General features: G+C 36.1%; 1 protein-coding gene across 1 annotated transcript; it reads left to right on the top strand.

The window, feature by feature from the left end:
• Window positions 1-31,039: 31,039 nt before the first annotated feature.
• Window positions 31,040-102,615, top strand: PPP1R3A (protein phosphatase 1 regulatory subunit 3A). The gene is made up of 4 exons (XM_024555436.3): window positions 31,040-31,861; window positions 95,021-95,079; window positions 95,175-95,299; window positions 97,156-102,615. The coding sequence occupies exons 1-4, from the start codon at window positions 31,077-31,079 to the stop codon at window positions 99,490-99,492; spliced, it is 3,306 nt and encodes a 1,101-aa protein (XP_024411204.2). The 5' UTR covers window positions 31,040-31,076; the 3' UTR covers window positions 99,493-102,615.
• Window positions 102,616-144,179: the final 41,564 nt, after the last annotated feature.

The following is a 144,179-nucleotide window of genomic DNA, read 5'->3' as shown; positions in this document are numbered from 1 at the left end:
CCATACACCTCTTCTCCCAATGTTAATGTCAAGAATTTTCAAATAATATATGTTTCAACTCCTTGACCATTGATCCAAAATATTGGTCAGAGTCCATGAATCAGCATTTAATTAACTATCTAGTCATTTATATTTCCAAATACACTGAATGATGAGGTGAACTATTCAAAATTATGTCCTTTGGATAAGTTTCCTTTACCCACTATGCTTTACTATTTCCTACACATGGTCTGCCATGCTGCACCTGTCCACTTTCTAGTGATAACTCTTTCTCATGCTACACTATCTGGAAATATGGTCATGTCCTTCCTTCCCCAATAGATCATATGAGGTCACAGGTATACACTGAGAGACACACACATTGTATAGTGGTAAGGACCAAAGGAATTTAGGCCACTACTTGTGTAACTTAGTTGAGCTTTCAAGGTCTGCCCAGGTTCAATCACGCATATACTACATTCCTGTGATGATGTAGCATACTTGTGCATGGTCAATTTTATGGTTCTATAGGTGATATCTTACCCAGGTCATAATGAACAACTCAGGTTGAATAATAAGTGGTGCCGCATGGTTATGCACTTATTTATTTTTTACATTATTTTATTGTATTTTTTTCCATTACCATTTATTGCCCCTATACCCTGTACCCTTTCCACCCATACTCCCACCCCACTGGGAATCCCCACACTATTGTCCGTGTCCATGAGTAATTTTTTTTTTCCTTTTGGTTCCATCTCTCCATTCCCTCACCTTCTCCCTCTGAGGTTGTCAGCCTGCTCTTTATCTATGAGTCTGTCAAGTTTGTTCTTTAGATTCCACATATAAGCGAAATCATATAGTATTTGTCTTTCTTTCACAGTGCTATCTTAGTATAATGTTCTCCGAGTCCAACCATGCATTCTTCTTTTTTATTTTATTTTTAGATACTTTTATTTACTTTTATTTTTTAAAGATTTTATTTATTTATTTTTAGAGAGAGGGGAAGGGAAGAAGAAAGAGAAGGAGAGAAACATCAATGTGTGGTTGCCTCTCACGCACCCTTTACTGGGGACCTGGCCTGCAACCCAGGCATGTGCCCTGAATAGGAATTGAACCAGTGACCCTTTGCTTCGCACTACAGCACTTAATCCACAGAGCTACACAAGCCAGTGCTCTTTTTTAAAGGTGAGTAGTATTCCACATGTATTTAGAGCAAAAGAGAAGATGGCAGCGATGTAGGCGGGACCTAAGTCTACTTACTCATGAACCTAACTGGGACACCTAGCCAATCTTCTGAAAAACAAAGCGAACAGCCAACAGAATCTTAGCTGATATGAAGTTTGGAAGCCAAACTGTTAAGATTTGTCAACCTTGTTTATCGTTTCAAAGAACAAGCTCTTTTTCAATTGCTCTTTTGTATTTTTTTTAGACAATTTTATTTATGTTTCCACTAATCTTCATTATTTCTTCTACTCACTTTGGATTTTGTTTCTTCTTATCGTTCAAGTTCCTTTCAGTGTATAGTTAGATTGTGTATTTGATCTTTTTCTTGTTTCCTTTTTAAAATTTTTTAAATATATTTATTGATTATGTTATTACAGTTGTCCCATTTCTCCCCCTTCACTCCTTTCCATCCTGCCCTCCCCCTCCCTCCCACATCCCCCCACTATAGTTCATGTCCATGGGTCATACATATAAGTTCTTTGGCTTCTACATTTCCTACACTATCCTTACCCTCCCCCTATCTATTTTCTACCTACCATTTATGCTACTTATTCTCCCCTCTCTCCCCCTCCCAATCCCCTGTTGATAACCCTCCATGTGATCTCCATTTCTGTGGCTCTGTTCCTGTTCTAGTTGTTTGTCTTGTTTCTTTTTTAAATATATTTTATTGATTATGCTATTACACTTCTCCCATCCCCTCCCTTTATTCCCCTCCACCCTGCACACCCCTTCCCACCTGCATTGCCTCCCTTTAGTTCAAGTCCATGGGTACTACATATAAGTTCTTTGGCTTCTACATTTCCTATATTAGTCTTAACCTCCCCCTGTCTATTTTCTATCTACCATTTATGCTACTTATTCTCTGTACCTTTTCCCCCTCTCTCCACATTCACTCCCCTGCTGATAATCCTCCACGCGATCTCCATTTCTGTGGTTCTGTTCCTGTTCTAGTTGTTTGCTTAGTTTGTTTTTGTTTTTGTTTTAGGTTCAGTTGTCAGTAACTGTGAGTTTGTTGTCATTTTACTGTTCATGGTTTTGATCTTCGTTTTCTTAGATAAATCCCTTTAACATTTCATGTAATAAGGGCTAGGTGATGACAAACTCCTTTAACTTTACCTTATCTGGGAAGTACTTTACCTGCCCTTCTGTTCTAAATGATAGCTTTGATGGACATTGTAATCTTGGATGGAGGTCCTTGCCTTTCATGACTTCAAATATTTCTTTCCAGTCACTTCTTAACTGTAAGGTTTCTTTTGAGAAATCAGCTGATAGTCTTATGGGAACTCCTTTGTAGGTAACTGTCTCCCTTCCTCTTGCTGCTTTTAAGATTCTCTCCTTACCTTTATTCTTGGGTAACTTAATTATGATGTGCCTTGGTGTGTTCCTCCTTGGCTCCAATTTCCTTGGGACTCTCTAGACTTCCTGGACTTCCTGGAAGTCTATTTCCTTTGCCAGATCAGGGAAGTTTTCCTTTATTATTTGTTCAAATAAGTTTTCAAAATCTTGCTCTTCCTCTTCTCCTTCTGCCAACCCTATGATTTGGATGTTGGAGCACTTGACGTTGTCCCAGAGGTTCCTAAGGCTCTACTTATTCTTTTTGAATTATTGTTTGTCCATTCTGTTCTGGTTGGATGTTAATTCCTTCCTTTTGTTCCAAATCATTGGTTTGAGCCCTGGTTTCCTTCCCTTCACTTTTGGTTCCCTGTATATTTTGCTTTATTTCAGTTTGTGTAACCTTCATTTCTTCCTTTATTTTGCAACTGAGCTCAATCAATTCTGTGAGCATCCTGATTACCAGTGTTTTGAACTCTACATCAGATATGTTGTCTATCTCCTCATGTCTCTTAGTTCTTTTTCTGGAGTTTTGATCTGTTCTTTCATTTGGACTATATTTCTTTGTCATGGCACACCTGTTAAATTGTTAGGGTGTGGGGCCTTAAGTATTCTCCGGGGCAGGGAAATCCTCTTTGCTGATAGTGGCACTATCTGTGGGGGACTGGTCATAGAGGGAACAATGACACTCACTCACTCTGCTCTAGCCCCACTTTCCAATGAACTCTCCTGTGAGACTGGGAGTTTGTCCCACCTTTGCAACCCCCACAGTATTTACAACTAGAGGTTTTGAGTCTTCAGTTTCCCCATGAGCCAGCCCCTCCTTGCCCACATGGTCTGCTGCCTTGCTGCCGTTCTTCTCCACCAGCTTGGTTGCCTGTTTTCCCATCTCTGCCCTTCCTACCAGTCTTTTTGAACGTTTCTTTAACTCCTTGGTTGTTGGAGTTCTATGCAGACTGATATGCTGGCAGTTTGGGCTGTTTATTGTTTTCAAATTGCTTTTTATCCTTTTGATTGTGCAAGGAAGCAAAGTGTTTCTACCTACACCTCCATCTTGTCCAGAACCCTACAAAGATATTCTTTTAACATGTCTCGTGATATTGGTTTGCTAATAATGAACTCCATTAGCTTTTTTCCTGTCTGTGAAGGTCTATTTCACCTTCAATTTTAAGAAATAGTGTTCCTGGTACAGTAATCTTGGCTGTAGGTCCTTGCTTTTCATCACTTTGGACATTTTGTGAAATCCCTTTTGTCTTGTAATGTTTCTTTTGAGAAGTGTGCCAATAGTTTTATGGGAGCTCCCTTTTAGGTAACTGCCTTTCTTTTGATACTTTATAGATTCTCTCTTTTAATCTCTGCCATTTTAATTATTATGTATCTTTGTGTGGGACTCTCTTCCTTGAATTGCATGTATTTTGTTTAATTTTATTTTTACTGTTTATGATGTTTAGTTGTTTCCACTTTTTCTCCCTTTATCCACCACCATCCAGACCCACCCTCTCCCCACCCCATGCTTATTCCCATGTTGTTGTCTGTGTCCAGAGTTAGTGCACAAATGCTCTTTGATTAATTCTTTCACCATCTTTCATGCTGTCCCTCCTCCTTTCAATCAGTTCTAAGTCTATTTTGTGTATCTAAGGTTCTGCTACTATTTGGTTTATTGTGCTCACTAGATTCCACGTATAAGTGATGTCATGTGGTATCTTTCTTTCACTGACTGGCCTAATTCACTTAGTAAAATTTTCTCCAGGTCCACCCATGTGTTGAAAAATGTAAGAGTTTCTTGTTTTTACTGCTGCATAGTATTCCATTGTGCAAATGTATCACAGCTTTTTTATAGGCCACTGAAGAAAGAAATCATGGAAGCTATAAATAAGTGGAAATATATACCATATTCATGGATTCAAAGAATTAATGGCTATTCTACAGATGTTGGTTGGGTTTATTTCCCCAACCAGTTAAGGAAGTTATTATTTCTTCAAATAGGTTATCTCTTTTTTTCTTACTTTCTCTCTTTATTCCCTTGTACCCTTGTCATTTAGATGTCGCTGTGTTTCATATTGTCTGAGAGGACCCATAGATTATCATCATTTTTTAAATTCTTTTTTTTTCTTTTTGCTGTTGTAACTGGGTGTTTTCTTCTACCTTGTTTTCCAAATCACTGATTTGATCCTTTCTTACATTTAACCTGCTGCTGATTCCTTCTAGTGTATGTTTCATTTTAGGTATTGTATTCTTTATTTCTACTTGTTTTTTATTGTTTCTATGTCCTTTTTATGTCTATCATGTCTTTGTTGAAGTTCTCACTGAATTCACCCATTCTTCACCTCAGTTTCTTGAGTATCATTATGAGCATTGTTTGGGGGGGGGGGGGTTGTTTATTTTTTTTATTATTTTATTTTCCAATTGCAGTTTACATTCGATATTTTGTATTAGATTCAGTTGTACAGCATAGTGGTTGGATAATCATATACTTTACGAAGCATCCCCGTCAATATTCCAATACCATCTGGCACCATACACAGTTATTACAACATTATTGACTACAATCTCTATGCTGAACTTTATAAATCCCTGTGACTATTTTGTAACTACCATTTGTATTTCTTTTTTTTCTTTAATCCGCACCCCAGGATGTATGTTTATTGCTTTTAGAGAGAGAAAAGTGGGGTTGGGAAGGAAGATAGATAAACATCAATGTGAGAAACATTGATCAATTGCCTTTTGTACATGTCCCAACTGGGGATGGAACCCACAATCTAGGTATGTGCCCTGACTGGGAATCAAACCCACAACCTTTTGGATGATGCTCCAACCAACTGAGCCACCCAGCCAGAGCCTAGTTTGTACTTCTTAATCCCTTCACCTTTTTCACCCAGTCCTGCAACCCTTCTTTCTGGCAACCACCATTCTGTTCTCTGTATCTATGGGTTTATTTCTGTTTGGTTTATTTATTTTGTTCTTTAGACTCCTCATCTAAGTGAAATCACATGCTATTCATCTTCCACTGACTGACTTATTTCACTTAGCATAATATCTTCTTGGTCCATCAATGCCCTTACAAACAATAAGATTTAATTATTTATTACAGCCAAGTGACATTCCATTGTATCTATGTGCCACATCTTTTTTATCAGTTTGTCTATTGATAGACAGTTGGGTTGCTTCCATATCCTGGCTATTGCAAATGATGATTCAAACAAACACAAGGGTGCATATTTTCTTTCAAATTGGTGTTTTGAGTTTCTTCAAATGTAACTGGGTCATAGGCAGTTCTGTTTTTAATTTTTTTTGAAGACCCTCCATACCATTTTTCATTGTGAGTCACCACACTGCATTCCCACAATGCACAAGGGGTCTTTCTTCTCCACATCCTTGTCAACACTTGTTCTTTTTTGATTTATTGATAATAGCAATTCTGACAGATGTGAGGTAATATCTCATCGTGGTTTGTCTGTTTATTTTTTAAACTTTCAACCTCAGTTTACATTCAATACCATACCACACCAATATCAGATGTACAGGAAAGTGGCCAGAAAACCATTACTCTACAGAGTGGCCCTTGCTGCCCCAAGCATCCACCTGGCCACATACCCCATTATCCTGAAATTATTGACCATATGCTTCATGGTACAATCTACATTTCTGTGGCTTTTTTGCAGCTAACAATTTGTACTGCTTAATCCTTTCATTGTGGTTTTAATTTGCATTCTTCTGATGATTAGTGATGTTGAGCATCTTTTCGTATGTCTATTGGCCATCTGTATGTTTTCTTTGGAGAAGTGTCTATTCAGTTCCTTTGCCCATTTTTTAACTGGATTGTTTGTTTTTGTTCTGGTGTTCATTTATATAATTTCTTTATATAAATTTTGGACATTAACCCCTTATCAGATATATCATTCACAAATATCTTCTCAATTCAAGAGGTTTCTTTTTAGAGATACATCAGAAAAAATATTGCTGTGAGAAATGGCAGAGATTTTACTGCCTATGTTTTCTTCTAGTATTTTTATGATTTCAAGTCTAGCATTTAATTCTTTTTTAAAAATTTTTATTGTTATTCAATTACAGTTGTATGCCTTTTCTCCCCATCCCTCCACCCCATGCCAGCTTAACCCTTCCCCCTCCCCCACCTCCACCCTCCCCCTTGATTTTGTCCATGTGTCCTTTATAGTAGTTCCTGTAATCCCCTCTCCTCACTGTCCCCTCCCCACTCCCCCCTGTCCATTGTTAGATTGTTCTTAACTTCAATATCTCTGGTTATATTTTGTTTCCTTTTTTCTTCTGTTGATTATGTTCCAGTTAGAGGTGAGATCACATGGTATTTGTCCTTAATCACCTTGCTTATTTCACTTAGCATAATGCTCTCCAGTTCCATCCATGCTGTTGCAAAGGGTATAAGCTCCTTCTTTCTCTCTGCTGCATATTCTCTGCTGCAGAATTCCATTGTGTAAATATACCATAGTTTTTGGATCCACTCATTTGCTGATGGGCACTTAGGTTGCTTCCAGTACTTGACTATTGTAAATTGTGCTGCTATGAACATTGGGGTGCATAGGTTCTTTTGGATTGGTGTTTCAGGGTTCTTAGGGTATAATCCCAGCAGCAGAATTGCTGGGTCAAAGGGTGGTTCTGTTTTTAGTTTTCTGAGGAAATTCCATACTGTTTTCCACAGTGGCCTCACCAGTCTGCATTCCCACCAACAATGCACTAGGGTTCCCTTTTCTCCTCATCCTCTCCAACATTTATTTGTATGACCATTGTTTTGAACTCTGTATCTGGTAGCTTTCTTGCCTCCCTTTCATTTAGGGTTTTTTTTTTTTCAATTCTGGGGATTTTTTCTGTTCTTTTATTTCAGGCATGTTGCTTTGTCTCCCCATTTCAGCTGCTTCTCTGTACTTTTTCCTGTGCTATGTTTTTCCATTTTGGTATTGTGGGTTTATGTAGTAAGTGTTCTATGGGGCTCATAGCACAGTCTCCCTGATCACCTGAGCAAGGTGCTTCAGGAATGTCCCTGTGTGGCTTATGTGATTCATCCAGTTGAATCTTGATTTCTATTGGCCTGTCAGGCTGTCTGAGAACTGACCTAGACCACAGTGTACACTCTCCTCCCTGTGAGCTGGTCCCATGAAGCAGTATTAATCCCAGCAGGTTCCAGTGCCTGCAGAGATTTTCACTTGGATGTTCTGCTTGTGGAGCTAATTGGGTCATGCTCTGATGTGGTCTGAAGCCCACTATTGGGTGTTTGTTCTGGGACTTCTAGGGAGGGACTCTGGTGAAGATTAATACCAGACACTGCCTGTGACTGGACTGTCTTACCTGTTTGGAGATACAAAGCAATTGAGTTTGTGGCTGGCTTTGCTGGGCTTGGATGTGCACAGGGAGGGGCAGGCTGAGCACCAAAGCTGGCTTCCACCATCACTGAGCACAATGGTAGGTCACCTAAAGGTCCAAATCACCCAGAGTTCTGCCTCTGACTTGCCAGCTGCTTGTTAATCTCAGTCACTTAAACAGCCTCAGGCTATATGCTTGTTGTGAGTTAGGTACTCAGTGGGTAGGAATGGTTGGTTTTCACCAGGTTGATACAGATTCAAACTTGGTACCAGTGCTGAGTCTGAGGCCACTTAATAGAAGTTTCAGGGTACTCCAAGACCAATCACCACCCAATGGGTACCTGTGAACATTTGTGGTCAGGCAGTGTCTCAGGAACTCATCAGTTTGAAGCCATCAGGCCCAAAGAGACCAAGATATGGCCTTGTAAAAGGAAGGCTCTGCACAGGAATGGCAGCACCATTCGAACATGCAAGGGAATAATGGATTCCATTTTAAAGCAACACATCTCCGTCTCTCCCCAATTCTGCCCTGACCTCCTCAAGAGTCTTCCTATAAAGTCTGCACCAGGAGTGCAGGTTGGCCACAACCAGCTGACAATTCTGCAGGCCACAGCTCAGCAGGGCAGGCCACCTGGAGTCTGGTGGGTGGGGCTAGTGTATTTCCCATAGGAAGACATCCTTGATCAGGCATTCAGGGAGATAATGGCCCTCACCCAAGAGCGACACACCTCAATCTCTGACATTCTGTGAGTCCACCAGAACTTCTACACCATGGACCCAAACAGCTGATTCCTCTACAGGGCATGAACTTGGCAGGGCAAGTGACAGGGATATGAGATGGTATGTCTATTGCATTCCCCCAACTGATACTGTATTGAGAGGAGTGTTCAACCCAAGAGAGTTGGTAACTGTAGGTCATGTGGAAGAGACTCAGCTCAGGACCCTGGCAGGTATAACTTCAGCTCTCTTTCCAAAGCTACATAACCCAGTCTCTTTTCACAGAAATCCAGTCCATTCTAAGCTGCTCTCCCTCTGTCAGAGCCCAGGATGAGTGGTTGCAAATGAGATTTTTGTGTGCTGACCCTTTAAGAGGGCATCTGTGTTTCTAGCAGACTCCTATCTCTCACCTGGCAGGCAGAATTCCCAGTGATTTTCACTGGGATATTCTGTGGGCCCCTTTTCCCAGCTCTAGGACTCTGGGTTGGGGAGCATGGTTTGGGGTTGAGACCCTGCATTCTTCAAGGGGGACCTCTACAGCTGAGATATTCCTCTGGATTCTCAGGTGCAGCACATTGGTGCAAGGCCAGCTTTTTTTGCATCTCCTTCCTTCCTACCAGTCTTGATTTACTTTCTTCTGTAAGTGCGTGGGTATAATATTTCTGTTTATTAGTAGTCCTTTTTGTTTTTATCCAAGGTGATTGTTCTATATTTTACTTGTAATTCCAGTTTGATTTTGGGAATAGATGACAGTAACTTCCACCTACTTTGCCATCATCATGGACCCCCTTCTTTTCTTGTGTCAAGTAAAAATATAAAAATGAGAAAGATCTATTTATCTTCTTTCTTTTTCAGTACCACTGTTAGGGAGTACTTGTTCTCATGAAAAGTCATTGTAAGCATAAGGAGAAATAGATCTAGGTGGTCTGGTGACTCCTTTCCTCATTTTTGATAACTTAGCCATAAGTTATTAGTTAAGCAGACTTTATATAAAGGGAAGAATAAGTTGATATTAAAGGCTGAGTTCAAGAGCTTCCTCCTTTCTAACAAGGCTTGTTTCTCTAGCAGGGAATTTACATTTGACTAGATGTATCTTAATCCTGAAACCCCCTCAACTGGACACTTTCCATGTGATTTCAGGCACACTAGCCACAATCTAAACACATTTTCATTGGAATTGTGAGAATTTAAAGGATGATTTGAAGCCTGCTATTTTTTTGCTCACAAGTTCTCCTCCTAATAAAACATATTTTATACAGGTGGTGCCAGTGGCATCTGTGTCCATATTTCATTTACATAACAAAGCCAATCAAATAAACATGATGAGGGACCCAAATATAAACATGACAAAATTCCTTATTCTTTACTAAATCCTTACCTGAGGATATGTTTATTGATTTTAGAGACAAAAGAGGAGAGAGAGAGAAAGGAAGAGAAACATCGATGTGAGAGAGAAATATTGATTGGTTGCCTCCAATACATGCTACAACTGGGGATTGAACCCATAACCTAAGTATGTGCCATGACTGGAAATCAAATCCACAATCTTCTGATGTACAAAATGATGCTCCAACCAACTGAGCCACATGGCCAAATACAAAAGTCCTTATTCTTAAAGAGCTCAAGTCAAGTAAAAAAAAAAAAAAAAAAAAAAAAAGCACCATGTACACAAGTTAGTATAAGATAACTAATCATGTTCAAATCAGGTCTCCTATATCTACAGTTGGGAAGCATCCAGATTTTGTTTAAGCACTTCCTTTAAAGAAAGAATTTGCTCTTTCTTGAGGCACACACTGAAGTTTTTGTAACCTACCCCTTAAAATATTCATACTTGTCTGTGTTCCTTCCTCTAGAGCCACAAAGGGTAAGCCTATCCTTATTTCATTGGATCATCCTTCAAATATCTGAAGATATTTGTCATATTGGCATCCACTCTAAACATTTCCAATAACTTCAGTTGTTTTATAGCTATAAAATTCTGTGGAAATATGGGAGGTAGAGAGCACATTCATGTGGAGACCTGAGCTATATATTGTATTTTTGTTGTATTTATTTGTTTATTTTCATTGTTGATATTATTACAATGTCCCCATTTCCCTCAGATACGTGTTATTGAATAAACAGGATTTGACTTTGGAAAGCATTTATATGAGTGAAGGCAAAAGAAAGGTTGTTCCTGATGGAATAAGTAGAGACAGCAAAGTTTGTATTTGAAAAGTGAAGAGTAGATCCTAAAAATATGACTACTTCAGGAGAAGTATTAGAGAAATAAAAGTGAGATCATGTAGGTTTAAAAGTATAAATTAAAGTTTGTAGTGTAGATAATAGGAAACTTGAAACACTTTTGGACAGAAGAATGACATCATAAGATACATGCATTGGGAATATTACTTAGGTATAGAATGGAACCTGGAGAAAAGAAACAATAAGTAAGGGATTATTATGGAAATCTACATTAATGTAACAAGTACCCAAAACAGGAAAATTGTGGGAGGTATGATAAGAATGAGTGAAATGCAATATTTGGTTCAGAAATAGAACAATCATTTATACTACTACCATATCTATCTCCTCTTTAGTTCTGTATTAAAAAACCACTACAGAAGATTTGTAGATTATAGATTATAGATAGGAGAGTGAAGTAGAGAGCACTTTACAGTAAGATAGGTCGGAGGTCAAAATCTTGGATCTGATATAGAACAAATACTTCAAAAATTTATATGGAACCATAAATTACCCCAATAGCTGCAGTAATTTTGAGAAAGAAGAACAAAATAGAAAGGATCACAATACCTGATCACACTGTGTTACAAGGATACTGTAATCAAAACAGCCTGGTACTGGCATAAGAAGAGACACATAGACCAATGGAAGAATAGAAAGGCCAGAAATAAACCCAAGGTTCTATGGTCAGTTAACATTTGACAAAGCGGGCAGAAGCATAAAACAGAGTAAAAATAGCCTCTTCAACAAATGGTGTTGGAAGATCTGGACAGCTACATGCAAAAAAATGAAACTCACTTACCAACTTACACCACACACAAAAATAAATTCAAGGTGGGTAACTCATGACATCATAAAAGTCCTAGAGGAAAACATAGGCAGGAAAATCTCAGATATTCCATGCAGCAAATTTTCACTGATATTTCCCCTAGAGCAAGGGGCAGAAAGGAGAGAATAAACAAATGAGACCTCATCAAAATAAAAAGCTTCTTCAGGACTAAAGAAAATAGCATTAAAATAAAAAGAGAACCAACTGTACATGAAAACATATTTGTCAATGAAACCTCAGACAAGGTTTTGATCTCCAAAAGATATAAAGAACTCACATGACTCCACTCTAAGAAGAGAAGCAACCCAATTAAAAAATGGGCAAAGTACTTGAACAGGCACTTCTCCAAGGAGGACATTCAGAGGTTCCTGACACATATGAAAAGATGCTGAGTATCGCTAGCCATCAGAGAGATGCAAATTAAAACCACAATAAGATACCACTTCACATTGGTGAGAATGGCCATCATAAACAAAGCAACAAACAACAAGTGTTGGAGAGCTTGTGGAGAAAAAGGAACCCTAGTGCATTGTTGGTGGCATTGGAAACTGTTTCAACCACTATGGAAAACAGTATGGAATTCCCTCAAAAAACTAAAAATGGAACTGCTTTTTGACCTGGTAATTCCACTGCTAGGATTATATCCTAAGAACCCTGAAACACCAATCCAAAAGAACCTATGCACCCCAGTGTTCATAGCAGCACAATTTACAATAGCCAAGTGCTGGAAGCAACCTAAGTGCATATCATCAAACGAATGGATCAAGAGACATTGAGGTTGGGAACAGTCTAGCAGTGGCCCGGGAGGAGTGGGGTGGGGACAGTGGGAGGAGGGGATTGCAGGAACTATTATAAAGGACACATGGACAAAATCGGGGGGGGATGGTGGAGGTGGGGGAGGGAGGTGGGTTCATTTGTGGTGGGGTGGAGGGATGGGGAGAAAAGGCATACAACTGTAATTGAATAACAATGAAAATTTAAAAAAAAAACCCATACCATTTTGGGGGGGCAGGAGGGTGGGTTGAGGTGGAAGAATGTATAGAGGATAAATGGCAATGTAAAAATGCAATAACAAACATAGCATTCTTAATGCCATCCCAACAAAGTCAATAAAAGTTTTTTAAATAAAAAAAAAAACACTAAGGTACATTTACACAATGGAATTCTATGCAGCAGAAAGAAAGAAGGAGCTCCTATCCTTTGTGACAGCATGGATAGAACTGGAAAGCATTATGCTAAGTGAAATAAGCCAGGCAGTGAAAGACAAATACCATATGATCTTACCTTTAAGAGGAACCTAATCAACAAAACAAACAAGCAAGCAAAATATAACCAGTGACATTGAAATTAAGAACACACTGACAGTAACCAGAGGGGAGAAGGTAGGGGAATATGAACAGGGGGAGTGTTAAGGGTTTACAGGAACAACTATAAAAGACACATGGACAATAAGAAGAGGGGGGTAGAGACAGGGGAGGGAGGTGGGGATGGGTGGAGTGTGGGGTGTGGTGGGGAGAAAAGGCAGACAACTGTAGTTGAACAATAATAAAAATAACAAATAAAATAAAAAATCTAGACTGACATATAATACTTATTAAATAAATAAAATTTAGAGTAGTTACAACTACACTAATCTGTATTCACTTTCTTAATTTCAGTTTTAAAATTTGAATTAATTTGGTTAACTAGCAAGTTCTTGATGTGTTTAGGGAATGATATACATCTCATTTTTTTATCTTCACCAAAGGATATGTTTTCACTGATTTTGGAGAGAAAGGAAAGAACAGTGAGAGAAACTTCAATGTGAGGGAGAAGCATTGATCAATTGCCTTCCACAGCCATCCCAACCAGCCATTGAACCTCCAGGCTAGGAATGTGCCTGGACTGGAAATCAAATGCACAATCCTCTGGTGTATAGGACAATACTCAAAACAACTGAGCCACTGGGAAAAAGCTAAAACTCATTAGTTAAAAATTTTATTTTATTTTTTATTTTTTTTATTGTTAAAGTACAGTTGTCTCCATTTTTGCCCCCCACTCTCCCCAGCCTCATTGACCCCCACCTCCCACCCTCAATCCTATTCCCCTTTGGTTTTTTCCATGGCTTCAAAATGCATGTTTCTTGATGACTCTTCTTCGTTCCCTCATAACGCCCCCTCCCCACCCTTCTGGTTACTGTCAGATTGCTCTTTATTTCAATGCCTCTGGTTATGTTTTGCTTGCTTGATTTTTAAATACAAAGCCATATTCTTTTTTTGTCTTTATTTATTGTTCAGTTAGAGTTGCCCTGCATTTTTCTCCTTTGCTCACCACTACTGGGTCCCCCTACTCTCACAATCAATCCCCCCTTGACTGTCTATGACCATGAGTCTTCTATTCATATTCTTTGCCTTTCCATTTCCCCTTCTTTCTCTCTCTTTGTCCCTACCTCTTTGCTGGTCACTGTCAGTGTGTTCTTTACTTCCAAGTCTCTTGTTTTATTTTGTTCAGTTGTTTGTTTTGTTGAATGGGTTCCACTTACAAATGAAATAACATGGTATTTGTCTTTCAATGAATGGCTAGTTTCACTTAGCATAATGCTTTCTAGTTCCATCTATGCTGTTTTGAAGGTCAGCAGTTCCTTCTTTCTTTCTGCGACATAGCATTCCATTGTGTAAATGTACCACAGTATTTTTATCTACTCATTTACTGATGGGCACTTATGCTGTTTCCAGCACTTGCTTATTATAAATAATGCTGCTATGAATATTGGGGTATATAGGTTCTTTTGAATTGGTGATTCACTAATCCTAATGTATAGTCCCAGCAGTGGAATTGCTGGATTGAAATACAGTCCCATCTTTACTTTTCTGAGGAAATTCTACACTTGTTTTCCACAGTGGCTGCACCAGTCCGCATTCCCACCAACAGTGTGCTAGGGTTCCCTTTTCTCCTCAATCTTCTTGGCCTTGTTGTTTTTGATTTCTTAATGATGGTCATTCTGAACAGTGTGAAGTGGTATTTAATCGTAGTTTTAATTTGCACTTTTCTGATGGCTAGTGATTCTGAGTATCCTTTCATATGTCTATGGGCCCTCTGTATGTCCTCCTTGGAGAAGGGTCTGTTTGGGACCTTTGCCCATTTTTTAATTGGATTGTTTGTCTTCCTATTGTTGAGTCCTGTGAGTTGTTTATATATTTTGGAGATCAAACCTTTGTCTGAGGTAGTATTGACAAATATGTTTTCCCATACATTTGTTCCCTTTTCATTTCTTTAATGTTTAAATCCTTTCCCTTTATTTACCTATTTTTAAGACAATGAATTAACTCCTAATTATCCTCCAAAGGAGGATAATAAATTTTGCTTGTTTTAAGGACCATTAGTACCTCATGTACTTAACCAATTATTGATGATATTATTTTTAAGTATATTTTATTGATCATGGTATTACAGTTTTCCCAATTTTCTCCCTTTATCCCCCATCTGCCCTGCACCCCCAACCCTTCAGCATTCCCTCTCCTTAGTTCATATTCATGGGGTGTATATATAAGTTCTTTGACTTCTCTGTTTCCTATGTCATACTTAACCTTTCTCCATCTATTTTATGCCTACGAATAATGCTTCTTATTCCCTGTACATTTCCCCCCTATTCTTCCCCTCCCCCTCCCCACTGAAAACTCTATGTGATGTCCGTTTCTATGATTCTGTTCCTGTTCTAGTTGTTTGGTTAGTTTTTGTTTTCATTTTTTCTTTTTCTTTCTTTTTTTTAGGTTCATTTGTTGATAGTTATATTTGTTGTCATTTTACTGTTCATAGTTTTTGATCTTCTTCAATTTCTTAGATAAGTTCCTTTAACATTTCATATAATAAAGGCTTGGTGATGATGAACTTCTTTAAATTGACCTTATCTGGGAAGCACTTATCTGCCCTTCCATTCTAAATGATAGCTTTTCTGGGTAGAGTAATCTTAGATGTAGGTCTTTGCCTTTCATGACTTTAAATACTTCTTTAATGTTTCTTTTGAGAAATCAGCTGATAGTCTTATGGGCACTCCTTGTAGGTAACTGTCTCCTTTCCTCTTGCTGCTTTTAAGATTCTCTCTTTGTTCTTAATCTTGGGTAACACAGCCTTGGTGTGTTCTTCCTTGGGTCCAACTTCTTTGGGACTCCCTGGGCTTCCTGAAAGTCTATTTCCTTTACCAGATTGGGGAAGTTTTCCTTTATTATTTGTTGAAATAAGTTTTCAATTTCTTGCTGTTGTTCTACTCCTTCTTGCACCCCTATAATTCAGATATTGGAATGTTTAAAGTTATCTCAGAGGTTTGTGAAACTCTCTTCACTTTTTTGAATTATTGTTTCTTCATTCTGTTCCAGTTGGATGTTTATTTCTTCCTTTTGTTCCAAATCATTGCTTTGAGTCCTGGTTTCCTTCCAGTCACTGTGGGTTCCCTGAATATTGTGATTTATTTCCCTTTCTGTAGCCTTCATTTGTTCTTTCATTTTTTGACCCACCTGAATCAGAATCAGTTCTATGAGCATCTTTATTACCATTGTTTTGAATTCCACATCAGATAGGTTAGCTATCTCCTCATCACTTAGCTCTTTCTCTGGAGTTTTGCTCTGTTCTTTCATTTGGACCTTTCATTTGCTCTGTTCTTTCTTTGTCTAGGAACACCAGTCTGTTGGTCTTGTTGACTCTTTCTTTACTTCCTTGGTTGTCGGAGTTCCATGCAGTTTGATTTTCTGGAACTTCTGGTTATTTATTATCTTTATATTGGTTGTTATCCTCCTTTTGGTTGTGCTAGGAAGTGAAGAGTGTCTACATATACCTCCATCTTGGCCAGAACTTCTCCCTTTTCATTTTGATGATGTTTATTTAGCCATACAAAAGATTTTTTAAAAACTTGATCAGCTATCTTCTTTGTTTTCTTAATTTAAAATTTAAATAACACTATTTAAATATAAATGCAACCATGCTTGACAAGAATTTTAAAGCTATTTTGTATTTTATTAAAGTGCTATATTTATTTCCCACTCTAGAGAAGGAGTATGATGTCATTCATATAAGTATACTATAGATACAACTTTGTATTTACAAAAAAAAAATGTGGCATTTTGTTTTATTTTATCTTTTTTAAAATTATTGTTAAAGTACAGTTGTCTCCATTTTAACCTGCAGGCTGCTCTGCACCACCAATCCATGCTTCCCACCCTTGATCCTAACCCCCTTTGGCTTTGTGCATGTGTTCTTTATACATCTCCCTTGATAGCCCTTCCCCTATTATCTTCTATTATCCGCTATATTCCCTCTCCCCCTCCTCTCTGGTTCCTGTCAGTCTTTTCTTTAATTCAACGCGTCTGGTTATATTTTGCTTGCTTCTTTGTTTTTGTTGATTGGTTCCACTTATACCTGAGACCATATGGTATTTGTCTTCACCACCTGGCTTATTTCACTTAGCATAATGCTCTCCAGATCCATCTATGCTGTCACAAAAGATGGGAGCTCCTTCTTTCTTTCTGCTGTGTAGTGCTCCATTGTGTAAATGTAACAGTTTTTTTCTTTGTTTGTTTGTTTGTTTTTTAAAGTTTTAAAATATAGTTTATTTCTATGTCTGGAAATACTAGAAATAAATATATCAAAATACTATTAGTGGTTATGTTTGGGTGATAGGATTGCAGGAAATATTGCATTTCTTCTTTGTAATTTTTTTAATATTAATTTTTATTGTTATTCAATTACATTTGTGTGCCTTTTCTCCCCATCCCTCCACCCCCACTCCAGCTTAACCCTCCTCCCTCCCCCACCTCCACCCTCCCCCTTGATTTTGTCCATGTGTCCTTTATAGTAGTTCCTGTAATCCCCTCTCCTCACTGTCCCCTCCCCACTCGCCCCTGCCCATTGTTAGATTGTCCTTACTTTCAATGTCTCTGGTTATATTTTTTGATCCAGTCATTTACTGATGGGTACTTAAGTGGCTTCCAGATTTGGGTATGGTAAATTGTATTGCTATGAACATTTTGATGCAGAGGATCTTTTGAATTGGTGTTTCAGGATCCTTAGGTATAACCCCAGCAGAAGAATTGTCAGTTCAAAAGGCAGTTCCATTTTTAGTCTTCTGAGGAAATTCCATACTATTTCCCACAGTGACTGCACCAATCTGTATTCCCCAAAACAGTGAAGTAGGGTTCCCTTTTCTCCACACCTTTGCCATTTGTTGTTTGTTGATTTGTTTCTGATTCTCACCAGTGTTAGTTAGTGTTACCTCACTGTGGTTTTAATTTGCAGCTTTCTGATGGCTAATGATGTTGACCATCTTTTCATGTATCTCTGGACCTTGTGTATGCCCCCCTTGGAGAAATGTTTGTTCAAGCTGATCTGTCCCCTAGAGCAAAGGACATAAAGAAAAAAAAATGAACAAGAGGAATCTCATGAAAACAGAAAGCTTTTTCACAACTTAGGAAAACAGCATGAAAATAAAAAGAGAACCAACCATATGGAAAAGCATATTTGCAATGAATATCTCAGTCATATATATTTTGATCTCCAAAATATACAAAGAAATCACATGACTACATGCCAGAAAGACAAACAACCGAATTAAAAAATGGGTAAAGGACTTGAATATACAAAAGCTCTTTTGTTTGATGTAGTCCCATTTGTTTATTCTTTCCTTTATACCCCTTGCCCTAGGGGATGTATTGGTTAAAATATTGCTGCATGACATATCTGAAGTTATCCTGCCTATGTTCTCCTCCAGGACTTTTATGGTGTCAAAACTTATATTTACCTCTCTTATCCACGTTGAATTTATTTTTGTGTATGGTGTAAGTTGATGATCGACTTTCCTTTTTTTTTAATGTAGCTGTCCAAATCTCCCAACCCCATTTGTTGAAGAGATTATTTTTGCTCCACTTTATGCTCCTCCCTCCTTTCTCAAATATTAATTGACTGTAGACACTTGGGTTTATTTCTGGGCTCTCTCTTCTGTTCCATTGGTCTATGTGCCTGTTTTCATGCCAGTACCAGGCTGTTTTGATTACAGTGGCCTTGTAATATAGTTGGATATCAGGTATTGTGATCCCTCCTGCTTTGTTCTTCTTTCTCAAAATTGCTGCAGCTATTCAAGGTCGTTTATGGCTCCACATAAATTTCTGAAATGTTTGTTCTATATCTGTGAAATATGTCATGGTTACTCTAATAGTGGTTGCATTGAATCTATAAATTGCTTTAGGTAGTATGGCCATTTCGATGATGTTAATTCTTCCAATCCATGAGCATGATTCATGCTTCCATTTGTTTGTGTCTTCCTTAATTTCTTTCTACAGTGTTGTGTAGTTTTCTGAGTATAGGTCTTTTACCTCCTTGGTTAGGTTTATTCTTCTGTATTTTATTTTTCTTGTTGCTATATCAAATGGGATTTTTTTCCTGATTTCTCTTTCTGATGTTTCATTGTTGGTATACAAGAATGCCTTTGATTTCTGAGTATTGACTTTGTATCTGGCTCTTTTGCCAAATTCATTTATAAGGTAAAGTAGTTTTTTGGTGGCTTCTATAGGATTTTCCATGTACACTATCATGTCATCTGTAAACAATGACCATTTCATTTTCTCCTTTCCAATTTGGATGCCCTTTATTTCCTTTTCTTGTCTGATAGCTGTGGCTAAGACTTCCAATACTATGTTGCAAAGGAGTAGTGAGAGAGGGCATTCTTGTCTTGTTCCTGATCTTAATGGGAAAGTTCTAAGATTTTGCCCATTGAGTATGATGTTGACTGTAGGTCTCTCATATATGGCCTTTATTATGTTCAAGGATGCTACCTCTATTCCCACTTTGCTGAGTGTTTTGATCATAAATGGGTGTTGTACCTTATCTAATGCTTTTTCCGCATCTATTGATATGATCATGTGATTTTTGTCTCTGTTTTTGTTTATGTGGTGTATTATGTTTATTGATTTGTGAATATTGTACCATCCTTCCATCCCTGGGATGAATCCCACTTGATCATGGTGTATGATCTTTTTAATGTATTGCTGGATGTGGTTTGCCAATATTTTGTTGAGGATTTTAGCATCTATGTTCACGAGCTATATTGGCCTGAAGTTTTCTTTGTTTGTTATGTCTTTATCTGGTTTTGGGATTAGGATGATGTTGGCTTCCTAAAAAGAGTTTGGGAGTCATCCATATCCTTGAATTTTTTGAAATAATCTGTGGAGGATTGGGGTTATCTCTCCCTTAAATGCTCTGTAGAATTCTCCTGTGAAACCATCTGGTACAGGGCTTTTGTGTGTTGGAAGCTTTTTGATTACTGTTTCGATTTCATCAGTTGTTAATGGTCTGGTCAGGCTTTCTGCTTATTGTTCATTGAGTTTTGGAAGGTTATATTTTTCTAGAAATGTGTTCTTTCATCTAGATTTTCACATATCTTGGCATATAGTTCTTCATAGTAATTTCTTCCTATTCTTTGTATTTCTGTGGTATCAGTTGTAATCTCTCCTCTTTCATTTCTGATTGTGTTTATTTGGGTTCTCTCTCTTTTTTTCTTAATGAGCCTGCTTAAAAGCTTGTAAATTTTGTTTATCTTTTCAACGAAACAGCTCCTGGATTCATTGATGCTTAAAATTGTGCATTTAGTCTCTATGTCATTTAATTCTGCTCTGATCTTGGTTATTTCCTTCCTTGTACTTGCTCTGAGTTGTCTTTGTTGTTGTTCCTCGAGTTCTTGTTTGTGTACGGTTAGGTTATTTATTTGAAATGTTTGTATTCTCTTTAGGTAGGCCTGTATTGCTATGAACTTCCCTCTCAGGACTGCCTTTGCTGTGTCCCATAGGTTTTGGCTTGTTGTGAGTTCATTTTCATTTGTTTCCAGAAACTTTTTGATTTCTTCCCTAATCTCATTCTTGACCCATTCATTGTTTAATAGTATGCTTTCAATCTCCATGTTTTTGTGTGCTTTGCATTTTTTTTCCTGAGATTTGTTTCTAATTTCAGTCCTTTGTGGTCAGAGAAAATGCTTGATATAATTTCAATTTTCTTGAACTTGTTGAGGCTTGTTTTGTGTCCTATTATGTGCTCTATCTTTTAAAATGTTCCATGGGCATTTGAAAAGAATTTGTATTTTGCTTCTTTGGGATGAAAAGCTCTATATATATATCAGTTAAGTCCATTTCATCTAGGGCATTGTTCAATGCCACAATATCTTTGTTGATATTTTGTTTGGAAGATCTGTCCATCTTTGACAGTGGAGTGTTAAAATCCCCTACTGTAATTTGTTTCTGTCAATATCTTTCTTGACGTCCTCCAAGATTTTCTTTATGTATTTGCGTGCTCCTATTTTGGGTGCATATATACTTACAATGTTTATGTCTTGGCAGAATCTTCTTTTGACTTTTATGAAATGCTTTTCTGGGTCTGTCTTTATGGCCCTTTTTTCGAAGTCTATTTTGACTGATATGAAGATTGCTACCTCTGCATTTTTTTCCTGTCTGTTTGCTTGGAAAATTTGTTTCCTGCAATTCATTTTCAGTCTATGTAGGTCTTTTGTCCTGAGGTGGGTCTCTTGTAGGCAGCATATGTGTGGGTCATGCTTTCTTATCCATTCAGCTATTCGATGTCTTTTGTTTGGAACATTTAATCTGCTTACATTTAAGGTCATTATTGATAGGTACTTACTTATTCATTGTCATTTGTTCATACCTGTGTTCCTCTCTCTCTCACTCTTTTGCTTCCTTTCCTTTTTTTTTTAACTTTTCATAATTTTATTGTAATTGATAATTTTTAACTTTGGAATTTTACTCCAATATATTGTTTAACTTTTCATCCTTTTAAAAAAAATTTTATTGTTATTCAATTACAGTTGTGTGCCTTTTCTCCCCATCCCTCCACCCTCCCCCTTGATTTTGTCCATGTGTCCTTTATAGTAGTTCCTGTAATCCACTCTCCTCACTGTCCCCTCCCCACTCCCCCCTGTCCATTGTTAGATTGTTCTTAACTTCTATGTCTCTGGTTATATTTTGTTTCCTTTTTTTTTTTTTCTATTTATTATGTTCCAGTTAAAGGTGAGATCATATGGTATTTGTCCCTCACCGTCTGGCTTATTTCACTTAACATAATGCTCTCCAATTCCATCCATGCTGTTGCAAAGGGTATAAGCTCCTCCTTTCTCTCTGCTGCGTAGAATTCCATTGTGTAAATATACCATAGTTTTTGGATCCCCTCGTTTGCTGATGGGCACTTAGGTTGCTTCCAGTACTTGGCTATTGTAAATTGTGCTTCCTTTACTTGAAGCAGTCCCTTTAGCATCTCTCACAGAGCGGGTTTGGTGGAGATGTATTCTTTTAGACTTCTTTTGTCTGGGAAGCTCCTTATTTGGCCTTCTGTTTCAATTGAGAGCCTTGCTGGGTAAAGTAACCTTGATTTCAGGCCTCTGGTTCTTATTACTTGGAATATTTCTTGCCATTCTCATCTGAGTTGGAGCGTTTCCATTGAGAAGTCAGCTGCTAGCCTTATTAGGGCTTCCTTGTATGTTACTTCCTTCTTCTCTCTTGCTGCCTTTAAGATTCTTTCTTTGTCTTGTAATTTTGCTATTTTAATTATTATGTGTCTTGAAGTGGGCCTCTTTGGATTCCTCTTGATTGGGATTCTCTGTGTTTCCTGGATTTGTGTGACTTTTTCTGTCATCAGATTAGGGAAGTTTTCCATCACTACTTTTTCAAACAGGTTTTCTAACCCTTGTTCTTCTTCCCCTTCTGGTATCCCTATTATACATATATTATTACATTTCATGTTGTCCTGCATTTCCCTAACCCCTGTTTATTCTTTCTGACACTCTTTTCTCTTTCTTGCTTATTCTGGGTTATTTTTGTCTACCTTGTCCTCCAGTTCCCTGATCCTATCCTCTGCTTCATCTAGCCTGCTTTTGATTACTTCTACTGTGTTCTTCAGTTCAGAAATTGTATTCTTCCTTTCTTCTTGGCCTTTCTTGATAAGTTTCTATTTCCTTTTTCATGTTGATATAGTTTGCAGTTAGTTCATTGTAGTTTCCCTGTAGTTTTTCATAATTCTCTGTTAGCTCATTTAGCTTCCTGGTAATCATTGCTTTGAAGTCAATATCTGATAGTTGACTCTCCTCTTTTTCATTAGCATTCTTTCTAAGACTTCCTCCTTTCCTTTCACTTGGAGATTGTTTCTTTGTCTTCCCATTTTTTTGAGCCTCTTTTTGTTACCCTCTCCTTCTTAAATTGCTCTGCTCTGACCTCCTGCATTTATGGTGTAAACTTCTATGGTAGAATACCTGTGAGATTCAGTGGTGCAGACTCTTTGATCTCCTCAGTTCACTGGTTTTGTGTTGTCATTTATGTTTGTTCTCTGTATGTCTTTCGGTATGATTGTTGTTGGGTCTTTCTTTGGTGGGTCCTTCCCTCCATGTGGTTAACTGAGGGTAATGCCATCCACCACTTCTTGTATTCTGTTGTACTGGTGTGGACAGGTTGTGTTGAAGCTAATTATTCTGTGTGTACAAGGTTTTGAGGCTTCTCTCTCATTCTTGTTCTTTTGTTTGTTCTGGGTTATATCTCGACCATTTATTTGCATTTCCAGATCAGTCCTGGACTGAGGTTAGTGTGGCTTCCACTCCCTCCTTCACCTTCTTCCATTGTTATCTATTGGTTGTTTTTTTTTAGTGGGTTTCTTCTTCCAACAGTGGTGTTCATAGTTCCCACCTACTCTTTTTTGTGATCAGTTGGGGGGGAAGGCAAAATGGTTTAAGACAGTGGGAGTGTATTCTATCGTATTTAAAGTACCAACCCATAGAGAAGAGATAGTAAATCCTTTGGGTATGTATAGTATTAACTATGGTATTTCACCCAACTAGCCACTTTTCAGAAAGGGTGAAAAAAAGATAAGACTCTTGCTGCGGGGGTGCAGAGGGAGGATTGTGAGTTGGATGTAGAAAGCAGTGAGCTTGTGGGAGGTCAGATTACAAGGTAAAGTGAGAGTAACTGTTAGAAAATAGGTGTAATGTCTGAGAGAATAGAGTTAACTACCATAGTCATAAAGCTTAGGAAACAGTGAAGTGAGCTAAGGTTCAGGATGAGTGCTGTGTAGTATTTAGAATTGTGTGGAACAGCAATTATTTACAATAGTAATAGAGCAACAATCATATGACAGAATCTACGTGATCTTAATAACAAGAAAAGGAAGTATAGGACCTATAGTAGTGTGCTATTGGAACACAAGTGAAGTGAAAGATGGAAAATTAAAAAGACACTATGGAGGGAGGGGGTGGGCAGGATGGAGTGGAGTGAGGGGGGCAGGAAATGGGATAACTGTAATAGCATAATCAATAAATATATTTAAAACAACAACAACAACAACAACAAAACCATCCTTAGCAAAAAAAAAAAATACACTATGAAAGAGAGAACAAGGGAAACCAGTCAAATAATGCAATTTTTCAAACCAAGTGAGGAAAAGTAAACAGAAAAAAATGAAATACAAAAATACTAATAAAATAAAAGATATAAGAATAATGAAATAATAATAACACAAATATACAATAACTTACAAGTTCTCCGGAGTAGCAAAGTGAAATTTGTTCCACTGTCTCTGTTGTTGGGATGACCCATCTTTGGGTCTAACTCTGGTCTTTTCACAGATACAGGTTTTATTGTCTCACTTGTGGAAATTAAAAAAAAAAAGGAAGGAAGGAATAAGGAATAGAAAAGGAAAGGAAGGAAGGAAGACAGAATAAAAAAGAAGGAAAGAAAGGAAGAAGGCATTAAAAAAATTTTTTTAAGCTTCCTGCTGTCTTTAAACCAGCCACGTCAGTTCTGCTGGTCTTCCTGACTGCAGCAGGCTGAGGAGGGTTTGGTCTCTCTTTTCTCCTTTCCTGAGCCTCACTCTTTGTTGTTGCCCAGCCTCCAGCCCACTTCCTCAGTTCACTGCAGGGCCCCCAGTGCCCTTCTGCACCTAGCCTATGCCTTCAGTTCACCAGTTGTGCTGTCCTTGAGTTGCACCAATTACGGGCAACTCACACACCACCTTTTCTCTCTTTGCTGTCCTAGATGCTAGGGACTCTCAGCACCCCTTCATGGTAGTACACCTCCCCACTGAGTTAAGTCTTTCTGGGGATTGCTGACTCCCTGAGTCCTGCGGCTCTCCTCTCCAGGGTCATCTCCATCTTCCTCTTAGAGAGCCAATCAGCACTGCAGGGCTCTGGGTGCAAGGGATGGGTGGGATGTATCTCTGGGCAGTAGGGTCAGGAGTTCTCCCTCCTGGGTCTGCGGGCCTGAGCACTTGTCCTCCACTGCTGGGGCAGAACGGGCAACCACCAGGCCATGGGATCAAGTGCACACCATCACTGGGGCTTAGGGTGTGAACATGCAGCAGGTAGGTGGTAGGGGCACAGGAGGCAGGGTGGCTGCTGCAGGAGAATTCCCCAAACAGCCACTGAGTGCCTCTTTTTTCTCTTTTTCTTTGTGAAAAATTATTCCTATTGCAAGCCTGCCACTCCAAGCAAGTGCCTGGCCTCTCACACAGCCACACTCTTCAACCAGACCAGGGACTGACTGGGTCAGGGTCTGTGACTGCCCAACTCTTCCCAGCTGGTATCCACAGTCTCAGTGGGTGCACACCTCCCCTGTGTATTTGCCACTTTGTCCTTATTCCCCACCCTACAACTTCAAGCATCCAGGTCCCTTCTGGTGCTGCTCAAACCTTGTTTGGCAGGGGAGGGTGATACAGATCTCGTCCCGCAAGATCTGCTGTTGAGGTTTCAGTATTCAAATACACATACACACGGACTATAGAAATCCGGTGGGGGAAAAGGGGCTACGTGGACACTCTCCAAGTTAGAGAGAGACTCCTTCACCCCTGCTTGGACAGGCTTTATTGTTTTTCTAGGCCTCCTACATCAAAGATGGTCCTCATTTATTATTCATAGGTTTGTTTGGGGTGGTTATCTTTGCAGACACAGGAGAGAAAATCACTGAGTACATCAAAGGGGGATATTTGCAATGTAAAAGGAGAAATGGTCGAAAAGGCTTTGTCCCATACCTGGGGGGTCTAGCCCAGATTCTGGGAAGATAAAGATACTCAGTAAACATTTGCTTCCTCAATTCAGGGTGAGGGAGTTTTTTAGCAAGAGCAAGTCTCATAGCAGTCTAAGTACAATGCAGGCCTGATTTCCCACTGGAGAACTTATCCATGGACGTGGGTCCTGTCCGCCTACTTCACTCCCCACTGGTTTTCCAAGTGGGGGCTGAGCCACATTTCCCACGCTTGGAACGGTTCCCCATAGGAGGGAGCCATTGACCTGGCTTTCTCCCTAGAATCCTGTGACAGACCCAGCGGACACTGGGCCTGGGGCTGCAACCACCCTGGTCCCCAGGCTGGTCCCAGAGACCTTACTGTCCTGAAGCATTCTCCTTACTCTCTGATTTTTCAATGTCCTCTACAACTTTTGGTCTCCAGTCTTCATATGTGTTGGGATAATGTTGGCTGTTCACTCTGTTCCTCAGAAGATCAGCTAGGTGTTTCACCAGTGAGCAGGGGGAAGTGGACTCAACTCCCACCTATCTTGCCACTGTCTTCTTTTCTCTTGTTACTTTTTTATCTTGAAATTTATTTTGCCAGGTATAAATACTGCTGTACCTGTTTTCTCTGGGTGCCATTTGCTTTGAGAATCATTTCCTATCTTTCCACTTTGTGTCTATATTTGCTCTTGTAGCTGACACATGTCTCCTGAAGGCACCATATGGTTATGTTTTGTTTTTTGAACCATTCTGCTTCTATGTGCCTTCTTATTGGTGAATTCATTCCTTTAAATTTAGAGTGATTATTGATATATGAGGGTTTGTATAGCTATTTTATATTTTGTTTTCTGGTGGCTGTGTCTCCATTGTTTCATTTTTCTTGTGTTTTTGTAACAGGGTGCAGACAAGAGGGGGGCCTCAAATATGGATTTGTAATGGGGTCCAGAACTCAAGGTGTCCAGGAAATATTAGAAAGATACATATAGGATGTCCTCACACCCACCAGCCTGAGCTGGGGGAAGGGACACATGGAGCAGGGCCATTCAGAGTTGTTTTGCATAGCAACAGCTGTGCAGCTAACCTCTGGCATGGTCATTTAACATATCTATAACCTTTAACTGGTTTCGTGGATAGGTGAAATAGCTGTGGACTAGCTTTGAGCCAGGGACATGTGAGTGACTTCCACCCAAGATGTAGCTGGGAAGCAACTCCCCCTGGTTGCAGCACCTGCGTGAGAGCTTGGAGAAGACTGGCTCCATGCCATGGGGCCACACCTGCCCAGACTTACTATGGCAGCCCAGTAAAGCTGGAAAAATACAGGAATGCTGGCAGGTGTAACTGATTGTAGGAGGAGTCAGAAATGGGGCTGCAGAGAAAAACTGGCACTGGGATTTAAACTGAGGTGGGACAGACATACCTGGGAGAGGACCACGTGGTCTTGGAGGAGAGGGGAGAGGACCACACAGTTTTGGGGAGAAGAGAAGGTAGAGAGGACCACGCTGCTTTGGCAGAGTGGGGACCCCGTGGCAGCAACAGAGCTGATGGTGCCAGGAGCCTGAATCATGGATTTCTACTTCTTTTCCTGAGATATGGTAGCCCAGACTGGGCAGAGGGAGAAGGAAGGACTGTGTGCATCTGTGGGTATTCTAAAGGACTTCAGTATTTTAATGAAGACATTAAGTCACTACTCTAAGTCTGTATAACTTTTAAATAAATAATTTCTTTCCTTTTCACCAGTCTCTGGCATTGAGAGACATCTTTCCTCTGGCGGGCAAGGCAAACTTAGTAGGTGGGAGGGACCCCCAGAGAGAAAGGGGGGGTCCTTTTGGTAATAGTATATTGTTCACTGCCCCCCCCCGTCTGTTCTGTAACATTTTGTCTATTGTTTTCGTTTGGTGGTATTCTATTACTTTTTCCCCTTTTTTCTCTTTTTTCATGTTATGTGTCTAAGTTGGAAATTTTCTGTATGGTTTTCATTAAGTTATGCAAAAGAAAGTTACATGTATACAGTTGTCCGTTTTCTTCTGAGTGCATCTTATCTCCATTCCCCTTTGCAACTTTAGACCTTCACCCCTCCCATTTTGTTTTTGTCACACTCAATGTTTGTGTAACTAGTTATCAAGTCAGAATCACATTTGTTATTGAATTAACCATACAAATTGCTTCATCAACTAAGAACAGTCATCTACCACCACTTATAGAATTGAGAAAGAGCTAATAACCTCTCCATCCTGTTTGGGTCCTATTACTATATGTTTGTGCTAGAAATGTAACCATGCATCTCATTTAGTTGTTAATATTGCATGTTTACAATTAGGGAAACAGAAAATTTGAGTGATGTTCTGAAAATAACTCAGCTAGTAAGTTGCAGAGCCAGGATACAAACCCAGAGTTCTTTATCTCCATGTCTCTGCTTATAATCCCTGAATAGTTAAATTACTTTAATACATTATCATATCTGTAATTTTTCATTATCCTATTATTAACATAACTGTATGGATTAATTAATATTAATATATTAATTCTAAGAAGTATTTTGTTACTAATTATCTTGAATACCTAACAATATGTTTTAGGTATTTTGGAATAACTATTCATGGCTCATGTTCATTAAATTTGCAAGGGAGAGGCATTTTTACAGCCATTTACCATTCTTGAACAGCACACGTGATCACCACCTATTCTAGCTATATAAATGTTTTTTATCATCTTTCTTTTTTTAATTTTAATTTTTTATTGTTATTCAATTACAGTTGTGTGCCTTTTCTCCCCATCCCTCCACCCCACCCCAGGTGAACCTCCTCCCTCCCCCACCTCCACCCTCCCCCTTGATTTTGTCCCTGTGTCCTTTATAGTAGTTCCTGTAATCCCCTCTCCTCACTGTCCCCTCCCCACTCCCCCCTGACCATTGTTAGATTGTTCTTAACTTCAATGTCTTTGGTTATATTTTGTTTCCTTTTTTCCTCTATTTATTATGTTCCAGTTAAAGGTGAGATCATATGGAATATATAAATGTTTTAAAGCTTAAATAATTTATTTTCTTATTTTAACCACTATGTCATTTTAATTTTGAAAAATAATTTCTTGATTGATTATTATACACAATTTGAATTGTCCAATAAATATAATATATTTACAAAGTTATAATTTTAAAAAAATATATGCTATGAGTTTCTCTTTTTATTGATTTATTTTTACTTTATTTTTATTGCTGACATTATTACAGATGTCCCCATCCCCCACCTCCCTCTTCACCCACTTCCATGCTGCCCTCATCCCATTTTCCCTCTGGTCATTACCACACTGTTGTCTGTGTCCATTGGTTAATATTTGTTCTTTGGCTAATTCCTTCATCTTCTTCATTCAGTTAGTCTGTTCCATGTATCCACATCTGTTTGTTTTTTTTTTTTACTAATCACCTCTCCAACATATTTTTATTTATTTGAGTTGAAGATAAATTCAAAAAAATATCTTGATCATGGTTAACATTTCAAACAGTACAGAAGAATTTAAACTGAAATGAATGAGTCCCTTTTTCCCTAAAACCATCAACCTCTGTAATTTAGAGATAACTGCTGCTAATAATATATTTGGTCTTTCCAGTAATTTTCTATGTGCATATATGTGCACACTGTTTTTAACTTAGCCACTTATCTTAGTTTTCTTTTCATTTCAACACATATAATGCCACTTTAACCTTTTTTATGTCTATAAAAACATTCCAATATTTGGATGTACCACTATTTATTCAGTTTCTTATTGATGGATAGTTCTAGAGTTAAAAAAAAATTATCTTATATTCTTTGGCTCAGTCGGTTGCAACATCATCTCATAAACCAAAAGGATGTTTGTTCAATTTCCAGTCAGGGCACATACCAGGACTGCAGGTTTGATCCCTGGTTGGGGCATGTACAAGAGGCAATAGATCAATGTTTCTTCCTTACATTACTCTTTATCTTTTTTTCTCTCCCTTCCTTTCTCTCTAAAATCAATAACATATCCTTGGGTGAGAATTTAAAAAATAAATAAAAATAGTTAAATTAATAATAAAAATTCTATTATGAATATATCTACATTTATCTCTGCATTCCTATTCCATACCAATAGGACTGGTTTGTAGCTGGGACATTCTGGGTGAAAGCACATATATGTTTAAACATTTTGATAGGTTTTTACTCAATTGCTGTCCCCAAAGTCTTTTTATATGAACACACAAAATAGAATCTAAACAGGCTGCTCACATTTTAAAATTCATATTAAACTGCAAGATGTGAATAACTTCTCTTTCATGAGTATTAAGTGTAAATTTGCTAAATATAAATATTTTATTCTACATAAATATTTTACTCCTGGGCAAGACTTACCATGGCTCACATTTTCAAATCAATAACACATTTCTTGTATGTATTTCCCATGGTTTAATTAAAAAACACACTAATGTTTAACATATTTGACTATTTGTTATAGGCCTAGACTCACACTATTTCTTCCACTTTGAAAAATATAACCAGAAACATTGAAATAAAGAACAAAACTGACAGTAACCAGAGGGGATGGTGGAGAGGGATAATGCGGAAAAAAAAGTGAAAGGACCATCAAGGAACATGTATAAAGGACATGTGGACAAGGCAAAGGGGGTAGGTTCGAGGGTGGGAGGTGGGAACAGGTAGGGTGGGGGACATGGTAGGGGAAAATGGAGACAACTGTACTTGAACAACAATAATAATAAATAAAATAAAATAAATACATAAATAAAAAATAAATTTTTTACACACAAAAAAGAATATCCACCTCACTTCAACCCTTCATGTTGATGTCTTACTTGCCCCTATTTGTTTATTTCAAATACTACCGTCCCCATCTAAATAATGCTTTCTTCCTCTGAGCTCCCAGCACTTCCAGGTAACATTATATATTCCTGATAAATGGGAGCTAATATTATTATTAGGCACTGAATATTTTCATTTCTATAAATGTCCTTATTCTCTTCTGTTGTGCTTGTATGCTCCAATGGATTGGTTTAGCTCAAACTATATATTTAATATTGTGATACTACTTTTATTTTCTTTTAAAATAAATGGTCTAAGATTTTATTTTTAACAACTGAATAAAGTATTTTTATTCTTAAATTTTAGATTTTCTAACACAGAAAAATATCTCTGGAACTCAGCTCACAAACACATGCAACTTTGAAAAATAAGAGTTAAATCTGAAACATACTGGTGAGAGTAACATGAGTGTTATATTAAAGGTCTTTAGAGGCAAGCTGGCATAGCTTACATGCCAACAAACCTATTTATAGATCTGACTTCTTCTTGTAATGTCAACTGTAACATTATACTTATTTTAGCCTTTGTATCTCAAATATCAGCCTGCACTAGTTGTACAGTTCTCCCTTATTTGATATCAGAGAGTCCAGAGGAGCCTTCCATGGAGCCTTCTGAAGAACCTAGTCAAATTAACAAAGATAACTTTCTAGAAGTTCCTAACTTATCTGATTCTTTTTCTGAAGATGAAGAAGTTAAAGCTACCTTCAAACCTGGTTTCTCCCCTCAACCTAGTAGACAAGGTTCTGATTCTTCTGAAGATATGTACCTGGACATTCCATCTTCAGGTACAAGAAGAGTTTCATTTGCTGACACCTTTGGATTCAATCTAGTATCTGTCAAAGAATTTGATTGCTGGGATTTACCAAGTGTTTTAACCAATTTTGACTTGAGGAAGGACATTTTCCACCCAGAAGAATATGTTTTATCTCCACTATTTGACTTACCTTCTTCAAAAGAGCTTATGCAACAACTTCAAGAACAGAAAGCAATACTGGAGTCAGCTGAGTATCTTCCTGGATCTACAAGTATGAAAGGCATTATTCGAGTTTTAAATATTTCTTTTGAGAAGTTTGTATATGTGAGAATGTCCTTAGATGATTGGCAGACACATTATGACATGTTAGCAGAATATGTCCCAAATTCATGTGATGGTGAAACAGATCAGTTCTCCTTTAAGATTTCATTGGTTCCTCCTTATCAAAAAGATGGCAGTAAAGTTCAGTTTTGTATACGTTATGAAACTTCTGTTGGTACATTTTGGTCAAATAATAATGGCACAAATTATATATTGGTTTGTCAAAAGAAAGAACAAGAGCTGAAGCCTGTAAAACCTTGGGAAGAACTTTCTAATAGACAAATAAAAGGCTGTTTAAAGGTAAAATCAAGGTAAGAATATATCTTACATTCTTTATTCTATAATCTTAAAGTTTTCTTTTGTCATTGTTTATTTCATGTACTGTTATGAGATAGCCATTCTGTTTAAAATAACAAGGAAATTGCTATTTGCATAGCACTGTGTTATCTCTTCTCCTAATATAAGAAACAATTTGATATAATGTCATAGATGAAAGAGAGAGTGTAATATGTATATTGCTTGCCTAATGAGATATAAATTGCTTAAGTTTAACTCATGGAATCTAGATTCTTAACATGTAAAAGTATTTAGTTATTTAAATCACATTTTTGAGCACTTAAAAAAATCTTTACTGTACTTCAAAACATTTCTGAATAACATAAAACTGTGTTTCAATGTACCTACAGCTCAGAAACTTGTAGATTTCCCCTATAAGCTGTAACAAATTTTTGTTTGGAGTGATACATGTTAAGTTAAATCATAAAAGCTATGACTTGAATGATAAACTAAGAGAAAGATATAACTATTTGAGTGATGTATGAATTACACATAAAACTTCATAATGCAATTATAACCAAATGTAACATGAAACACAAAGGGGTATGATTTAGTAAAAGTAAATGGAGCAGAATAAAAGAAATACCTAACTAGAAATAAAAATATGCAGTCTTATAGATTAGAGATTTGAGCTATAACCCCTTATTAGTAAACTTGTTCTCCTATTAATATGGCAAAAATAATAGCAAACTGGCATTCGGTTCTCTTTATTGTAGAGTTGACTAATTTTCATGACAGTTGGTTAGTAAAGAAAACATCTACTGCAGAGTGTCCCAATAGAAAAGTTCACAGCACTCTACCAGTCACAGTCAAATGTTTTGATTATTCTCTAGGTTGTCCAAACTGTCATTGGACCCAAAGATTGTAGTAACTGAATCAGAAATAGTATAATATAATGAAAAGGGAGCTGTATTAGGGATCAAGATACCCAGATTCTAACACAATTAAATAAATACCTAAGAAATAATATTGGGAAATTTTAATTTTTAATATTTTAATGCCTGACCTAAATGTGTAATTTTAATGCATTAATAATTTACATATAATATAGGTGGAAGAAATTCAACAATATAAAATATTTCTACTCTTATTATTCTTCAAAGTTATTTGAAAGATCAGCTTACTCAACTATGTGAATTTTACCAAATTTCTTATTCCAAAGAAAAGCTTCTCAGATTTTACCTGATACTATTAAGAGAGCAAATGTAATCATAATCTCTACATGTGTTAAAATAATAATTTAGACATTTATGAAATTACTCAGCAACATGATAGTTATACAGAAAAAAATAAGTTTAACACTATTCAACAAAATAATTTATATACATAAATATATGTGTACTACATTCCAAATGAGTTTATCATCATGATATCTATTAAACATTCTGCAACTTGTTCTATATGTTAGAGGAAAGCAAAATTTGGAAAAGGCACAACCTTATTGTCAAAAAGCTCATAAAAGAAACATTGTTTGATTTAGGATTTTTGTGCAAATTAAATATGCTGTTTTATTTTATTTTAAAAGCATAACCTTTGATTATGCTATTACAGTTGTCCTAATTCTTTCTCCCTTTTATCCCTCTTCTCCCTTCATCCCCCCACCCTCTAGCATTCCCTGCTCCTAAATTCATGTCCATGGGTTATACATATAAGTTCTTTGGCTTCTCCCTCTCATATAAAGTTCTTACCTCCTCCTGTCTATTTTGTGCCTACCTATTATGCTGCTTATTCCCTGTACCCTTCCCCCCTCATTATCCACTCCCTCCAACCGATAACCCTCCTTGTGATCACCATTTCTGTGATTCTGTTCCTGTTCAAGTTGTTTGGTTAGTTTTTGTTTTTTAGGTTCAGTTGTTGATAGTCGTGAGTTTGTTGTCATTTTACTATTCATAGTTTTTGATCTTCTATGTCTTATATAAGTCCCTTTAACATTTCATATAATAAGGGCTTGGTGATGATGAACTCCTTTAACTTGACCTTATCTGGGAAGCACTTTATCTGCCCTTCCATCTTAAATGATAGCTTTGCTGGGTAGATTAATCTTGGATGTAAGTCCTTGCCCATGATGACTGAATACTTCTTGCCAGCCCTTTCTTGCCTGTAAGGTTTCTTTTGAAAAATCAGCTGAAAGTCTAATGGGAACTCCTTTGGAGGTAATTGTGTTCTTTTCTCTTGCTGCTTTTAAGATTCTCTCCTTATCTTTAATCTTGGGTAACTTAATTATGATGTGTCTTGGGGTGTTCCTCCTTGGATCCAAATTCTCTGGGATTCTCTGAGCTTTCTGGACTTCCTGGAAGTCTATTTCTTTTGACAGATTGGGGAAGTTTTCCTTCATTATTTGTTCAAATACATTCTCAATTTCTTGCTCTTCCTCTACTCCTCTGGCACCTCTATGATTTGGATGTTGGAGCATTTAAAGTTGTCCCAGAGGTCCCTCAGCCTCTCCTCATTTTTTTGAATTCTTGTTTCTTCATTTTGTTCTGGTGGGATGCTTATTTCTTCCTTTTGTTCCACATCATTGATTTGAGTCCCAGTTTCCTTCCCTTCACTGTTGGTTCCCTATATATTTTTCTTTAATTACTTTGTATAGCCTTCATTTCTTCCTTCATTTTGCAACCGAGCTAAACCATTTCTGTGAGCATCCCGATTACCAGTGTTTTGAACTCTATATCAGACATTTTGTCTATCTCCTCATATCGTTTAGTTCTTTTTCTGGAGTTTTGATCTGTTCTTTCATTTGAGCCATATTTGTTTATCTCTGCATATTTGTTACACTGTAAGGGGCAGAGCCTTAGGTATTCACCAGGGCAGGGCAACCCTCTTTGCTCCATTGTGCTGCTGTCCTTGGGGGAGGGGTCAGAGAGGGAACAATGCCACTTGCTCGGCTCTTGCCCCACTCCATCACTTCCCTCACTTCCCACAATATGATTGTGTCCTTTCAGGTGCTGTTTCTCAGGTGAGTAGGTTTGTGTACATTCTAGGACTACATGAGCCTTTCCAATGGACTCTTCCGCAAGACTGGGAATTTCTCCTACTGCCACAACCCCTACAAATTTTTACAGCCATAGATTTTGAATCTTTAGGTTCCTGCACTGAAACCCTGGGTGTCACGGTCTGTCTCGCTCCCCATTTGTTCCTCCTGGCTTATCCACATGCGAGTGTGGGACAGCCTGCTCAGCCAGCTCCCACCTCACCTGCTGGTCCACAGCCTTGGTAGGCATTGTCTGCCCTCCTGCCTGTTTCCACCCCTCTTATCAGTCCAGATGAATGTTTCTTTAACTTCTTGGTTGTTGGATTTCCATGCAGTTTGATTTTCTGGCAGTTCTGGTTCTCTTTAAATTGGTTGTTATCATTATTTTGTTTGTTTGAGGAAGAGAAGTGTTTCTATCTACTCCTCCATCTTGACAGGAATCCTACTAGGTCTTGTCTGCAGGGACCAGAAGCATTTCCTACTGCAGAAGATAAGACAACAGAGTAGGTTGCTGTTTCAATTGCAGAGGGGAAAATCTAGGTTGTAGGTTTGATGCTTTGGTTGGGCCACATGTGCGAGGCAGCAAATCATTGTTTCTGTCTTGTGTCAATGTTCCTCTCTCTCTCAACTGGAGGTCCTAATCCTCCTGTCCATATAGCTGCAGTGGCTTCCTAGCAGGGCCATTTTCAAGTTCAGCTGGCTATCCTCCAATTCTCAGCACCTGCAACTAGACCTGAGTCCTCTGATGGCTGCTGCAGATAAATATGTAGTTTTAAAACTACAAGCAATACATGCTAAACTATGGTACAGATAGGAGATTCCTTTGGTAAACCAAACTTTTGTTTGATATTAAGAACCAAGTGGGTAACTGATAGGCCTAATTTACCTCAGTAACTATATTATTGAATGTTCTAATCTAAAATATGTATAGCTATATACAGGGTAGGGCAAGAGTAGTTGTTTGTATGGAAAATAATAAAATAATAAATAATAGAAAAATAAACTCTGCTTTGCATACTCACTACAGTAAACCGACTTTTATCCCACCCTGTATATATACCCATAAACCCATTTGTATTCAGAACAGTAAACATTGGATTCATAGCAGACATCATTCAAGTTTTAATATTGCTTTGGGAAATGTAATCTGAGAAGAATTAAACCACAAAATAGTCTAAAGGTCTGTAAAGTTTCCTAATGAGCTATAAAAAATGGAAAAAATATCTCTCCTTCAAAATCACAAATACACTTTCTGTACTTCTATAACTTAAAAATCCCCAACATAATTCAAACCACATTTTATAAAAGGCATTTGCCTCTAGAGGAGGCCTTTTGTGCTGAGTTTCAGTTCAACATGAATTTTTACATCTGATTTACATACCACTCAAAATGGAGTGTATAAAGGAAATCCTGACAGATACTTAGAGCAGCATGTGCTATTATAGAATATTTATACAACTTTTCCATGATATGATTTATATATAATGGAGTTTCAAATATTCCCAAAGCCCGCACAAGAGAGCATTGTCAAATTTCTAACTGAATATTACAGTTGGATTTCACTGTGAAGAATTTGGCTAGGGAAAAATGGCACACCTTATTAGTGCTACTTAACAAAACGTGTACTTGGCTAAAACAAAAATGAACTAATACTTATTTGATAAAATTATAGCCTTTAAAATATTTTCCTCCTCCTAAAGTGTTATAAAATCTAAATTGGTCTTTTTTGAGCATTTCCACACTTAATTTGGAGGTCAATTGTTTCCAAAGATAATACAAAAAGGTAATGTATGTGAATTTTAGCGTTATACATGCAAGCAAATTCATATTAGTGTATAATATAAGTCATAGTTAAAATGAAAATAAAGTTGTCCTAATGTACATCTAACATGAATTCCTCTTAATACCAAAGTTAATTTGCTGTCGAGGTCTGGGAGATTGCATCTTCTGTGAATGTCAATAATTTCTTCTAATAAGTTCAGAATGAACTGTGGGAACACATTTAGTAAGGTAGGATTTCAGTTAAGCCAGTCACCTTAGGCAATATGCTTTTTTTCTATGGAGATTTTTTTCAGATCAGAGATTGCAAATCTCCACATTAATGCAGTTGCCTATATTTGGATGTTTGTTACTCTATCTACTTTGGATAAAAAGAATATCTAGAGGGAGAGAAAAGTTTGTAGCTCATAGATGTGTGACTGAGAGCAACCCAAAGGTATTTAATTACACCAGTAAGGCATGCATCATGAGATACTTGATAAGTGTTATCACATGTATGGCATGGGGGTATGTGCTAGCAAACTAAGATTTCTGATCTACATCCCATGAGCTTTATTTCAAAAGAAATAAATAACATTGATATAATTTACATGAAATGTACATAGATAAATAGGCTAAAAGTGGCATAGAAAAGCAGTATAACCTCTAAGTTAAAATTATGGGCTTCTGAGTTAAACATTTGTGGTTTGGAGTCCAAGTTTCATCACATGTTAGCTATGTGATCCTGAGCAAGTTAAACTTTGTTTCCTCATCTGTTAATTAGAAATAATAATAATACTATCTCATAGGAGTTTTTGTCTGTGCATCTACATGAGATAATACATACAAATTTTTGACATGAAATCTGGCACATGGTAAGTTATCAGTAAATATTAACTGTTGTAAAAAAGAAAAGACAAGAGTGAATCTAGCTTTAAGTGGATGTGAAAAACCCTAGAAAGGCTTAAGCTGCCCCAAAGTTCCTCACCTCTTTCCTTTCAGAGTTTCTAAATTTTCAGATTATGAGAGCCATTTCTTTTTCTCTTGCAGGACTTTAATAAATAAGCAAAACTAATTGAACTGCAAATTTTTGAGATATGTGTCATCTTATAGCTGGAACATCTTAAAGTTGGAAGAGATCTTAATGACTATTAATATTTCCATATTTAATAGATGAAACAGTGGATGACCAGATTGGAAAGGCATTAACCTTGTCATTGAAAGGACATGTGCATTAATTCCAGTAAATATATACTTAATAGCTATGTGGCCATTGAAATATCACTTAATTTCTCAAAGCCTCAGTTTACTCATCTGTAAATGGTGTAGCAATGCTTGATATTGTGATGGTTAAAGTAAAATGAGATTATATTTTTAAAGTTTTCAGTACAGTATTGGGCATATATAGGCAAAAGGCCTCACAAAGGATGAGAGCTGAGAGGAGGAAACAGAGAACACCAAAACCAAGCTCAGATTCTTTGGGTATACAATGGAAGCCAGTGATAAAAATGAAATAAGAAACACATTACATTTAGAGCTTTCTAAAATATGTGATCTGTAACTGATCCTGTGTATTGGGCAAGGGAGTGTATCTTTTCAATATCTTTTTTTTTTCCCTCCCACCAGCTGTTAAATGTATGTTCCCAACCATTGGGAACATAGAGTAACTTCATAGAGTAACAACATATTTCAATAAGTGCTATTAATATATTATTTTAAATAAAGAAACAACATGACATAGGTGTTGGATGGTATTTATTACTTGACCAGGTGAGTGGAATAACTTTCTGAAAAATTTTAATGCCAGAGGAGAAAATTGATTAGTGGTCAATTTTTGTACCTGAAGAATAGAACTGGGCACATTCAAGAATTGGAAAGAGAGAAATATTTTCTAAGGTATGATTTTAAGATTACAGAGTGTTTACCTTTCAGGGTGGTAAATTCGTTAACATGAAGCCAAGAAAAGCATTGGAAAATGGAGCATAAGATATGGTCATGTTGCCATGTTCCAGTCAGTGCTATTGGATTGTGAGACTTCCTTAATTTATACCTACAGTATAATGTGGGATCCTGGAAATATTCCAAATAGGTGTAAATAGCTCCAGGAGGCCATTAGGATGTAATGTATTTCATGGCTAACTTGTTTTGAGACCACACTAATTGTGGAGGGACTTCTGTTAAGGCCATATGGAAACATAAAACACAGCTGCAAAGGACCTGTCAAGAGGACTATTTGGAGCCAAACAGCTTATAGTTTCCTTGGAGACCTACCAAGGCTTTGTGGTTTCCTGGCTTAGTGTAAATTCATACCATTTGGCCTAGACATTCCTTAGAGTAGTTTTGAACCTTTTCTGAGAGAAAAAGAGGAGGACCTCATCATTAAGGGTTTTTTCTCAAGCTCTAGCTGAAGAAAAATGCTATGGATAGCATGTCTCACATGGATCCTTTGGGATCTCTCTGAACCTAACTCCCCACCCAGAGCCCATTTGCAGCCTGTAAAAAATTGGAACGGGGCTCAAGAACTCTGAGCCAATAAAGCTCCAGACCAAAAAAAAAAAAAGGATTGTGAAGTAGGACATAGATTTTCATTCTCTTCTCATTATGCTGACTGTGACTCTTTTCTGTTCCAAGTTTTTGTTCCAACACCTCAGTGGGAATAAGGTAAGTGAAGTGACCTAAAGGGCACACAGTTGAGGTGGGCTTAATTACCCAGTGCCTTGTCAGACTTAAAAGATCTTCACTATTATGACACCTCATTTTGAAACTGTGCCTGAAATATGTGTGTGGGTTTATATGTGTATGCACACAGACGTATGTGACACACAAACATACACATAAAATTCCCACTCTTTAAATGCAGACAACTTAGGATGTCAGGGATGTCAGGTGCTATCACCATCTTACACCAAATTAAGGTCAGTTGCTCAAATGGGCTTTGACTCTTTACTGAGACCACAGAAATGGATAATTTTAGAGCGCAGAACACTATGAGGTTTCAGGCAGATTTGAGTACACAGTTATGGTAACGACTCTATACAAGCCTAAGGGTAAGGTGTATGTGTGTGTTTGTGTGTCTCTGTGTCTGTGTATTTGAGGGGAAAGTGGACTCAAAAACAATGAAACATAATAGAAATAGCCCAGGCTTTAAAATGGGGCAGATTTGGACTTTCATTCTAATTAATTTTTGTATAAACTTGGATAAATTATATTTTGTATCCATTTTATTCAGGAGTAAAATAGGGATAATAATTTCTACTTACAAAAATTGGGAAAGAAGAGGGAGGGCCATCAAGGAACAGGTATAAAGGACACATGGAGAAACCTAAAGGAGGATAGGATCAAGTGTGGGAGGTGGGTGTAGGTGAGTTGGGGGAGACTGGAGTAGGGAAAATGGAGACAACTATACTTGAACAAAAATTTAAAAAAGAATTGCTATAAGAAATACATTCACTAACATGCATCTCCTAAATGCTGGCACTTTATATATACTCATACTGGCATGTGATAAATTCTACATTAAAAATCTTGTGTCTGGTGAGATTAATGCCCAAAATTAATGGAGAAATTCTTGTTTTTCTTAACATCATTCCTACTACCAGGGCCCAGGCTAAAATTAATAGTTTTTAAATTAGTTATGTTATAGGTTCAATAAGCTTTTACTCGCTAACCAGGAAATCTAAATAATATTTATGGTGTTGTTTCCATGGGTAAAAATTATTTCTAAAATCTAGCAACTTCTGGGTTACAAAATATTATGATATATCACCTGTTCATAAGTTGGACACTAGCTACTTTTTAAAAATGAAATACACGTTTTTCTTAAAAACATGTGTATTCTTTTTTTTTTTTATTGTTATTCAATTACCGTTGTATGCCTTTTCTCCCCATCCCTCTACCCCACCCCAGGTGAACCCACCTCCCTCCCCCCTCTCCACCCTCCCCCTTGGTTTTGTCCATGTGTCCTTTATAGTAGTTCCTGTAATTCCCTCTTCCCACTGTCCCTGCCCCCCCTCCGCCCTGGCTATTGTTAGATTGTTCTTAACTTCAATGTCTCTGGTTATATTTTGTTTGCTTTTTTCTTCCATTGCTTATGTTCCAGTTAAAGGTGAGATCATATGGTACTTGTCCCTCACTTCCTGGCTTATTTCACTTAGCATAATGCTCTCCAGTTTCATCCATGCTGTTGCAAAGGGTATAAGCTCCTTCTTTCTCTCTGCTGCGTAGAATTCCATTGTGTAAATATACCATAGTTTTTGGATCCACTCGTTTGCTGATGGGCACTTAGGTTGCTTCCAGTACTTGGCTATTGTAAATTGTGCTGCTATGAACATTGGGGTGCACAGATTCTTTTGGATTGGTGTTTCAGTGTTCTTAGGGTATAATCCCAGCAGCGGAATTACTGGGTCAAAGGGCAGTTCCATTTTTAGTTTTCTGAGGAAATTCCATATTGTTTTCCACAGTGGCCTCACCAGTCTGCATTCCCACCAACAGTGCACAAGGGTTCCCTTTTCTCCGCATCCTCTCCAACATTTGTCTGTTGATTTGTTTATGTTGGCCACTCTAACCGGTGTCAGTTGGTACCTCATTGTGGTTTTAATTTGCATCTCTCTGATGGCTAGTGATGCTGAGCATCTTTTCATATGTCTCTGGGCCCTCTGTATGTCTTCCTTGGAGAAGTGTCTGTTCAAGTCCTTTGCCCATTTTTTAATTGGGTTGTTTGTCTTCCTGGAGTGGAGTCCTGTGAGTTCTTTATATATTTTGACAAAGGAGGCAGGAGCATAAAATGGAGCAAAAACAGCCTCTTCAACAGATGGTGTTGGGAGATCTGGACAGCTACGTGCAAAAAAATGAAACTCGATCACCAACTTACGCCATACACGAAAATAAACTCAAGATGGATAAAAGACTTAAATATAAGCCGTAACACCATAAAAGTCCTTGAGGAAAACATTGGCAGGAAAATCTCAGACATTCCACGCAGCAACATCCTCACAGACACATCCCCTAAAGCAAGGGACATAAAGGAAAGAATAAACAAATGGGACCTCATCAAAATAAAAAGCTTCTGCATGGCTAAAGAAAACAGCACCAAATTACAAAGAGAAAAAACATGTGTATTCTTAAGATGGTTTTTTTGGACTAAATAACTGAGCTGGTTATATACAATTTCACCTTATCATACCAGTATATCCATGAATAGAAGATAAAATTGAATTTTATACAATATTTTCCTCCGAGAAAATATATTATACACCATTACATTTTGGCAATTCCTTTGTTTTAAAGCATTCTCTGTACCTGACCACTATATAAAAAAGAAAAAGCTCCACAAGACATCTCTCAAATCTTTTCACATTATAATTCTGCTTCTCTAATAGCTTCACTTGGTAACTGGCAGGGTAGAGTTATTAACTGGTTTTGAAGCCTTCATCATACTGATCTGCTGTTTAAAGATTTTATCACAAATAGAAATAAATTGCTAAGTTGTTCTACTGCATTGTGTAGTGAGAGACTAATTGTACTTTAAACAGAACTGTTACAGAACAGACCTGGGGGGAATGAAAGATACACTATTACCGAAAGGACCCCCCCTTTCTCTCTGGGGGTCCCTCCCACCTACTAGGTTTGCCTTGCCCGCAGCCAGAGGAAAGATGTCTCTCAATGCCAGAGACTGGTAAAAAGGAAAGAAATTATTTATTTAAAAGTTATACAGACTTAGAGTAGTGACTTAATGTCTTCATTAAAATACTAAAGTCCTTTAGAATACCCACAGATGCACACAGTCCTTCCTTCTCCCTCTGCCCAGTCTGGGCTACCATATCTCAGGAAAAGAAGTAGAAATCCATGATTCAGGCTCCTGGCACCATCAGCTCTGTTGCTGCCACGGGGTCCCCACTCTGCCAAAGCAGCGTGGTCCTCTCTACCTTCTCTTCTCCCCAAAACTGTGTGGTCCTCTCCCCTCTCCTCCAAGACCACGTGGTCCTCTCCCAGGTATGTCTGTCCCACCTCAGTTTAAATCCCAGTGCCAGTTTTTCTCTGCAGCCCCATTTCTGACTCCTCCTACAATCAGTTACACCTGCCAGCATTCCTGTATTTTTCCAGCTTTACTGGGCTGCCATAGTAAGTCTGGGCAGGTGTGGCCCCATGGCATGGAGCCAGTCTTCTCCAAGCTCTCACGTAGGTGCTGCAACCAGGGGGAGTTGCTTCCCAGCTACATCTTGGGTGGAAGTCACTCACATGTCCCTGGCTCAAAGCTAGTCCACAGCTATTTCACCTATCCACGAAACCAGTTAAAGGTTATAGATATGTTAAATGACCATGCCAGAGGTTAGCTGCACAGCTGTTGCTATGCAAAACAACTCTGAATGGCCCTGCTCCATGTGTCCCTTCCCCCAGCTCAGGCTGGTGGGTGTGAGGACATCCTATATGTATCTTTCTAATATTTCCTGGACACCTTGAGTTCTGGACCCCATTACAAATCCATATTTGAGGCCCCCCTCTTGTCTGCACCCTGTTACAGAACTGCCTTATAAAATTTTGCTATTCCTTCCCCCATTAAGTTATTCTGAAAATGATCTGAGTGTATTGTACAATAGTGCTATTCAAGTTACAATTAGAAGTGTAATTCTACCATTATAAGCAATGATTGTCCTATGTATAGTTGTGGACTTTTTAAACCAAATTTCATACTTTATTCATATTACCTTAGTTTTTAAATAATGTCCTTTTTCTGTTCCAGGATTTCAGCCAATATACCACATTACTAAAATTTATCATTTCTCCTTAGGTTACTCTTGGCTATGTCAGTTTATTTTTTTATTTTCTTAAACTTTTAATTGTTATTTTATTAGAGCTGTCCCAATATTACCCCCTTTGCCCTCCTCTACCCAGCCCATCCCCCACTCCCACTGTCAATTCCCACACATTTGACCACATCCATGGGTTATTCATGCATGTTCTTTGACTAGTCCCTTCTTCTTTCTCCCTTTATTCCCCTCCCCTCTGATCACTGCCAGTCTGTTCTATATTTCCATGCCTCTAGTTCTATTTATCTCATTAGTTTACTTTTTTATTAGATTCCTTTTAACAGGTGAGATCATGTGGTATTTGTCTTTCAATGCCTGGCCTATTTCACTTAAGATAATATTCTGCAATACCATCCATGCCATCACAAAAGGTAGGAGTTCCTTCTTTCTTTCTACTGTATAGTATTCCATTGTGTAAATGTACCACAGTTTTTTGATCCACTCATTTAGTGAAAAGCACTTATGCTGTTTCCAACACTTGGCTATTGTAAATAGCACTGCTATCAACACAGGGGAGCATAAGTTCTTTTGAATTAGTATTTCAGGATTCTTAGGGTAAATTCCCAGCAGTGGAATCCTTGGATCAAAAGGGACTTCCATTTCTAGTTTTTAACAGACATTCCATACCGTTTTCCACTGTGAATGCACCAGCCTGCATTCCCACCAATAGTGCACCAGGGTTCCATTTTCTCCGCATCCTCACCAGCACCTGTTGTTGATTTATTAATGATCCTCATAAATGAGGTCATTCCTCACTGTGGTTTTAATTTGCATCTCTCTGATGGCTAGTGATGTTGAGCACCTTTTCATATGTCTATTGGTCATCTATATGACCCCTTGGAGAGGTTTCTTTACCCATTTTTAATTGAATTTTAAAAAAATTTTTAATTTTAGTCTTCATGGTATTGAGTAATATGAGTTCTTTATATATTTTGGAGATCAAAGCTGTGTCTGATAGGTCATTGGCAAATATGTTATCCCATATGGTCAGTTCCCTTTTCATTTTGATGATGGTTTCTTTAGCCACATAGAAGCTTTTTAATTTAATGTAGTTCCATTTGTTTATTTTTTCCTTTATTCCCTTGGACCTATGAGTATATGGGCTAAAATATTGCTACATGGGATTACTGAAATTTTACTGTCTATGTTTTCTTCTAGGACTTTCATGGTGTTATGACTTATATTTAAGTTCTTTTAAATCCATTTTGAGTTTATTCTGGTATATAGTATAAGATGGTGGTCCAGTTTAATTTTCTTTTTTTGGCATGTACCAGTCCAGTTCTCCAAATGCCATTTATTAAAGAGGCTATTCTTACTCCATTGTGTGCTCATACCCCTTTTGTCAAATAAAAAATTGACCATAGAAATATAAGTTTAATTGTAGGCTATATATTCTGTTCCCTTGATCTATGTGTCTGTTCTTATGCCAGTATCAGACTGTTTTGATTATAGGGTCCTTGTAGGACAGTTTGATGTCTGGTATTGTGATCCCTCCTACTCTGTTCTTTTTCTACTAATATTGCTGAGGCTATATGGGGTCTTTTGGTTCCATATAAGTTTTTGAAATATTTGTTCTAGGTCTGTGAAATATGCCATTGGCATTTCAATAGAAATTATGCTGACTCTATAGATTGCTTTAGGTACTGTGGACATTTTAGTAATATTAATTCTTCCAATCCATGAACATGGTATATGCTTCCATTTATTTGTATTTTCCTTAATTTCTTTCTTCAGTGTTTTATAGTTTTCTGAGTACAGATCTTTTACTTCCTTGGTTAAACTTGTTCCTAGGTACTTTATTTTTCTTGTTGCTATAGTAAATGGGATGTTTTTCCAAGTTTCTCTTTCTGCTATTTCATTGTTGGTGCAATAATTTGCAAATCAATAAATGTAATACACCACATAAACAAAATGAAAGAAAAACCACATGATCATATTAATAGATGCTGAAAAAGCATTTGAGAAAATCTAGCACCAATTTATGATTAAAACACTCAGCTAAGTGGGTATAGAAGGAACATATCTTAATGTAATATGGCCATATACAAGAAAACTACAGCTAACATCATATTCAATGGGCAAACACTAAAATCTTTCTGCTCGAGATCAGGAATTAAACAAAGGTGTTTGCTTCCACCACATTCACTGAACATAGTACTGGAAGTTCTAACCATGACAATTAGACAAAAAAAAATATATATATAAAGGGCATCCAAATTAGAAAGGGGGAAGTAAAACTGTCATTCTTAGATGTATAATAGTGTACATAGAAAACTCTAGTTTTCAAAATAATCTACTAGACCTAATAAGAGAATTTGACAAAGTAGTGGGATATGAAGTCAATGTTCAGAAATCAAGAGCAATTTTGGAGTTGTGCATTTAAATTTTACTTACCCCTTTTTAAATTTGTAGTAGTAAAAAGGATCAAATTTTTTGCCCAATTTTATTTGTAAAGCATGCCAAATAGTAGATGCTTTTCCTAATTATCTGAAACAGATTTTAGAGCCCATTTAATTATTTGGTCCCTTTACTTTTTATCTTGATGAGTCTGATTAAAAGTTTGTCAGTTTTGTTTATCTTTTCAAAGAACCAGCTCTTGGATTCATTGATCTTTTGCATTTTTTTTACTCTATTTCATTTATTTCTGCTCTTAACTATTAACTTCCTTCTACTCACATCAGACCTTGTTTCTTGCTCCTTTTCAAGTTCCTTTTTTAAGTGTGAAGTTAGATCATTTATTTGAGCTTTTTCTGGTTTATGAGATGGGGCTGTAGGGCTATGAATTTTCCTCTTAGGATTTCTTTCCATGTGTCCCATCTTAATTTGTGTATTTTTCAGTGTGCTTCTCCTGATTGATTTCTACTCTTATAGCATTGTGGACAGAGAAGATACTTGATATCTTCTACTGAGACTTGTTTAGTGCCCTAGCATGTGGTCTGTTCTAAAAAATGTTCCGTGTACAGGTGTAAAGTATGCATATTCTGCTGCTTTGGGGTGAAATGCTATGAAGATATCAGTTAAATCCATTGATCTAGTGTGATGTCTAATACCACTATCTCCTTGCTGATTTTCCGCTGGGAAAATCTATCCATTGAAGTCAATAGAGTTTTAAAATCCCCAACAATGACTGTATTTCTGTGGGTCTCTCCCTTTTTGTCCATCAAGATTTGCTTTGTTGCCCTGGCTGGTGTATCTCAGTGGATTGAGTGCTGGCCTGCTAACCAAAGGGTAGCTGGATCAACTCCCAGTCAGGACACATACCTGGGTTGCCGGCCAGGCCCCCAGTTAGGGGCACATGAGAGGCAACCACACATTGATGTTTCTCTCTCTCACTCTTTCTCCTTCCCTTCCCCTCTCTTGAAAAATAAATAATAGTCTTTAAAATATTTTTTAAAATATTTTTGCTTTGCATATTTAAGAGCTACTATGTTGGATGCCTGTTTACTAGGGTTATATCCTCTTGTTGGATTGTTCCCTTTTTCATTTTGTAGTGTCCTTCTTTTTCTCCTACTATTGCCTTGCTTTTAAAGTCTGTTTTTTTCAGATATAAGTACTTCTACCTCAGCTGGTTTTTTCTTTTCATTTTTGTCAACTATCTTATCCTATTCCTTTTATTTTAATCTGTGTATATCTTTTCATATGAGATGGGTTTCTTGGAAGCAGCATACATGTGGATCATGTTTTGTTTGGTTTTTTAATCCATTAAGCTACTCTCTAACTTTTGGTTGGAGCATGTAAACCATTTACATTTCAGGTGATTATTGTTAGATGCATATGTAGTGCTATTTTATTGTTAGACTGTTTTCCTCTGTTTTTTTCTTTCTTTCTTTTTTACTTCTTCTTCAAGTAATCACTTTAACATATGTTGCAGTATTGGTTTGGTGTTAAAAAAAAAAAAAACTCCTTTAGCTTTTTCTTGTCTGGGAAGCTCCTTATTTATCCTTCAATTTTAAATGATGCCCTTGCTGAGAAAAGTAGCCTTGGTTGTAGGTCCTTGCTTTTCATCACCTTGAATATTTCATGCCACTCCCCTCTGTTCTGAAATGTTTCTGTTTAGTAATCAGATGACAGTCTAATTGGTGATCCCTTGTATGTAACTACCTGCTTTTCTCTTGAAGCTGTTAGGATTCTCTACTTATCTTTAAGCCTTGTCACTTTAATTATGATGTGTCTCGGTGTAGATCTCTTTGGGTCCAACTTGTTTGGCACTCTCTGAGCTTCCTGGACTGGTACAACACTTTCCTTCACAAGATTAAAGAATTTTCAGTCATTGTTTCTTCAAAGAAGTTCTCAACCCCTTGCTCACTCTCTTCTCCTTCTGGTATTCCCATGATGTGGATATTGTTATGCTTCATGTTTTCCAAGATGTTTGTTAAGCTCTTATTTTTTTTAAATTCTTTTTTTCTTTTTGCTGCTCTGCCTGATTGATTTTTTTTTCTACCTTGTCTTCCAAAACACTAATTCAATCCTCTGCTTCATCTGACCTACTGTTTTTTCCTTCCAGTGTATTATTTATCTCAGATATTGCAGTCTTTATTTCTGACTGATCTCTTTTTTTGGTTTCTATGTATTTTTTCATGATTTGAATATCATTATAATCATTACTCTAAACTCTGATGAATTGCTTACTTCCATTTCATCTAGTTCTTCTGGAAAATTCTCTTGTTCTTTCATCTGGACTTTGTTTCTTTGTCTTCTCATTTCTGCTGCTTCTTTGAATTTTCCACCTTAGATGTTAAACTGATCAGTTGTTAATCTTATCAATTTGTAATCATCAGTCAGGCTTAAACAGCACAGGGTAGGGCAGAGTAATTCCTATGGGTGGGGCTTTTTCTTCCCCTCAGGCTGCTGCCATTCAGAGTTGAGTGTTCTGCCTGAGAGAGATGGCTCCTGCAGTGTGGGGAACCACCCAGAACAGGGATCCTAGTGACTGTTCTTTCAGTTCTCTCCTCATAGACACCAACACCAGACTCTCCTCAAGCTTCTCTTGTCCAATCTGCCCTCCCTTTTTTGGCATGCAGGGTAAGTGGCTGCATATGAAATTTTGTACTTCTCCAGATGTCTCTCTCTGGTAGACAGAACCTCTGCTGCTTTTCACAGCTGGATGTCCTCTAGGTTCCTTTCTGGCTCTGTTGCTGTAGGCTGGGGAGTCAAGCTTGGTGGTTAGACCCAACACTTCTTAGAGGGAACCCCTGGGCTGCTAAAATATCCCTATGGCACTTTAGCTGCCACCTATGGGAACCCAGCCTGCCCTCTCACATCTCTTCCATACTCTCTACCAGTCATGTTGTGCTGAAATGTTTCCTACTGTCTGTGGTTGTAAGGCTTCTTCTCTCCATCTAGTGTACAGTTGGTTATTGAAGATGATTTCTCTATAATTTAGTTGTAATTCCATATTGGTCTTGGGATGAGGTTAGTGTAGCTTTCACTTACTCCTCCACAATCTTGGATCCTTGCTATCTTTTCCAAAGATTTCTTACCAATTTTTATTGAAATATATTGTTATAGAATATACCATCTAATTTTATCCTTTGTTTTCAGGAAGAATGATTCTTAAAACTACTTATTTGTTATTTGTTTACTCTGATTTTTACTTGAATTAAATGTGGGAGTCCATTATCTCTACACTTTAAAATTTAGCAGAATTATATTGTTTCTGTTACTGATATTATTTTCTATGTCAAATAGTCACAAAAGATTTACTTTTAGATTTTTACTTTGAGGTCCTAACTAGTAAACTAATAAATTAGTTTGTGGTATTTTAATGGAAAATTTATTTATTTATTTATTTATTTATTTTTAATTTTTATTGTAATTTAGAGAACAAAAAACTGATAAGCAACTGGATTCTCTTAAGGAATGAATTTTATCTTTATAAGAACTTTGCTTTACCAGTGTTAATGTATCAAGGAGCAGTCAATAGGTTAATAACAGACTAGCTATAAAGCTCTCCCTCTTTGGCTTTAGGACTGAATATTAAAGGTATTAATATTATTACTGTACCTACTGTGAAAGACAGAGAAAATAAAACTATTCTTTACAAAATTATGAAATTAAATTATTTAAAAAGTTCATGCAGTTTATATCTCAATCTTACCTAAAACAATAGCCGTATTAGAATTTTTGAAAGTTTCTTAGACATATAAAATAATTAAAAATATTAGTTACACTATTTTCTAGATATAAAATTTTTAAATAAATTGTTTTTAGGAATGCTATTGTGTAAATAAGGCACTGAAAATAAATCTTGCTTAGATTTCTAAAAATCAATTGTTATATAAATCAGCTGAAATTTAAATTTCTTATAAGTGTTAATACTGTGTTTGTAGGCAAAATTCATTTGAATATATGTTAAATTTCTTGACATGAGTGAATCTGTGTAAAATTTTAACTGACAGCTATTTGTTCTGGTCAATGAATATGTGCAGAGGGCTGGTACCACAAATCCAGTTTACAATTTATTTAGTAAATTGAACATAGGTAGCAGTATACATTTAAATTATAAGAAGCAGTATACATTCAAAACATCTACATTTAAATTATCCTTGATGCATTGCTTTTTTAGTGGAAAAATACACACATATATATGCATTAGCTTTGTTTAAGCCTTATGTTATGTTTGTGTGTGTTTAATAAATATAACGGCACTCTTCATTTTATTTTTTTCTAGTATGTTACATTTTCTGTATTAGTGATATTGAAAGCTAACTTCAAAAAAGTAAGTTTTTAGGCAATGCTAGTTATATGAACACACAAGATATTTGTTTCTAAACCTTATAGAACTCTTGTCATTCAACAGGACCCCTATTCCAATTGTTGGTTTATATTATGGCACTTGCTTTTGCCCTTTCATTTCTTTGTCATATTCTCTTTAAATTAACAGTATTTCTAGGAACATCTTCCCAAGAAATAGCTACCCTGAGGGTGCAAAAAAAAAAAAAAAATCTTTAAATGAAAGGAGTGCTATTTGCCACATTTGCATCCAGTGCAATTTATTTATAGAAAACAAAATTAACATTTAGCAAAAGACCTAATGTTTATCAGATGATCAGATGTTTTTTCAGTATAGAAGGAAGATTACTTTTGCTATATAGCCCTCTGTATCTCTTTAGTAAGAATGTTTACTTTGGTGGCATTTACAAAATGGTGACCTTTTCCTGCACTAGTACTTTTTCATATATTTTCATTTTCATTGAATTTATTGGGGTGACACTGGTTAATAAAATTTAACAGACTCCTCAACTTTTAAATACCTTACCTGTGTGCTATCTTCCCAAGTGGATTACAAGTTCCTTGAGGTCAGTTATGATATATTAATCTAAAAATCATTCCCCTTGCCAGGCAGCAAAAGACAAATACCATATGATCTCACCCATAAGTGGAACCTAATCAACAAAACAAACAAATGAGCAAAATAGAACCAGAGACATAGAAATAATGAACAAACTGATAGTGACCAGAGGAGAGGGGGAAGAGTGGTAACAGTGGAAAAGAAGGGAAGGGTCTAATCAAGGAACATGTATAAAGGACCCATGGTAATGGACAACAATGTGGGGATTGACTGAGGGAGGGGAGATAGGCAGGGCAGGGGAAAGCAACAGGGGAATAATTGGGACAACTGTAATTGAACAACAATTAAAAAAATCATTCCCCTCAGTGGCCAACACAGTGTATTGCACATAAAAAGCTCTGGAAAATATTAAAGGCAACTGGTTTTCTCATTCATAATTTTCAGGCCTGGTAAAATACAAAAGTACCTCTGAATTATCAGAGAATGGATTATGCTTATTATAGTTTTTTGAAGTTAACTTTTATTTATTTTTATTTAAATTTTTTATTGTTGTCTGTCACCCAGCTAGCTCAGTCGGTAGAGCATGAGACTCTTAAATTTTTTATTGTTAGCATATTACAGATATCTTCCTTTTCCCAACCTTTCCCCTCCTCCACCATGCTCCTCCTTTCCTGACCTTCACCACATTGTTGTCTATGTCCATGGGTTTTGCATACATGCATATATGTTCTTTGGCTAATCTCTTCCATTCCCCCCCAACCCCCCCTGAGGTCTATTAGTCTTTTCCATGTGTCCATGCCTCTGGTTTTATTCTGTTCATCACTTTACTTTGTTCATTAGATTCCACATATGAAAGAGATCATATGGTACATGTCTTTCTCTGACTGGCTTATTTCACTCAGCATAATGTTCTTCAGGCTCATCCATGTTGCTGCAAAGGCTAAGAGTTCCTTCTTTTTTACACATGTGGAGTAATCCATTGTATAAATGTACACCCTCTCTTTTATCCACTTACGTACTGATGGGCACTTGGGCTGTTTCTAAACCTTGGCTGTTTCTAGACCATTGTAAATAATGCTGCTATGAACACAGGAATGAATGCATTCTTTCTGATTAGTGTTTTGGGATTCTTAGGATATATTCCCAAAAGTGGTATCACCTAATAATGAGTGCTTTTGTTGTTTTCACAATCTAAAAATAAGATGTCTTCTGGACATCTTCATCTGGATATCCAGGTGGCAAATTAATTCCCCTAAAGTCCCAAAAGAAAGTTACATTCTTCTTCCAATGTTAATTCTACTTCTTTTATTCTATATTTAGTTTAGAATCAGTCATAATTGTCCTAAAAATAAGAAACCTCAACATAATAACTGATTCACCTTATGCCAATTCATTAATTTTACACTCTTATTCTATGGCTGTGGAGGTAATGGCTGTTCATTTGATGTAAAATAAAAATTACTTAAAAATTAAGAATAGAATATACAAGACTATATTATATAAGAAGAGCAGATAAAAGGGAGATTTTTCTCTGAAGTCACCACATATTTGTCATCTAAACTGACTCAAAATTAAATTAAAAAATTGAACATATTAATCTTGTTAACATCTTGTAAACAGTCTAATTTACATGTTACTTTCAATGACCAAGGTATCAATGAAGGAGGGGGGAAACAGGGGAAAGAAGGGAAAGGTCCAAGTCAAGGAACATGTATAAAAGACCCATGAACATGGACAACGGGGTGAGGGTTGGCTGTGGGAGCTGTGGGTAGGGGTCAGGGGTGGGGCAGCAGTGAACAACAGGGGGAAATTTGGGACAACTGAATAATTAACAATAAAAATAAGAATAAATTAATATAGTCTTCTATAGGTTACTTTCATTATTGTATTTCCTCCTTTTCTATGTCTTCTAAAGAGATGATTCATTGAGTTGCTAAAATTTTACTTTCAGTAATGTCACACAATCTTAATATCTCAAATAAAAGAAATATTCATTGGTTGGCCTTTGGCATCTTTCATGCTACAGTCCAGACTAGTGGGACCAGAACCAGAAAAAAATCCAATAGGCTGCATAAAGAAGACCAAAGGCAGATACTGCATGTCCACTAACTAGAATGGAGTCATTCATTCTTTGTTCTTGCCAGAGGCAGGACCAGGGCCAGCAATCCTGTTAGTCCAGCTGCTCATGTAAGGTTCACAAATTCTGGCACCAGTGGATCTGGACCTGGTTGTCCTGTGCTGTGACTGCTTTTTTTTACTTTATGACTTCCCTTTTACCTCTACCAGATTTCTTCTTTGTACCTAAACACCATTAAGTTGCATACCACTGTCATCTCTGTCTTTACTTTGCAGTCTTGTTCTTACCATACATGAAACCTAACAACAAAAACAAAAGAAAACAACACAATACCTCTAAAGGTTTAACCTTAAAACCTTCGAAAGGTAATGTGATCAATCTGCAACACTCTATTGAATACTATTTAAAACTTTTTAAATAGAGTTTTAGATTAAAAAAAACAACAACAAGAATATGAAGACTACCCATATTCCTGTATACAAATGTTTTAAAATTATATAAAAGAGGGGTCCAGTTGCACTGATTCTTGTAGGCAACATCTTTTACTATTGAAAACTTTAAGCAGTGATTAACTTTATAGTTTACAGCTAATTGCCTATTTTGCATATATAAAATACATTTTAAATGTTTTGTAAAAATATTAAAAACATCAAATAGAAAAAGCACTAATATCAAAAATATTATAATTCTTTTTAAAACTTTTAAAGTTATATTATTTTATGACAAATATTTTAAGAAATAATATAAATTATTATATACTTTATATGCTAAAAATAATAATATATTCTTTAATATAACTTTTAAATTACCACTCTCAACTAATATCTCATAGTTTTCATTAAGACTTTTACTATAATTTTCCTAATATCCTAAATAAGTTCATTGAACAAAACCTAAAGTGTCTACCCAAAGTACACATGTATTATGAGGTACATAATGTATGACATTCACAAATAATTATATTTTATTTTCTCAGAAAATTTTCAATGAAATTAACTGAGAATTAATGTTTGATCATTTATGTTTGTTTTTTCCAATTAATTTTCAGTATGTGGATAAGTGCCCACTGGAAATGACACTTGTGACTGAATTAAATATTTTCTGGGGAAAGCTTAGCTGTTGGTTAAGCAATCTAGAGAGTTTTTTCATTTGTTTGTTTAGTATGGTGTACTAGTCTGTGATGAATTGTTATCTCTGAGGAAATTAATTTTTGGAAACCCTTTTCAAAATTATGTTGGCATTATTATAAGGGCCAATTGTGTGTGTGTGTGTTTCTCTAATTCTTCGTAAATTCCTTGGCCACTTATGGCAATTTGGACCAAATCTCTTTTATTCTCCTAATTTTGTATCTAAGGATCTGTAACACTTGTGAGAATTTACCTGCAAAACCAGGTAAGAATTTTATCCCATGTATGGACTGTAGCCTATTGATAACTTTGATTCTATGTTCTTTATTGAGTTAGTTTGGATTCTTTTATTTAGAAATGTATAATTATATAAACTTATAAAATGTATGTTTTAAATATTGTTACTATTTCCTAAGTGATATGAAATTATCTTTCATTAGATCAATTTTATATATTATATTAAGCAAAGCTAGTTCAATTTCACATAAGAAGAAATTTTGGAAAAAGGGATTTATTTGATCAAGTGCAGGCAATGTATGTGAGGAGAAGCTGAGTTTGTGACTTTAGATCTCTATTCCCTGTGGCTCTAACCAACAGTGCCTTAAAAAGCCAGTTATTGATAAAGAACATATGGAGTTCTTATTTTATGTAGAACTCTTCTAGGTAGTTTCTATCTTCAAGCATTTGGTTAAGAGACAATATTTATATAGATGAGAAGTTTGTATATATACTCAGTATGTGCCAAATGGGATGGCATATACTCAGAGGAAAACATAGTAGTTAAAGAACAATAGACATTATAGAAATGATTGTACTGCAGGCTACTTTGATTAGGAACAGCATCAAAAGTAATTGTACTTGACCTTGAAATGGTAAAACTTGGGTAGGTGTAGAAGATGGCAGGAAAGCATTTATGTAGAGTAAAAAATACTTTTGGAAATGGCAGCAAAAGGACAAGTTGGAGCTCCTGGTAGTCAATCAGACTGTCTTGAATAGAAAGAAATGTGGGACTCAAACTTAACAAACAAAGCTAAAAAGAATTGTACAGTCTTGCCAGGCTAAGAATTTTCAACTTTAGGTTCTATGTTCAAGGATATAGCAGTATTTTAGTTGTACTAATCCAGAAACAGTATGCAGGGTAAATTAGAGTGAAAAAAAAAAAGTGTGAATCAGGTTGAATGTAATTGTAAATGTTGAATAGCACTTCCCCAATATTTTTCTCTTTAGATGTTTTCCATTATAGATTAAATGATCTTGTCTATGTTCATAACCATTTTTTACATATTGTCTCTACATGTTGAAATGTTTGAAACACAGGTTTTGTCATTTTCTCATTATCAATATTAATTATTGAGTTTTTCTATATAGGTCATTTTTAACATAAATCAGTAGTTATGAATTATGCCACTGAATATATATATGCATACATATATATAATTTACATATACATACCTATTCCATGGGTGATTCATTTGACTAATTTTATCATGCTTAGAAGAATTTATTTTTGAAATTAGTTTTGACCTCAATTTTTCCTTAAAAGTATAATGGTTTTTATTTTAACTTAGTAAAAAATGTTATCCAAGTATTTGAATCTTTATCCTCTTGGATGTATGGAAATTATACTAATACGTTTTCCTCTATAATAATCTTGACCTCAAGATTGAGAGGGTACGTATCTTGTTTAACATGAAATAAAAATAATCGTATCAGTTACCAAGCTCTTATAATCTCTTTAGTTTTTGCACTGATGGGGAGTAAAGCAATCAATAGCTGGAAGAAATAATATGTAATCTTTATACCTTCAACAAATATTTATTGAACACATACTATGTGCCAGACAATCCTTGTCCTCATGTAGCATATATTCTAATGGGAAAACTAGTAAGTAATATGCATAAAGAATAAATATGTAAGGAGATAATACATGCAATTGAAAATATAAAATCAGAGCAGCATAATAAGAATACAGAGTAAATATTATATTCACTGAGAAGGCTATAATTGAATAGAGATTCAAAGACAGTCAGTCATCAAGAAATCTAAGGGACAAGAGTTTCATGCTGAATGAAGCAACCAGTACAAATACACTAAGCAAGTTCAAGTGATGGACTTTCCATTCTGTTTGCATTGGGTTCTCCTGCTCTTTAGGTCTCTTATAGACTTGTGGGTTTATTTTCTGTAGAACAAGTCACTACAATCAGGGTCTATGAGAGAAACATAGATAAAACATGCAATTACCAGTTTGTCTTTAGCATAAGTCTTTTTAGAGTCCCTACCTCTTTTCTCTGGCTGTTTTCTGGCTGCACAGATCCCCATATTCTATCTTTTATACTCATCTTTTCCATCGAAGGATCCAGTTGCAATGTTGTTTGAGTGAGGGTAGCATTGTGTTTCAATTAATCTAATCAAAGAAAATAATCCATATTTGAGTTATCATAAAATACTAAATGTATCTATCATTATTTTTATTTTTGAAATATTTTGATTATCTTGAATATAGACTACTATTATTATACACATCAGGTAAGTTTTTGTACATTAATACTTGTGGTGGGAGTGAGACTTCTGGTCAAGATGGCAGCATAGGTAAACACAGTTCACTTCTTTTTACAACCACATCAAAATTACAACTAAACTACAGAACTACCATCACTCAGAACCATCAGAAATCTAGTTGAATGGAAGTCTGACAACTATCCGTCCATCCAGACTGATAGGAGGGACAGAGATGGAGAATACAGTGGTCCTACATCCACATGTGGTGGATAAAAATTCTGGACAGATATCTTGGGAGCAAGGAGTCCTAGCTCTACAGCAGAGTTCCAGTGCCAGGAAGATAAGCCATAACTTCTGCCTGCAAAAACCAACAGGAATTGAGTTGGTAGAAGAAACTGTTGGAGTCTCAAGCAGTTTTTCCTAAAAAACTCACACACAGTTGTCTCCATTTCCCTCCACCATTCCCCTCCCACCCCAGCTATCCCCACTCCTCACCCCTGAACCTACCCCTCTTTGATTTTGTCCATTCTTTGTACATGTTCCAGAAAACTCTTCCCTCCTTTTCCCCCACCATCCCTTTCCACCTCCTCTCTGGTTACTGTCAGTTTGTTCTTAATTTCAATGTCTCTTGCTATATTTTGTTTGCTTGTTTGTTTTGTTGATTAGATTCCACTTATAGGTGAGATCATATGGTATTTGTCTTTAATTGCCTGGCTTATTTCATTTAGCATAGTGCTATCCAGATCCATCCATACTCAAACATCAAATAAAAATAAAAATAAATAGATAAATAAAAAAGCAAGAAAAACAAGCTTCCCTTTAAAGTCACCACCAACTCCTCCAAAATGAAATTTGAAATATTTAAATATTACTGCTTAAAAATTAATAAAGATATACAATTTGAAAAAATAAATTCAGACACATACACTTACTCAGACTTACTCTGCCTGAGCTCCAGCACTAGGGTAGCAGCTTCAAAGGCACTAGTAGTATACAGGGAGGAGCTGAAATATCTGGCATCAAGGCAAGAGTTGGAGACAACTTTTTCCTGGACAGTAAGGCAGGCAGAGGCCATTGTCCTTTTTCTGAATCCCCCCCCAACAGAGCCACAGAACCAACAGGTGGGTGACATATCTGAGACAGCATCAAAATGGCTAATACCATTTGCTCCATTCTGGAGATCACCTGAGACTCTGTCCTACCCAAGTTACAGACCCACCCAAGTTGTTATATCAGTGACTGGTCTTGGCTCATACTTCACAACTTCTTAAATACTTACAAATAAGCAACAGCCAGCCTCAGTGAGCCCCTAGCCCCTGTACATATAGCTAAGTAGATTCAGTCCCAGCACTAGCAACAGTCAGTCTAGATTCACAGCTTGGCTTTGCCTGGGAATCTCCAAGCCCAGCCCAAGTAGCAGCCATCTCAGGTTGCTTTATAGCTCAGGCAGGGTGGCATTGGACAGAATGGGTTCTGAGATTGGGCTGTACCACCCAGAAATACTAGAGCCTGCACACCAACTGGATAGCTACAGATTATGCTGGAGCACCACCACCTTGCCACTGCAGAGCTGATCCTCCACAGAGGATGGAAGCTGGTGGTCAGTGCTCAGAGCCAGTCCTTATAGCTAACTAGCCTGGATAAATCCCTCCCATTGACCTGCCAACAGCAACCAAAGCTCAACTATGAGAGGAGAGTGTACTCAGTTCACATGAAAGGCATAGCTGAAGTACCCAGCTGGGTGATAGCAGAGGCTGTGCCACTGGATCCTACAGGAAACCTACTATATTATGCCACATTACCAAGACAGGGAGTAATAATAGCTCTACCTAATACATAGAAATAAAGACAGGGAGTCTGCAAAAATGAGGACACAGGGAAACATGGATCAAATGAAGGAACAGATAATATCTCCAGAAAAAGATCTAAACAAAATGGAGATGAACAATCTGTTAGATGCAGAGTTCAAAACACTAGTTATAATGATGCTCAAGGAACTTATGACCTCAAAAACATTAAAAAAAAAGATACAGTCAGAAACAAAGGATACACTAATTGAAATAAAGAACAATTTACAGGGAAACAACATTAGAGTGGATGAAGCCAATAATCAAATATATGATTTGGAATACAAAGAATCAAAAAAAAAAAAGCAATCAGATCAAAAGGAAGAAAGAAATAATAGAAAAAATGGGTATAGTGTAAGCAGCCTCTGCAGAGGACAGCATACACATCATAAGGGTGCCAGAAGGAGAAGAGAAAGAGCGAGAAGTTGGAAATCTATTTGAAAAAATAATGAAAATTTCACTGATTTGGTGAAGGAACTAGATGTGAAAGTCCAATAAGCATAAGAGAGTACCAAACAAGATGGATGCAAAGAACCACACCAAGACCCAGGGGAGTCAGCTGATTTCTCAATAGAAAGTTTGCATGCTTAGAAGGGATTAGCAGTAAATATTCAAAGTTATGAAAAGCAGAGACCTACATCCAATATTGTTCTATCCAACAAAGATACCGTTTGGAATAAAAGGGCAGATAAAAAGCCTCTCAGACAAGAAAAAAACTAAATGAGTTCATAATCACCAAACTATTATTATATGAAATGATAAAGGGACCTAAGAGAAAGAAGATGATCAAAACTATGAAAAATAAAATGGCAAAAATACATATCTATCAACAATTGAATCTAAAAAATAAATTAAGCAAACAAGAAGAACAGACAGAATCATGGATAGATTTGTTTATGCTTTCCTTTATGTCCCTTGTTCTAGGGGACATATCAGTGAAAATATTGCTGCATGGAATATCAGACATTTTCCTGCCTATGTTCTCCTCTAGGACTTTTACAGTGTCATGACTTATATTTAAATCTTTTATCCACCTTGAATTTATTTTTGTGTGTGGTGTAAGTTGGTGATCAAGTTTCATTTTTTTGCATGTAGCTGTTCAGATCTCCCAATGCCATTTGTTGAAGAAGCTCTTTTTATTCCATTTTATGCTTCTATCCCCTTTGTCAAATCTCAATTGACCATACAGACTTGGGTTTATTTCTGGGCTCTCTAATCTGTTCCATTGATCTGTGTGTCTGTTTTTATGTCAGTACCATATGGTTTTGATTACAGTGGCCTTGTAATATAGTTTTATATCATGTATCATGATTCCTCCTACCTTGTTCTTCTTTCTCAAAATTGCCATGGCTATTCAGTGTGGTTTACAGTTCCATAAAAATTTCAGAAATGTTTATTCTATATTTGTGAAATATTCACTCATATTTTAAAAGGGATTGCGTGGAATGCATAAATTGCTTTGGGTAGTGTGGACATTTTGGTGATGTTAATTCTTCCAATCCATGAACAGGGTACATGCTTCCATTTATTAGTGTCTTCCTTAATTTCTTTCTTCAGTGTTTTGTAGTTTTCTGAGTACAGGCCTTTTACCTTTTGGGTAAGGTTTTTTCCTATGTAGTTTATTTTCCTTGTTGCTATAGCAAATTGGATTTTTTCCTGATTTCTGATTCTGATCTTTGGTTCTTGGTGTATAAAAATACCTTTGATTTGTGAATATTGAACATGAATCCTGCTGTTTTGTCAAAGTCATTTATTAGGTCAAGTAGTTTTTTGGTGGAGTCTGTAGGGTTTTCTATGTATACTGTCATGTTATCTGCAAACAGTGACAGTTTTCTTTCCTCCTTTCCAATTTGGATGCTTTTTATTTTTGTTTCTTGCCTGATTGCTGTGGCTAGGACTTCCAATACTATGCTGAATGGAAGTTGTGAAACAAATAGGACCTCATAAAAATAAAACTTAGAGATAGAAAGTTTTCTGCACAGCTAAAGAAAACATTAAAATGAAAAGAGAACCAACCCCCTGGGAAAACATATTTGCAAATAAGACCTCAGACAAGGGTTTGGTATCCAAAAAATATAAAGAAATCACATGAGTGCGCTCCAGAAAGACAAACCACCCAATTAAAAGATGAGCAAAGGACCTACACAGACACTTCCTTAAGGAATACCTACAGAGTGCCCAGAGACATGTGAAAGATGCTCAGCATGACTAGCTCTCAGAGAGACAGAAAGTTAAACCGTAATGAGATACCACTTCACACTAGGGTGTTGAGAATGGCCATCAAAAACAAATTAACAAACAACAAGTATTGAAGAAGTTGTGGAGAACAGGGAACCCTAGTACGCTGTTCATGGGAATTCAAACTGGTACAACCACTGTGGAAAACAGTATGGAATTTCCCCAAAAAACTAAAAATGGACCTGCCTTTTGACCCAGCAATTCCACTGCTGAGATTATACCATAAGAGTCCTAAAACACGAATATAAAAAAACCTTTGCACTCCAATGTTCACAGAAGCACAATTTACAATAGCCAAGTGCTTGGAAGTAACCTAAGTGCCCATCAGTAAATGAGTGGATCAAAAAGTGGTATGTTTACACAATAGAATGCTACATAGCAGAAAGAAAGATGGAGCTCCTACCCTTTGCAACAGCATGGATAGAACTAGAGCACATTATGCTAAGTGAAATAAGCCAAATACCATATGATCTCACCTATAAATGGAATCTAATCCACAAAACAAACAAGCAAGCAAGATAGAAGCAGAGTCATTGAAATAAATAACAAACTGACAGTAACCAGAGGGTGGGGGAGGGATAATGGGGGGAAATGGGGGAAGGGTCATCAAGGAACCTGTGTAAAGGACACATGGACAAAGCCAAAGGGGGTGGGTTTGAGGGTGGGAGGTGGGTGTGATTGGGGTGCTGGGAAGTGGTGGGGTGAAAATAGAGACAATTGTATTTGAACAACAATAAAAATCATGGTTAACAACAATAAATCATGGTTACAGAGAGTGTGTTGATGGTTGCCAAATGGGAGGGGGTTGTGGGGCAAGGGTGAAGAGGTAAGTGGATTAAGTACAAAAGGTAGTTAAAGAATAGCCATGGGGATGAAAATTTCCTTACCATGTAGGAAATGGAGTAGCCAAAGAATTTATATGCATAACCCTTGGACATGAACAATGGTGGCGGGTGGCATTGCCTGAGGGAGTGGGGGTTGCTAGGTGGATGGACAGCTGCAATAGCATAATCAATATAATATAATTTAAAAAATAAATTATTACCTGTGGGAAGTAAATTTTTAATAAAATATATAACATATTAATTAATTAGTTAATAACATTAAAATCCTATACAATACATATAAATCAAGAAAACCAGTGTAAAATAATGATTCTGAAAGGCAGAAAGTTTAATCTTTCAAACCCCTTCACTATCAACAAATCAGGAAAAAGGAGACCACAATATGTGTTGTTATTGTATTTTTATATAAAACATTCTCTTAAATATGATAAACTTCTGACACAATTAAATTATTAGCATTACTCACAGATTTAAATTTAAACCATTAAATTAAGTCTACATTTTTTCAGTAACTGTCACCTCATCTCTATTGCTTTTACTTCAAGACTGTAGTTTTTTCTTTTATGAGGTGTAATCTCTGAGTGTCTTTGACAATATACTTTATGTTACTTTCATTTACAATGATTGGGCAATTTGCTGCATAGTACACCTGGAAAGCATTTTATTAGCTCATGTCTAAATCTTACAAACACGATCATTTTTATGATGAGCAATATAGTTGTTCACATAGAAGTGATGAATGTCTATTACCCCAAAGATCAGCACTAGGTTTCCTTTAAGTTAAAATATGGTAACTTCAAATTCACTGAAGTATAGACATGTAATACCAATGATGAATAAATATTAATTGTTTTATAGAGCTAACAGTAGCAGAAGTACAATCCACATATAATTTACATTAATGCTAGTCTGTTTAATTTTATGTACACTCTCCTCTTCACATTCTTTGGAATCCTCAATAAAAGAGTATTTTTACTCAAAGACTTAATATCACACTAACATGCCTCCATATAGCAAAATCCAGGGTAGAATATTAGTGTAACCAGAGCTTCTCAAACTTGGCTGCTCACAGGAAAGGGAAAGTAAAGTACCCTTATTCAGATCCCACTGCAAAGACTAATTTAATTGGTCAGAGAGAGGTCTCAGATATATAAATTTTTTTTGAAATCTTCCAAGGTGATACAGATATGCCCAAAGGTTGAGAATGGTACAAATAACACATAAACAGGTGTTGAGTTACAATTATTTTTTAAATTGAAAGTCATCTGTTCTCACTATTCACCAAAAGAATAATACTAAACACAGAAAAATTAGTAAATCTAAACAAAACAATTCTTTTGTAAATATGGCATGAGAAATTTTTAGGCAAAAATAGCAACATTAATTTCACACTAACTTAATTTCACATAAGAACTGTGGAATACTGAGATAAAAAAGGTAAGCATTACAAATAGGCATTTATTGAAAATTCCTTGCTCCTGTACAGACTTGAGGAAGAGGAAAACAGCACATCAAGTATCATGGTAAAATCAATTTTCATTTAGAATGAAGTAAACTTTTAGAAAGTACTCATTTTTTTCTTTTTGAAGAATGTATATTTTATGATTCAGAAAATCAAACTTTTTAATCTGATCTGTACATACACAATTTCTATTGTCTTCCCTGCGTCTGAGTTAGCATTTTTATTATTTTCTATTATAGGACCCCAACTTCTCTAATCACAAAGGAACAATTGTGATTTTAAAATGTGAATTAGTTTTTATCCTTCATTATATTGTAAACTTTATAAAGGCAGAGTTTATTTATTTATTTTTATTTAAACTTTATTGCATTTTTCCATTACCATTTAGTCCCCTTATACCTCCCTCACACCAGGAATCATTGCATAGTTGTCCATGTCCATGAGTCCTTTTTCCTTTTGCTCAATCATTCTATGCTCTGATGAGTCCCACAACCACTAGCTGTCATCTGCTCTTCATCTATGAGTCCATCTCTGTTTTCTTTGTTAGTTCAATTTGTTCATTAGATTCCACAGTAAGTGAAATCATATGGTGTTTGTCTTTCTCTAATTGGCTTATTTCACTTAGCATAATGTTCTCCATGTCCATCCATGCTGCTGCAAAGGGTAAAATGTTCTTTTTTAAAGCCAAGTGGAATTCCATTGTGTAAGTAATCATTGTTTTTTACACTCATCTATTGATGGACATTGGGTTGCTTCCATATCTTGGTGATTGTAAATAATGCTGCAGTGAACATAGTAGTGCTTGTGTTCTTTTAAATTAGTATTTTGGGTTCCTCCAATATATTCCCAGAAGTGGGATCCCTGGGTCAAAAGGCAGATCCATTTTTAATTTTTTGTTCTATCTCCATTCTCCTTTCCATACTGGCTGCACAATCTGCATTCTACCAACAGTGCAAAAGGATTCTCCTCTCTCTACATCCTCACCACCAGTTGTTCTTTGTTGGTTTATTGATGATAACCATACTGATAGGTGAGAGATGGTAGCTCACTGTGGTTTTAATTTGCATTTCTCTGATGATTAGAGACACTGAGCATCTTTTCATATGTGTATTGGCCCTCTGTATGTCCTCACTGGAGAAGTGTCTATTCAGGTCCTTTGCCCATTTTTTAATTGGGTTATTTGTGTTTTTGGTGCATTGAAATAAATTTTGGATATTAATCACTTATCAGATGCATCAGCAAATATGTTCTCCCATTCTGTGAGTTCTCTTTTTATTTTGTTGATGATTTCCTTTGCTGTAAAAAACACTTGTTACTTTAATGTAGTTTTTTTTTGTTGTTTGTGTGTTTTTCTTTTGATTCCCTTGTTGTGGAGATATATCCATTAAAAATTTTCTAGGAGTAATGTCTGACATTTTGCTGTATATATTTTCTTGTAGGATTTTTATGGTTTGGGATCTAAAATTTAAGTCTTTGATCCATTTTGAGTTTATTCTTGTGCGTGGTGTAAGAAGGTGTCTAATTTCATTTTTCTGCACATACTGGTCTGATTTTCTCGACACCATTTATTAAGTGGACTATATTTAGCCCATGGTGTGTGCTAGCATCCTCTGCTGAGTATTAATTGACTATAAAGGTGAGTGTTTATTCCTGGGCTCTCTATTCTGTTCCATGATCTGAGTGTCTGTTTTTATGCTAGTACCATGCTGTTTTGATGACTATGGCCTTGTAGTATAGTTAGATATTAGGTACCGTGATTCCTCCAAATTTATTCTTTTTCAGGATTGCTGTTGCTATGGGAGGCCTTTTGTGGTTCCATATATATTTTTAAGTTATTTGTCTGTGAAATATGTCATTGGAATCTTGATAGGAATTGTGTTGAATCTATAGATCGCTTTGGGTAGTAGGGGCATTTTAATAATGTTAATTTAACCTATCCATGAACATGCTATGTGCTTCCGCTTATTTGCCTCTTCTTCAGTTTCCTTCTTCAGTGTTTAATAATTTTGCGAGTATAGGTCACTTACATCCTTGGTTAGGTTTATTCTTAGGAATTTTATTTTTTTTAAGAAATTGTGATTGTTTCCTTAATTTCCTTTCTGTTGGTTTGTTATTGGCATATAAAAATGCAACTGATTTCTGAATAGTAATTTTGTGTCCTGCTACTTTGCTGGATTAATTTACCTGTTCAAGTAGTTTCTTGGTGGAATCTTTGGCATTCTATATGTACAGTATCAAATCATCAACAAATAACGATGCTTTTCTTTTTTTCCAATTTGGATGCCTTTTATTTCTTCTTCTTCTCTGATTGCTGTGTCTGGGATGTCCAGTACCATGTTGAATAAGGGAGATGAAAGCAGACATACTTGTCTTGTTCATGATCTTAAGAGAAATGCTTGTAGTTTTTGTCTATTGAGTATGATGCTGGCCATGGGTTTTACTTATATGGCCTTTATTATCTTTAGTTATGTTCCCTCCATACCCACATTGGTAAGAGTTTTTATCATATATATATATATATTATGTATATATGTAGGGTTGCTGGATTTTATTCACTAATTTTTCTGCATCTATCGATATGATCATGTGGTTTTTATCCTTCATTTTGTTTATGTGGTGAATCTTATTTATTGATTTGTGAATGTAGTACCAACCTTGCATTCCCAGAACAAATCCCAGTTGATCATGGTGTATGATCTTTTTGATACATTGCTGAAATCTGTTTGCTAAAATTTTATTGAGGATTATAGCAGCTTTGTTCTTCAGGGATATCGGCCTGTAATTTTCTTTATTTGTAGTATCTTTATCTGGTTTTGGAATTAGGATAATGCTGGCCTCATAAAATGAGTTTGGGAAACTTTCTGCTCTTGACTTTTATGAAATAATCTGAAAAGGAGTTGTGTTACTTCTTCCTGAAATGTTTGGGAAAATTCATCTGTGAAGCCATCTAGTCCAGGGCTTTTGTGTGTTGGAAGTTTCTGATTACTGCTTGAATTTCACTAGGTGTAATTTTTCTATCAAGATTCTCTGAATCATTCTGATTTATTTTTGGAAGACTATGTTTCTAGAAATTTATCTATTTTATCCAGTTTGTCCAGTTTGTTGGCATATTACTGTTCATAATATTTTCTTACAAACCTTTATATTTCTTTGGTCTTAGTTGCTATTTCTCCCCTTTCATTTCTGATCGTATTTGTTTCCTTTATTTTTTCTTTCTTTTTTTATTGTTGTTCAAGTCCATTTGTCTCCATTTCCCCACAACCATTTTCTTGATGAGTCTGATTAAAGATTTGTCAATCTTGTTTATTTTTTCAGTGAACCAGCTCTGGGATTCTTTGGCCTTTGTATCATTTTTTCAGACTTTACTTTTTTTTAAATTTCTACCCTGATCCTTATTATTCACTTCCTTGTGTCCACTTAAAGCTTGTTGTTCTTTTTCAAATTCCTTTAAGTATGGTGTTTTATTGTTTTTTGAGCTTTTTCTTCATTTTTAAAATATTTTTTATTGATTATGCTATTACAGTTTTCCCAACTTTCCCCCTCTATTCCCCCTCTGCCCTGCACCCCCAACCCTCCAGCATTCCCCCCTTAGTCCATGTCCATGGGTTGTACATATAAGTTCTTTGAGTCCTCTATTTCCCATACCATTTTTTATCTCTCCCTTTCTACTTTATGCCTACTAACCATGCTTCTTCTTCCCTGTACCTTTTATCCCCTATTTCTCCCTTCCCCCTCCCCATTGAAATTCCTCTGTGCGATGTCCATTTCTCTGATTCTGTTCCTGCTCTGGTTGTTTGCTTACATTTTGTTTTCATTGTTTTTCTTTTCTTTTAGGTTCATTTGTTGATAGTTGTGAGTTTGTTGTCATTGTACTGCTCATATTTTTTTATCTTCTTTTTCTTAGATAAGACCCTTTAACATTTCATATAATAATGGCTTGGTGATGATGAACTCGTTTAACTTGACCTTATCTGGGAAGCACTTTCTCTGCCCTTCCCCTCTAAATGAAAGCTTTGCTGGATAGAGTAATCTTGGATGGAGGTCCTTGCCTTTCATGACTTCAAATATTTCTTGCCAGCCCCTTCTTGCCTGCAAGGTCTCTTTTGAGAAATCATCTGATAGTTTAATGGGAACTCCTCTGGAGGTAACTCTTTCCTTTTCTCTTGCAGCTTTTAAGATTCTCTCCTTGTCTTTAATCTTGGGTAACCTAATGATATTGTGCCTTCGTGTGTTCCTCTTTGGGTGCAACTTCCTTGGGACTCTCTGGGCTTCCTGGACTTCCTGGAAGACTATTTCCTTTAGCAGATTGGGGAAGTTTTCCTTCATCATTTGTTCAAATAATTTTTCAATTTCTTGCTGTTGATCTTCTCCTTCTGGCACCCCTATAATTCAGATATTGGAATGTTTCAGGTTGTCCCAGAGGTTTGTAAATGTCTCTTCACTTTTTCAAATTCTTGTTTCTTTATTTTGATTTGGATGGATGTTTATTTTTTCCTTTTGTTCAAAATCATTGCTTTGAGTCCTGGTTTCCTTCCTGTCACTGTTGGTTCCCTGAATATTTTGCTTTATTTCATTTTGGGTATCTTTAGTTTGTTCTTTCATTTTTTGACCAAGCTCAATCAGATTTGTGAGCATTTTGATCACCAGGGCTTTAAATTCATCATATAGGTTGGCAATCTCCTCCTTGTTTAGCTCTCTTTCAGAAACTTTACTCTGTTCTTTCATTTGGGCCATATTTCTTTGTCTTGGCACAGCTGATAAGATGTAAGGGGACAGGGCCTTAGGTATTCACCCAAGCTGGGCAACCCTCTTTGCTGTCCCTGTGGGGGAGGGGCCAGAGAGGGAAAGGTGTGGCTCACTTGCTGGTCTCTAGCACACTTTTCAATGGACTCTTGGACTCGCTTGTAAGACTGGGAGTATTTCCCACTGCAGCAAACCCAGCCATGGCCCACAGCCACCTCTGAATCCCCTTAAGTCAGCCTCTCCTGCTCAGCCCATCAAGCTGGGCAGCCAGCCCTGCCACCAATGTTCACGTGTCACCACAGTTTTTCTGAGTCTGCTGGCCTGGTCCGCTGCCTTACCAGTCTGGTTGTTCCGGTTGATTTTTTCTTTAATTCCTTAGTTGTCAGAGTTCCATGCAGTTTGATTTTTTGGCACTTTTGGTTATTTATTTATTTCAGATTGGTTGTTTTCCTCCTTTTGGTTGTGTGAAGAAGTGAAGGGTCTCTACCTACACCCCTGTCTTGGCCAAACTTTTTCTTGTTTTTTGAGATAAGCCTGTAATGCTATGAATTTTCCTTTCATGATTGCTTTCCCAGTGTCCCACATATTTTCTATTATTGTGTCCTCATTTTCCTTTGTTTCAAGGTAACTTTTGATTTTTTCCTTTTTCTTGTTATTAACCCATTCATTGTTTAATAACAAGTTATTTAGCCTCCACATCTTTGTGTATTTTGAAGTGGTCTTGTGATTAATTTCTAGTTTCATAGCATTGTGGTCAGAGAAGATACTTGATATGATTTCAATATTCTTAAATTTTGCGGGGCTTGTTTTGTGTCCTAACATGGGGTCTATACTATAAAATATTTCATGTGCACTTAAAAAGTATGATAATCACTAATAAATCAACAAACAACAAGTGCTGGTGAGGCTGTGGAGAAAATGAAACCCTAGCACACTGTTAGTGGGAATGCAGACTGGTGCAGCCACTGTGGAAAACAGTATGCAATTTCCTCAAAAAACTAAAAATGGAACTGCCTTTTGACCAAGAAATTCCACTGCTGGGATTATACCCTAAGAATCCTAAAACACCAATTCAAAAAAACCTGTGCACCATAATGTTCATAGCAGCACAATATACAATAGCCAAGTGCTAGAAATGGCCTAAGTGCCCATCAGTAAATAAATCAAAAAATTGTGGTACATTTACACAATGGAATACTATGAAGCAGGAAGAAAGAAGGGGCTCCTACTTTTTGCAACAGCATGAATGGAACTAGAAAGCATTATGCTAAGTGAAATAAGCCTGGCTGTGAGAAACAAATACTGCATGATCTCACCTATAAGTCAAATAATCAACAAAAGAAACAAATGAGCAAAATAGAACCAGAGACTTGGAAATAAAAAACAAACTGAGAGTGACCAAAGGGGCGAGGGGAAAGGAATAACAGGGGAAAGAAGGGAAAGGGGCAAGGAAAGGAACATGAATAGAGGACTCATGGGCACTGACAATGGAGGGAAATAGACTGTGGGAATGCAGGGGGGATAGTGTATGTACCAAAAAAAGTAAAGAAAACATGTATATTCTATTGCTTTGGGGGTGAAATGCTCTGAAGCTGTCAATTAAATACATTTGATCTAGTGTATCATTTAAGGTTGCTGCCTCCTTGTTGACTTTCTACCTAGAAGATTTATACATTGAAGTCAATGTGATGTTAAAATCTCCAACTATAACTGTATTTCTGTGGATCTCTTCCTTTATGTCCATCAATATTTGCTTTACTTATTTAGGTGCTCCTATATTGCATGCATAAATGTTTTACTAAGGTTGTACCCTCTTGTTGGATTTTTCATTTTATAACTATGTAGTGTCCTTCTTTGTCTCTTAGTATAGCCTTAGCTTTAAAGTCTGTTTTGTCAGATGTAAGTACTGCTACCTCAGCTTTTTTATATTTTCAATTTTCAGGAAATATGCCATTCTACTTTTAGTCTGTGTGTATCTTTTTTATCTGAGATGGGTCTCTTTTAGGCAGTATATATATGGGTGTTGTTTTCTCTTCCATTCAACTACCTTATGTCTTTTGCTTGGAACATTTAAGCCATTTACATTTAAGGTGATTATTTATAGATATGTAAGTAGTGCCATTTTATTGTTAGACTTTTTCCTCTGTTTTATTCATTATCATTTTCTTCTTTGTCTTAAGGCAAGCAAGTCCTTTAACATTTGTTGCAGTAGTGTTTTGGTGTTAACAAACTTCTTTAGCTTTTACTTGTCTGGGAAGCTCCTAATTTCTCCTATTTTTAATGATAGGTTTGCTGGGCAAAGTAATCTTGGTTGTAGGTCCTGACTTTTCATCACCTTGAATATTTCACTCCACTACTTTCTGGCCTGAAATGTTTCTGTTGAGTAATCAGCTACCAATCTAATCAGTGCTCCCTTGTAGGGTACTTCCTGCTTTTACCTTGCAGTTCTTAGGATTCTCTCTTTGTCTTTAAGACCTGTCACTTTAATTATGATGTGTCTGAGAGTAGGCCTCTTTGGGCCCAATTAGTTTGGGACTTTCTGAGCCTGGACTTGTGTGTCTTTTTCCTTTACTAGATTAGGGAAGTTTTTGGTTATTGTTTCTTCAAATACATTCTCAATCCTTTGCTTGCTCTCTTCTCCTGGTATTTCTATGACATGGGTGTTCATATGCTTCATGTTGTCAAAAATGTTTCTTAAGCTCTCATTTTTATTAATTTTTTTTCTCTTTTGCTGCTCTTCCTGGGTGTTTTGTCTACTTTGTCTTCCAAATCACTGATTTGACCCTCTGCTTCATCTAACCTACTATTTACCCTTCCAGTGTATTTTTCATTTCAGATATTGCATTCTTTATTTCTGATTAGCCCTTTTTATGGTTTCCATATGTTTTTCATGCTGTTAATATCCTGATAATCATTAAACTCTCCATCCAATAAATCGCTTGCCTCTATTTCATCTAACTTTTCTGGAGAAATCTATTGTTCTTTCATTTGGAGTCTGTTTCTTTGTCTTTCCTTTTTGGCTGCTTCTTTGTATTTTCTGCCTTAGGTGCTATAGTAATCAATTGCCAAAAATGATCAATTGTTAATCTAAGCAAGATGAGATTAGCAGCCAAACTCAAGCACCACATGGTGGGGCAGGACAATTCCTGCAGGTAGGACTATTACTTCCCCTCAGGCTGATGCCATTGAGAGAGAAGTGTTCTCCCCGAGAATGATGGCTTCTGCAGTATTGGGAATGAACCAGAACAGGGATCCTGATACTTGTTCCTTCAGATCTCTCCCTAAATCTACCATCCCCAGACTCACCTCAAGCATCTCTAGTTTTGCCCTTCCTCTGCCAGAGCCCAGGGTAAGTGGCTACAGATGAAATTTTGTGTGTTGGACCTTTAAGAGGCTTTCAGCATCTCCAGCTATCTCTGCAGGGCAGACATAAATCCTGTGGCTTTTCACAGCTGGATGTTATCTGAGTTCCTTTCTGGCTCATTTGCTGTAGATTGGGGAGCCCAGCTTGTGGTTTAGACCCCACACTTCTCAGGGGAATTCTGTTGGCTGCTGAAATATCCCTCCAGAACTTCAGCTGCCACCTGTGGGAGCACAGCCAGCTCTCTTATGCCAACTCCTCACTGCCTACCAGTTTTGTTGTGGTGAAGTTGTTTCTTCCATCTGACCTTGGTTATAAGTGTTCTCTCCAGGTAGTGTTCAGTTGGTTATTCTGGATGATTTCTCTATAATTAATTGTAATTCCAGATTGGTTCTAGGAGGATGCTAGTGTAGCTTTCAGTTATTCCTCCACCATCTTGGATCTGATTGTGATCACTTCCAAATCAAATTAAAGAATTATATGCTCCCTGAATACCCTCTCTTGAGAGTCCTTTTTATCGGAAAGTGTCATGGGCCTTGGAACTTTTGAGACTCTTCAAAACAAAATTTCCATAGTGTCAGAGCTGGGTTTCTGGGTCAGGTGGATGCTGCCTCACTGTTCAGTACTAGTGGCTAGACATGCCAGAGAGCAGGAGTACTTTGGAAAAAGAGTGCCATACACACTTGCTTGAATGCATGCAGGAGTAAGACCACCCTAAACTTGAGTTGTCTGATTCCGACTTCAAACTTATCTTCAACTCCTGATGATTTAGGAGATTCATTTGCTGTAATAATTCAAACCCAAGGCAACCATTGGGACTAGGCACCCCAAGGCCTGCTGGATGGCAGAGTTCAATTTCTCCATCTCTTAGGCCTGTTAAAACCCTCCAAGAAGCCCAGGTCCAGCACACTTTTAGGGCCTATGGGGCTCCTGCAGTTCTGTCCCTGCTGTGTTGGATTTGTGCAAGGCAGAGTTTATTTAATCTTACCTTCTACTATGGTTTAACTTCTTGCATCATGCTTAACACATTAAATATTTGTCGAATGAGTACACACTGAATTTTGCAGCCTGTGCAAATGCATGGATGGGACTACAAAGCATTATGCTAAGTGAAATTAGCTAGGCAGTGAAAAAGAAATACCATATGATCTCACCTAGAAGTGGAGCCTAATCAACAAAACAAACAAGCAAGCAAGCAAAATATAACCAGAGACATTGAAATAAAGAACAAACTGACAGTAACCAGAGAGGAGAGGGGAGAAGGATAATAGGGGATAATAGAGGAAGGGCCATCAAGGAACATATATAAAGGACACATGGACAAAACCAAAGGGAGTAGTTTCGAGGGTGGGAGGCAGGGATGGGTGGGGCAAGGGATGTGGTGGGGTGAAAATGGAGACAATTATACTTGAACAACAATAAAAAAACAAATAAAGCAGTAGCTAAATAAAATTTAATGTTAAAAAACATTATTCTGAATTAGTATGATATTCAATAGAAGGTCTGAGTTCTTTTAGACTTGACTGTAAAACTTTATGCTGCCTTGTTAAAAGTGTGGCAGAGATCACCATCTTCAGCAATGAACCTTCATCTCAGAATTTGGCTCCTGTACCTGACACCTTCTGAAATCCCAGTCTGTCCAACCTTCTTCAGTCACTTGCTCCTTGCCTTTTGGTTCTCAGCTTGTCCTTCCAAGCACCATATTGCTCTTGCACTAATTTCCAACCATATCCTATCTTAGTGAGCCCTTCATACTTTATCTTCTTAGGATTTCTTGGTAATGAACTTTGTTCTATTTAATCAGAGATCCAAAAGCCTTCAACCAGAAGAGCCATCTTGATTCTCATAAGCTTCTCCTTGCCTATTCCACCTCTCCAAGTGGTAGGCTCAAGAGAAAATAAGATGGTGTTTGTACTCTAAGCTTCCTAAGTCAGTTAGGCTGCTTTCCTTGAATATATATTTACATTTGCATCATCTCTGAATCTTCTTACTACAGTCTAGTACTTGGGTAGAACAAATAACTGGTGGATGTTTTCCAACATTTAGTATTGAAAGGAAAATGATCAAGAATGTGAAATTAATTAGCTTCTTGTGATAATAACAATAAAGTTAATTTATATTAAAACAATCTCATTTCTTATTTAAAGAGTTTTTGTCAAATCTATGAAGAATAATTTCAAGACAACAAAGACCTTAAAGGTAATTTTAAAATTGTGTTAGTTGGACAGTATCCAAATTAAAAACTTTGGTCCTTCAAAAGACACAGTCAAGAAAGTGAAAAAAACAAAAACAAAAAAAACACCCATAGAAAATATTTTCATATTATACATCTAATAGGTGACTTGTATCCAGATGAACTCTCACAACTCAATAATAAACAGACAACCCAATGTAAAAATTGGCAGATGATTTCAATAGACTTTTCTCCAAAGAAGATATATTAATGACTAATAAGCCCATTAAAAAATATTCAACATCATTAGTAACTAGGAAAATGCAAATCAAAACCACAATAAGGTATCACTTCACACCCACTAAAATGACTACACTTAATAAGACAGAAAATAAGTGTTAAAGAGGATGTGGAGAAATTAAAATTATAGAATTGTTATAAACCCAACAGCCTAACTTCTAAGTATCTACACAGGGGAAATGAAAACATATATCTGCACAAGCATTTGAATGTAAATGTTCATAGAATCACTATCCACAAGAGCCAAAAGGCAGAAAAAACTCAAATGGCCATCAACTGTTGAATTAATAAATGAAGTCTGGCAAATAATTCAATAATATAAAGGAAATACTATTCGTTGTACGGCATTGATTAACCTGAAAAACATGTTCCTCAAAAGAGGTCAGACACAAAAAAACCACATATTTCATGATTCCCTTTGTATGAAATGTCCAGAATAAACAAATATTTAAAGACAGAAAAAATATTAGTGGTTGCCTAGCACTGGGGGTAGGAATGAGGAATGACACTAATGGGAACAAGGTTTCTTTTTTGGGTCGTGGGTGTGTTTTTAAATTAGATTTTGGTAATGGTTGCACAACTTTGCAAATATACTATATACTAAATAGTATATATAAGGAAATATATATTATTTATACATTTTAATGTACATGTATATATATATACTAAAAATAAATGAAAATTAAAATGTGTGAATTTTTGGTATGTAAATTATACCTCAATAAAGCTGTTAACTTAAAATATTATGTTATTGATTTTTTATGAGGATTCAAATATTTTAGACACATAGATATAGACTTCTGTAGACCCACTATAGTTCAGAGACCATAGAATTTATAAGTTTAAAAATAAGGGTCTGTTTCTCCTGAAATTTGGGGAAAAAATAGTACTGAAAGATTGTACTGTATTTTAGATGAGGCTAGAGTAATAAAGTCAAAAAAAAGAAATATAGGTAGCATATAACATTCTATATAAAGAGATGTATTATAACATATTTTACATACATGATATTTAGATAAACTTCAAAAATATTTAAGTAACTTTCCATAAATTGCATAGCTAATTCTACTGTAAAAATAAGATATGTTTGATCCCCTTCTTCAAAGTATGTTAATTCAAAGACTGAACAACTTTTATTTGGTAATTTTTTATTATTTCAATATGTGACATGGATACTAACAACCTCTTTGTACAAGTGCAAAGTGTTAATTTATAAAAATAGCTAATACTTATTGATTACTTGCTGTATGCCAGGTATTTAATGGTTTGAATCCATTTCCTCATTTAATGTATTTTATTGATATAAATATTTACTCTTCTAACTTGGTTTAATTTCACTTCTTTTGGGCCCTTCTCTCCTCTTTTTTTCTCTACTTCACTACTCTTTCTCCACCCACTTACCATCCAGATTATTGAGGTGATGGTCATACTATTCATGTTTCAGAGTTTCATTAAAAAAAAATAAGCACTTTGCTCACAATGCTCTGCATTTAGCTATAAAACAATTTAACACAGGAAAAATATATCGCATTAGATTTTGTGCTGAATTTTGACTTATTTAGTAACATGTTCAAGTGATTTTTATATGTAAACCTTCCTTAAAGAAATGTGGCCTGAAGGGAAGGGGTCTTTGATTTGAAGTGGTAGGTTCCATGAGTAAAGCATCTTTTGTGAATAAATATGTAACAGAGAATGAAAGAAATAAAATATTTTACAAAAGATGTGGGTGAAAGGTAGCCAGGAAAACATGTAACACAAAATGTGGACATTTCTGAGGTATGCCTCAGTGCCTTGCAATAATAATTTGCATGTTAAGAAGACCCACTCTTCAAGTTAATGAATCCCTAACTACTTCATGGCACAATAGACTAAATCTTCTCTGGAGGAATTATTATGGCCTATCATGTCAATGATATGCATATTAATTACTCTCCTATATGCTTTCATCAACAGGTAGCCAAATAGGCTTCCACTCAGTTGTTTTTCATTTGCTTTTTAAATGTATTCTCTTCTCCTACTTTTTGGTAAAAAGGTGCAGTAAGATGATTTTAATGTGTTAGGCAAATTAACAAAAGCATTAAATTTGGAAATAATGCCTTAAGACTTACTGAGTCTGCCTAGAAAACTTTCCAAATGCAGTTAAGTACTAATCCAGTTTGATAATAGGGTTGTCATTTGGATTTTAACACAAATCATCCAACCCAATTTACCATATTTCTTTTTCCCCTGATATATCAATTTATTCTGTGATTAGCATAAACAGAATAATGAGTATGAAAATATGTTTGTAAAACCAAATTGCTTAAAAATTGAAATGAATTACAGCAAATTTCATATCATAGAAGTTTTTAAAGCCTTATTAAAAATAAAACACAGGAGCTAATTGCATAATATGTTTAAAAATGTACAGGAGAATTAGACATATATTGATTGTATAAAAATAAAGAAATGAAAAAAAGAAATAAGGAAATGATTCCAGGATCTAAAAATATGACTTTACAACTTTTCAATGTAACATTTAATTAAAAGTAGTTACATGATGACATCAAGTATCTTAACACTTCTAACATGCTTTGACATGCTTTGACTTTTACTGGTCCCAATTATTGTATTTAAGATATCTGGTGATTTTTTACAAACATAAAATCTATGATCTGCTATAAGAAATACTGAAGAATTGCTTTTCTAGTATTTGTATTGAGTTATAAACTATTTTAGCTGATTTACTCTCCAGTGAAATGGAGGAGTATTGATAGATGTTTAACATTCTTTGTCAAGAAACAAGAATGGAACAGAAGCTAGAGAAAAAGTTGGAGACATTTAGCACTTTGTTCCCCATAAAATTTTTTATTAAAAATAAGTAAGTAATCAAATGTAAACATTACTCTGCTGAGGAACAATAGAGGGCACAGATACTCAGGTGAGTGACTGCATGTTGGTGCTCTGGCCTCACAACTAGTCACCTTTACTTGGGCAACAGATTCAAGTTCTGAGAGATGTCACTGCTGAATGATTTGATTTCAGAATATGGTTGCTTGCCCCTTTGTATTCTCTCTCTCTTAAACTTTCCAGACATAACCCTTGCAGATATTTACTAGAACTATCAATTTACATTTTAAATTACCTTTTCTTTTTTTTAATTAAGATTATTGGGGTGACACTGATTAATAAGGTTACATAGGTTTTAAGTACACATTGCTGTGATACAGGATATGTATATCATTTGACCTAAAGTCAAATCATATTCTATCACCATACATTTGGCCCCCTTTACCCTTTAATATTCTCCACCCCCTTTCCTCTGGTAACCACTATACTGTTGTTTGTGTCTATGAATTTCAGTTTTATATCCCACATATGAATGAAATCACATGGTTCTTAGCTTTTTCTTATTAAGCTTAGCATGCTATTCTTAAGGTCCATCCATGTCATCACAAATTACGGTATTTCATCTTTTCTTATGGCCAAGAATTTTTCCATTGTAAATATATATCATATCTTCCTTATCCAATCCCTTATAGGATACTTTGTTTTTTTCCATGCCTTGGCCACCATTATTACTGCCACAATACACATAGGTGTGCATATATCTTTGTAAATAAATATTTTCAAATGTTTAGGTAGATACCCAGACAAGGGGTTTCTGGGTCATGTGATAACTCTATTTTTAACTTTTGAGGAACCTCCATACTGTTTTCCATAATGTCCATACCAGTTTATATTCCCATCAGTACTGAATGAGGGTTCCTTTTTTTTTCTTTTTACAACCTCTCCAACACTTGCTATTTCTTGTCCAGTTGATAATAGCCATTCTAACTGTGTGAGATGGGATCTCATTGTAGTTTTCATTTGCATTTCCCTAATAGATAATGAAGATGAGCATCTTTTCATATATTTGATGGCTATTTGTATATCTTCTTGGAAGAAGTGTCTATTCAGGTCCTCTGCCCATTTTTAATTGGTTTGGTATCGAGTTGTATGAGTTTTTTATATATTTTGCATATTAACATTTTTGCTGGAACAATTGTTTGCAAATATTTTCTCCCATTTAGTTGTTTGCTTTTTTGCTTTGTTGGCAGTTACTTTTGTTATGTAAAAGCTTTTTATTTGGTATACTCCAATTCTATTTTTTTTTTTTTGCCTTGCAAAGACAAAGGCAATTTTTTTGCCTTGACTTTTTTGCCTTTGGGGTCAAATTCATAATATCATCTCTATGACCATGGTCCATAAGTTCAGTACCTATGTATTCTGTGTAATTTATTGTTTCCAATCTTTGATATATTTTGTATTAATTTTTCTATGTGGGGACAAACTGTAGTCTACTTCTTTATCTTTTCTTAAAACAGTTTTAAGACAATGTATAACACAAATATGCCAGAACTTGGATGTGAAAGCTCAGTACTTCAGAAAACAAATAACTTGACGCTTAAAGGAGATTCTGCAGGAAGAACATGTCTTATTTTTTGTTTGTTTTGTTTTAATTTCACCTCTTTCTCAAAATGCATTATTTTTTGAATTTTTCTTCAACTACAGTTGTCTGCATTTCCCCTCCACCATTCTCCCAACCTCAGCCATACCGACCTCACTCTCTTGATCCCACCCCCCCCCCCTTGGTTTTGTCCATGTGTCCTGAAAAGCCTTCCCACTTGTCCTTCCCACCTCCCCTCTGTTTACTGTAATTTATTCTTAATTTCAATGTCTCTGCTTATATTGTGGTTGGTTCTTCGTTTTCTTGATTAGGTTCCACTTAAAGCTGAGATCATATGGTATTTGTCTTTCACTGCCCGGCTTATTTCACTTAGCATAACTCTCTATACTTCCATCCTCGCTGTTGCAAAGGGAAGGAGCTTGTCATTCTTTCTGCTGCATAGTATATCATCATGTAAATGTACCATATGTTTTTGATCCATTAATTTGCTGATGGGCACTTAGGGTGCTTTCAACACTTGGTTATTATGAATTGTGCTCTTATGAACATTGTGGTGGACGTGTTCTTTGGATTAGTGTTTCAGAAGTCTTAGGGTATAATCCCAGCGGTGGAATTGCTGGGTCAAAAGGCAGGTCCATTTTTAGTTTTCTGAGGATATTCCATACTGCTGTCTACAGTGACTTCCCAAGTCTGCATTCCCACCAACAGTCCACTAGGGTTCCATTTTCTCCACATCCTCTCCAACACCTGTTGTTTGTTGACTTGTTTATGATGGCCACTCTCACCGGTGTGAAGTGGTATCTCATTGTGGTTTTAATTTGCATCTCTCTGATGGATGGTGATGCTCAGCATCTTTTCACATGTCTCTGGGCCCTCTGCATGTCCTTCTTGGAGAGGTGTCTGTTCAGGTCTTTTGCATATTTTTTTAATTGGGTTGTTTGTCTTCCTGGGTGGAGTCATGTGAATTCTTTATATATTTTGGAGATCAGGCCCTTGTCTGAGATATCATTGGCAAACATGTTTTCCCATACTGTTGGTTCTCTTTTCATTTTAATGCTGTTTTCTTTAGCCATGCAGAAGATTTTTATTTTGATGAGGTCCCATTTGCTTATTCTTTCCTTTATGTCCCTTGCTTTAGGGGACGTGTCTGAGAGGATGTTGCTGCATGGAATATCTGAGAATTCCTACCAATGTTTTCCTCTAGGACTTTTATGGTGTAACGACTTATATTTAAGTCTTTTATCCACCTTGAATTTATTTTTGTGTATGGTGTAAGTTGGTGATCCAGTTTCATTTTTTTTCATGTAGCTGTCCAGATCTCCCAACACCATTTGTTGAAGAGGCTATTTTATGCTTTTGCCCCATCTGTCTAATATTAATTGACTATACAGACTTGTGTTTATTTCTGAACTCTCTAATCTGTTTCATTGGTCTATGTGTCTGTTCTTATGCCAGTACAAGGCTGTTTTGATTACAGTGACCTTGTAATACAGTTTGATATCAGGTATTGTGACCCCTCTTACTTTGTTCTTCTTTCTCCAAATTGCTGCAGGTATTCGGGGTCATTTATAGTTAAATATAAATTTTAGAAATGTTTCTCCTATATCTGTAAAATATGCCATTGGTACTTTAATTGGGATTGCTCTGAATCTATAAATTGCTTGGATGGTTTGGACATTTTAATGATGTTAATTCTTGTAATCCATGAACAGAATACATGCTTCCATTTGTTTGTGTCTTCCTTAATTTACTTCTTCAGTGTTGTGTAGTTTTCTGAGTACAGGTCTTTTACTTCCTTGGCTAGATTTATTCCTAGGTACTTTATTTTCCTTCTTGCTATGTCAAATGGGATTTTATTTCCTTATTTCTTTTTCTGGTATTTCATTGTTGGTATACAAGAATGCCTTCGATTTCTGAATATTGACTTTGTATTCTGCTGTTTTCCAAATTCACTTATTAGATAGAGTAATTTTTGATGGAATCTGTAGGATTTTCTATACTAACATGTCATCTGCAAACAATGACAGTTATGCTTCCTCCTTTCCAATTTGGATGCATTTTATGTCCTTTTGTTGTCTGATTGCTGTGACTAGGACTTCCAGTACTATGTTGAATTGGAGTGGTGAAAGGAAACAACCTTGTCTTGTTCCTGTTCTTAGTGGGAAGGCTTTTAGTTTTTGCCCATTGAATATCATGTTGGCTGTAGGTCTCTCATATATGGCCCTCATTATGTTGAGGAATGCTCCTTCCATTACCACTTTGATTTATGTTTTTCTCATAAATGGGTGGTTACCTCATCAAATGCTTTTTCAGCATCTATTGATATGATCATGTGACTTTTGTCTTTGCTTTTCTTTATGATATGTATTATGTTTATTGATTTACAAATATTGTACCATCCTTGTGTCCCTGGGATGAATCCCACTTGGTCATGGTGTATGATCTTTTTAATGTATTGCTGGATGCTGTTTGCCAATATTTTGTTGAGGATTTTTGTGTCTATGTTGATCAACAATATTGCCTGAAGTTTTCTTTATTTGTTGTGTCTTTATCTGGTTTTGGTATTTGGATGATGCTGGCTTCACAGAAAGAGTTTGAGAGTCTTCAACTTCTTTGATTTTTTGGAATAGTCTGTGGAGGTTAGCGCTTAGCTCTTCCTTAAATGCTTTGTAAAAGGTAAAGGATTTATACAGTCTGAAGAGAAATAAGAATATTCCTTACATGCTTTTTAAAATTCTCCTGTGAAACCGTCTGGTCCCAGGCTTCAGTGTGCTGGGAGTTTTTGGATTACTGTTTTGATTTCATCAGCTGATATTGGTCTGTTCAGGCTTTCTGCTTCTTTGTCATTCAGTTTTGGAAGATTATATTTTTCTAGAAATTTCCATTTCACATTCATTTTCAAATTTCTTGACATATAGTTCTTCATAGTAATTTCTTACAATCCTTTGTATTTCTGTGGTATCAGTTGTAATCTCTTCTCTTTCATTTCTGATTCTGTTTATTCTGCTCCTCTCTCTTTTTTTCTTGATGAGCCTGCTTAAAGGTTTGTTGATTTTTTTTTTTATCTTTTCAAAGAACCAGCTCCTGGATTTATTGATCGTTAGGATTGTGCTTTTATTCTCTATGTCATTTAATTCTGCTCTGATCTTGGTTATTTCCTTCCTTCTACTTGGTCTGGGCTGTCTTTGTTGTTGTTTTTCAATTTCTTGTAGATGTAGTGTTCGGTTGTTCATTTGAAATGTTACTATCTTTTTAGATAGGTGTTTATCCTTATGCATTTCTTTCTCAGGACTGCCTTCGCTGTGTCCCATAAGTTTTGGACTGTTGTGAGGTTATTTTCATTTGTTTCCAGAAACTTTTTGATTTCTTCCTTGATCTCTTTCTTAACCCATTCATTGTTTAATAGCATGCTATTCAATCCCATAAATTAGAGTGTTTTTGAGTTTTTTTACTTGTGTTTCATTTCTAATTTCAGTCCCTTGTGGTTGGAGGAAACATTTGATATGATTTCAGTTTTCTTGAATTTGTTGAGGTTTGTTTTGTGTCCTTTCATATAGCCTATCTTTGAAAATGTTCCATGTGCATTTGAAAGGAAATTGTAATTTGATTCTTTGGAATGAAAGGTTCTATATTTATATCAGTTAAGTCCATTTGATCCAGGACATTGATCAAAGTCACATCTTTGTTGATATTTTGTTTGGAAGATCTATCCATTTTGACAGTGGTTTTTAAAAAATTCCCTACTGTAATTGTATTGCTGTCTATATCTTTCTTGAACTGTTCCAACATTTTCCTTATACATTTGGTTTCTCATATGTTGGGTGCATGTATATTTATAATGTCTATATCTTCTTGATGAATTCTTCCCTTAATTAGTATGAAGTGACCTTCTGGGTCTCTTTTTAGGGCCCTTGTTTTGAAGCCTATTTTGTCTGATATGAGTATTGCTACCCTGTTGTGTTGTGTTTTTTTTTTCCTGTCCATTTTCTTGGAATATTTGTTAACAGCCCTTCACTTTCAGTCTGTGTAGGTCCTTTGTTGGGTCCCTTGTGGGCAGCATATATGTGGGTCATGCTTTCTTATCCATTCAGCTATTCTTGTCTTTTGATTATGGCATTTAATCCATTTATGTTTAAGGTTATTATTGATAGGTACTTATTCATTGCCATTTTACTTCCTTAATACCTGTGTCTCTCTCTCTCTCTTAATCTTTTTCTTCCTTTTCTTAAAGTAGACCCTTTACCATATCTTGTTGTGCTGGTTTGATGGAGATGTCCTTTGGACATTATTTTGTCTAGGAAACTCCTTATTTGGCTTTCCATTTTAATTGAGAGCCATGCTGTATAGAGCAGTCTTGGTTTCAGGCCTTTGTTTTTCATTTCTTGGAATATGAGAAAACATGTCTTATCAACATCTTTAGCTTCAAATAGCTGGCTCAGTATTCATGAGACTGTTATAATATATTTTACACAACCATAAAGAAATCAGTATCATTATAAAGAAAAAATGCCTGAAATTCAGTATCCTTAAAAAAATAGACATAATAATACTTGATTTTTTTTTAATGGAGGGAGTGTATAGATCTTAACAATTGCTTTACAGAGGAATTGGGGAGAATAGTAATGTGAGACTTCTGAGGTAACAAGTCTCACAGACATATAATCACTTGTTTTTTTGTCACTCAACTGCTCCATGGCTGCTTCCTGTATGTGTCCTGACCAGTGACTGAACCCACAACTTTAGCAGTGGTAATGATCTATTTTAGGTTTTTTTTTTCTCTGGGAAGTTTTTTATCTGTCCTTTGATTCTAAATGATAACTTTTTATGCAGAGTAATCTTGTTTGTAAGTCCTTGCTTTTCATCACTTTAAATATTTTGTGTCAGTCCCTCCTAGCCTGCAAAGTTTCTGTTGAGAAATCAGCTGACAGTCTCATAAGATCTCCCTTGTAGGTAACTGCTTTTTTCTTGCTCCTTTTAAGATTCTCTCTTTGTATTTAACCTTTGGCATTTTAATTACAATGTGCCTTGATATGAGTCTCTTTAGGTTCACCTTTTATGAGACTGTCTGTACTTTCCGGTCTGGTATGTCTATTTCCTTCTCCAAGTAAGTTTTTCATTATTATTCCTTCAAATAAATTTTCAATACCTTGCTCCCTCTCCTGCCAGCACTTCTGTCTTGGAGAAAGGTACCTTTCCAGGCCACATCCTGAAGCCAGACAATTTGATTCTTCCCCATACATCCCTGGTGTCTTTTGAGTTGCTGCTTCAGCACTGGATCTCAGAGTAAGTGAGTCCATTAGCAAGTGAGTCTGTCAGGGAGCAAATCCATGTGTGTGTGCCCTTTAAGGGGAACTACTGGGACTCAAGCAGCTCTTCATCTCACTCAGTCATGGTCTCAACTGGTTTTTACAGACAGAAGTTATGGGTACTTCCATTTTTGGCATTGGTACCCTAGACTGGGGAGTCTGGTGTAGGTCTGGGACTCCTTGGTCCTCACAGGGGCCTCTGCATCTGAGATACTCCTACAGATTTTTACCTACCACATGTAGGTTGAAACCAGCTCATTCTGCATCTCAGTCCCTACCAGTCTCAACTTGGCTTCTTCTGTATGTCCTTGGTTATAGGACTTCTGCTTAGCTAGGCTTCAGACAGTTCTCAATGATAGTTGTTTGGTAGTTTAGTTATAATTTTGATATAATAGTAGGTGGAAGCTAGTACAGCATTTATGTATTCTGCCATGTTGACTGAAAGTTCTTTAATCAAGACTCAGTTAGGAAATGATACTTTGAAATGTTAACTTTTTTATCCCTCCTAGTGTAGAGTTACAATGTTGCTCAAAAATAATAATGATGTTTACTCTGACTTTTGGGTAACTCCATCACATCAGACTTAGATTGTGTAGAACAAGTCTTTAAGAGGTTCGCTCATATTTTAAGAGGATTTTGGGCTTTTAGCACAATGACATTACAGAACTTTAGGGAAGATATATTATTGTTTATACTATAATTACTACATTTTTTATTTACTAAATTTTGACCATTTTAAAATTAACATAAAGAAGTAGATGTGCCACACCCCCAAAAACTACAGTAATAGTAATATGCTTCTTAATTCTGATATTCAATAAATCAGTTGTAGAGTAAAAAACGTAGGAATTAATATTCCCATGTAAACTGCATTCAGAGAGGGCATTTTAAAAATTATTTTCACTAAAAATCTAGTGATTTTTCTTTGGAACATAATTAAAAAAGACTAAGCCCAGAAATAAACCCAAGACTCTGTGGCTGATTAATATTCAAACAAGAGGTCAGGAGAATAAAATGTAGTAAAAATAGCCTCTTCAACAATGGTGTTGGGAATCCTGGACAGCTACATGCAAAAATTGAAACTCAGCCACCAACTTACACAATACACAAAAATAAATTCAATGTGGATAAAAGACTTAAATATAAGTCATGGCATCATAAAAGTCTTAGAGGAGAACATAGGCAGGAAAATCTCAGATATTCCATACAGCAATATTTTCATGGATATGCCCCCTAGAGCAAGGGATATAAGGGAAAGAATAAACAAATGGGATCTGACAAAAATAAAGATAATGGCCATGGATAAAGAAAAGAGAACCAACTCTATGGGAAAGCATATTTGCCGATGATACCTCAGGCAAGGGTTTTATCTCCAACATATATAAAGAACACACATGACTCCATTCCAGGAAGACAAAAAATCTGATTAAAATATGAACAAAATACCAGAAGAGACACTTCCCAAGGAGGACATACAGAGGGCAGAGAAATATATAAAAGGATGGTCAGCATCAGTAGGCATCAGAGAGATGCAAATTAAAACCACAATGAGATATCACTTCACACCAGTCAGAATGTCCATCATAAACAAATCAACAAACTTCAAATGCTGGCTAGATTGTGGAGAAAAGGGAACTCTAGTACACTGTTGGTGGGAATAAAGACTGGTGCATCCACTGTGGAAAACAGTATGGGATTTCCTCAAAAAACTAAATATGGAACTGCCTTTTGACCTGACAGTCCCACTGCTGGGATTATACCCTAAGAATCCTGAAACACCAATTCAAAAGAACCTATGCACCCCAATGTAAATAGCAGCACAATTTATAATAGCTAAGTGCTAGAAACAACCTGAGTGCCCATCAGTAAATGAGTGGATCAAAAAACTGTCATACAATTAGACAATGGAATTCTACACAACAGAAAGAAAGAAGGAGCTCCTACCCTTTGCAACAGCATGGATGGAACTGGAGAGCATTATGCTGAGTGAAATAAGCCAGGCAGTAAAAGACAAATACCATATGGTCTCACCTATAAGTGGAACCTAATCAACAAAACAATAAGCAAACAAAATATAACTGGAGACATTGAAATAAAGAACAAACTGACAGTAACCAGAGTGGATGGGAAAAGGTTAACAATGGGGGAAAGAAGGGGAAGGGTCATCAAGGGATATGTATAAAGGACCCATGGACAAAACAAAAAGATATAGGATTGAGGGCAGGAAGGGGGTCGCTGGGGCAGAGGAAGGTGGTGGGAATAAAATGTAGAAAACTGTACTTGAACAACAATTGAAAAAAGACTAAACGAATATGCTATTACGAGTTGCAAATTTTACTCTTAAAAGTAGCTTGGGTATTAAAGATACATGAGAATGGGGAGGTGGGTTTGGATGGGGTGGGGGGAGGGGTGGGGAAAAATGCAGACAACTGTAGTTGAACAACAATAAAATAATTTAAAAATAAGATACATGAGAATGGAATTAACATTAAAAATATAGATAATTCCATAAAAGGAGTAACATTGGAATTGGGTACTTACATAGCATAGAACTAATAATCAGTTTGGTTTCTACCAAATTACATTAATAATGGTAATTTATAGTAGCATTATAGTAATACATTTATTACACACTCCACATACTGAGAACTATGCTAAATAAATGCCCTTTATAAGGAACAGGAAATAGTTTGGAGAAAAAAATGAGACATGTAAAGGTTAAGTACCTTGTCTGTGGTCACATGGATAGTAAGGGGCTTAGTAAATGGCAAATAACAGGAAAGATTGAGATGTGCATCATTATAGATTAACCCTCTACTGAAAAAATACACTGACATGATAATCAAGGAACTTGAATCAAATTCTAACATGAGTACTAGTTAGCTTCTGCCATATTAACTAGGCTTTAGTTTCTTTCTCTATAATACGATGGGATGGGCCTATCCAACTATGAGTTCCCTTACAGATCTGAGATTTTATGAATTGGAGGAATTTGACATAAAAAGTAAAATAAACTTTTTGTAAGTTACATAAGACTCAAAGGTAAAGCCTCTAAGACTCAATTTTGGGGTGATTAACAGGTGACTCAGAAACAAAAATTATTGTTCTCTTATTAATTTACTTGATAGTTTACAAATACATTTCAATACCGACCTCATAAATGTTTCATTATTTCTTTCTGTAAGGTACCTAGAGTGGTCTATTCTTCAATGTGTTTCTTCTTTCCTGGATATATATGTGATACATAAACAATTTTCTTTTGTGCATAGAACTGCAGCTATTCTTCCACAGTTGGATGTGACAAGCTAGAACATCTGAGACACAAAGAGGCACTTCCTGCATCACTTCCCAGAGTCTTAGAGTATCTGCTTGTTGCCCTTTTGTATGTGAAATTAAGCCCACTTGTTCCAAAACACTAGTGCCCTTATATATACCTAGGTTTCTATTTTTAAAAAAAAGTACTGACTCCCCACTCTAGAGGTGCTATTTCAGTAGATTTGTTCTTGGGCTTCTGAAGCATTGTTTGTAACAGGTACCAGGTGATTTTCACAGAGGAGGTCTGTGAACATTTTAAGAGGTGCTGTTAGTATTTAAGTGGGTCTTTTGAGCCAATTAACTATCGATTGGTTCCCTGGCTTTTATACTTTCATTACTGAATTACTTGATATATTAAAAATAATAATTTTTCACTGATAAGGTATTTGCACATAATGCCTTAAGCTTAGAATTGCTTCTCCCTTCTTTTCTAATATGACTTTTTATTGAGGTTTTAACTTAGTGTCCGTGTCTTCCTGGAAGTCTTACCTGCCTCACCTTGCACCTCACTGAGCACACATTTATTACATTATGCAGTCACAGTAATCTTGGCTTTTCTGAAAGTGATAGTCCCAAGACCTCAGTAGATGCCTGAAAGCACAGATAGTACCAAACCCTGTTGTATATGTTTTCTGTTCATGTCTTCCACCCACAAATTTAATGACTTTTCCATCTTAACTAAGAACTTATCTTCACTATAAGTGTAACTTTTGCAATGTGAGATGCAAAGAAAACCTAGACTGACTTCCTATTTTCATCTTCACAATTTCAGAAGATTCGTTCTTACCATTTTGGTAACTTCAGCATATGGGTTTTTTCATTCATCGTTAAGTCAAAAACTTTATCTCTTAAAGGAAGCACGTTCTGACTTCTTTTTGGCATATCTGAATGGCCAGCATCACTAATCTTACACTTTGGGGCCTTTGTTAAGTAAAATAAGGGTTACTTGAACACAGACACTGTGATAGTGTGACAGTCTGTCTATCTGATACCCCAGAGGGCTATGAAGTGACTAATGGGAAGGGAACATTATAGATATGCAAACAAAGTGATTCACATCCCAGGTGGGATGAGTCAGGGTGGCTCAAGATTTCATCATGATACTCAGAACTGTGTGCTATTTGAAATTTGTGAAATGTTTATTTCAGGAATTTTTCATTTAATATTGGTTTCATTTATATTTCATTTAATATTTAATATTGGTCAGACCATGGTTGACTACGGGTAACTAAAATACTGGAAAGCAAAACTTCCGATGAAGGAGGATGACTGCATTGCTTTATGTAACTGCCCACCTTCCACATATTCTTGTGAGCCCTCTGATAGCAGGGCACTCCATCTTATTTATTGTGATCTAGTACAATACTTGGAAATTTGTGGGCACTCAATATATATTTGTTAAATGATGAGTGATTAATGATTTAATGCATATGGATTTCTATTTATTCAAATAACTATTACATTTTCATCAGGACCACTATTAGGTGAAAACATTCACTTCTTCATATTTCAATACACATTTGTTTAATATCTAGTTAAGGTCATCATGTAAATTTCAATTTTATGTCCCATTTATTTCAAGTGGGGAAATTTTTTCTTGAAATTGTAAAGATGGTGCCAGCCATTCTGCAATGATATCATGAGAGATAAAAGGAAAACAATAAAAACTGGGCATCTTTATTCAACAAGCACCAATTTTCATTTCCCACTTGATCAAAAGCCCATATCCCCAAGACCTTCTAAATATAATGCCTTTCCTTCAATAAAAGTCACCCTTTTCCCTTCACCCTTGTTTACCCTACTGAATTCTCCACCTTAGGTTTTGCTAGTTGCATCTTTAAATTCTCAAAGTAGAAGCCTCTGCCTCATCCTTTATTTTTCTCTATTCATACAAATTGTATAGATTATAGTAAAGTATGCTGTACTCATATAAAACTAATACAATGTAGAACTAGGTTTTGGGCACAGCGATCCAACTAAAGAGGAGGAATGACCTCCCAACTCTCTAGGGAAGGGAAAATCTAAACAGCTAAGTCCAATGGACTTACTGTTCTGAGATACATTGTTTGCAATACTGGTCTCACATTAAAACTATCTTAGGAGATTCCCAGTACCATCATTCTCCATTTCCTCTCCCCACCTTCATGTGCATGTCTTTTAATTTAGAATTCACAGAGATAGGACCTGGTATTTCTGATATGAAAGGTAACTTGGCAAATTACTGTTATATTTAAAGCTATTGTATTCACGGGAGAAGGGAGGCCAAGGCAGTAGGACCCCTGAACAACTGAGATGTTTATAGTTCCTTTATGAGCTTAATTTCTAGTTTCCTAGAAATTCCTCTCAGTAGAATGCCTAAGCCTAGCAAAGCAGATCGGTTACCATTTCCAGGTTGATTAAGAACTACTTAGAATAGTATGGACCCAGGTAAACAGAATATGACTGAACTGGCATTTTATTTTTCCCCAGTGAAGGGCTAGAATAAAAGCCAGGGTCCTAGGCATAACTTGCTGGTCCACCATTCAGGAACATGTTCCAGAATATTAAGAAAGAATATTAAGAAAGAGGCCCTTTTCATGGGCCTCTGAGAAGCAAATCACACAGCCTATAAGAAAGACATCAGAAACCAGACTTTAGATTAATTTAAGACATTCTTCATTTATAGTGCAGGAACCCCAGTTAACCACCTGACTTAATTCTTCCTTGATAAGATTTTAGAAGTGAAAATACTAGATTTCTTTTTTAAAGGTTTTATTTATTTATTTACTCATATTGTTGTTCAAGTATAGTTGTCTCCATTCCGCCTCCCCCAACTCCCCTCACCCAGCCATCCCAACCTCCCACCCCTGATCCTAACCCCCTCTTGGCTTTGTCCATCTGACCTTTATACATATTCTTTGAAGACTCTTCCCCCTTTTCCACCCATTATCCCCTCCCACCTCCCTTTTGGTTATTGTCAGTTTGTTCTTAATTTCAATGTCTTTGGTTATATTTTGCTTTCTTGTTTGTTTTGTTGATTAGGTTACATTTATAGGTGAAATCATATGGTATCTGTCTCTCATGGCCTGGCTTATTTCACTTAACATAATGCTCTCCAGCTCCATCCATAATGTCTCAAAGGGTAAAAGCTCCTTTTTTCTTTCTGCTGAATAGTAATCCATTGTCTAATTGTATGAGAGTTTTTTGATCCACTCATTTACTGATGGGCACTCAGGTTGTTCAGGTTACTTAGATGTTGTAAATTGTGCTGCTATTAACATTGGGATGCATAGGTCCTTTGGAATTGGTGTTTCAGGATTCTTAGGGTATAATCCCAGCAGTGAAATTGCCGGGTCAAAAGGCAGCTCTATTTTTAGTTTTTTGAGGAAATTCTGTACTGTTTTCCACAGTGGCTACACCTGTCTGCATTCCCACCAACAGTGTACTTGGGTTCCCTTTTCTCCACAACCATGACAGCACTTGTTTGTTGATTTATTTATGATGGTCATTCTGACTGGTGTGAAGTGATATCTCATTGTGGTTTTAATTTGCATCTCTCTGATGGCTTGTAATAATGAGAATCCTCTCATATGTCTCTGGGCCCTCTGTATGTCCTAAAGGTCATGAATGCAACCAAGTTCAGGCAGAGGGAGGCATTTTAAAAATCTGTTTATAAGAAATTAATCAACAAATAATATTGATGCTACATCAATAGTTGTAACTCAAATTTTATTTCTCTTCTCTTTTATCATTGCTGTTACCTTTAATCCTCATCATTTTGTTCCTGAAATATCGCTGGAACCTTTTAACTAGTCTCCCTGCTATATTGTGGCTCATTTCATCCAGGCTCTCTAAATGTATCTCAGAGATTGACCCCTAAGTGTAAATCTAACCATGTCTCTCTCTCATTTAGCTTCCTCCTACCACCACATCCCCACACTGATTAAATAGTGCATGGAAATTCAGCCTCACTTTGTGTGGCATGCTAAGACTTTTAAACCTGGCTGAATCAGACCCTAGTTCTGTTCATTTGAATTTTTTCCCCAATATGCAGTCTAAACACTGAATATTTTATTGACTCCAGATATGTATCTTTCTTTGGAGCTTTCTTACCCTTAACTCTTTGTCCACTTGTTATTCCCTCTGAATGGAATTATCTTACCATTTAATTCTTATTGGGGAACTTCTACTTTCCCTAAAATTTAACTCAGAATATTGGTCCCTTTGTGAAAAATTCTATGATTTCCCCCAACAGAGTGCTTGCCTCAATTCTGTCCTCTCTTGCATCCCAAAAGAATATCTATCAAATAACATTATTTATTATAATATTTATCATTTATTATAACAATTGATATTGATGTGTTTTTTCATCATTAACATTATACCTTTCCTGAGGTAAGAAGCTATAGATTATTCATGTGTGATTCCCAGTACTTATAATAATTTATGGCACATAGGAGGTATTCAAAATATCTATTAGAAGAATAAATTACCCCTCTTATGATTAAATAATACCACATTATATGATTTAAGGTTCACTATAAATTATCTGTTTCTCCACAAAATATATACTTTTTGACTTTTTAATTTTAAAATTTATATTAGGTTTTTAAATTTTTGTTTAATTATTTGAGCCCATAATTAAAAATATTGTCCTGAACTTTGAAAGGAGTAATACTTGAAGCTTTATGAGATGTACAAAATGTGTGTAATTTAATTTATTGGACAGAACCTTTTCTGAAATTAAATTTTAATGAGGAAGGGAGAAAAGAACAATATTAGACAATGTGACAAGAGGTAGAGAGAAGGGAAGTATAGAAAGGATGCTGTGCATTTACTCAAGAGCATTTATTATGCCATAATTATGTGTCAGTCCATGTGTTAGCCACTGGGAATACAGATAAATAAGAAATTCAAAAAGAACTCAGGAAACATAAAGGGGAGACTAGAAACATTTAAGAGTACATTTCATTTATATCACAATTGTATGTAGATCCAGGCCTTATCATCATCAAACATCAAATTTACCTTTTGCCTCAAGTTTTCTAAATTTGTTTAATTATACCCTTTAGATGTAATTGGTTATATGATGGCTATTTTGAATTTCGGAGAGGGATTTTATTTATAGATATCCCCCAGTCTTGGACAGAGAGCAACCCATTTGTTTTAGTTAATTATCTGAAACTAGAATTTAATTAATCAGATATTATAAATAATGTAATGAGCACCTACAAAACTACCACTCAAAAACAGTAATTGACTCTAACCATTGCTCTTCCTCATTTCTATTCCCTCACTTGTGCCCCCTGATGAAAGCCATATCCTAAAAATCAAGCTTTCTTGTTTATGTAACTTTTTATTATGTCTATGTGTTCCTTGACATATATATTTAAATTATTTTAGTTATTCATATTTAATTAAAAAGACCATCATCTGATGTAATATTTTAGAACTGTTCATTTAATATTATTTTGGTAAAATTTATTCATATTGTTGTAGGCCTCTATGGTTTACATAATTTTTTTGTGATATGAGATGGTTTTGCATCTAATCATGATGGGCATTTGGTTTGGTTCAAGTTTATGTACTCAATAGCAATTTTGATCGATTACCAGTAAGTGGTATAGGGGTTCTTTATGGTCTTGATTTGTATTTCTCTGTTGTTTAATAATGGTGACCATCTCTTTATGTACTTACTAGTAAAGTGTATTTTGTCTTCTGTGAAATGTCTCACACACTCCCCTGATTCTATTGAAATCTCTGTGCTTTTTTATTAGTTTCTTAGAGTTCTTTATATATTTTAATATTTATTTGTGATGATTTTGTGTAATGCAAGCATGCTCTTCCAGTTTGTAATTTATATTATTTTCATTATAAAGATGTCTTTTAATGAGCAAGTTTTAAATATTGATAAAGTTACACTGACCATCTTTTTTTACAGTTCCTGTTTTTTTTCTTATTTAAGAAAAACATTTCTTATTCTGAGGACTGACTGATATTAATATATACTTTCTACTAATGATTTCATTTTTTTTTTACATTTAAGGTCATAATCAATCTGGAGTTCATTTGTGAATATATGTTGTGCTAATTTCATCTTTTCTCATAAGAGTTGCCATTTTTCTATCTCTATTTACTGAAAAGTTCCTTATATCCCTGCTGTTTGACATGCTATGTTTGTCATATACCAAAGTTCAATATTTCTAGATGTGTTAGTAAGTTTCTCAATTGTTTTCTGTCTCTGTGCCAAAGTAACTGTCTTAATTAAATCTTTTTTTAATTTAATTTTTATTGTTATTCAATTACAGTTGTGTGCCTTTTCTCCCCATCCCTCCACCCCACCCCATTCAAACCCCCCTCCCTCCCCCACCTCCACTCTCCCCCTTGATTTTGTCCATGTGTCCTTTATAGTAGTTCCTGTAATCCACTCTCCTCACTGTCCCCTCCCCACTCCCCCCTGCCCATTGTTAGATTGTTCTTAAGAACTCTTAAAGTCAGGTACAGCAGGTTCCTCTTTCCTGCTATTTCTCAAAAATATTCCCAATGTCTTTAGCTTTTTATACATTTTTTTATAATCATATTACCAAATATTGTGAAAAAGTGAATTTGAATTTTGATTAAACTCTAGTAGATCTATTTGGGAGAGAATATCTTCATAATATCTTCTTTATATCTATGAACATGGTATATTTCTCAATTTTTCTGGGTTTTGATACAATTTTATTCTTTTTGAGTCTTACTACAAATCTTCTATTAATTTTATAGACATGATATATTTAAATGTCATCTATTTCAGCATCTCTTATTTATGTTTATCGTTGAATCCAATATTTTCCTCTACATTTCTGTATTTACATGTTTTTACGACACAAATATAATAATACATTGCTCGATAACTAATTATTTGTCTTCCAAATGAGTTAAAAGCAAGTTTCTTTTCTTTTGAAACAATCTTTTCTTTATAATTATTTTATTGTTCAAGTACAGTTATGTGCCTTTTACCCCCACATCTCCCCCCTACCACAGCCATCCCCACCTTCCTCCCCTGATTCCACTCCCCCCCTTGGTTTTATCCATGTGTCCTTTATAGTTGTTCCTGAAAACCCTTTCCCCCTGTCCCCTCATTATCCCCTCCCACCTCCCTTCTGGCTACTGTCAAATTGTTCTTAATTTCAGTGTCTCTGTTTATATTTTGCTTGCTTGTTTGTTTTGTTGATTAGGTTCCACTTAAGGGTGAAAACACATGGTATTCATCTTTCACCGCCTGACTTATTTCACTTAGCATAATGCTCTGCAGTTCCCTCCATGCTGCTGTGGAGGGTAGGAGCTCCTTTCTCCTTTCTGCTGCATAGTATTCCACTGTGGCACAATCTTTTTTAAATTGAGGTATTTTAGAAAATTGAATTTAAAAAACCTTTTAATATCATTTTGGTTAGGTGAAAACAAAAGGTTTTACATGGCTATTTTCCCTCTACAAATGAATTTTTCTGCTTTGTTTTGGGAATGAAGAGGAAGCTGTAACAATTAAGTGATGTTTAGTGCTTTATATATTTTTTAAACCCATAAATATTGCATACATGGAGAAGAAAAAATGTGACAGCTTGCAATATATTTCACAAAAAGTGGAACTTTACATAGTTATTATTCTCATTAAACAATATAGATTTATAGATTAGGTCATTATCAATTATACAAGTACTATATTTTTTCTAATGAACTTTTATTTATGTAGAAACATTATTTTCATTCGTAGACCCACTGAAATGTACTAAATATTTTGGGTTAACTTAAAATTAAGCATCATGAATATAATCAATACTAAATTACCTTAGTCAGTATGAAATAATTTGCAATTATCTCAGGATTTGTTGAAATAAGATTAGGCTTCCTGGGGTTTGGATCACATTGTCCACTGAAAAATAAACTCTATTACAGAAATTTATCAGCCACTGCCAACTCCCTAGATTTCTTTTATTGCATATTCAGCTGAAACAGAACAAGAAAATCTAATGGATTGGCTTATATCATAACTAGACACAAAGTGGGCTTCTTCACTAACATTTTTGGTTTTTGCTGAGTGTCACAGGCAAATCTAAATATAATGATTCAACAAATACACCTACAAACAGATTACATTTGAAAGTAAAAGGTATTTATTTTTTTCAATCAATATGCAGGATGCAATTGAAAAGGGAGGTAACTTGAAAATATATGGATTCCTATGAGCAATTTGAAGTCTTGGTTTTAAAACTGACTTGTGGCAATGCACACATAAAGTCTTTTAACTGAATATAAATTTAGCCTCCTTTCAGTTTTTAGCAAGTTTTAGTCCCTTCTTTTCTGGAGAGATAGAGCTAATATTATATCAGTCCAACTGAATTTTAACTAAGATAGAACACAAAACTTAATATTTGGGATGTTAGAAAAAAATTTCCATGACCACAAATGAACTGTCAGTTCATAAAACTTTATCATTTAAACTAAGACAAAAATGTTCTCACTTCCAAATATTATATTCACAAATGATGAAATAATTCCCCATATATAAAGATAATTAGAAGATATAATCCCAGAAAAATGTATAACATTTTGTTTTTAATTTAACAGTAAAGAAGAATCATCAGTAACTACATATGAGAATAACTTTGAGAATTCAAAGATTACAGGTAATCTTACTTAAATTTTAAACAAAATCTGTGGCTTTTGTTAAACTCTACAATTATAACAATATTACATAGATACAATTATATTAACTTTTCAGATACCTATATCCCAGCAATTGTTTGTTCTCATGAGGAGATGGAGGACTTGGAAATCGGTAATCAAAATGTAAAAGATGTAAACAAGGAACATGATGAACTTAATGAAAAAGAATTAAAGCTGATGGTAAGTGTTCTGTTTGCCACAGTATTAGAGAAGGTGAATCCTTTTATGCCTCAAAGATGCCACAATGCTGGCCTTTCAATAGCTTCAACTAATGTAATTTGCAAATGTGAAAGTACAGCTATTCTGTTCTAGCTTGATCAACAAGCCATTTGATTTCAGTATGTTGCTTCTGTTTTCTGCAGTGATAAATTAACATTCATTCTTTATCTTTTTACCAGCAGCTCTGAATAATAGTTTGTACGAGTTACAGAAGAGGTAGCACTATTCTAATGTACATTCCTAATCTTTGTGACAAGTGTACACTTAGTGTAAACTTATCTGTAACAGTAGAGGGCTGGGTTAGATGATTGCTAAGGGTCTGTCCAGCACTACAAACATTGCATTTGGCAACATTGTGTTTTACTTTCATCTTTGTGAGAATCTTAAAGTTCTGTATCACTGGAAAGTATTAAATTACAAAATGAGAAAATATCCTGTGCTATATTTTGAAAACAGGAACCAACCACAGTACTATACAATTTAATATTAAATTTGTTATAAATTTCACACTTGGTAAACATTCAATCTATTTGGAATTTGGAAGGAGTGGTTTATATATTTTTTATTACAAAGGAAAAAATAATAAGTGAATCACATAATTTATCCTTTTCTGTGCATTTGGTTAGAGTGCTTGTCATTAGAATACATATATTCATAATTATCTAAGATTAAAATGACACTTGCCTCTTCAAATGTCAGACCTGAAACAGAAAAGAAATATAGCTCATCTTTTTTAACACACCTTCTCCCTTTTCTATAGTGATAGAGGAGCTGCATCACTAAAGTAGGCAATATACTTTGTTCTAACTTTAAGAAACTGCAAAGTTGTCACCATTATGAGAATTCTTACCAGCAGAAAGTTAACATAACCATTTTTTCAAACCACACAATATAATAAAAGAGAACTGAAAATTACATACATCACCAATATACCTCATTAAAATGCAGACTCAAATGTAAGTTTGTTTAGAAGTTACTGAGAGTGTATGTCCAATAAATTAAGAGGGAGCTTAATTTAGAAGCTAATTTGCTCCATGCTGACATTAATGTATAAAACAATGAAGCTCTATAATAAATGGAAATACAACCAAATTTGTAGAACCCACAGGCATAGGCTTACAAGACAGCTGTGCAGTTGACAAGTAACATGAGCCTTATGTGAGAAGAAGGGGAAAACGCAAGATTTGCATATACTTATTGAGATCATGCAAATGTCAGTTATGAGGAGAAAAAAATACACAGGCATCTCACTGTTAAATCCTGACAGTTGGCATCACTGAAGAGCTCAAATACATTTGAGTACCCGTTGGCAGAGGGTCATTAAAACAGAATTTGCAGAGACATTAACTCCCTCACTTTTCTTTGAGTGACGTTTTGCTATTAATAGTTTGCAGAGGCTTTGCAGAAAACATATTAATAAAAGAAGCTGTAATAAGGGCATCTACAGCAAGTGTGAATGCAGAAAGCTACTCTTTAATTGATTAGCCTGGTGCAATCAATGTTTATATTCTAAGTGGTGAGAAAGTGCAATGACAAGCAAGACGAGTTGAATAATATAATGTGTTATTTGTAAGCTGGGAAGGAAAATGATTAATTTTGGTCTCTTTTCTTATTACTCTCATTCCCAAGTCATAGCCTGTAAGTATCCCCCCAAAACATCTAGCTTCCACAATTTGTACTAAGTCCACAACTGAAATGAGTCAAGGAAATCTACCAAATAATTAGTAGTCAAGTTAATGAAACCTATCTAATTCATTTTGTATATTTAAAATCATTTGGTCATTATTTCTTGGTTTTTTTTTTTTTTATTTCTTAAGGTAAATCAACACTTAATCAGAAACCCTGATTCTAAAGATGAAAAGAATACATTTTCAACATATACAGTCAATTTTCCAAATAAAGCTGAGGGGTTAAGGAAGAAGCATATTTATGATGAAGTATACACTGACTTGTTTAAAAAGACTTTGTCATCAAATTCATCACCAGAAAGCAACTTAAAGAGAGATTTTTACCACGATGGAAATTATTGTAGTCATCAACCTTCAGAGGACATTACTTCAGATATGAGAAAAATTAAACCACCATTGAAAAATATTGGCAGTGACGAATTAGTGAAATCACATGTAAGTATCAAAGAAGTATTGGGTGATAATGCTAATCCAGATCAAAGAGGAGGCAGAGTGCAAATATCTTGTCCCTCCTCAGATCAACTAATGGCAGACAACCTTAATAAGAAACATGAAGGAGAAGCTATGAAAATTAAAATAAAAGATTGGGAATGTTTAAGAAGAGACTTACATTCAGATTTTCATTTGGAAGAATCCATAGAAAAAGCATCTTCCAAGAAAGGTTATGGGACTTGTATAAATGAGAAGGAGAAGCATTTAGGTGTTAATGAAAAACAAAGCAAAAACCTTCAATCAATATTACACAACCAAGAGAAGAAGATGAGCCACTCTGAAATGAATGTAAAAGGGATTGGAGGTAGTAGCAAAGAACTAACTGTTCTACTGGGTAAAGATACTACAACTCCTGACCAGGCAATCAGAACAGATTTGTTTCAATTACCAGCAGGAAATCTAAGTTGGGAAGAAGCTGTGTTAACAACCCCAGAGTGTGATCCCTTGCCTAGTAAAGGCACTACTTTAGGAGAGATGCCTGGTCAAGTTTGTTCAAGAAATACAAGTGTTTTGAGGAATTATCATCTTTTCCAAGTTGAAGAAGAAACTTCATATTGGGATAATCCTGAAGATCAGAATAAGCATAAACAACTATGGGATGTTTTGGAAGGTGAGGAAAAAGCAAGAGAGAGTAAGACAAATACAACAGAGCAGATCAAAGAACAAGCAGATTGTAAAGACATGTGGGAAAAAAGAGATAATACAAAGAGTTTGAATGCTACTCCTACAGAATTGTTTACCTGCCAAGAAACAGTGAGCTGTGTACTGTCTTCTCTAGCTGATCATGATATTAATGAGAAAGTGGGAGCAGATACATCTTGTATAATTAAGACAACATCAGAAAGTGCTCTAGAAAGCATGCCCGCTACAGAAAAAACAATAATTGCTAAGCTACCTCAAGAGATGGCACGAAATTACAGGCCCATTGAGGTAAAGGAAACAATGTTTGATCCACAGGAAGGGAAAAAAGATAATTCACATTATACCTTTTGTCAAGGAGATAAAGGAGGTGTAATCTATGACAATGATTTTGAAAACAAAACATATTTAGATATTTATAATGTACATGTAGATAAAGTGGAGAGTGAAGAAATGCTACCTATGCACAATTCTCCAAAGAAATGTGTCATTGGAAATATAACATCTGTAGAAGAATCCTTACAGGTCACTAGTGGCAATCAAAGAGCAGATTCAAAACTGAATTTTCATTTGGGAATGTTACCAACAGACCAAAAAATATTTCCAAAAAATAGAGATCATGGACAGGTCCAAGAATTATCAAAGGAAGTGGATGTAGCTGCCATTATTAATCCTGCTTTAAACTCAGGCCCTAACAGATTGTTTGAGAATGGCTCTCACATTTCCAATAACCACGCTAAAACTTCGGTTTCATCTTATGAACAGGCAGCTACTATAGAAAGTACAGTTACTACCATGACTCTCCAATCTATTCCTTCTAAATCAGAATGTAATTATAATTCATCAGGTACAATCCAAGGTATTGAAAAACACCTGCATCCTTGGGATATACCTGAAGAAGTTTCCAAAAGTTCAGATATAATGACAGTTAGTAGAAATGAAAAATCTATAGGTCAGATTTTCCAACAAAGAGAATGTAATGTGAAAAAATATTTAAGGCCAATGGTCACTGAAGATATTGAAAACATAGAAGAGGCAAGGCATAAAAATGAAGGATTGTTAAATTCTGGACAATCTCTGTGTTTTTCAAGTGACAAGGAATCAAAGAGCTCTGCTTCTGCTAACTTCCATGCCCAAGAATGTCAAGCTCAAAGTAGTGGATCTCTGCTTTTGAAATACATCAATTCAAACATATCTTATTTTCTTTTGTTTCTGATATTTCTTGTAACCATCTACCAGTATGACTTAATGATCAGCTTGGCATTCTACCTTTTTTTATTGTATTGCCTATCTTGGGAAGGGGGGAGACAAAAAAAGTCTGTCAGGAAAAAGTAACCCCAGGACTACCATTATTTGTCTTCAAAGAAAAGCTATTTAGGCCCAAATACTTGGATTGGTGAAAAAGACTATTCATTGTTCAAAGAACCAGTGCAGATTTTTCTCTTAAATGATGATTTAAAAAGGAATGCATATGAAATTTGCTCATTCAATAAGTAATTATTCTATATAGGACCATTATGTTTGGATCATTAAATATCTATATGAATATGAGATCTCAAGCACATCAAGTTGAAATTAGGTACAACTGTTGCTCCTTAGCAGGCTATGAAGTTGCAATGCTTCACGTCTCTTCACTAAAGTGCCATTTCTTGCATTCATTTCTTTTACAGTAGAGCTTCATTTTTCCCTGCATATTTTTTTCTCTATGGTTTTTAAAAATAGCTAAAACATTCAATACTGACCATGAAATTTGCATTTACTACTGTATGATTTATCAGCACTTTTTGATAGATTAAATCTTTAACTTCAACTTAATTATTTTAAGAACAACATACATGTATATTAAAATATGTAAACTTAAATTGAAGAAACATGTTACTTGCTTGAGTTGAATAATACTTTATATACACACATAACTTTCACTCCTTTATGCCTACAAAGTCAGGGCATTCATAAGTTAAATATGACAAAGACTGAAACAATTGGTAAATGATCTTTCAAATCTACAAAAGTTTGTTGATGGTCTGTCTTTAAGCAATATTTCTCTGTTATAAAGGGAGGCTGTGTAACACAGTTGAACAATTTCAATGTCAACCATTATTCAGAGTTGAAAATTTTAAAGATCTACAAACATTGATTTATCTTTAAATAATAATAATTTAAAAATACTTCCAAATGAACTATTCTACTTGGTAGTATTTTTGTACTCACAGAAATTTTTCATCTTTTCTCACTATAAGACAACAAATTATTCCTCAAGGTGTATTTAGATAACAACTAATCATTAGTGATATTTATTATATAACTATCAAGTTGCTAGATGATAACTCAAATTTTAAATTAGGCAGATAAGTAGATATGAAAATCTACTGAAGGAGAAATGAATATCAAATGTAGCACTGATTTTGCCTGTTGTTATTATCCATAGCTAAGTCTGTGAAATAATGGAACTAGTCATTTTAATCACATGAGGATAATGCAAAGATTCTTATACAATTGATTTTACTGAATGACTACTATAATTTCAAGTCCCACAGAAATTAAATGCTTGACTTTAACCATTTAGTTAAACAAATAGAAACATCTTAAAGTAGAACTTAGGGAAAATACTTGATTGAGAAAGCATATGTTTATTAAGTATAAGTGGAATACTGTAGGCCATACCTAGAATGTTATCTCTAAAATTGCTGTTCTGCTAACTTTGTTGACAGATATAAATTACAGTGATGTTAAGGTTAGGATTTTTTCAGTTCTTAATAGCTTGGGTTTTTCTTTCTACCTTTAAGATTTTCACTTAAAATACTGTATCTTATTAATGCAAAGAATACTACATTACTTCAAGAACAGGTGGGTGGACTGTAATTATTCCCTTATTCACAAAAGAATGTAACTTCTTTTATCTTTTTTATTTGACTTTTGGTAACATTAACCTACTAAACATTCTCATGCATGTTTGTAATGTAGACAACCCAAGGATTTAAATACTCACTGTGTATCTCTCTCCCTGCAATGAAAACAATGTGATTTAATTGACTTTCTAAACATTACTAATGAAGCATTTGAAATAGTCATAAACTTATAAAACTATTGCTGGGTGGAGAAGTAAATTTTTGAAACATGACTTAGTCACATCACCACATAGAACAAGAAAAGTAGATCTCAGGAAGACCTGGCAAAGCCTAGTTAATAAAAATTTGATTGTGAATCATCATGGCAAGAATAATCTCTGCAAGCATAACTGCCTTCACTGTGACTTCCAAGCATTAGTTAAGAGCCAAAAAAGGGTATGTCAGGAGAATAAGCTAAAATGCATTGCACATGTTTCTTATAGTGGGTAAAAGATGTGATATACTAACAATCATTTTTTATCTTGTTGGGCTTCTGACTATTAGAGACAGAATTACAAAAACTAATTTGCAAGTCTAGCAAGTATAGGTAGTAAAATCATCTTAAAAATTCACATTTGTATAAGCCAAATATGTTTTTCACTGTAAGAAGAAAAGAATCACTGAAATGACATTCATCCCTCAACATTTAATAACATTGGATTAATGCAGTTCTGTTTCCCTGATGAACTGCAATATTTTAATAGTAAATTACTTCATAATATATATGTGTGTATATATATATGTATATATACATATATATTCTGTTACGATTTTGTGAGAGGAACAGGAGTATGTTTTGTTTTTCAATTTAAATCAGTCTGCTGGTTAAATATGCACACCCAATTGGGGAAATGTATACACCAATTTTGGGGAAAAAAATAAATACTTAATTTTTTCCAAATAGCATTTATGTTATGTTCTTAATAATTTATTTTAGTAATGAATATTATTTTATATCACCAGGCTTGTTGTCTTCTTTATTAGGCTCATATTTTGCATATAAATAAATCAAAACTGAAAACAAAGCAAAACAAAAACTAGCAGGAGAACTAATACAGATGCAGATAGGAGGGCTGTGTCATCTCTAGGACAATTTCATCTATGTATTTCTCTTATCAAGATCTTTGACTTTCCTTTTAATTTTCATTGAGTGAATACAGAAATTGAACTACTCAATCAGGCTAATTTTTGATTATTAGTCCTGTCTTAGCTAGTTCTTAAGGAATTGAAGAATAGAATCCACTTTAATTTTGAAGCAAGATACAAAAGAAATATGACAGGCCATGCTCTTCCAGCATCACTAGAGTTACATACGTATACGAAGAGAACAGCTAAAAAAGCTCCTTTCATTGATTCAATTACATTATTTCTTTTCTGTTCTCATAAATAATTTATAATTATTTATAGCAGCATTAATTTTCATTTTTAATAAGAAATTCTGTCCTTAATCAAATATGTTTCCATAACTTTACCAAAACCTCTTTAAAACAGCAAATTTAATTTTCACTAGATTTTCAGCCTAGCTTTGAATGATCATGTTTTATGAGAAATGTCATTATTGTAGTGTGTTCAAACCTTATTAAATAACTATTCAAAAAGTTGAGAATTTTTATTTTGTGTCATTTCTATCTTTGTTAAATACATATATAACCTTCATTTTTCAAGTATAAAACTATATACTATGTGGAAATTCCCTAACTCTTTTCCTAATATACCCAAATTTTTTTTAATATTTTATTTATTTGTTTTTAGAGAGAGGAGAAGGGAGAGAGAAACAGAGAGAGAAACATTAATGTATGTTTGCCACTCATGTGCCTCTCCTGGGGACCTGGTCTACAACCCAGGCATGTGCCCTGACTGGGATTTAAGACAATGACCCTTTGGTTCATAGGCCGACACTCAATCCACTGAGCCACACCGGCCAGGGCTAATATATCCAATTTTTAAATATTCATGATATATTAAAGAAGGGCATGGTCAAATCAATAATGGATTACAGAGGAATTATTTTTATTTGCCTTAGATGATTCCAAGATCTGATTTTTCAATGTATTTCAATGCCTAATTAAGTTACTGATTTTGGTTGGAATTAGTGAATCTGCTTTGCACTTCACATCATCCTGCCTGCACCACACAGCCTTGTTTCTACTTTTCTCTGCGTCAAGTACTCTGTCAGTCAAACCAATCACTTTGTCCCTAGGACATGCTCATCTGGTTTATCTGTGACCGGTCATGTCATCCTCCTAGAGGTCACTTTCATTTGTCTATACACCTTTCTCCCCATTCAACTCTGCACATTTTCTGTGTACAGCTCAAGTCTGCACCATTTTGAGGTCTCCAACTATTTCAGATGGTAGATCACTCTGTTTTCACATCTCTAAGGACACATTTTATTTTCTTTTTTGCATGCACTGGGCATTTGACTAATTATCATAACTGGACTACCTGCTTGTTCAGGAAAGGGACAAAGTTTTATTGTTCTTTCATGTACTTCACAAGGCCTAGTTTATTTTGTAAGAATCCTCAGTCAATACTTGTGGCTAGAATTGAATTGCAGTGCTGTCTCCTTCCTATCCTATTCCTGATGCATGAACAGGATACTCTGAGGTCTGATTGTAAAATGAGTAGGCTTAATCAAAACAAAGCTAGGATGTTTTAGTAAAATACCAATGACAAGATACAGTAAAAGAGAATGTGGAGATGAAACATAATAGTATGGTGGATTTGTGTTGTAGAAAGAGACAATACTTTCTCTCCATTCCTTTTAATAATTAAATTGATTTCTATATTTATTAGTTCTTCCTACCACAGAACATTTTCTGTTCATTTGATTTCATAGGAAATATACACATATTACACACTGAAAGAATAATAACTCATATCTTTGATCACTGGTTCATGTGATAATTAATAGAACAAAACATGTTTTCAGATAAAGTAGCTCAGCACCTTAAAAATCAACAAACATCACAAGGTACAAAGTGTAAGAAACTCAATCTTCCCAACTGCTGCCATGCCCTTTGAAAACAGCTGACCTCTCAATTTCACACCTGCTCTGCAGGTCAACTTTTAAGGTAAGCAAATAGAACTTGCAAAGATAGTATTTTTTTAAGAAAATGTGTGCTTTATTAACATAAGATTATATATATACAAAAACATGTACATAACTCATACAGACATAAATATATATGTACAAACACAGTATTCCAACATCTGACAACAGTAATGACAGTAGTCTATTAACACAATGTGTAGTGATGTATTTAACATATAAGAGGTTTATCTCTTCCTTGAAGAAACTCATATTATCCTATTTAGATATAAAATTAAAGTGACAATGCAAAAACATGGATATTTTTAAGTCACAGCCTAAAGGAAATCCGTATTTGGACTGGAAAGGTAGTAGCATGTCATATAACAGCTTATGACCACCAGTAATTATTCCCTGAAGACTTAAATCAAAGCCAGATACATGTCTACTATATTGTAGAATTCATCGGTATTTTGTATCAGTTGACTTATGTCTGAGTGGAAAGATTTAGAATTTTCTAAAAACATACTTTATTAAACATAATATTAAACAGCAGAAGGATAATGCTTAAAAACCATTATAAGCAGTTAGAAATTCTCTTTGTAAGCACTTAAGTAACCCATAATCCACTTTTAATAATTTTATGTAGGAAACTTTCAAAGTAGAGTTTATAAAATATTTTTAACATAAGGCATTTATAAAAATATTACACATTTAAATCATTTTAGTGCATACACTCTAGAATGATATGGATATTTTCTTTCTAAACATTAAGTGACCTTCCCCATTAATTCATAAATCCTCAGAAAGTGCTATTGCCATGTTTATTATTCAAATAAACTTTCCCCATGTTTAAGTAAAACTGTCCTGCATTAAATGAAACATAATCTACTTCTATATTCAAAAACATACACAAGGACAAAATCAAGGGGGAGGGTAGAGGCGGGAGAGGGAGGTGGGACTGGCTGGGGTGGGGTGGAGGGATGGGGAGAAAATGCAGACAATTGTAACTGAATAAAAAAAAAAAAACAACCATAAGCGGAGAGGGGGTAGAAGATGGCAGCAAGGTAGATGGGAGCTGAACCCACTTGTTCATGCCCTCAACTGGGACACCTAGCCAATCTTCGGAAGAACAGAGTGAACAGCCAACAGATTCCCTAAGAGCCCTGAAAAGCCAATTCGAAAGATCCTATGCACCCTGATGTTCACAGCAGCACAATTCACAATAGCCAAGTGCTGGAAGCAACCTAAGTGCCCACCAGTAAATGAGGGGATCAAAAAACTATGGTACATTTATACAATGGAATACTACAGAGCAGGAAGAAAGAAGGAGCTCCTACCCTTTGCCACAGCATGGATGGAACTGGGAGCATTATGCTAAGTGCAATAAGCCAGGCAGTGAAAGACAAATACCATATGATCACATCTATAAATGGGACCTAATCAACAAAACAAACAAGCAAGCAAAATATAACCAGATAAATTGAAATGAAGAACAAACTGACAGTAACCAGAGAGGAAGGATGAGAGAGATGATGGGGGAAAATAGAGAAAGGGCCATCAGGGAACATATATAAAGAACACATGTAGCCCTGGCTGGTGTGGCTCAGTGGATTGAGTGTTGGTCTACAAACCAAATGGTCACTGGTTCGATTCCTAGTCAGGGCACATGCCTGAATTGCCGTCCGGGTCCCCAGGGGGGACATGCAAGAGGCAACTACATATTGATGTTTCTCTCCTTTCAGTCCCTTTCCCTCTGTCTAAAAATAAATAAATAAATAATCTTAAAAAATAAAATAAAATAAAAGGACACATGGACAAAGCCCAAATGGGTAGATTCGAGGGTGGGAAGTAGTGATGGGTGGGGGAGGGGGACATGGTGAGGTGAGAATGGAGGCAACTGTACTTAAACAATAAAAAGAAAATTTAAAAATTATCTCTTTACCAAAAAAATAAATCAGTGGAAATATTTTAAATACATTTCTACTCTGAAAGTTGGATAGGAAAAGAAGAGATTATAAATGCCCTCCATATTTATTTCACAGTATTTAATATTTGGAGTCAGGCCTATAGATTTATTTTTTTACTTTTATTTTTCCTTTTTATTAATTTATTGGGATGACACTGGTTAACAAAATTATACAAGTTTCAGGTAGACAATTACACAGCACATCATCTGTACACAGTTTTATGTGTTTATTACCCCAAGTCAAGTCTCTGTTTATCACCACTTATTTCCCCATACCCTGTTCCTCCTCCCACTTCTCCCTCTCCCCCTGGCAATAACCACTTGGTTGTTTGCATCCATGAGTTTTATTTTCCTTTTTTTTTCCCTCAACCCCCTAGCCAATCTCCCATGCACAACACCTGTCAACCTCTCCCTATGTATGATTCGGTCTCTATTTCAGTTGTTAATTCATTTTGTTCCATGTATGAGTGAAGTTATATGGTACTTTTTCTGACTCTCATTTCAGTTATCATAATGCTCTTGAGATCCAACATGCTACCACGGCGGGTAAGATTTCCTTCTTTCTATGGCCAAGTAGTATTTCATTGTGTAAATAAACCACAGCTGTTTTTCCCACTCACCACTGATAAACACTTGGGATGTTTCCAAATCTTGGCTATTGTAAATAATGCCACAATGAACATAGGGGTGCATATATTGTTTTGAATTAGTGTTTCAAGTTTCTTCAGATATATTCCCAGAAATGGAATCACTGGGTCATAAGGCATATTAGGTTTTTTTTTTTTTTTTTGAGGAAACTCCACACTGTTTTACACAGTAGCTGCACCAGCCCGCATTTTCACCAACAGTGAACAAGGGTTCTCTTTTCTTTACATCCTGGTCAACCATTGTTTGTTGATTTATTGATAATAGTCATTCTGACAGGTGTGAGGTGATATCTGACTGTAGTTTTAATTTGTAATTCTCTGCTGATTAGTGACATTGAGCATCTTTCCATATGTCTATTGTCCATCTTATGTCCTCTTTGGAGAATTGTCTCTTCAGGTCCTTTAACCTTTTTTATTATTTGGATTGTTGGGTTTTTGGTGTTTAGTTGGATAAATTATTTATAAATTTTGGATATTAATCCCTTACCAGATGAATAATTGGTACCTATGTTCTCACATTCAATGGATTGTCTTTTCATTTTGTTAATGATTTCCTTTTCTGTGCATATCCTTTTCAGTATGATGTAGTCCCATTTGTTTATTTTTTTTGTTTCTCTTACCCAAGAAGATATAACAAAAAATATTGATATAAGAAATGTCCAAGACTTTACTTCCTATGCTTTCTTCTAGGATTTGTATAGGTTTTAGTCTAACATTTAAGTCTTTAATCCATTTTGAATTTATTCTCTTGTATGGTATAAGAAAGTTTTACTTTTTGCATTCATCTGTCCAATGTTTCCAACACCATTCATTGAATAGAATGTCTTTACCCTGTTGAGTGCTTTTGCCTCTTTTGTCTTATATTAATTGACTATAAAATTGTAGGTTTATTCCTGGTCTTATAATCTTCTGAATACAGGCTTTTTACATTCTTTGTTAAATTTATTCCTAGGTATTTTATTATTTTAAAGCAATTAAGAATGGGATTCTTGTCTTACTTTCCCTTTCTGATACGTCATTATAGAATTCAATTTAAGTCAATTGTCTTTTCCCATGTGAATTCTTTGACTTACCTGGACTTATTCCAATCCTTAAATTAGTATTTAATTTGGATGAAACATGTTTTTTTAATTAAATGAATAAGCAAGGAACCCAATTGTAGTCTTGATCTTTAAGTACATCTACATCTGTATTTTTATTGATCTGTGTATGTGAGCTTCAATCTTTAACAATAATAGTAATTAGAATTGTTATAATTATCATTATAACAACACCATAGCTGACTTTGTGTTTTTTTAATAATCAGATGCTATTTTCAGCTCTTTAGTGAAACAACCCATTTATGTTTTATAACTCCATGAGAGAAGTACTATTACTTTCCCATTTTACAGGTAGGAACAAGTGCACAGAAGGGTAGCTTTTCCGAAGATCACACAGTCACTAAGTGGCTAAGTCTAGATTCATACTACAGAAGTCTTTCTCCAGAGTTGATCCTCTTAACCATTGTGGCATGTTGCTCATCCAGATATATCAGGTTATCTTATGAATTATGCAGTAATATATTAGCATGCTTCAGGGACCTATATTAATATATAAGTACATTATATGTAATACACTATATCTTTTGTACACATAATCCTATCTTTACTTTTATTATTTTTTAACCCTCACTGGAGGATAATTTTTTTTCATTGTTTTTAGAGAGAGAAGAAGGGAGAAAGGGTTTAGAAACAGAGAAGGGAGGGAGAAAAAGAGGGAGAGAAATATCAATGAGAGAGAGAAACATCCATTGGTTGGCTTTTGTATGGGCCCTGAATGTAGAACAAACTCACAACCTAGGTATATGCCCTGAATTGAACCAAACCCACAACCTTTTAATTTGCAAGATGATGCCCAACCAACTGAGACAAACTGGCCAGGGGTAATCCTATCTTTATTTATATACCTAAAAATGAAAGTTCATAAAATATTCTGTTATTTTTCTATTTATTCATGTAACCTCAATTCAAAAAGTACACATTGAATCCCTTCCAGGTCACAAGCAAGGTGCTAGTCCCAGGAGATGAAGACATAAATCAATAATTGAAATACTTTGTGACAATATCAATAATAGAGGTAAGATTTAGGAACAGAAATGGAACCAATGAAAGACTGTTTGGTCCTGTAAGCTATTTACCTTTCAGAGATTTGCCATATCTTAACACTATGATCTTGGGTATGAAGGAAATCACAACAAAGGCCAAATATATCCTTACTATTCTTTTATAAATATAATAACTACAGTGAAGGAACATCTTGATATAATTGTTATAGTGCTTATTTATGCCTGCTGTCCCAATGTGATTATTAATAACACTTCTTTTACTTTCAAAATTAACATGATTTGGATGAAAAATTATAAGGTCAACAAAAAACAGTTAAATATCCTCACCAGTAGGTGTAAGTCACTCTGTGTTACATGAATAAAAGAGGCAGTTTTTTAAAAACATCCTCACCCAATATTTTTATTGATTTGAGAAACAGAGAGAGAGACTGATGTGAGAAACATTGATTGATTGCCTCCTGTATGCTCTCTAGAGGATTGAACTCACAACCTGGGTATGTATCTTGACAGGATCAAAACCACAACCTTTCAGTGAACAGGACAATGCTCCAACCAACTGAACTACTATCCAGAACAAAGAGGCAGCTTTCAATGTTAATATTATCTATAACTTACAGACAGAATTCTTATCCTTAGGGTCATAGAACATAATTCAGATATGCCAGCCCCTGGTCATGCCAGCCTAGGTAGAGTAAAGCAACATTTTCTGCAGATTCAATATGCAGAGGGCAATGATAACAATAATAAAATAAAACAACAACAATCAGTAAGGACATTTTGTAAAGAATACACTGGCCAAAATCCATTAAAAGAAGTAATTTATATTACTGATACCATATAATCATATCATTGTGGAACCACATACTATAGCTTATACCCTATTCAAAGAGCTCAGGACATGATAATCCCATCATTCAAGGTGGTCAAAATGAAAAAAGATAGAAGAAATTTTGCAAAAGTTGTAGAAGCTACTGTATGTCACTCATAATTATAGTGGTATATATTGCTGGAAGCCATATTATGAGTATACATTAAGCTAATCATCTGTAAGAAGAAAAAAATGGAAAGAAACTAGATTATATTAGTGGCATTTATTAATCATAAAGTAAGTCAATAGCATTGCAATAGCAAAAAAATTAAAACAAAAAATGGCCCAGGATATTCAGTAAAACAATAAATTTTAAGGTAGTACTGGTGTTATTCCATCTAGTTTTGGCCTTTGCAATACCTTCACATTTGGCCTCACTTCATATAGGTGTGTGGTGCTGAGACTTCATTTTCTTTACTTCTATATAAGGAATATGTGCATTGGAAACTTACCCCAAAGAACTACATAATTTAACACTGTAGAAAATTGTCATGCTAAATGAATGGCAAAAGGCTACCCTAGTGGCCCTGAAAGCCTTTATAGATGTGCCTCTGCTAACTTCAACCCAAACTTAACCACACAAGATATAGAGAAAGAGTTTCTAAATATCTATGTTTCTTCTTTGTGAATTTAAATAATATATTGGTGGGGTCAATTTTATATTTTTATAAACTGCTCAGTCATTGAAAGTGTAGAGGTTGTGATAGTTCATAAAGTGGGTATTGCCATTTTTAATTGCCAAGGTCAAAGGAAATTTAATAATAGTCAATCCATATTACTCAAAGCTCTTTGGCTGGAAATGACCAAACCTGCTCAAACTAGTTTAAGCAAGGAAATTCAACAACAACAACATATCATAAGAAAATATGGCACTCTAGGGCTGGAAGTGGAAATAGGCATTCTAGGGACAGAAGCCAGGGCATGAAGAGCCATCAGAATCTCCTGGCTTTTATGTTTTCCCTTTTTGTTTTCCCCATTTTTCTGCATTCACTTCATTTTTCTCTTTTTGTCAGTGAGCTATCTATACTTCAAGTTGTATGGTTCCTATAAGAGAATTCTCTGATTGTAGTGTTACATACTGTTTATATATATATATATATATATATATATATATATATATATATATATATATATATATATATATATAAAAGTTAACTGGTTAACTTTTGGTCTGGGTATCAGGTTTAAACTCCCAGAAGAGAGAAATTCACTGGTTCAGTATGAATCAGATGTTAATTCTAGATGCCATACATTATATTCCACTAACTGAAGGCAGACAGTTTGCCATTTTCTCATAAGGGATGTGATAGAGGACTCACTGTAAAAGAAATATTTCCAGGTTCTCAAAGAGTAGATATGAATAGAGGACTTATAATGTGTATTTATAATGTGCCAGTTCTCAAACTTTTATACCCATGTGTTTCAGCCTATTTTTTTTTGTAGATCTACATGACTTTCATTTTATAGATTTATAGAAGATCTTGATATCATGTGGAGCAAGTTCCTCTACCTTGTTCTTTTTTTATTCTTTTTTTAATTAATTAATTTATTTTTATTCAGTTACAATTGTCTGCATTTTCTCCCCTTCTCTCCACCCCACCCCGGCCAGTCCCACCTCCCTCCCCCACCTCGTCCTTCCCCCTTGATTTTGTCCTTGTGTCCTTTATAGTAGCTCCTATACACCCCTCTCACCACTATCCCCTCCCCACTCCCCTACGGCCATTGTTACGATGTTCTTAATTTCAATGGCTGTGGTTATATTTTGTTTGCTTTTTTCTTTTGTTGATTATGTTCCAGTTAAAGGTGAGATCATATGGTATTTGTCCCTCACCGCCTCGCTTATTTCACTTAGCATAATGCTCTCCAGTTCCATCCATGCCATTGCAAAGGGTATAAGCTCCTTCTTTCTCTCTGCTGAGTAGAATTCCATTGTGTAAATGTACCACAGTTTTTTGATCCACTCATTCGCTGATGGGCACTCCGGTTGCTTCCAGTACTTGGCTATTGTAAATTGTGCTGCTATGAACATTGGGGTGCATACGTTCTTTTGCATTGGTGTTTCAGGGTTCTTAGGGTATAATCCCATCAGCGGAATTGCGGGGTCAAAGGACAGTTCCATTTTTAGTTTTCTGAGGAAATTCCATACTGTTTGACACAGTGGCCTCACCAGTGTGCATTCCCACCAACAGTGCACTAGGGTTCCCTTTTCTTCACATCCTCTCCAACACTTCTTTTTTGTTGATTTGTTTATGAGGGCCATTCTGACTGGTGTGAGATGATACCTCATTGTGGTTTCAATATGCATCTCTCTGATGGCTAGTAATACTGCGCATCTTTTCATATGTCTCTGGGTCCTCTGTATGTCTTCCTTGGAGAAGTGTCTGTTCAAGTCCTTTGCCCATTTTTTAATTGGGTTGTTTGTCTTCCTGGAGTGGAGTTGTGTGAGTTCTTTACATATTTTGGAGATCGGGCCCTTGTCTGAGGTATCATAGGCAAATATGGTTTCCCATACTGCTGGTTCTCTTTGTAATTTGGTGCTGTTTCCTTTAGCCATGCAGAAGATTTTTTATTTTGATGAGATCCCATTTGTTTATTCTTTCCTTTATGTCCCTTGCTTTAGAGGACGTGTCTGAGAGGATGTTGCTGCGTGAAATTTCTCAGATCTTCCTGCCAATGTTTTCCCCTAGGACTTTTATGGCGTTATGACTTATATTTAAGTGTTTTATCCATCTTGAATTTATTTTTGTGTATGGTGTAAGTTGGTGATCGAGTTTCATTTTTTTTGCATGTAGCTGTCCAGATCTCCCAACACCATTTGTTGAAGAGACTATTTTAGCTCCATTTTATGATCCTGCCTCCTTTGTCAAATATTAATTGATCATGAAGACTGGGGTTTATTTCTGGGCTCTCTGTTCTGTTCCATTGGTCTATGTGCCTGGTTTTATGCCAGTACCAGGCTGTTTTGATTACAGTGGCCTTGTAGTACAGTTTGATATCAGGTATTGTGATCCCTCCTGCTTTGTTCTTCTTTCTCAAAATTGCTGCAGCTATTCAGGGTCGTTTATGGTTCCATATAAATTTCTGAAATGTTTGGTCTATATCTGTGAAATATGTCATAGGTACTTTAATAGGGATTGCATGGAATCTATAAATTGCTTTGGGTAGTCTGGCCATTTTGATGATGTTAATTCTTCCAATCCATGAGCATGGTACATGCTTCCATTTGTTTGTGTCTTCCTTAATTTCTTTCTTCATGTTGTGTAGTTTTCTGAGTACAGGTTTTTACCTCCTTGGTTAGGTTTATTCCAAGGTACTTTATTTTTCTTGTTGCTATATCAAAGAGGATTTTTTTAATTTAAATATATTTATTGATTATGCTATTACAGTTGTCCCATTTCCCCCCCCACTCCACTCCATCCTGCCCACCCCCTCCCTCCCACATTCCCCCCACCATAGTTCATGTCCATGGGTCATACTTATAAGTTCTTTGGCTTCTACATTTCCCACACTATTTTTACCCTCCCCCTGTCTATTTTCCACCTATCATCTATGCTACTTATTCTCTGTACCTTTACCCCCCTCTCCCCCTCCCACTCCCTTATTGACAACCCTCATGTTCTAGTTGTTTGCCTAGTTTGCTCTCGTTTTTGTTTTATGTGTGGCCGTTAATAACTGTGAGTTTGCTGTCATTTTTACTGTTCCTATTTTTGATCTTCTTTTTCTTAGGTAACTCCCTTTAACATTTCATATAATAAGGGCTTGGTGATGATGAACTTCTTTAACTTGACCTTATCTGAGAAGCACTTTATCTTCCCTTCCATTCTAAATGATAGCTTTGCTGGATCCAGTAATCTTGGATGTAGGTCCTTGAGTTTAATCTTGGGTAATGTAATTATGATGTGCCTTGTTGTGTTCCTCCTTGGGTCCAGCTTCTTTGGGACTCTCTGAGCTTCCTGGACTTCCCGGAAGTCTATTTCCTTTGCCAGATCGGGGAAGTTCTCCATTATTTGTTCAAATAAGTTTTCAATTTTTTGTCCTTCCTCTTCTCCTTCTGGCACCCCTGTAATTCAGATGTTGGAACGTTTCAAGGTGTCCTGGAGGTTCCTAAGCCCCTCCTCATTTTTCCAAGTTCTTGTTTCTTCATTCTTTTCTGGTTGGATGTTTGTTTCTTCCTTCTGGTCCATACCATTGATTTGAGTCCCAGTTTCCTTCTCATCACTATTGGTTCCCTGTACATTTTCCTTTGTTTCTCTTGGCATAGGCTTCATTTTTTCATCTGTTTTTCGAACAGATTCAACCAAGTCTGTGAGCATATTGATAACCAGTGTTTTGAACTGTGCATCCGATAGGCTGGCTATCTCTTCATCACTTAGTTGTATTTTTTCTGGAGCTTTGAAGTGTTCTGTCATTTGGGCCATTTTTTTTTCTTTTTTTGTCTTGGCGAGTCTGTTAGTTTAAGGGGCGGAGCCTTAGGTGTTCACCGGGGGCGGGGAAATGCTGGTGGCTGTGCTGTGACCCTGTACTTGGGGGAGGGGCCGAGTGTGAGCAATGGCGCCCGCCTCACTATCCTCCGGATTTCAATCTTTCACTCCCATGCCCACAATCAAACTGGGCCACTCTGGTGCTGGTTCCCGAGTAAGTGGGCCTGTGCACGCTCTAGGCCTCTGTGGGTCTCTCCAACAACCTTTCCTGTGAGGCTGGGAGTCTCTGCTGCTGCCGCCCCAACCCCCACGGGCGCTTTCAATCGGAGGTTTGAGGCTTTATTTCCCCGAGCTGGAGCCCTGGGTTGCAGGGTCTGCTTCGCTGCCCACCGTTCGTCCGGTTTATCTGTGGGTGAATGTGGTGCCACGGGGTGCTATCCACCACTCTGCCTGCCCCACTCTCCGCCACTCTGAGTCCGGCCCTCTGGGTTTATCTGTGCAAATGTGGGGCCGCAGGGTCTGCTAGTGCTCGGACTGCCTGCGCCATTTGTCCCACACTCCACCAGTCTCAGTCCTGCCACAGCCACGCGAGTCCTCTCCACCCTGGTGCCCATCTCCACCCCTACTACCAGTCTGGATGTGTTTATTTTCTATTTCCTTGGTGTCGGTCCCCGTTGCTGTTCGATTCTCTGTCAGTTCTAGTTGGGCGAGGAGGCGCAGTGTGTCTACCTATGCCGCCATCTTGGTTCCCTCAAATAGGATTTTTTTTTTCCTGATTTCTGTTTCTGCAGTTTCATTGTTGGTATACAGGAATGCCTTTGATTTCTGAGTATTGACTTTGTATCCAGCTGTTTTGCCAAATTCATTTATTAGGTCAAGTAGTTTTTTGGTGGAGTCTATAGGATTTTCCATGTACCCTATCATGTCATCTGCAAACAGTGACAGTTACATTTCCTCCTTTCCAATTTGGATGCCTTTTATTTCTTTTTCTTGTCTGATTGCTGTGGCTAGGATTTCCAGTACTATGTTGAATAGGAGTGGTGAGAGAGGGCATCCTTGTCTTGTTCCTGATCTTAGTAGGAAAGCTCTAAGTTTTTGTCCATTGAGTGTGATGTTGGCTGTAGGTCTCTCATATATGGCCTTTATTATGTTGAGGAATGCTCCCTGTATTCCCACTTTGTTGAGGGTTTTTATCATAAATGGGAGCAGTACCTTATCAAATGGTTTTTCCGCATCTATTGATATGATCATGTGGTTTTTGTCTTCGCTTTTGTTTATGTGGTGTATTATGTTTATTGATTTGCGAATATTGTACCATCCTTCCATCCCTGGAATGAATTCCACTTGATCATGGTGTTTGATCTTTTTAAAGTATTGCTGGATGCGGTTTGCCAATATTTTTTTGAGGATTTTAGCATCTATGTTCATCAGTGATATTGGCCTGAAGTTTTCTTTGTTTGTTATGTCTTTATATGGTTTTGGGATTAGGATGATGTTGGCTTCGTAAAACGAGTTTGGGAGTCTTCCATCTTCTAGAATTTTTTGAAATAATCTGTGGAGGATGGGGGTTAGCTCCCCTTTAAATGCTCTGTAGAATTGTCCTGTGAAACCGTCTGGTACAGGGCTTTTGTGTGTTGGAAGCTTTTTGATTACTGTTTCAATTTAATCAGGCGTTACTGGTCCATTCAGGCTTTCTGCTTCTTCTTCATTGAGTGTTGCAAGGTTATAATTTTCTAGAAATTTGCCCATTTCATCTAGGTTTTCACATTTTTTGGCATATTGTTCTTTGTAGTAATTTCTCACAATCCTTTGTATTTCTGTGGTGTCAGTTGTAGTCTCTCCTCTTTCATTTCTGATTGTGTTTATTTGGGTCCTCTCTCTTGTTTTCTTGATGAGCCTGCTTAAGGGCTTGTCGATTTTGTTTATCTTTTCAAAGAACCAGCTCCTGGATTCATTGATCCTTACAATTGTGCTTTTAGTCTCTATGTCATTTAATTCTGCTCTGATCTTTGTTATTTCCTTCCTTCTACTTGCTCTGGGCTGTCTTTGTTGTTCTGCCTCGAGTTCTTGTAGGTGTATGGTTAGGTTGTTTATTTGAGCTGTTTCTATTCTTTTTAGGTAGGCCTGTATCGCTATAAACTTCCCTCTCAGGACTGCCTTTGCTGTGTTCCATAGGTTTTGGATTGTTGTGAGTTCATTTTCGTTTGTTTCCAGGAACTTTTTGATTTCTTCTCTGATCTCATTTTTCACCCATTGATTGTTTAATAGCATGCTATTCAATCTCCATGTTTTTGAGGTTTTTGGGTTTTTTTGTTGAGGTTTGTTTCTAGTTGCAGTCCCTTATCGTCTGAATAGGGACTGAGAGAAAATGCTTGATACGATTTCAATTTTCTTGAACTTGTTGAGGCTTGTTTTGTGTCCTATCATGTGGTCTATCTTTGAAAATGTGCCATGTGCATTTGAAAAGAATGTATTTTGCTTCTTTGGGATGAAAGGCTCTATATATATAGTTAAGTCCATTTCATCCAAGGCCTTGTTCAATGCCACAATATCTTTGTTGATATTTTGTTTAGAAGATCTGTCCATCTTTGACAGTGGGGTATTAAAATCCCCTACTATAATTGTGTTGCTGTCAATATCTTTCTTGATTCCTCCAAGATTTTCTTTATGTATTTGGGTGCTCCTATGTTGGGTGCATATATATTTACAATGTTTATGTCTTCTTGGTGGATTCTTCCTTTGAGTATTATGAAGTGACCTTCTGGGTCTCTCTTTATGGCCCTTCTTTGGAAGTCTATTTTGTGTGATATGAGTATTGCTACCCCTGCTTTTTTTTCCTGTCCATTTGCTTGGAATATTTGTTTCCAGCCCTTCACTTTCAGTCTGTGTAGGTCTTCTGTCCTGAGGTGGGTCTCTTGTAGGCAGCATATGTGTGGGTCATGCTTTCTTATCCATTCAGCTATTCTATGCCTTTTGATTGGAGCATTTAATCCATTTACGTTTAAGGTTATTATTGATAGGTATTTGTTCATTACCGATTCTTTGAACCTGTGTTTTTCCCTCTTTCTCTCTTTTCCTTCCTTTCCTTACAGCAGCCCCTTTAGCATGTCTTTCAGAGCTGGTTTGGTGGAAGTATATTCTTTTAGACTTCTTTTGTCTGGGAAACTCCTTATTTGGCCTTCTATCTTGATTGAGAGCCTTGCTGGGTAAAGTAGTCTTGGTTGCAGTCCTCTGGTTCTCATCACTTGGAATATTTTTTCCCATTCTCCCTTGGATTGGAGTGTTTCGGTTGAGAGAATGGCTGCTATTCTTATCGGAGACCTTTGCTATGTTACTTCTTTTTTTCTCCCGTGCTGATTTTAAGATTCTTTCTTTGTCTTTGAAACATGGCATTTTAATTATCATGTGCCTTGGAGTAGGTCTCTTTGGATTCTTCTCTGTTGGGGCCTTATGTGCTTCCTGAATTTGTGTGGTTTTTTCCCTCTCCAGGTTCAGAATGTTTTCTGTCATTATTTTTTCAAACAGGGTTTCTATTCCTTGTTTCTTTTCTTCTCCTTCTGGTATTCCTATGTTTCAAATGTTCTTGCATTTTATGTTATCTTGGAGTTTCCTCATGCTATCTTCATATTTATTGAGTCCTTTTTTTTGTGCAGCTATTCTACCTGGGTGTTTCTTTCTATGTTGTCTGCAGCTCACTTATTCAGTCCTATGCTTCCTCCAGCCTGCTTCTAATTCCTTCTAGTGTCTTTCTTATTGCAGAAATTTTATTTTTCATTTCCTCTAGGTTTTTGTTTATAGTTACTCTTTTCTTTTCATACTGTTGTAGTTCTCACTCAGTGCCTTGTAGTTGTCTGTCAGTTCCCTGAGAATCCTTATAACCATTATTTTGAATTCTATATCTGTTAGTTTGCTTAGCTCCATTTCATTTAACTCTTTTAGTGTAGAGTCTTCCATTCCTTTTGACTTCATGTTCTCCTTTTCTCTCCCCATTTTAGGTGACTCTTTTTGTTTGTTTCTACGCTTCCTGTTTCACTTTGCTAGCTGTCTTTGTAGGGTGAACTTCTATGGTAGGAGTTGTATGGGATTCAGTGATGTGGTCTCTTTGATCTCCTTGTCTGGATGCTCTAGGGTTGCCCTTTCTTCTGTATTCTCTCTTGTTGTACTTGGGTTTTAACCATGGTGTTTCCTTTTTTGGTGGGTTCTCTCCTCCAGCAGGTATACTGGTGCTCACAACTCCCACCTACTCTTGTATGTGATCAGTGGCAGGGGAAGGCAAAATGGGTTAAAAAATTGGGAGCATATTCTATGGGATTTAAAGTACCAACTGGTAGAGAACAAATAGGAGAACCTTTGTGGAAGTACAGCATTAACCATGACATTTCACCCAACTAGCCACTTTTTATAAAATTTGAAAAAGAGATAAGACTCTTATTAGAGGGGAGAAGGAATGTAAACTGAATCCAGAAAATAGAGCATTTGTGGAAGGTTAGTTGGTGAAATATAGTGAAAGTAAAGGATAGAAAGTAGGCGTAGTATGCCAGGAAATAGAGTTAACCACACAGTAATAAAGCTCAGGAATATAGTGAAATGGGCTATGATCAGGGAGGGGTACTGTGTAATATTTATAATAATAGTGGAACAACAATAAAATAACAAGAAACATATGAGCTGAATAAGAAGAATAGGAAGTACATAACCAAGAGTAGTGTGATATTAGAACATGAGTAAAGCGAAAGAAGTAAATTAAAGTACAATATGAAGCAAGAACAAGGAAAACCAGTCAAACAATGCAATTAAACAAATAAAATGAAGAAAACTAAACAGAAAGAAGAGAAATAAAAAATATGAATAAAATAAAAGTAAAAATAATAATACAAATACACAATAACATGCAAGTTCTCTGGAATAGCAAAGTGAAATTTGTCTCAGTTTTTCAGTTGTTGGTGGTTAGCCTTGTGTTCCCTCTTTGGGTCTGTCTCTAGACCTTTCACAGCTCCAGGTCTTATTATCTTACTTGGTTGGGGAGAAAAAGAAAAGAAGCCTCCTGCAGACTTTAAACCCACCAAGCTAGTTCTTCTGGTCTTCCTGGATGCAGCAAGCTGGTGGGCGGTTGGGCTTCACTTTTCTCCCTCCCTGTGGTTTTGTGAGGAGGGTTCCAGTTCTGGGCTGAAATATTCACAGTTGCCCAGCCTCCAACCCTGGTTCTCAATGTGCTGCCAGTCCATCTGTCCATCTGTCTGGGCCAAAGCCTTTAATCCATTAGTTGTGCCATCTGTGAGATGCGCTAATTAGGGGCAACTCACACACCACCTTCTGCCTCTTTGCTGGCCTAAGTGCTGGGCACCCTCAAAGTCTCTTCAGAGTATTTCAGCTCCCCCACTAAGTTAAATATTTCTGGGTACTGCTAACTCCCTGAGCCTTGCTGCCTTCTTCTGAACAGTCTGTGTGGGGAGCCTCCTCTTTCCTCTTCACAGCCAGCAGCGAGAGGCACAACCACATCGAGAATTCCTCAAACAGTGACTGAGAGGGTTTTTGTTTTGTTTTGTTTTTGTTTTTTTAAATAAAATCCTCTAGTTTAAGCCCACTGTTCATAACAGGTGTCTGGCTTTTCACTCAGCCCAACTTTCTAACCAGACTGGACACTATCTGGGACAGGGTCCAACATGACCCAACACTTCTCCCTCCTCCAAGTGTCCCCTGGCTCCCCAATTTCTCTTTTAATGACCTAGCCAGCATCCACAGTCCCAGTGGGTGAACACTGCTTCTACATGTCTCCCATTTCATCTTTATTTCCCCAGCAATTTCAAGCAACCATATCCATCCTGGTGCTGCTCTGTCCTCCCCACTTTGGTAGGGGAGGGAGCTTTTGATTTGGCTCTCCTCCCAGGATCCTGTAGCTGGTGCTGGGACAGGGTCTGCAGCAGCCTTGGTTCCCATGCTGGTCCCAGGAAACTTACCATCCCAATGCAATCTCCCTACTGTCTGTTTTGCAATGTGTTCTACAATTTTGGCCTCCAAACCTCATACAAGCTGGGATTCTGTTGGCTGTTCACTCTGTTCCTCAGAAGATCAGCTAGGTATTCTATCTGTGCTCAGGGGGAAGTGGGCTGCTCTCCCACCTACCTCGCCACCATCTTCCTCCCTTTGTAAATAACATATATTTTTAGAATATTTTATTTATTTTTTTATTTTAAGTATTTTATTGATTATGCTATCACATTTTCCCCAATTTCCTCCCTTTCCCCCCCTCAACCCTGCTTCCCCCAACCCTTCAGCATCCCCCACCCCTTAGTCCATGTCCACGGGTTGTGTATATAAGTTCTTTGAGTCCTCTGTTTCCTACACCATATTTTATCTCTCTCCTCCTATTTTATGCCTACTAATTATGCTTCTTCCCTGTACCTTCCCCCCCCAATCCTCCTGTCCCCCTCCCCACTGAAATCCCTCCAAGTGATGTCCATTTCTCTGATTCTGTTCCTGCTCTGGTTGTTTGCTTACATTTCGTTTTCATTGTTTTTCTTTTGTTTTAGGTTCAGTTGTTGATAGTTGTGAGTTTGTTGTCATTTTACTGTTCATATTTTTTATCTTCTTTTTCTTAGATAAGTCCCTTTAACGTTTCATATAATAATGGCTTGGTGATGACAAACTCTTTTAACTTGACCTTATCTGGGAAGTATTTTATCTGCCCTTCCATTTTAAATGAAAGCTTTGCTGGATAGAGTAGTCTTGGATGGAGGTCCTTGCCTTTCATGACTTCAAATACTTCTTTGCAGCCTCTTGACTGCAAGGCTTGTTTTAAGAAATCAGCTGATATCCTAATGGGCACCCTTTTGTAGGTAACTCTCTCCTTTCCCCTTGCTTCTTTTAGGATTTCCTCTTTGTCTTTAATCTTGGGTAACTTAATGATATTGTGCCTTGGTGTGTTCCTCTTTGGGTCCAACTTCTTTGGGACTCTCAAGGCTTCCTGGACTTCCTGGAAGACTATTTCCTTTGCCAGATTGGGAAAGTTTTCCGTCATTATTTGTTCAAATAAGTTTTCAATTTCTTAGTGTTGATCTTCTCCTTCTGGCACCCCTATAATTCGGAATGTTTCAGGTTGTCCCAGAGATTCCTCAGCCTCTCTTCATTTTTTTGGATTCTTGTGTCTTCATTCTGATCTGGTTGGATGTTTATTTCTTACTTTTGTTCCAAATCATTGCTTTGAGTCCTGGTTTCCTTCCTGTCACTGTTGGTTCCCTGAATATTTTGCTTTATTTCATTTTGGGTATCTTTAGTTTGTTCTTTCATTTTTTGACCAAGCTCAATCAGATCTTTGAGCATTTTGATTACCAGGGCTTTAAATTCTCCATCAGAGAGGTTGGCAATCTCTTCCTTGCTTAGCTCTCTTTCTGGAGCTTTGTTCTGTTCTTTCATTTGGGCCATATTTCTTTGTCTTGGCACAGCTGATAAGATGTAAGGGGGCAGGGCCTTAGGTATTCACCCAGGCAGGGCAACCCTGTTTGCTGCACTGAGGTGCTGCCTGGGGGGCGAGGGGCCAGAGAGGGAATAGTGTGGTTAACCTGATCATCTCTAGCACACTTTTCAACGATCTCTGGTATGCGACTGGGAGAAAATCCCACCACAGCAACCCCAGGGGTAGCCCACAGTCAGCTCTGAGTCTCAGTTTTTCCCTTAAGTCAGCCCCTCCTGTGCAGCCTGCCAAGCTGGGCAGCCAGCCCAGCCCCCAGGGTCTGCTGCATCACCATGGTTTTTCTGAGTCCACCCATGGGGACCATCACCTTAACAGTCTAGTTGTTCTGGTTGATTTTTTCTTTAATTCCTTGGTTGTCAGAGTTACATGCAGTTTGATTTTTCTGGAGCTTTTGGTTGTTTACTGATTTTAGATTGGTTGTTATCCTCCATTTGGTTGCACGAGGAACAGAAGGGTTTCTACCTATGCCTCCATCTATGCTGGAACTCTGAATAAATCATTTTTGTATTATATTTTCTTTGGGGAAATTGATATATTGCAATATTTGAATTTTACATCACTTTTTTGAACTTTCTCATTATTTCTACTAGGTATTAGTTAGGTAATTATGCCAATAGTGTATAAAAATAGTTTATTTTCATATGTTCTGTTATGCAGGTGGATAAACTCTCTCATTAATATAACTACATAGTTTATAGTATTTTCTTGTTAATTTTTTTCTTCATATCGATTATAGAGAAAGGGAAAAGAAGCAAGGAAGAGAGGGAAAGAAACTTGCAATGTGAGAGAGAAACATTGATCCGTTGCCTATTGCATGCTCCCTGACCAAGGACCAAACCCACAACACAGACACATACCCTGACCAGAAATAGAACCTGTGACCTTTCAGTTTGCTGAATGAGGCCCAACCAACTGAATCACACAGTCTGGAGCATTTATAGTATATTTACTTCAATTACTTCTACTTTTTTTTTTCTTTTTCTTTTTCTTTCTTTTTTTTTTGTTGGCTTCTTGGAGTAAATGTGTTCAGCTCATTGACTTTTAATCCCTCTCCTAAAGAAAAAAAATTCATATAATACTATAAAATAAACCTAATACTTTTAACTCTATTCAATTGATTTTGAATAATTCTCTGTACCTCAAAACATATGCAATATTTTTTAATTTTATTAACTTCGAATAGTTTTCTATTTACCATTGAAAAAGTGTAATTTAATACATGAGTTATTTAAAGAAACATTTAATTGTTTTAATGATCTTTTATTATTAGTGTCATATTACATTAGTGTTTTGTGAAATATGGCTCATTGCTAATTATTTGAAATATAACATTTTGTGATCAACTACATTGTCAATTTATTATTTCACGTACACATATTATTCAGGGGGTACAGTGTTCTGTATATGTTTATTAGGTTAAGCTTTTTAAGTTTGTTGTTCAAAATCATATTGTAACTAATATTTAGTCAGCTTCAACTATCATTACCCTAAATCTCCTACTGATATTTTGGTGGTATTTATTTCTTCTTGAAATTGTTCCTCACATCTGCCTTTCTTGACTCAGTAAGATCATGTACCGGCAAAAAGATTACAACTCACTGATGGTTATCTTTTTAATTAAAGTGTGTACTTTTTTTTTTTTTTTAGAAATAATGCTATTGCACACAATAGACTACAGTATAGTGTAAACATAACTTGTATATGCACTGGGGAATCAAAAAATTAATTGACTTGCTTTATTGTGATATTTGCTTTATTTTTAAATGAATCCATGATTATCTTACAAGTATAGCAGTATTTGGCATTTGATTTCTTCATGTGTTTTAGGATTTTTGTGTACAAGTTTATTCTCTTTCTTTTTCTCTGAATTTATTTCTTCCTGTTTCAACCTTGTTTTGTGGTTGTTTTCTCCTGGCTTCTTAATTCTCATATGCACATGATCATATCAGCAGATATGGGGCTTGTCATCTCCTAGGAAATGACAGGGTTAGGAGTTAGGGGAGAAAAATTCAGTCCAGCATATTAGCTAAAAATGGTGTTAAAAGGAATAAAAAATATTATGTGTACTGGCTATCTCTTTTAATATTGTGTATTTAGCTCAGTTTACTCCAAAAAAAAAGGCTTTGTTTAGAAGGTTTAATTAATCACTGCTAATTTTAACAATAGCAAGATATATTGTTTGTGTATGTTGTCTCTTCATTCTCTTTGAGGTGTGCTAAGAGTATCTTAAAATTAAAAAGAGTTTAGAACTTAGATCAAACAGACATACTGTGTGAAATTAATTTTCTCAAATATTTATGAAGTAATAATAAATTACACTATCCCATACTCTTTTACAGAATTCAACAAAAGTAGAGCTTATGTTTGAAAATCATTATGTTGAAAGAGAAGGCAATGAGACATTTGATAAAATGCTTATTTCATTGTAATTCAAGGATTCCCTAAGTCTTGAATGATTGATGTTTAAATTACTTGTAATCAATTCTCCTTTGTCATGAAATCCAGAAACTTGCATTGGAAGAAGTATTATTTTTCTCATATTCCTCACACTTGTAGCAGGGAAACTGAAAGTGATTTGTGCAAGAGACTTCCATTGAGAAACATGAAAAAATATAGCTTTTAGGTTTCTAGGCTTTTCTTTTCCACTTTCATTTTATATACCACTCTCTCCTTTTCTTCCTAATCTTTGCCACTATGAGTATCTTACTATTACCTCAAGACTGCATCAGCCATTATAAAATTATATATATATGTATAATCTCAGAAGGTTTTAGGACTAAGTCAAGGCAGATTAGTGTTTTATGGTTCCATTAAAATATGAAAAAATACCTAATATTATGCAGCTTTTTCCCATTAAATAACTAAGGAAAAGTGATGAAAATTATTGAGTAAATGTTTCATCTTTGGTATTTTAACACTACTTAGGGACCTTGAGAGATTTTTTCTTTCAATTTATAAATTAGAATTCTACTGTAGTTGTTACAAAGTATAGTTTATACCCTCACACAGGTCTTTCAAAATATCCTGTCTACTACAAGAAAAGTTTTTACATGTTTAGCAAATCAATGGAATGCTTAGATTCAAAGCACAAAAGTTTAGACAATCATTTTTTGTTATAAAAAGGAAAATTGGTCATGTATTATAGTTATTTACCACATTATTGCTAACTATAGTTGACCATAACTATTTCCAAAAGTTAATAGATGTTGTAGTTAACAACTGTGTAAGGTTAGTAGTATACAATACTGAAAAAATAATTCTGGTGGTGTTGGGAATGAATTCCCAAATTAGTTGTTTCATGCTCAAGTCCTTAAACTAACATAAGATTTTGACAGGAGGTGAGAAAATAAGAAAAGTTTTAGCCAAAAGGGTTTGTCATTTAAATCAACAAATACTTAGAATAAACTGTAATAGAGTAATGCCTAATCAACACTGCTATGTGCTAGGCACTACTCTAAATATTTAACATGAATATGTTATGTTAGATATAACATAATCTATTTAAAAACCTGTAAGTTAGACACTACTAATACTTTTTATTTTATAAGTGAAGCCTTGAGGCACAAAGAGATCACTAAGCTATCATGAAGTAGAATCAGAGCAGTTGACTCCCAGACCACCCTGATAAAAACATGGGTCCTGGAGTCTATAGCCTGGCTTCAAGTCCTGACTTTCCATAAGCACTTACATTAGATCATATCACCTAATAAGTAACCAATGATGTTAACTATTTTAATTATGTTTATTATTGTTATTACTAGTAAACTGCTATGACATTGCTGATTCTCTGTGGCTATATGTAAGTTATTCAAAATGCTGCAGATGATAAATATGGTAAGTAAGTCTCAGTCCTTAATGGACTATTAGATTTTTAGGAACAATAGATCTATACCTCAGAGGTATAATAGACTAAGTATGAGAGAGATTAATTTTAACTGAAAGAGATTTAAGAAAGAGTTCATAGATAGTTTTTGAGTAGAACAATGAATGGATAATCTTGCATTTGAAGAGATAAGAGGGAAGCCATTATGGGATAAAAAGGCAGTGTGCACAAAGGCATGGTGTTTTAAAAACATTCAAAACATGTTTGGAGAATAGCTTCACTTGCATTTATTTTGCATGAGGAGAAGGAAGGTAAGTGAGAGAAAAGTCAGGGAAGAAGCCTTAAGTTCAGATCTCAAGAGGTCTTTAAACAAGTCAGTGACAGATCAAAGACATTTTTGAAGATCATTTTGGCAACAGGGCATAGAATGGAGGAAGAGATATTACTATAGATATGAAAATAAATTCAGACATGCTGGCATAGTTTCGTTTTTGCACGGCAAAAGGGGGTTCTACAGAAAGTAAACTCACAGTGTGATCTGATCATAAATTCCTTCCTACACAGTGAGTATATAAATTCTTTACTTGACGTGGACACTGGCCTGCAGTGTCCACGGTGTTGCGTCTGAGATGAGACAAATTCACGGGGACTACCAAGTCCTGTGGAGGAAAATGGACTTTACAGCCACTCTCTCAAGAGGAGAGTGACCCAACCCTTGCCTTGACAGGCTTTTTTTGCTTTTCTGGGCACATTACATTGAGGACGGTCCTCATTTACTATGCGCAGGTTCACTTTAGGTGGTTACTTTTTGCAGAAAACAAAGGAGAGGATGTTGCTAATTACATCAGAAAGGAAGGATATTTGCAAACATAAAGGGAAAAGTAGTTGAACTAGTTACACTTGTCCTTGGAAGGTGTAGCATAGATTTTAGGAAGTTACTTTAAAGATATTCAGTAAACATTTACTGTCTCAATTCAGGGTGAGGGAATTTTAGCAAAAAGCAAGTCTCAAAGTGACCTAGGTACAATGCAAGCCTGATTCCCCATGGGAGAACCTCTCCATGGGTGTGGGTCCTGTGTGCCAGACCTCACTTTCCACTGGCCTTTCCAAGTGGGAGCTGGGCCCAGGACACACAGAACAGTTCCCTGTATTTCCCCCGTTGTTTTTAGTTAGGACTGCTATGGATCCCACAAAGCTTGCTACTTGCTGGTCTCTCACATGACCCTGGGAAAATAATTCGAAAATGCGTCAAAGTACACAAAGCATTACTATAATCAGTAAGCAACCAGCAGCTCCAAAGACCCACATTCTCAGATTAAGCCCAACAATCATTGTCAAGCAGTGATGATCAAACAATAGATAACATTCAAAGAACTATGAGGGCTTATTTAGAGTCAAGGTCAGATAGCTAAAGGGCCATAAAACTTTGGGGAAACAAGCTTATTTCAAGCTTGGACCCTTATCATTTAAATTGAGGGTATCAGCAAAGTAGGTTTCATAGGATTTTATGCATTCTTTCTTAGGCCTGGTCTCCCCGGGGAACCCACCCTTTCTAGCACAGGGCTGCACCCACCTCCAGCATTGTTTCAGGCTTAGGTCGAGCAGGGGAAGTAAGGCAGCCAAGAAATTAGGAGACTTTTGGCATACAGAATGAAGACTCAGGCCATGTCAAAGCCGAGGGGCAAGGGTCCATCAACCCCTTTCTCCATAGCCCCCCAAGTCCTTCCCTGAGGGCCCCCTCATGACCGTGCCTGTCTTAGGTCATCCCTCCCTTGAGGAATCTTACCCATCATTGGCTAACTGGTCATGCACTGGGGGCCAGGCAGAGTGAAATAAAGTGGGCAGACGCGGTGCTCCTGCCGGGGAGATAAGCTTCATCTCCTCAGCGGCTTAGAGTCCCAAGGTCTCTCTCTCTCAGCCTTAGCCATGAAGGAGTTACAGTTTCTGAAACCAGAAAAGGAGGTTCCCAACATTTGCTAAAAGACTTATCATTGCTCTAAGAAATCCCTGCCCATTGTTCCTGTGCGTCTAGGTTAATGCAGTCTCCTCTTTCTAATACCTGACTACTCTTTCAGATCCCTCAAGTGAGCACATAATCTTAACTACGTTGTAATCCAATCACCACATGACTACCCTCAGAAAGCACATAATTTTAACTATCCTATTGTAACAAAGAGGTTTGTTCTGATTGCTTGGTAGAGGGGAGGGAAGCCTGAGAGGGATTAGGAAGTGCCAAAAGTAGCAGATTTAAATCTCAAATGAAAGTACATGACACAACTTGCACAGAGCATGCATGCGCTGCCCAGCCTCAGGAAGAGAGGCTGTGCCCTAGCACTGGCTAGAAATCCTCCTACCCTCTTCTGGCAAGTGGAGGGATAGAGATGCTGTGCAGGCTGTCACACATGGTGGATGTCAGCCTAGATTGACTGGGAATTTGAACACTTCTGCCAAGTGTAGGCTTTGGGGGTGAAACATTTAAACAGAGAGTGGAGAGACTCACCCCTTTTTTGTGTGTTCTCTTTGCCTGCCCAACTGGGGCAGAGATAACCAAAGCATTCACAGGACCTGGCAAGGCTGTGCCTCATTTGCAGATCTTGTCTTGCCCTTGGTCATCCAGTCAAGCAAGCTTGAACCTTGCCAGCAGCAGTCTGCAGGATACTGCAGGCCTGCCACTGAGAAACAGCTCCCATTCTCTTGCTCTGAGAACAGTGCACAGACATGAAGTCCAGGAATGTTCACTGGCCCCAAGGGTGCAAGAAGCCTTGGGCCCCAGGGCCCCATGGAAAGAGTATCTTTCATTACCAACTGCAGTGATTTGGCAGGGTGGGCAGGCCCCAGGAAGGAGGAGGCTGCAACAAGGTAATGAACATACTGACTCCATAACAGCACACTCCAAAAAAAGAGGAAACCAGAAATACATTCTGTGCAGAAGCCTTGGGACCCAGGAGGTCAGATAAAAACAGAGCCAGGTGTCTGGACAGTGACTCTGGTCATGGGGATGGCTATATTCTTTCTGTGTCTTGGAGAAAAGAATGACTTGGAGCCAGGGGCCCCCAGATACTCCAAACTGGGCAACATTTTAATAAAAACCCTTTTCCTTCCCACTGATTATTTTTATGCTTTGAACAGTAGCAGGAGTCCAAATCCCACTTTGTTCAGTAACACTATAATTCAAGCCACCTTCCAATATTTTCTTCTACCTTCACGTAATCTTCCTTACATTCTCTCCTTAATATCAAATACATACAAGAAACTGAGAACTATTATTTTCTGACACACTTAACTTAGTCTATTGAGATCTCTCTTGAAAGTATAAACTCTGGCGCACATGAATTATCAAAATTCTTTACAGATATGGACCTTCTCACAGAAACAAATTCTACCTTCATAATCCTAACATCACACTCTATCAATATATTTTGTGTGTGTCACTTGACAAGCCACTTACTAGTTTCATCTTCTGTTTCCTCATTTACCTAAGAAGGGAGTTAAATTTCATAATTATGTGATCATCAGCTTCTAAAAGACATGAACTCCCTATACTTGACTTTGTGCTTAAATAGTTTCACAAATAATTTTTGTTCATGATAGTGGTTCACAGATATAAATATCTTTTTTTCTAGAAAATTATTTTTTATTTAATATTTACATTCATTTGTCTCATTATACTAAATGATCATTATTTTTACTTCTCAATTAACTATAAACTAACTAAAAGAAAAATCAATTTTGTATTTATATCTGAACAGAAATTAGCATATCACATGGGCTCAAAATAATATTTACTTATTAAATTTATTAAAGTCAATATTAAGTTCCATGCTTCGATTATGGTTGAAAAATTTAGCAGCTTTTAGAACAAATTAGATATATAATTTTTTTTAATGATTCTATTACTGCTTTTGCAAAATAAAAATATGCATTAATTTTATTCTGTGTGTTTTTATATTTTACCTCCACAAGAAAGTTAAAAAGAATGCTTTCGCTCAAAATACATGTACAAATCCAGAGTAAGAGACAATTATACAGAGATTATTTTTAAGATTATGAAGAGTCTAAATATGTTTTACATTCCAAGTAAGGAGAGCTGATCTCATGTTAAATGGCTTCTATTTGAGAACCTTTTTTTGTGACTTTTGCATTCTATTTTCACATTGCTTTTGGGATTGCAGCAAAACATATATACCTTGATATTTGAAGGCTGAATGTCCCCTCGATACTTTGAGTTGCTACAGCAAACAAAGTCCTGCTGGTCTGAGAATCCACTCAAAGTAAATCTTAAAATTGATTTGCTTCTTCTGCTGAGAGTTTCTTTAAGAGCCACTTTCCAATTTCTGTTAAACATTTCCAGTTATAGTACAATTACATTTTTTGAGAATTAATTCACTTGTCTTTCAACTTCAAGACAGTGTTTTCCTTTCACTGTGATATAGAAGAAGGTTATGGGGAAATTTTCAAAGAATTAAAACATTAAATCTTAAAATTCTATTTTACTTTTGCAAAAGTATAATGGGCCCAGTCCTAACAATCACAGAGATAGACAATTATTGTATAGATTTAAGATGCTCTCATTGCCAATTTGGGCTTTGGAGAAAAAAAATATCAGGTTCTTAAAAATAAAGTATTCAAATTGTTGTATTGCCAATCTAAACTTAGTAAAAAATCACCTAACATCCTTTATCCTTTGATAATATTTATAGATTTTTCATCTGCAAAAAAATAAACAGCAACAATGAATTCCATGTATTGATCTCTGACCAACACAACCAGGATGTAATTGGCTGTAGATGATACATTCTGCTCAGGCAGGATTTGCATCAAGACTTTTCAACATTTAAAGTTTCCCCTTAACTCATCATTTTTCATCTAGACAAGAAAATGGATTTGTTTTAGCCCAACTTGTCTCTAACTTCCATATTTTAATATTTGTTCAAAGAAAAGAATCATAGTCAATAATAAGTCTAATCAGACCATTTTCACCAATTAGAAATTAGTTACTTAAAAATCAACATTTCATACTTTGCTAAATAGCATATACACAATAATTAGTTATATGAATACAAAAATTGGATTTGCATTCGATTGTAAAATGCTAAGTTTTATTATCACCATTTTATTTTTTATTTTCATTAATTTAATTTTTTTGTTGTTCAATTTACAGTTGCCCCACATTTTCCCCCATTGCTCTCCCCTGCCTCTCCCATACATCCCCCACTCGCACAGTCAATCCCCAACCTGTTTTTCATGCTCATGGGTCCTCTCTGCATATTCATTGAATTGTTCCTTCTCCTTCTTTTCCCCATTATCCTCCTTTCTCCTCCCTTCTGGTTATTGTCAGTTTGTTCTTTATTTCCATGTCTCTGCTTCTATTTTTAACTAAATAATTCATGGAAAGCACCTTTTATAGCCTCTATTATATTAACAACCTGAAAATGGAATGAAGGTTACTATTTAGAATTTACTAACATATCTAATAAAATAGTCCCATTAACTAAGTTTGTGTAATGAATTTTTCTTATGACAACCATACCTCTTGTGACATTCAAGGATATATCAGTTTAATAAATTTTAAATGAGTGGGTCACTTTTTTATTTGTTTATTGTCATTTGACTGGACTCCAGTTATATCCAATAAGAAGTATATTAAAAATGAAGTTTCTGTCAACTATTTTTCACTAGCAAACATAATGACTCACCTTCCAAATAAAAGCATATCAACATGAAATTTTCCCAAGGGTATATTCTAGGTCATAATCTTTATGTTAATGAATTCCTTACTGAATAGTAAATTATAAGAACATATTACTTTATTCTTGTGATATATTACCTGTCAGCAGGTAATTACCCATCAAAACCTAAATAGAGGGAAATATTGCCCTGTGACACCAATGACCTCTACAGTAAAAATTAAAAGAAGGTACACTGCAATTGGACAAAGATAAGTAGTATTTCCACATGTTATAGAAAAAAATAGTTAAGTGGCAGTAAGTGGCAAAGCTGGGAAACAGGCCCCAAAGCCTCTGCTTCTAAGCATTATACTTAGGAAACAAATAATGTTTAGGAAAGGTCACAAAAACAACCCATATACTTCAATTCTTAATTTAATGGCATATATTTAATGACCATTCACTTATTTAACATATATGGAGTGCTTACTCAATATATCATTATGGGTTGAGCCTTGAAGGAATATGAAAAATAGCAAACAACTAACATGGAGAACTTTTTAAAAAGACATATATCACATGAATGATTTAAACCAAAGTAGTTTGGGTACTATGATGGTAATAAAGACAGTAGCCACTAATTTAACTGTTTCATATATTTAAATCAATGTTGTCACTTAAGAAGAAAGTAAAAATAAGAACAAAACATTCAATATCTTGGTATTTTTTATGTCATACAGTACTAAGCAGATCATTAAAAAATAATAATATAGCAGCATTATATACAATGGCCAAGTGCTGGAAACAGCATAAGTGCCCATCAGTAAATGAGTGGATCAAAAAACTGTGTACCACAATGGAATACTATACAGCAGAAAGAAAGAAGGAACTCCTACCCTTTGCGACAGCATGGATGGAACTGGAGAGCATTATGCTAAATGAAATAAGGCAAGTGGTGAAAGACAAATACCATGTGGTCTCACCTACAAGTGGAACCTAATCAACAAAACAAACAAATGAGAAAAACAGAACCAGAAACTTGGCAGTGAAGAACAAACTTAGAGTGACCAGAGGGGAAGAGGAAGAGGGATAAAGGGGGAAAGAAGGGAAAGGAGCAAGCCAAGGAACATGAACAGAGGACTCATGGGCATGAGCAATGTGGGAGGATTGACTGTTTGAGTGGTGGGGGATGGGGCAGGGGAGAGCAATGGGGGAAAAGGTGGGACAACTATTACTGCACAAAAATAAAAAAACAAAAAAATATTTAAAATGTACCTGAAGTTAACAAAGAAGCCAAATATTAATTAAATGCCTATTTATTTCTTCCATAAGTAGTTAATAAAGACTTAATAGGTGCCAAGCAATGAGATAGAAATTGGGTGTATTGCAGTCAACAAAACAGATGTACTCTCTGCATTCACAGAGCTTATAGTCTATAGGGGTTACTGGTAACAACAGGTAAACAACAAAGGCTGTTAAATGCTCTTAAGGAAATGAACAGTGCAGGAAGTTGGAGAATAATATGGGAGGAACCTATTCAAATAGAATAAATAAGAAAGACGTCCATAAGAAGAGTTCCAAATATAAGCTAAAACCTGTAAATAGAATGAACAGCCCTGAAAGTACACAGTTAACAGACTGAGTTGAGAAGCCAGGAAGGGAAAGAACATCTCTTATTGAGAAATTAGCTGAGAAGAGGCCAGTGTGGTGGTGTGGAGTGTGGTTGACAGCAGGACAAAGACACTGAGTTTAGGCCAGGGACCATTCTATGAACCATATTGGGAAATTTGAATCTCATTTAATGTGTATTGGGTTTCAGACAGTATCTAATAGGGCCTGCTTCTACTGCTATAGAGTGATAAGTCACAGATGTAGATAATTAGAATGAGGAGATAGGAAAGGAGAATATTATAGTAGAAAAAGCTAAGTTTTACCATTAGAACAAAGTTAATCATTTCCTCAGTTTTCTGTAAATGGACTAGGTCTAGAGACAGTGTCTTTAAAATATAAAGCAATCATATTAATGCTAAAATGAGAGGTTTTTATAGATTGAATTGAATTCAATACTAGTTATACCAGGTAGGTAAATACATTGTCATATTTTAATAAACTCAAGTTCTGGCTGTGCTTTATAATTAAGTAAAATAAAATTATATTCCTTTTCACTTAAAAAAGACAGAAAATTATGTTTATGTCTTCAAAATAACTGATAAAGAAACAAATCTTCCAAAAGGTAAAATAAGGGTGATTTTATTTCCTCACAGCCAAGTATAAAACATTAAGTTAGTCTGTACATAATATCAAAACAACAGTTCAAGTCAATGAGGAAAAATTTACCAAGCCAATGATTTTATATACGGGGGAATTTAAAAGAATAGGTATTTTGCACTTAACAATGTATAAGAAGTAGTTGGCCTCATGTAACTACAATTATTTTCTTTACTTATATGTAAAATTGGTAGAAAATAATGCCAATGTAATAAGATTTTAAGGAGATATGTATGCAAAGCTTCTTGCTCAGAGCCTTGCACAAGGTAGGCATTTCATTTATAACCATAGTTGCAGGTCCATCTAAGGAGAATCTGAATCACAGCTAGAATTAGGACGTTAAGGAAGTTATGCTAATTCATTAGCAGTTATTTGGTAAACAGAATAATTAATTTATGATTATTCTTAAAAGTCCATCAAGCAAATTATAAACTAGGAAACTGTTCTTCAGACATGGTTTCTGCAGCTTTCTACTTATACCAAAGTGAGAAGAATGTTGTAATTAGATTGAGAACATAAGACAATCAGTGAAATTCAAACATAACTTTAAGTATGGGCTTACAATTTTGTTCCTTGCTAAGATGGGCTTCTTACATGTAAATATACCATCCAAAACATATTAGGCTTAAGAAAAAAGTAATTGAGGGTTTCAGGAACAACTATGAAAGATGCATGGACAAAACCAAGGTAGAGTGGAATCAGGGGAGGGAGGTAGGGTTGGCTGGGATAGGGGGAAAATGGTCGGGGGAAAATGCAGACAACTGTACTTGAACAACAATAAAATTTAAAAAAAGAAAAAGTAATTGAGAATTACATGGAATTAATTTTACCCTTCAAAACAATATGTTAAAGTCTTAACCCTTAGTGCCTCAGATTGTGAACGTATTTGGAAATACAGTCTTTTCAGATGCAATTACTTAAGATGAGCTCCTCCTGGAGTAGAATAAACCCTTAATGCAATATAACTGGTGTTCCTTTAAGAAGAGGAGGGTGAAATGACAAGGAGACTCAGGGAAAACAACAGAGGCAGAAACTATAATGATGTATTTACAAGCCAAGGAATGCCAAGGACCTCTGGCAAACAACAGCCGCTAAACGAGACAAGGAAGTGTTCTTTTCTATAAATTTCAGTGGAATTAAAGCCCTCCTGACATCTTGATTTCAGATATGTTGCCTCTAGAACTGTCAAACAGTAAATTTCTCTTGTTTTAAGCTAGTCAGTTTGTGGTATTATTAAGACAGCCCTAGGAAACTAATACAAGAGTTTAGATGCATAGAAAGCTAGTCTACAATCTACAGTTTGTTATTGTTGTTGTTGTCATTGTTTTTTTACCTCAACAAAATAGGAGAAGCTAAAGACTAAATGGAATGAGAAAATACCAATATAGCATTTCATCATTAACCTTAATTTTGGTAACAACATGCATTAGCAAAACAAAAGAAAACCAAACAAAAAAGGAAACAGGCAAATATCCCCAACATTAACCATATCATCTCTTCTGACTATTTTTTGTTTCATTTAATTGACAAAGATATGTTTATCACTGCCAAATCTCCAGCTGTAGAGAAATAAGGTCTATTCATTGACTTCAAGCATCTTTAACAAAAGTGCCATTGAACACCAGAATCTATTTTATTGGTGATGATATGTGAGACTAAAAGCACACAATCTGATTTTTTTTTTCAGACTCAGGTACATAAAATTGAGCTTACCATGCTGCAACTTAGAAAAACCTTGTTTTTAAGGCTGTAAACTGCATATAACTTCATGAATGCATTCATATGCATGATATTAGAATAGCTTATATGCACCTAAATCCTATATTATAAAAATAGCATCTGGCTAAAACTGGATATCCGAGTCGATATTCTCTCTTTCTGTGACCATTATAGTTTTCTGTGTCTTGTCTTTCCTGAACAGTTTTACTTGCCATCAGCCTTAACCCATTTTCAAAAGCAAATTAAGGCAGAGAGCCATATGGGGTATGCAACTCTACTCTCTATCTTCACTTCCCTATTCCTCTGTCAGAGTCAATAAGTACACATTCAAAGAATTGGGGCTAAGCAACTCATTAATCCTCCTGCTTCCAAAATATAGACAGTTTGTTAGGTGCTCTCTGACAGCTGCAGTGCAAAGTGTAGTTCATGAGTACCATTAAAGACCCAGGAATACAGGTGTAGGGCATGGGCAGAGAGATTTATCAATGATAATTACACTGCTATATGTGTGTTCTGTAATTACTCCTCTCACAGCATTTTCCAAATAATGTTTTTTCTTCATAAAGGATATAGGTTGTGTTTGTTTTCAGAGACTCTTCCAAGCCTGAAGTCTCCTCATTTAAATCTTTCCTTGAATATAAACAAATATTGTGGGAATTTCCAATTTCATATAACACTTCAAGTCCACATAAAAAGAAAGTGATTGAAACTCAAAGGAGTAAATAATGATTGCTGACTTGTTTAGAGTGAATACTTAAGAGGACATGCTATTTAGAAACTTTCAGCAATGTGAGAAACTTCTCACATTTCATGTGAGAAATGTGGATAGCAACACCACAGAAATTCATATGTAATATTGGGGGGTTAATAGAAACCAAAAAAATAGAGACTTTGAATGGGTCTATATGCTTAGGTTTCTCACTTTCCTTGACCTTAAAGTCTGAAGTGCAGTATCTTGGATTTACACTTCTAATTGTTTTGTTGCCTCCACTTTAGGTGGTTTTGTTGTTATTCTTCATAGGTTTTCCTTTTTTTAATAATTTTTATTCTTGTTCAAGTACAGTTGTGTGCATTTTCACCCCATCACACACCCCCCTGCTGCACACATCAGCCTAACCCACCCTCAAATCTACCTCCTATGGCATTGTCCATGTGTCCTTTAAACATATCCCTTGACAGTGCTTCCCTTAATTCCCCCCATTCTTCCCCTCTCTGCTCCCCTCTGGTTACTGTCAGTTTGTTCTTTATTTCAATGCTCTGCTTATATTTGGCTTGCTTGTTTGTTTTGATGATTAGGTTCCACTTACAGGTGAGATCATATGGTATTTGTCTTTCATGGCCTGGCTTATTTCACTTAGCGTAATGCTCTGCAGTTCCATCCATACTGTCACGAAGGGTAGGAGCTCCTTCTTTCTTTATGCTGTGTATAGTACTCCATTGTGTAAATGTACCACAGTTTTTTGATCCACTCATTTACTGGTGGGCACTTAGGTTGCTTCCAGCGCGTGGCTATTGTGAATTGTGCTGCTATAAACATTAGGGTGCATAGATTCTTTTGAATTGATGTTTCAGGATTCTTAGAATATACTCCCAGCAATGGATTGCCAGGTCAATTCCACAGGGAATTGACTGGGCATCAAACCTATGAACCTTTGGTTCACAGACCCATGCTCAATCCACTGAGCTCTACCAACCAGGGCTCTTTGTCCATTTTTTAGTTGGATTGTTTGTCTTCCTGGAGGGGAGTCATGAGTGTTCTTTATGTATTTTGGATATCAAGCCATTGTCTGAAGTATCACTGACAAATATATTTTCCCATACAGTTGTGACCCCTTTTCATGTTGCTATTTTCTTTAGCTGTGCAGAAGCTTTTTATTTTGATGAGATCTGACTTATTTATTCTTTCCTTTATGCCCCTTACTCTAGGGTATACATAGGTAAAAATATTGCTGTATGGAATATGTGAGATTTTCCTGCCTATATTCTCTAGGACGTTCATGGTGTAATGACTTATATTATAGTATTTTACCCACCTTGAACTTATTTTTGTATATGAAGTAAGTTGGTGGTTGAGTTTGATTTTCTTACATGTTGCTCTCCAGATATCCCAATACCATTTGTTGAAGAGGCTGTTTTTACTCCATCTTCAGCTTTTGACACCTTTGTCGAATATTAATTACGTGGGTTTATTTCTTTGTTCACAGAGACATGGGTATATTTCTGGGCCTTTATTCTGTTCCATTGCTCTATGTGTCTGTTCTTATGCCACTACCAGACTGTTTTGATTACAGTGGCCTTGCAATATACTTTGATATCAGGTATTGTGATCCTTCCTACTTTATTCTTCTTTCTGAAAATTGTCGCAGCTATTCAGGGTCATTTATAGTTCCATATAAATTTTTTAAATGTTTGTTCTACATCTGTGATATATGTCATTGGTATTTTAATAAGGATTGCACTGAATCTGTAAATTGCTTTGGGTTGTATGGACATTTTGAAGATGTTAATTCTTTCATCCATGAACATGGTATATACTTCCATTTATTTATGTTTTCCTTAATTTCTTCAGTGTTGTGTAGTTTTCTGAGTAAAGGTCTTTTACCTCCTTGGCTAGCTTTATTCCTGCATACTTTATTTTTCTTGTTTCTATAGCAAATAGGATTTTTTTCTTGGTATCTGATTCTGATATTTTATTATTGTATAAAAATGCCTTCAACTTCTGAATATTTACTTTGTATCCCACTGTTTTGCCAAATTCACTTATTAGGTTGAGTAGTTGTTTGGTGGAATCTATTTGGTTTTCTATGTACACTATCATGTCATCTACAAACAGTGATAGTTTTAATTCTCCCTTTCTAATTTGGATGCCTTTTATTTCTTTTTCTTATCTTATCACTCTGCCTAGAACTTCCAATAATATGTTGAAAAAAAGTAGTGAAAAGACACCCTTTCCACGTTCCTGATCTTAGGGGGAAAGCTTTTAATGTTTACTCATTGAGGATGATGTTGGCTGTAGGCTTCTCATATATGGCCTTTACTATATGAGGTATTGTCCATATACACCCACTTTGCTGAGTGTTTTTATCATAATTGAGTGCTGTGCCTCATCAAATGCTTTTCCATATCTATCGAAATGATCATGTGATTTTTGCCTTTTGTTTATGTGGTGTATTACATTTATTTATTTGTGAATATTGTACAATCCTTGAATCTCTGGGATGAATCCCACTTAATCATGGTATATGACCTTTTTAATGTATTGCTGGATGTGGTTTGACAATATTTTGCTGAGGATTTTAGTGTTTATGTTCAACAGTGATATTGGCCTGTAGTTTTCTTTCTCTATGTTATGTCCTTATCTGATTTTAGGATTAGGATGATACTGACGTCATAAAAGGAGTTTGGTATTCTTCCATCTTCTTGCATTTTTTGAAATAGTCTGGAAATGGGTTGGGTCTTCCTGAAATGTTTTGTAAAATTCTCTTTTGAAACCATCTGGTCCATGGCTTTTGTGTGCTGGGAGTTTTTCGATTACTGCTTCTATTTCACCAGCTGTTATCATTTTGTTCAGGCTTTCTGCTTCATCCTCAGTTTTAGAAAATTATATTTTTCTAGAAATGTGTCCATTTCACCTAGGTTTTCAAATTTCTTGTCATATAGTTCTTTGTAGTAATTTCTTACAATCCTTTGTATCTCGGTGGTATCAGTTGTAATCTCTCCTCTTTCATTTCTGACATTATTTACTTGGGTCCTCTCTCTTTTTTTCTTGATGAATTTGCTTAAAGGCTTGTTGGTTTTGTTTATCTTTCAAAGAACCAGCTTCTGAATTTATTGATCCTTTGAATTGTGCTTCTAGTCGTTATGTCATTTCATTCTGTTCTGATCTTGTTTATTTCCTTCTTCCTACTTTCTCTGGGTTTTGTTTGTTGTTGTTCCTCCAGTTCTTGTAGATGTAGAGTCAGATAATTTATTTGAAATGTTTCCATTTTTTTAGGTAGGCCTATATCTCTGTGAACTTCCCTCTCAAAACTGCCTTTCCTGTGTCTGATAATTTTTGGACTGTTGTGTGTTCACTTTCATTTGTTTACAGAAACTTTTGATTTTTTCCTTAACGTCATTTTAACCCATTCATTGTTTAACAGCATGCTATTCAATCTCTATGAATTTGAATTTTTTGAGTTTTTTTCCTTGAGAATGGATTCTAGTTTCAGGTCCTCATGGTCTGAGAAAATGCTTGATATAATTTAAATTTTCTTCAATTTGTTGAGTCTTGTTCTGTGTACAATCATTTGGGTTACCTTTGAAAATGGTCTTTGTGCATGTGAAAATAATGTGTATTTTGCTTATTTGGGATGAAAGGTTCTATATATATATATCAGTTAAGTCCAATTGATCTAAAGCATTGTTCAATGCCACAATAACCTTGTACATATTTTGGGGGGAAGATCTATCCATTTTTGACAGTGGGTTGTTAAAATCCCCTAGTATAAGTGTGTTACTGTCTATATCTTTCTTGAAGTCCTCCAAGATTTTCCTTATATATTTGGGTGCTCCTATGTTGGGTGCATATATGTTTACAATTTTTATGGCTTCTTGATGGATTCTTCTTTTGAGTACTATGACATGTCTTTCAGTCTCTCTTTTTATGTTCTTTGTTTTGAAGTCTATTTTGTCCAATATATGTATGGCTACCCCACCTTTTTTCTCCAGTCCATTTGCTTGGGGTACTTTTTTCCAACCCTTCACTTTCAGACTGTAGGGTTTGTTTTCTGAGTTGGGTCTCTTTTAGGCAGCATAGGTGCAGGTAATGTTTTCTTATTCATTCAGCTACCCTATGACTTTTGATTGGAGTATTTAATCCTGTAACATATAAGGTTATTATTGATAGGTACTTATTTTTTTCCCCTTAGTACCAATGTTCCTCTCTGTCTCATTCTTTTCCTTTGTCTTTTGATAGTAGTCCCTTTAGTATATCTTGTAGTGCTGGCTTGGTGGAGGTGTATTCTTTCAGCCTTCTTTTGTCTGGGAAATTACTTTTTCACCTCCCATTTTAATTGAGAGCTTCACTGGGTAGGTCCTCTTGGTTGCAGGCCTTTGGTTTTCATCACTTGGAGTATTTCTGCCATTCCCTTCTGGTTTGTAGTGTTTCTGTTGAGAAATCAGCTGCTACCCTTAGTGGGGCTCCCTTGTATTATACTTTTTGTTTCTCCCTTGCTGCTTTTCAGATTCTCTCTTGGTCTTTAAAACTTGTCATTTTAATTATGATGTGCCCTGGAATAAGCCTCTTTGGGTTCATCTTCGTTGGGACCCTTTGTGCTTCCTGAACTTCTGTGGTTTTTCCCCTCTACTGGTTCAGAAAATTTTCTGTCATTAACTTTTCAAGCAGGATTTGTATCCCTTGATCCTTTTCTTTTCCTGGTATTCCTATGATTTCAATGCTGATGTGTTTCATGTTGTCTTCAGCTATCCCTTCAGCACTTCCCTTCAGCTACAGTCATATGTTTAGAGTCTCTTTTTGTGCAGCTGCACTACTTGGGTTGTTCTTTCTACCTGTCTTCCAGCTCCCTAATTTGGTCTTCTGCTTCATCCAGCCTACTTGTTATTCCAACCAGTGTGCTTATATTTCAGAAATTGCATTCTTCATTTCTTCCTGGTTTTTGTTTATAGTTTCTCTTTCCTTCTTCATACTGTTGTAGTTCTCACCCAGTTCCTTGTAGTTGTCTCTGTGTTCCTTGAGCATCCTTATCACTATTCTTTTGAATTCCATATCTGACAGTTTACTTGCCTCCATTTCTTTTAGTTCTTTTACTGGATAGTCTTCCATTCCTTTTTATTGTAGGTTCATTCTTTCTCTCCATGTTAGATGACTCTTTTTTGCTTGTTTCTTTGATTCTCGATGCTGCTCTGCTTTGCTGGCTCTCTTTGTAGAGTGAACTTCTGTGGTAGGAATTCTTTGGATTCCATGGTGTGATCTCTTTGTTCTCCTTGTTTGGTTGCTCTAGAGCTGCCATTTCTTCCATTTGTGTGGGCTCTCTTGTTGTTCTTGGGCTATACCTGTTGGTGGCTCCTTTGTTGGTGGGTTCTCTCCTCCAGCTGTTTTACTGGTATTCACAACTCTCACCTTATATAGTATGTGATCAGGGGCAAGGTGAAGGAGAAATGAATTAAGACAGCTGGAGAGTATTGTATGGGATATAAAGTTCCCATGAGTAGAGAACAGATAGGAGATCCTTTGCAGAAGTACAACAATAACCATGATATTTCCAACTAGCAACCTACTTTATAAAAAAGAGGTAAGACTCTTATTAGAGGGAGAAAAGAATGTGAGCTGACTACAGAAAGTAGAGTGCTTATGCAAGGTTAGATGGTGAGATATAGTGAGAGTAAGGACTAGAAACTTGGTATAGTGTAAGAGTGAATAAAGTTAACCACAATAGTAATAAAGCTCAGGATTATAACAAAATTGACCAAGACCAGGAAAGGGTGCTGTGTGGGATTTGGAAAAACAATAATATGACAAGAAATATATGAGCTGAATTAAAAGTGTAAAACATAGAAGACCAAGAGTAGTGTGTTATTGGTATATAAGTGAAGTGAAAGAAGAAAAATTAAAATGCAATATGAAATGGAGAACAAAGAAAACCAGTAAAACAGTGAAATAAAACAAACAATAGGAAGAAGATAAATAAAAATAAAGTGAAATAAAAATGTAATAAGTAAAAATAACAAAAATAATAATAAATAAAAAATAAAATATAAGTTCTGTAGGATAGCAAAGTGAAATTTGTCTCAGTTATTGCTATTAGCCTTTGGATCTCTCTCTGTATCTGTCTTTGGTCCTTTCACAGTTCCATGTCTTATTGTCTTACACTTGGAAAAAAAAAAAGACTCCTGCAGATTTTAAACCTGCCCATGGGTTTTGTTGTTCTTCCTGGATGCAGCAGGTGGGGTGGGATCTTTCCCCCTGCATTTCCTGTGTTTCTGCAAGGATGGGGGTTCAGTCTGGGCTACAATATTCGTAGGTGCCCAGGCTGCAGCCCAAGCCCTCAGAGTGCTGCACAGCCCTTGCTGTCTTTATGTGCCAGGCTGGCACCTTTAATCCACCTCCTTGTGCAACTCTTTGATTAGTCGGTGAGGTGCATGGAGTGGGAGCAACTTGCATCCCTCCTTCTCCCTCTTTGCTGGCCTGGGCACTGTGTACACAAAAAGTCCCTTCAAGGCAGTTTAGTTCCCCTATTCAATTAAGTGTTTCTGAGGACTGCTACCTCTCTAAGCCTCTCCTGTCCACATTTGATCAGTGTGTGAGATGCCCTGATTTTGAAGCAAATCACATCCCTCTTCCTCCTTCTTCACTGGCCTGGAGGCAGCACAAGAGACTTCCTTGCACAGCAGCTGAGAGCCTTTTGTTTTAGTGAATTACCCTTGGTTTCAAGCAGCCATTCCTAACAAGCAGCTGACCTTTCACACCACCCAACTCTCTGACCAGTCCCAAGACTATCTGAGTCATGGTGGCCCAATTCTTCTCCCATCTCCAGGTGTCATCCAGCTACCCAATTTGTCTATACTGCCCCAACCAGCGGCTACAGTCCCAGCCAGGGAATGCCACTTGCTGTGTGTCTCCCACTGTGTCCTTATCCCCCCAGTGACTTCAAGCATCCAGGTCTATCCCTGCTCTGGGTCTGGCTTCCCTGATTTGGGAGGGGAGGGAGCTGCAGAGTTACAATAGCTGATCTGGCTGTCCTCCAAAGCTCCTGTGGTAGCCGCAGTTTGTAGCACAGGGCTGAGGCACCTTCCTGTGGGCCTATAAAATCTCTTTACTGTCTGTTTTCAAACGTCTTCTGCAATCTTGGCTTCCAAAATTCATATAACCTGGGATTTCATTGGCTGTTCACTCTGTTCTTCAGGGGATCAGCTAGTTGTCCCACTTGGGTGCATGAGCAAGTGGGTTCAGCTCCCACCTACCAACATCTTCAAAGTCTCTTCATGGTTTCTTTAACTCAAGAGATGTGATGTGAAAAATAACATTGGCCTGAACTCAGTAACCTATACTTTATTTAATTTTATTTTTTTCATTTGGCTAAAAGCCAAACTTTGGCTACTAAATAGCTACTGTTTATTATTTCAAAATACCATTAATACTTACTTTGTGATTCACTTCCATGTAAATGTTTCTTTTAGAGACCTTTAATTTATAGTAATGTATGCACTAGGGAAAAATATCATATTATTATTTATTCAAAGAATAAGGAAAAGGAAGGTTAAAGAAGGCCTACCCTATGAGATTTAAGTCTCTGACAGATTAGCAATGGGAAACTTTTTGTCTGGAAAGTTAGAAAATTATCCTAAGAACTAAGCACAATATACTTTTCATGTTGTCCAAACCAACAAAAGTGCTTAATATGTGCAAAATGTCCAAATCACTATGCTTCCACACAACTAATTAACCTGGAAGTTCATCTGACTTGGAAAATAAACAAATTGAAAATAAAACCTGTAATCATATATGTGACATTTTTGTAGATAAACAATAAAACTATAGGAGTTTTAAGAAGTAGGATTTTTCTGTGCCTAGTGTATTAACTTATTTGATGAAGTATAGCAAAGTGATAGCTCATCAATTAGATAGTATAGAGTATTATTACATGATAATGAAAAAATACCTGTCACTTTCTAAGCACTTACAATAGTCCAAAAATAATGATAAACCCTTCATTTAATTTTTTCCCGCTAATCCTCACAATAAACCTATCGACTTAGTAGTATCATTCCATTTAATAGATGATATATCTGAAAATCATAGAGGTTAACTAACTTACCCAAGATCACATAACTAAAGTGGCAGAGTTGGTATCATAGCAGGTTTGTATATTCTAAAGTACATGTTTCATCTACTGTGCGTAAGCAGCTGTGCTGACCACATGTTACAGATGATGTTTTCCCTCATTCACTCGCCTGCAGAATTATACAGCTGTTTATAGTTAAGTCAATGAACAATATTTACTTTGTTAAGCCCGCAAATGTGTACTCTCTGGAACCAAGTTTTTCAGTTTGATTTCTTTGCATTTATTGTTTTATCTTTTGGTCTTGATAGTGTTTCTTCTTGCATTTCTTTTTTCTTACACTATTTGCCTTTGTCATATATACTTC

This window comes from Desmodus rotundus, chromosome 6 (genome assembly GCF_022682495.2).
Source record: "Desmodus rotundus isolate HL8 chromosome 6, HLdesRot8A.1, whole genome shotgun sequence".
Lineage (NCBI taxonomy): Eukaryota > Metazoa > Chordata > Mammalia > Chiroptera > Phyllostomidae > Desmodus > Desmodus rotundus.
This window is presented reverse-complemented; position numbering and strand designations above follow the sequence as displayed.

Coding starts and splice junctions, on each gene's coding strand:
- PPP1R3A (XM_024555436.3), top strand. CDS start 31,077: ATGGAGCCTTCTGAAGAACCTAGTCAAATTAACAAAGATAACTTTCTA. Junction 31,862..95,020: donor TGTTTAAAGGTAAAATCAAG/GTAAGAATATAT, acceptor TTAATTTAACAG/TAAAGAAGAATCATCAGTAA. Junction 95,300..97,155: donor AAAAAGAATTAAAGCTGATG/GTAAGTGTTCTG, acceptor TTATTTCTTAAG/GTAAATCAACACTTAATCAG.